At 36.2% G+C, this 108093-nt stretch overlaps 4 protein-coding genes across 10 annotated transcripts; 2 read left to right on the top strand and 2 right to left on the bottom strand.

Annotated features, from left to right (window-relative positions):
* Window positions 1–327: 327 nt before the first annotated feature.
* Window positions 328–70257, bottom strand: MYOF (myoferlin). 5 transcript variants are annotated; one of them, XM_084524907.1, is made up of 55 exons: window positions 70207–70257; window positions 69982–70055; window positions 63010–63065; window positions 62001–62092; window positions 50547–50655; window positions 49177–49261; window positions 46802–46965; window positions 46127–46255; window positions 44679–44741; window positions 44519–44569; window positions 42950–42980; window positions 42351–42466; window positions 41119–41245; window positions 40265–40368; window positions 39286–39354; window positions 39128–39171; window positions 38195–38277; window positions 36007–36045; window positions 34082–34206; window positions 33509–33625; window positions 32977–33154; window positions 32014–32138; window positions 31385–31491; window positions 29039–29231; window positions 27831–27986; window positions 26684–26815; window positions 25143–25306; window positions 23424–23538; window positions 23193–23298; window positions 21833–21975; window positions 21525–21698; window positions 20285–20396; window positions 18932–19009; window positions 17432–17613; window positions 17177–17335; window positions 16916–17014; window positions 16426–16587; window positions 15740–15905; window positions 15043–15119; window positions 11518–11529; window positions 10154–10252; window positions 9341–9466; window positions 8454–8609; window positions 8254–8345; window positions 7129–7299; window positions 6449–6597; window positions 6137–6276; window positions 5820–5908; window positions 5639–5734; window positions 4843–4984; window positions 4447–4546; window positions 2976–3169; window positions 1928–2037; window positions 1436–1583; window positions 328–979 (listed from the first exon to the last, which is right to left on the bottom strand). In XM_084524907.1, exons 2-55 carry the CDS (start codon window positions 69986–69988, stop codon window positions 944–946), a joined length of 6099 nt encoding a protein of 2032 aa, XP_084381033.1. In that variant the 5' UTR covers window positions 69989–70055; window positions 70207–70257; the 3' UTR covers window positions 328–943. The 5 variants fall into 5 exon arrangements, with proteins under 5 accessions (XP_084381033.1, XP_084381030.1, XP_084381029.1 ...); XM_084524904.1 differs by lacking the exons at window positions 69982–70055; window positions 70207–70257 and adding an exon at window positions 69074–69720 and having other exon boundaries at window positions 46802–46962; XM_084524903.1 differs by lacking the exons at window positions 69982–70055; window positions 70207–70257 and adding an exon at window positions 69074–69719.
* A 212-nt stretch (window positions 70258–70469) lies between these two features.
* Window positions 70470–85916, top strand: CEP55 (centrosomal protein 55). Its single transcript, XM_084524908.1, has 8 exons — window positions 70470–70958; window positions 71867–72151; window positions 74713–74778; window positions 75555–75696; window positions 77656–77972; window positions 79603–79674; window positions 80461–80586; window positions 83306–85916. The coding sequence occupies exons 1-8, from the start codon at window positions 70785–70787 to the stop codon at window positions 83510–83512; spliced, it is 1389 nt and encodes a 462-aa protein (XP_084381034.1). The 5' UTR covers window positions 70470–70784; the 3' UTR covers window positions 83513–85916.
* Window positions 85917–93593: 7677 nt separating this feature from the next.
* On the top strand, window positions 93594–99629 carry FFAR4 (free fatty acid receptor 4). Of its 2 annotated transcripts, none has more exons than XM_084524910.1 (3): window positions 93594–94284; window positions 94817–94945; window positions 98603–99629. In XM_084524910.1, exons 1-3 carry the CDS (start codon window positions 93865–93867, stop codon window positions 99008–99010), a joined length of 957 nt encoding a protein of 318 aa, XP_084381036.1. In that variant the 5' UTR covers window positions 93594–93864; the 3' UTR covers window positions 99011–99629. The 2 variants fall into 2 exon arrangements, with proteins under 2 accessions (XP_084381036.1, XP_084381035.1); XM_084524909.1 differs by having other exon boundaries at window positions 93595–94386.
* A 374-nt stretch (window positions 99630–100003) lies between these two features.
* Window positions 100004–107670, bottom strand: RBP4 (retinol binding protein 4). Of its 2 annotated transcripts, XM_084524912.1 has the most exons (6): window positions 107523–107670; window positions 107221–107356; window positions 106424–106560; window positions 106158–106264; window positions 104584–104796; window positions 100004–100206 (listed from the first exon to the last, which is right to left on the bottom strand). In XM_084524912.1, exons 2-6 carry the CDS (start codon window positions 107347–107349, stop codon window positions 100193–100195), a joined length of 600 nt encoding a protein of 199 aa, XP_084381038.1. In that variant the 5' UTR covers window positions 107350–107356; window positions 107523–107670; the 3' UTR covers window positions 100004–100192. The 2 variants fall into 2 exon arrangements, with proteins under 2 accessions (XP_084381038.1, XP_084381037.1); XM_084524911.1 differs by lacking the exon at window positions 107523–107670 and having other exon boundaries at window positions 107221–107403.
* Between the last annotated feature and the right edge of the window lie 423 nt (window positions 107671–108093).

The following is a 108093-nucleotide window of genomic DNA, read 5'->3' as shown; positions in this document are numbered from 1 at the left end:
AGTCTAAATAAAATACTGTGCATTCAGATCATGTTTTAAACCAGGGTTGATCTAGATTGCATATCCCTTTATGTTCTGATTCAAGATCATCTCTAAATCCAAGAAGTATAATGAAATTATTCAAGAAGTTTCATTTCTTTATTAATTTCCTCATTAATGAGTAAATTCATTAGAATTTTGTGCAGAATTATTTCCTTATTCTTCACGGTGAAGACAATAATAAAATACCATAAAATCCAGATTAATAGACTTATTTCCTCTGATTGACACTATACAATACCTAATGCATTGCAGTTTTGCAAAAGAAATGAAATCTGGAAACTTGCATTTTACTTGTGGATAACTTTATTTAACCACTTTTACATTACAGTAAGTAAACAGTATATTAACGTATTTATTTTTGTGTGCATGCCGTTGTCAAGATACATACAGTGTTAAGTCTACAGTGCAATAATTAAGAATTTAAAGTAGAATGATGCTGCAATCTTTTCTGAAAACATCTGACCCATTACTGATTGCACTGTGAGGTTTCTTAGGCATATGTAATTATAAGTAGGGTTTGTTTTGCATTACATTAAAAATTAAAAAGTTTCAAGGTGTACCCAATACAGATGAATTCTCAAAAGTATCCATAAAAATAGAGATAGCAAGAGCAGGCAGTCTCCTGAGTGATTTTTATATATAAAAAAAATTAGTTTAAAAGCAATGGAAGGCAGAACCTTACCATGTGTAGGTGTTACTGAAAACAAAAGGCCTTGTTTGTTTGTGTGTTTTTTTAAAACACCAGTCATGACCCCTTGAACCTTGGCTAACCTTGGTTAAATTCTTTCTTCTCATCTATTTTCCAGTTCAAAATAGTAGCAGACAAAAAGCATGCTGAATTTGGTCCACAGCCTGGGGCAAAACCTCACTGCTATTGAAGATGAGGTGAAAAAACTCTTCTTTAAATTGGTTTCACAATCTTCATTGATAAGTAGTTCTGTGGGAGTGAGGAAAGAGGAAACAACAGAAGTGAAAAGATTTATATTTTTATGGAATATTTCAGTGTAGTTTTCTAAAAGACACTTAAGATCCTAGACCGCATCAGAATATGTTCAGGGTATGCTAATTTCAGTTAAAATATGGTAAAGATAGTAAAGTAAGATATTTCAGAGTAAAATAGAATGAAATCCATACACAATTTTTAATTGTGTACATTAGTAACACCTCTAAAGCACCGTCTTCAAGCTTCATCTTCAGTTTTAATGTAGTTCTTATTTCTTTATCATTAAAAATCCATTGGAACTGTTTACAGGTATAAGGATATAATCCCTATCTCCCTGCTAGAATTGAGCTGATTAGAATTTCTTGTAGGAGGAAAGGGGTGTATGCTGTTGACACTCATAAAAGCTAGCCTCACACTACAGCTGAACAGTAACACTGAAAAAATTCTTACCGGCAATGAATAGAGGAGTACTGCTACAAACAAGAGTATGATCAGCAAGATAATAAGGCCTATGAAGAGCCACTTAAACCTGCGCCACACAATAAATTTCATTGTCTTGCAGGGATTTGTAAACCAAAGGAAGGAAGTGTCTGGTCGGCTGCATTTTGAAAGAAAAAAAAAATATTAATTGTACTATAAATATAGGGAATAGTTAAACTAACCCAGCAAAACACTGTGGTTTTAGAGTTGAAAAAAACATAGATAATTTTTTAGTATAAGATAGCAATTTCAGTAAATGTGTGCTATTATATTGAAACCACCTTGCTTTTTTATCCTTACATTTGCAGAAGTAAACACAGATGGCTTTTATAAGCTTTTTATAAGCGCAGTTTTGCAAAGCATATTTCAGGTCTAATATGTCACTTGCTGCATGCAGATCTTGTCAAGAGCATCAGTTGCTAGATGCATATTTCTCAAGCTAGTAAGAGAAAAACATCTTACTTTGGTAGATCTAATTTGGGGTTCATGTTGGGTTCATCTCTTCCTTTACCAGCTGGCCTTTCCTCAGCTTCTTTTTCATTGACAACTTCCAATGTCATTTCAACTTTACCCTTCAGAAAATACGTGGCATGAAACAAGAAACAAACATCTTACTGAAACAGCAGGAAGAATACTTGTTTGATACTTAAACAGCGCAGTCTTGTACAAGATTCTTTTGTGTGCACATGTGTGTTTCCATTTCAAAGTATACCTGTTTCTGCACTGTGGCAGTGTCACAATACAGCCATAGAGAATGACAAATAAAAAAAAAGATACAGTACATAAAATGGTTTTGCTAATTTACTAGCAGTTCGATTTTAGGCTAAGTATTGCTTTTACCAATTTGGCAAAACAAAGTTCTGTTTTTCTTTCAAGAACAATGCAAAGACTGAATCTTTCCCTAATGATTAAGTGTCTCATTTTTATGTTGCTGTTGGATTTTTTTTTTTTTTTTTTTTTTTTTTATCTCCAGATAGATTAGATCCTTGGCAATAAAAAAGTTTGGTTAAATTGCTTTGGGTCTTCTGATAAGCAAGAAGCCAGTCTGTATTTTCAGTATATAAATTTTATATATATATAAAATATATATATTTATATATAAATATAAATAAATAAATAAATATATATATATATATATTCAAAAAGCTTTTGATTTAAGCTTTTTTTCTTTATTCTTTAATTCATTTAAGATGTCTCATGTTTCTCCTAAGCAAGCAATAACATGCTAAATTCATTCGAATAATAACAATATTTGTCGATTTGGTGAGATAACTGGACTCAACATGGTGCCAAAGTCCTTCAAGGTAAACAAAGTTAAAGACAAAATAAATGAATTAAATTATTAAACTCATAGTTTAATTGTTGATGGAGCAAACTTCCTGAATTTGTGCATGGGACCAAGTATTTACTCCTCTATCCACTGAAAGATAACAGCTAAGCAAGGGTCTCTTTTCAAGTAACCAAGAAAGGCTGTAAAGCGAAGTAATTTTTAAAGTAGTAGTAATCATACTGCTAAAATGCGTGAGCCATCCTTTTCAACATAACACGGCCACCATCCTTTCATAGATTTTTGTTCAAAGAGAGAGGCAGTCTTGGGAGCCTTCTGAAAACTGTCTGCCTTGTATTCTGGAATCATGTCTATATTGCATTTCTCTGGAATTTTTGCTGGAATGATTGTTTTATGTAAATCAAGTTCCACAAAACCTGCAAGACATAGAGATTAAAAAATAAGCATTGTATAATGCTACCAACCAAAAGCACAGTGGTTCAACATAAACCTTTTATCTCCAAGCATGTTCTAGAGGAAAAGTGATGAACAGATGTGTTACATTCTTATTTATCTAAGCATGTTGTGAGGCATATAAGAGGCTGTGTTTATACCCATCTTGTTGGTATTGAAAGCATTGGTGTTGATACAATGCCTCAGCAAGCTGCCCCCCTCCTTTTTAATGCAACATGACTTGATATTTAATAGTGTTTTCCCCCATGTACCTAAACAGAAAATAACCAAGTACAGCAATATAATGCATATGTAATTTCTGGTAGTTAAACATATTATTTACCAAACTTTTTAATGATGGTTATCAATTGATGATTTGTTTCCAGTTTTTAAGGGCTATATGGTTTGCGTGTAATCTAAAGATTTATCTACCTTAAAACAGGGTAGAGAAGTTTCTGCAGAGCAGTATCTCTATAAGGTCTTTTTTTTGTGTGTGTAAGCTACAGCATTCAACTTTGAAAATCGGTATTTGTCATTTTTAGAGCAAAACTTCAGATTAGTCAAAAGTGACTAAGTGCAAAATTTCTTGCAAGACTTCTTGCATGACATGTTTTATTGCAATACTTCTGTTTTCCTATGTGTTACTTAGTTACATAAAAATACCATAAGAAAAAATATCCTCTGGTGTTAAGAAATCTTAAATCCTCTCAGTCAATGCTTTTCACTGAACGTATGTAAAGGCCTGCCTCAGCAAGGATGCTGTATGAATCTGAATTAATAATAGCATGAAATAGATTGTTTGACCTAATTTACAGCATTATTATAGCATAATTCCTTTACATAGAATTGAAGTACTCTTGCTGTAAGTAAGTTTTCATACACATTATGAAATTTCATACACATTTAAAAGTTGGACTTGGTGCTTAGGGACATGGTTTAGTGGGTGACATTAGTAGTAGAGGGATCAGATGATCTTGGAGATCTTTCCCAACCTTAATGATTCTATGATTATCTTGCCGTTCACATGTTGTGGTAAGACTTACATGAATACAAATTATATTGGTTTACCTGCAGTTAGGCTTTCACTGAGTGAGTATCCATTAATTCATGAGCACAAGTTACAAACACTGTACTACTGTGTGAAGGCAGGAGTGTACTTGCATGCTCAGTAGCTAACTTTGAAAATATAGACTTTAATGCAATAATTTAAAATTGTTTTTATACCCTACTTTGATATGATGATAATTCTTAGAAATCTTACCGAGATAGTCATCCAAAGAGAACTTGTCATTATCCCATATCTGGATGATCAGTTTGGGTGGGATTCTGAATTCTGTCTTGTCAAGACTCCAAAAATGTTCCTATTTTAAAAAACAAAACACAAGTAACTTCTTAAAATTACATCTGAAAATTCAATTCTGTGGTCTGTTAGTAGTTGTAAATTCTAGGGTGGGAGGGGGAAAAATTAAGCATCCCTTGACCTTGCTAAGAGGAGACTGCTGTTCCTTGCTCAAAGGAAAAATTGAATCTGCTTGCAATAGCAGCTTGAGAAAATTATGCAGAAATGAACCAAGCTGCCTCTATATGTGCAACAGAAAAAATTAACAGACTAATTATGGTATGTATTCAAAGTATTGAAATCTTTAGAAATACCTACCTTTTTGGAAACTACACAGAGTTGCTCTGCTGGGAGATAGTCAAAAGGAAAAACAAATCTCCAGTTAAAGTTCCCTTCACCATCCAACGATCGGTAATGGACATCTGTTTTCTGCTTATTTTCCTCATTACCAGGCATCCATCTGAAAGTAGAGACAGACACATTTACTGTTTGTAGTGGAACTACGCTGGTACGCATTTGTATTGCAACCATGGTTTTGAGTGGTTGCAAACAAGCCACGGGAGTTGCTCATGGACGGCTAGAGGCTTCTATAGACACATGGATGGAGACTTTCACATGCTTCCTATTTGGTTCAAATTTGGCACTGCAAATACAAACACCTGAACTGAACTTTTAATCTGCTAAGATTAGTACTCCAACTGCGGTGAGTTTTATTATTATTATTTTTTGGAAGAATTAGATCAATAGCCTAGTAGTATCTTGCTGTATAGCTGTTTTTTTTGTTTGTTTGTTTGTTTTTTACATTAAGACTACGAAATGTAACAAGATTCCAAGCTGTGTAGTACCGAAGCTAACACACTAGTTTGTCTGTTGCTTCTCACCTCTAGATTTTATTTTTTTGTAAGGCTGAATTTTTGGGATCTTTCACAACACATTAACTGATCATGCTATATCTCATGATACTTCTGTACTTATCTGAGGTTAGCACTACTTCAGAGTGAAGGGTGCACTGCCTTGGCTGAACCAAATCATCTTTGGTATCCATGTTCTTGGCAGTTCCAGTATATTCTGAACATCGTTTATCTGCAAATGTTAAATGACAGGATGCTCCTACCCTTTCACATAAATGTCACTCATTTCTTCCCCTGTGATGCTCTTTTCATCCAGAAGGACATCTTTGGTGTTCCAGACAATCACACGTAAAACATACCTAGGAGAGATGATGTTTGGGGAAAGAGAATTGAATTGCCTCTGTCATGGCTGCCAGATGATGTGCAATATGTATAGATACTTACTTCTTGGCTTTTCGGGGAGTGATGTTGAAGGGAGGGCCTGGAGGCCCTAAGCTTTTAGGGAAAACATCAACCCACATCTGGAGCTTTCCCTGTATTAGTAAAGAAGATGAATGAGGGATTGTTTGCTGCATACGTGTTTATCACAGTAATTCTGTGGAAATGTCTATTGATTAGTACTAATTTCTAGCTCATTCATGTTAACAGTGTCAGAACTTGTACAGGCTTCAGGCACCCTTATGTATTTTGGCTTTTCTGCTTGCAAAAGGAATGCTCTATTTCTGCATTCAAGAAACAGAAGTAAAACCAGTTCATAGTACCTGAGGGATGTTGGGCTGGAATGTGCTATATAAGGTCCTCGTCTCCACATGCTCAGGTACCAAACCCTGAGTTCTGAGGATATGAAGGGCTAGCCGCTCTTCACCTGGACCAAGATGCTGATGCAGTACTTTGTTAGCTTCTGAAACAAAATAAATGGAATAAAACAGGGGCTCGTGACTCAGAATTTGCATTTGAATTTTTTTTATAAAAGTTAAAATTGAGCACAAAACTGCGTACATTAAAGTCAAAATAGCTGAAAAGTTTTATATTTGTGTCAATATGAATTTAAGAAGGAAATTAAACAAACTCACCAGCTTCCTCCAAAGTATAGTCTTGTCCCGCATAGTTAATTCTTCTACCATTTTCAGAGATGACAGGAGGAGCATAACCTTTAAACCTGGCTATGTTTTGCAATAACTGGGTTGGTTTCAGTTGATCACGCCATGTGTTCACACCAGAACTTTTAGGAAAACAACAGAAACATATCTTAAAATTATTCAACATTCAAGGTATTTATCAATTATCTTAAATTTATTTATTAGTTTTAAAACGATTCAGAAAGGACAGCAACATATCTGGTTAGATTGGCTGCTTGCGTCTGACACAATGACATGATTTTGAACCAGTTCAATTACCTTTCAAGACAATGCTTTTTCTTTACATATCAAAATAACACATTAACAGATTCTTTCATATTAATTAGCATGAATAGGTCAGAAAACTGTTAAGTATGTGTTCGCTGTATAGAAACAACACACATTACCATATGAAAAGAGAATTAAAATGTTTTATGTCATTGTTTTCAGTCAAGGCTCTTTTGAAGACTTTAAAGCTTAACTTGGAATTCAGATGATACAGTGAGCTCAACAGAAAAGCATCAGAAACCATACAATTGTTTTAACTATACAATTGAGATGAAGGAAGTCCAGATTTGTTACAGACAGTGGAGACCAGATGTACAGATGACTTCTCAACAGACAGTATGACTTACATGCAGTACTGCTGCGGGATGCCACAGTGAGACCCGTAACGAGAAAGAAATCTGTTCTCAAGATCAATTGTGGTTTCTCCCACTTTTTCATCACGAGTCAATGTGTCATAGTCATAGACTGAAATTTTCAGATCTTTTTCTTGAGGTAAGAAGCAGCTGAGTTCATACATTCTAAATATAAAAGCGTCCAGTTAACACTATCCCTCAGAATGTTTATTTTTGATATAACATACTAAATGGATGCTTCCAGTTCAGCTGATAATTCTAGTAGCAGTTACCATTGATACTCTACTTCATTATTTGTAAATATTAATATTTCTGTTTTGTACTGCTATGGATATTTCAAAGTTCCTTTCTACACAATGCATTACTTGGGTTTTTCTGTGCAGCAGCTTGAAATGGGACTTGGAAAGAAGCTAGTGTGGCTCTTGTTAATCACACTGTTAAAATCCACTTTTTTTGCATAATTAGAACTACTAAATTTTTAAATCACAATACACACACAGCTGGAGTTTCAATAAATATGGTCCAAATGTTCAGTGTCTGACTAGAAGGGATTAGTCATCTTGCTGCCCTTTACAAAAAAAGACTGGAGAATTTGCCTAAATTAATTCTCTGAATCTACTTTCAAAGTATTCAGTCTGATGTTTGTCACTGCTACTGAATGCATTACTTTTGAGTACTCTAGTGGCAAATTATTCTCAGTATCCTTTTTTGATTTAATTTCTAGTCTGACTTTTTAACATAGACTTCCAGATTCATTATAGAAGAACTTGGAAGAACTGGTTATTCATTGTGACACCAAAGTTTCAGAACTAAAACTTTTTCCATATTTTCTAGGCACATTTCATTATTCTTATACTAAACTGCCCTGTGTTATATATGTATGTTGTCTGCATTTGTGCAGTGTACCCATGTAATACAAAAAATTTAGACCAGTCAAACACCTACACTGTACGTTGATTACAAAAGGGAAATACCTTATGTAACTTCAGTCACAATCATCAGTATAAAACTGTTAATACAGCACTAGATATTTAAGATAATGGTTAATCTCAATTGCATGACATTCTCAGAAAACATGAAACATTCTAAAATGCGGAAATGGAAAATAAAATTTGTTACCTGCCAAAAACTGGGTTGAGAGTATTAGGCACGTAATTATCTCTGTCTTCAATTACTTTTTTACCAAGGGATATTTTTATGTAAGGATCACACTATTTAAAGTAAGAAGAAATGTTATTAACAAGTAGTTATAAGACTAACTTTATGTAAAATATATTACAGCAGAGTTAGCTCACAGACATTCCAAAATCAAGTCTCACCAGCCCATTATTATCCTGGGGTTGAAGCTGCAAAGCTCGAACAATATAAATGCGCACAATACACTCCTGAGGCCCGCTGTCTGGTAGCTCGCGGAACTGGCGAGGAGGAGTTGGAGTAGTGGGATCATCAGGTAATGCATAGATTTTAAAGGATCCCTAAAAAGTAATACAAAGACTCAATCAAGATAAATGTAGAAAAATCTCTATATTTTTTTCTTATTTATCCTATGCATACACGCAATTTTACACAGAAACAGGAAAATTATATCCTTCTTTAAGTTAATAGTTGTCACTTGGAAGTCATTTGACTTCAGTGGGTTTTGGGTAAGACAGCAAAGGCAAAGTTATATCCCTAGCTGACTGAAATTGATATACTTGTTAAAAATTTCAACAGTATTACTTAGCTTGCTCCTGCTAAGAACATGTAATATACTTCATGTTTATTTGCCTTACCAAAAACAATTTATGTTATTTTTAAACCGATGTTAACATTATTTTCATCTTTAAAAGTCATAAAGTCACAGATACAGTACAAAATACTTTTCACAAATTCATTCTACAAATGTACTTTGCTGAGAACGTCTGCAGGTGAAACTTTGACTCTGTTCAAGGGACTATCTGGGAAGGTTCTGTTCCACAGACAGGTTCCCAGAGAGACTGCATTAGCAGGAATGGTATTTCTTTGAACTTACCATGTATCACATTTAATGTAAGCCATGAGCAGCTGTCCCTTCTGTGAAAAAAGGAAAGGCCTATACCTAAGCAGGTAAGAGCATTTGCATTTAACTCTGCTGAAATGTTTGCATGTAGATTTACTCAAATTATAAGCTCTTAAGAACAAAAGACTGCATCCAGCATTTTGTTGTTGCCCATTACCTGAAATTTACCTTAAATTCTCCAACCACTGATGGATCATCACCATCCTCAGTTTTGCCTCTGTATAGCTTAAATGTATCACAGAAATCTGTTAGGTTATTAAATTCAGGTACTTTCTCCAATTCACAGTCGTATACCTTAAAGAAAAAAAAAAAGGGAAAAAGAAAAGAATACACACAGTTTAGAAATTAGCATACCTATCAGCTCCAACAGTGTGGTACTGCAATGTGTACTGTATATTTGATGGAATACCTTAAGGAATTAAAGCATTAAAAGCTATATTTACTTTTACATCTAAGTGAGTGGAAGAGATGCAATATTTGGAGAACATGATATCAGGCTTTATTTAGGTCTTGTTAAAAACAGAGTAAACATCATTTTACAACATTTATTTTTACTTTCTTCATTAGGTGTATTTAGATGAGACATGAAAGTGATCTGGCTTCAACTTTCAACAAAGGGACAGTAAAAGATGCTGTCCTCAGTCTGTTCATACTTTTTATTTTTTTTTTTTTTCAATCTGTAGGCTGAGTTCTAGGACCTGATTGGCAACCAAAAGATTAGGAGTAAAATTCCATTTGACTGAAGGTTAGACTAAAATGCTTAACTACAATTATTAAGAGAAGTATTAAGTAGAAAAGAATTAAAGATTTTTTTCTTAAAACTTTCATTTCACCATGTGAATTAATAATAAACCTTTAAATGAAATCATGTACAGCTAAATTTTGAAAAGTGTTTAAAAAAAAATGAAGGGATTGGCTCTGACCAGGTTTTGGGTCTGCAAACGTTGGCAAATATTCATTTATTTTTATCAACAGCAATACCTTTAAAGTGTCATATCCTTTTTTAATATACTGTCCGCATTTTTCATGGTCTCCTGTTGAAGCATAAAATTTGCTCCACCAATCCACAATTTCTTCCTCCTTAAAAGAAAAAAAAAAAATAAAAAAAATATTGGGAGTTAAAGCCTGTCATATCATACAGTACAGCAGACACAATGAACAGTTAAAGTCAGGAAAAGCCAAAATTCTCTAAAACTCATTATCAGTTAAATAATAGTAAAAGTTCATCTGCAAGAGGAATAGAATGCAAATGTTAAGGCTGAAAAGATGGAATTACTCTTACCTAGGGTTAGACATCTAGCTAGCTTGTTAGTCAAGAGAGAGACATCTCCAACAAAGCAATTAATTACTGCTGTCTAGATAACCATTTCAAAGGACTGCTTTCTGGAGCTGTATGTATTTTTCTCCTCCATCTTCCAGCAGTGCAGCACAGTCTAACCACTTAAGTTTTAGATTGCTTAAGTCACAGGAAGTGAATGTACACTTAGCTGGTGCAGTCATTGTTTTGTCTGCTAAGGAAAAACACCATCAAGTCTGGGATTCATTGCAGGATTTGCATTCTTGTAAAAACTACAAGTGAACGTGTTGATTTATTTATTTCCCCTGGAGGAAAAAATATGCTAGCTTGCTTTCAGCATTCCCATTTAAGTAACTCGAACTGATCTGACCATACATCTTTCCATTAAAACCAGTGGACATCATCTGTACCATGACAAAATCTAGTCAGTTAGTGGTCTTCCTTAGTGATTACCAAATGTGGTTAAAAAGAAGGAGCGATGAAATCTTGAACTCTTAAAAATATTAAGACATGCAACCACTACATGTATATATACAATCTACGCATTCCACTAAAACTGTATTCCTGTGTCTTTTTTTCCAATCTTTACTTATTTATTTAAAACTGATACCACTTTTTTTTTTTTTTTTTCCAACGGAGTACTATTTTCTTTATTTTTACTCAGGGATTAGCATAGTAATAACCATTTGCCCCTAAAACATACTCTAATTGGTATTCATTCGCTTTGTAATCTTTGACTGTTTGGATTTAAAGAGATTCTTAAATTACTATACAAATTACAGATCTTTGAATGTAAAGTTTTGATTTTTTTTTTGTTTGTTTTTGTTTGTTTTTTACTGTCTAGGGGTTATTATTTCAATCTTAGATATTTTTCCTAAATTTAGCATTTTACAAGTTGATGGTATATTTAATGTCAAATACAGTCAAAGATTACCGTTCTCATCCTAATGATTAAAATTTAGGAAGTGATATTGATGTACTGATTTTCAGTTGAAGTTCTTATTTACAAGAAAGCATTTTGTAGATTTTTAAATATATTATACATTACCTTTTCTGTTAGCTGCTCATGAGGATCAATTTATATAAAAAAAAAAAAAAAGAACAAAAGAATAATGATAAGGAGATGTTTTGTAGAATTTAATAAATTAAATGAACTCTAAAAGCTTTGCTTTGTTGTATATAATTTTGCATTTAAAGTAGCTAATGTCAATAATTTATAAGTTTTTAGGGATATGTAGACACGGTATAATTTTTTTTTCTGCTGTCATTATGGCCCGGATGTTAAAATTATATATATAATGTGGAGCAGATATATGTATATGTGCTCCATATATATACATATATACATACATGCATTTTTATCAGAAATCAGAGCACTTACAAAACTGAATTTATTCTTTTCCAAAGTTCACATACATAAAATTGATTTTTGTACCTTTTGAGTACCTACTTCTTTATAGAACAATACACTAGAACAAGAACATTTTCCCTTTGTATTATCATTTTTTAGTTGTTTACAGCCTATAGAGTTTCAAGAGTCTGAAAAAAATGTGAATTATAAAGTATAACAACAATCAGTACATGTGCTACAGATTTATCTGTGTAAATGCAATAATCTGCTCAATCCAAAATGCTTCACCTGTTAAATCACAGATACTGCAATTATGATCAGATACTCCATTTAGAGCAAGAATCATGCATCCCATTTGTAAGCTCTAATAAGCTAGTATAATTTGTGCTAGTGTTTGCATTTTGTCCATTGTATTTTAATTTAAAGGCATAATCCATAATTTTTTTATGCAAAGCCAAGCAGAATATGCAAAACATTTTATGAGTACATGCCCAATATATCAATAGGTCATGACATTGTTCTGATGTATCATATTCAATTACTTCCATTTTTATTCTGAAAATAATTATCTTGCAGGAATATTCAAGCCTGCTACATTTAGTAATCTTGTCTAACTTCAAAATGGAAATACATTTTTTTTTTCAGGTTAACATGACACTTGTTTTTCTACAGGCAATTACAGTGATTTATTCTTAGAAGTTGTACCATTACTGATTTGCAAAATTCAGGAATTAAATTCTTTACCGTATTTAAATTTGACTTAGCTTAAATGGTGTTTTGTAATGTTGATACCTTGAAAGGTAGATCGCATAACCGTACAATAATTGTTTGAACTCCCAATTAGAGTCTTTTCACAAAATATAATTGTGTCGATCTGTAAGTCATTCATTAGAGCATAATACTTAAGGAGTTGGAATTAGACATTTTTTGGTTTTGTTACTTTTGTTACTCCCCCCCCTTTTTTTTTTCCCCTTAATACACCTTCAAATGTCTCTTCAAATAATGCACTTGGCAGCTCTGGGAAGAAGAGGTTATGAACCTTCAGGCCATTTTTAAAAATTCCCCCAACAAATAATGAGTCTTCTCTATTTGGATACTATTACTCCTAAAACTGGTAAGCAGGATGTGCTCATAGAATGGGGGTTGAAAGCCATGATGATAAATTTGAGATTTTGGAGTGAAATATTCACATGGCAATAACTATATACCAATTACTGTCGTTTTTAAAATCTATCCATTGACTTCACTATGGATTGTTTTATGTGCAATTTTTGAGGTACTGTTAGCTTTTTGAACATCTTAAGTTTATGGAGGAAAAAAAAAAAAAGATGTAGTGGATCCCTACCATAGTTAGAGTTAGAATTTTATTTACTGTAGATTTATTTTATTCTCCACAAAGCTGACTTTTGAACAAAGTTTAAATAGTGTGGCTCAATTATTCCTGTTAATTTTGGTGATTTTAGTAGATAGATTCCAAATAAGGCAATACAAAAAAATCCACGTTTTAGTAGTTCATAACTAACATACATACATATTTTGATATTTATGACTTTCCAAAGAAGGGTACCTTAATTTGTAACTAATCCTGCTAGATTTATAAGCATCATTTCCTCCAAAATCTCTCTATGGAATGATTGCTAAGAGAAGCTCAGCCTCAAGACTACATCCTGTTATCATTCTTTCCCCATCTGCCCCCATTCTGGTCCATGCATTAGCTCTGTACATACATACATGCACTGTGGTTGGAGAAGTCATTTTGCTGAGTGCTGTTGACATACTGCTTAAACACTGGAAATTGGAATGCAATTGATGTAATTTTGGATTTTTGTATTGTCCTTAGGGTATGGTCTGCATATCACTTATTCCTTCCTTATTTATTTCAACCTAAATTGTTTCAAATATTGTTTCCTTCTCTCACATGCATGTTATCACTGTGTCTAGTATTATACTGTATTTGGGTCAGGTGATGTCAAACTCTAAAAGAAATTGTTTCACCTTAGAGTAGCATTAAAAAATTTCCCTATCATAGATTAAATCAGGTATTAAAATTCATAGCAGTATTGCCACTGGGTTCAATTTTTTTTTTTTTATTTAAATCTTTTTTCTTAAAATTTCTAAAGAAAATAATCATCTGTACTATCTATAAAGTTTTCATATTAGAACAGAGGGCCTAATTCAGACGAAAATTAGAGAAGTCTTTTTTGCTATAAAATAAATATCCATTATACTTTCCATGTATGAGGAAAGTAAATATAAGAAAATGTTCTATCAGAGTTTAATTATAGTCTGAATATCATGACATTAAAATAGCAAGGAAGAAGTAAAGGAAGAACACTGCAATCAGTAATGTTACAATAGCAGTGAGTTTGAAAGTTAAATTCAGTAGTGTTTACTTTGGGACCTCTGTAAATTAAAAAGTCTGTCTTTTTGAAAAATCAAAGTTGTGGATTAAGAGCCTACAAAATTAATATGTTACGGCGTATAATCTTAAAGCCTCCTTTATCAAGCTATCAGAAATTTACGAAAACACCTAACATTGTACAGTCCTAAAATTACTGAAAAAAATCCTTAAAAATATATTGTCTGGAATTTGCCTTCACTCAGGTTTCAATTCAACAGCAAAATTCTGCAGGTGGAATTATTTTTTTTTACCTGTAAAGTAAGACTGTACTGTGGTGGTCCTGAAAGAATCAGAGCAGTAGTGTAGAGAGATTCACAAGGCACAACAGAACAGGAAAGAAAAGAGGTGTTAGCACAGGAAAAAATGTTTCAGTGTTAAAAGTTGTGGATGACTATAAGAAAATAGTTGTGGATGACTGTAAGAAAGGCAAAGCCATGACAGCTTTAGGTTTGGGGTAACATGGCTTTGATTCTGTACCCACTAAAGCATAAACCTACTGCCTGCTCTATTTAAAGCTGTTCAGTCTGTGTGGGATCAGACTGAGAGATTAGACTGCATCACCAGTGGACAAGTGGGTAACGTTCTATTTTATGCTTTCCGTAGCCATTGTATGAATTCATTCCTAAGCTACTCGGTGAACTTTATCTTGCACAAAAAGCTATAGCTTGATGTTTACTACATGAAAAAAGAGGTCAAAATAATTAATTAATGCTTTCCTATCACAAAGAAAGTTTGCTTCATTTCTGATCATTTTGTTTTCTAGATAGTTTCTCAGAAATCACAGATTTGAAGAAAATCAAGCATCAAATTTCAAGCATTACCTGGGCTGCTAGCAGTGGTTGTGCATCTTCCATTTCAATTACCGTATCCTGGCACGGTGCAGCAGAGAGTAGACTAACTGTAAGCCAAAGATTTTATTAAGGCATCACAATGTAGGAAAAGAATAAATTACTGAATTTAATTACTGAGTAAATTACTGAATTTAATTTCCATAGAATTTGAAATCCAGTTACATAAGATGTAAAAAAAATAATTGCCTACATGCTTGGTCCTCTAAAGAAAGCAATTAATTGCAATATTCTGCTAAAAATAGATATGCAGTATTTTTCTGTGCAGTATCAACAAACATTTCTCAAATATATAGAATTACAAAAAGTAGATTTTGGAAAAAATACAGTGGAATATCTCAGCTTCACATTCAGAGCATTCTTGCTGGAATTGTTATGTTGGTAATCAGTGCAGTGGTAATCTCCAAGTAGTTAAGTTCATTCTAAAGCAGAATGTCAGGATCCAGTATGCTCATTCTGACAGTGGACTCCCCTTTGCACTCTTATACCCACTCAGAGGTATACTGCACTACTTACTAAGTTATATGTATTTTTTTTCTTTCAGATCATACTATCTTCAAGTAAATACTCAACATGAGATGACTCTGTATGCTGTTCTGAACAGTTAACACCAAAGGTTGATTATTCTAGCATCTCATAAGAAGCATAACTTTACATTCCATGTATTTACCTTTCATTTGTGGTGCAATGTCTTCTTTAGTAGTGTAGGGGTCACAGCGAAAACTTTCCAGTAAATCAATAGTACACTGTCCCACAATCGGTTTCCGTCCAAATGGTCTGTGGTCTATTACTTTAATAACAAGAGATGGGCTGTACAACTCCTCTTTTGGCAAAAGCTAAAAGTGAAAGGTTAGATTTTGTTTATACTGCAGACAGAAGGAAAATGAACAAAAAAGATTTTTCTCCTACATTAGAGCTGATGCTACATTTATTTAATATTAAACTATTATGTTCTATGGGCGTATGGTAAATTAAACTTCTAACCTCATATTATGATTCAGTAAAAGTCAGTAAATAAGAATACTTCTAGTTACTGTAAATTTTAGTATTGAATCTTACACAGTTCCCATCCTAGCAGCAGGAAAGTAGCCACACACCTATAGGTAAATTGGTGTCTTCTCAAATAAATACATCTATACACTGTACTGGAGCATATCAGACCATATAATTTTTCAATATATGTACAGACATATTTACACTATCTTTGTCAGTCACACTCAGTGCCTTGCTTATATTAAGTCGAAAAAGGACACAAGTTTTTCTGTTTGTGCTTACATAAACAAATCCTTCACCTTTAAAAGTATGGTGTAACTGTTTTTGCTATAGATAGCTGGTATATAGTTTTTAGCAACGTACAACTTTCATGAAGAGAACAGACGATGGAAAATTTGGTGTCTTTTTGAGATTTTTGATCACCACAGATTCCACCATTTCACCCCCACATTCCACAATGAGACTAGGAGACATAACAGGTGCCAGTTGGTAGTTTTTCATGTTCCGCAGCCCCCAAGCCAGAATCTGTAAAATAAAATTCAATATAAGCAAGAGAAAGAGAGAGATCAATATGCTTAGAATGATACTCAAAAAGATGCTCAAAAAGTAGGAAAGAAGAAATGAAGTTTTCTTCACTAATAAAGGGTGACTGGCAAAATATTTCAAGGTTGTTTTACTAGGACAGCTAATGGAAAAAAATCAAACTCAAAAATACTTATAGAAAAAAATCCCACACATAGTTCGCGTTATGATTTTTTTCTCCTGTCGCTGCAAACAGACAAAATTGCTATCTGGAAGATGAAGATGAGAGATGACTGCGCTTGCATTCAGTTACTTTAAAATTAAACAGTACCTCAACAGCAGTGAGTTGAACTACTGGTCTGATTCCCTGAGGTACCATGTAAAGCTTTGGTGCTCTTTGCGATGGAAGAATTGGAAGGTTGGTGCCACCCTGTTAAGACATAAGTACATAAGTACTATTTTCTCTCTCCTTCCTTAAATGAAATATCTTGCCAGTATTAAGACAATTCTTCATATTATAACTCGCTATAAAAGTGAGTTATAATATATATTGTGTATGTATATATATAGTATATAATGTAATAATACATACCTTGTCCCTCAAAATAAGTTCTGCAGCAAAAAGAATGTCTCCGCTAGCTTTGCCATTATTTATTACAGGATACCAGAGCAGTTTTGGTGTGACGTCCTCTTCTGGGATCAACTTCACCAGGGGAGAACAAACACTTCTTCCAAGGAACTCATCTTTACCCTGCAATCAAAAAATAGTAATTATAGTTGTTACTGTCAAATATGATAGGAACAACAATAATAATAAATACAATAAACATAAAAAGCTTTCACATACCACTTGGTCACTGTCAAACAGTTCAATAACAACATGAGGTGGATTCTCAGCTACTGTCTGTGGGTCACCATAGATCTCAATTTCATTAAATATGAGAGTTTGGTCCCATGTAGGATTTAGAGTTGAATGAATGATCTCAGTTGTTTTGCTTTGATGGAGGAAAGAAACATGAGCATACGGATCTGAAATATTATACAGAGATTGGAAGTACATAGTTACAAACAACCAAAACCTTATGAAGGTGTAAGCTACACAAGCACAATTATCTAATACAGTACCTTATTTTTCTTCTCTTCTGTTATTACCAGTTTTATAAGCTATTCTATATAAAAAAAACACTGTATACATCATTCACATTTAGTAGAGCAAATTCTACTTGATTACTAAATAGCTTCCTTTATACAAGTCATTATTAATGGAGTAATAAATGAAAGTCATTAAAATACCTTGCAAATTACAAAGTGAACTTGAAAACTAAAATGAAACATTAACTATATGAAGCTCCTCTTAAATATGGTCTGTAGAAGCTTATCTTGTTGTATCCATTGATATACAACTGTATTGACCCATAAATAATACAAGGAGATTGTTTCAGTTCTGACTGGTTAATGCCAAATCACATTCTCCCAGGCTCTATTGCTGAGATCAGACTTTGATTTCAAACATGCTTATTTATATCAACCCCTTCCTATGAAACAGATGAATGATTAAAGTGGTCTTGGTCCACTGTTTGACAAGCCTTTAAATCATCAGGAGCTCTGCAGAAAGTATCTTAACAGTTCCTGTACAGATTTCAATTACTAAGGACTTGAGGATAATTAAAAGATTATCTTCAGATTATTTTCAACAGCTTCTGGCTAGGTACCTGACCAGAATGTTACAGAATTTGGCTAACTCTTCAAACTAGTTTTAGAGGAAAATAAAACACAGCTGTCTTGGTTTATCTGTGGGCTGAATCTAAGGTACGCATCTTGAATTCTACATACATAAATTAGAAGCATTTATCATCTTCTCCTTGTATTGTTCTTTGTATTCTAAACATTAATCTCAGTAATTAATTAATATAAAATACTGGACACTGACAGGAAGTTGCTGACATAACAGCCACATAGCTTTCTTCATCCTTGCTTTTATACAAGCTTTCTGCAGGACAGTTTAGAAGCAGCATGTATGCTTTAGTTAGAAGGAGAAGCTAGAGCATGGGGAAAGGATTGGTCATGGGCAATTCAGACCTCAATGAATTCCCATTCCCTGACTGAGAATTCCATTGACAGCAGTAGGTGCTGCAGATTCAGACCACTTATTTTCTTGGCAGCATCTGGGGTAGTACAAACTAGATCTGAAGTGAACATAACGAAGCTGAGTCGTCTTTCCTGGCATAGTTTCAGTAATTGGGAACTATGCACAGAACTTACAGATGTAAGATACTCTGTATATAAATCAAATTAATAGGTCATTGCAAACGTGTGTTTTTGCACCACTAGTGGGATTTTTCCATACCTGAAAAACTGTCTTTGTCTAAAGCCATGAGATTTCTTGCCTGGTAGACATAACAGCGAAGGTGGTAAATATATACTCCTGCATAAAAAAAAAGTTCACATGCATTACACAGGCATCTTCTCTGAAATGAAGCTACTTTAAGGTATACAAACACTTTAAACATTTTCTTAACTAAAGCACAAACACTTGTAACATTTCTGCTTTTCTTTGCTAGTGATAAGTGTATTAGTACCAATGCGCTAGCACCTGTGAACATTTGTTTAAACATAACAACTTAGAGCAGAAATGAAAAAAAAAAACAACCACACACTATTTAGGCTTTTTTAGTGAATAATCATCTAAAACTCTTTCTACTCAAAAATTCTTGTTTGAAACAGTGATAATCTAGCTCCTCCAAACAACAGTAAGAACCGGGTATTCCTGTACTTAAATTAAGTATTCACTACAGCACTTGCAAGGACCTAGGGTTTCACACTTTTTGCTATTAGATCTAGAAAATTATTCTAATTGCATCCCTTTCTGACTAAAAGACTAAGAATAAATAAATAAATAAAATTGTTGCAGGCACAGTGGAATAGCTCAAAATGAGGACATGAGGGAGGCCCTGACCCAGGACAACACATGGCTATGTTACTACAGATTTTCTCAGAGGATGTCATCTCCAACCCTTTCAGACCTTTGGAAAAAAATGACCCACTCTATCCACAGTGAGCTGAAACCTCTGAACTCTGGCAGGAAGAGAGGCTATTTTCCTCCTATTGTGATCATTACTTGAAAGAAACAGCAAGATGTTTGTCTACATGGTCTTTCTGCTTACTCTGGGTCAGGCATTGGTCTGACCTTGGAGTTAGCTGGTTAAGTGAGCTACACCAGCAGAAAATTAACTGTACATATATTGTCTTTGCTGGCTTAGCTCCCTGCATTGGTATGGAAGGATCCTATTGCTAAAATTGCGTCTTTTAATAGAGTTTAAAATTAAGCTGTTGCAATATTTAGCTTTAGAATTCCTGCCCCATAACGGTTTTACAAATGTCTGAGTGACACTGAACAAACTGAGATTACTTGATCCATATAACATTATCTTATTCCATTTTTTATATTAGAATATGAACTGTATATAATATATAATATAATATAAAATATATAATCATTTATATAATAATATGAACTGAAGACTCGCATATTGAAATGACCAACTGTATGTTTTGTTAGTAGGCTAATAAGAGCCTGATCAAGAATTGGATGGTAATTATTGCAGGAGGTGCATAAAGCTTGATGTAAAACACAAGGAATCACAACTCTGAGATCGATGAGAAACAGACCTGATTTATAAGAAAGGAATTAAGAACTTACTGTCAAAGTAGCAAGAAACAAGTGGCGTATTGGCACCAAACACTTTCATAGCTGACTCTTTGGTTTTGTCTGAACTCTTCCCTTCGCCATCATCAGTACTAGTGTCTGCTCCCTAAAATTATGTAAAGAAAAAAAAAGTCACTGCATGCTTACAAATGCAGAAAGCACTTCATAAAGTATGAAGTATAAAGTATGAAGACTATGTGAGAATATACACGTTTCAGTCTTTTATCCAGGATTAGGAGAAATTTACCTTCCTGAGTAAATGTACTATAAAAGATATTTACTCATGCAAAGGCAATTTCTTGTTGCCATTGAAGCTGAGCAGAAAATAGATCCAGTCAGTTCATCTTCCTTGCCAGAATGTCTTATTGCCGGAGATAAACTAGCTACTTCTCAGCTCTTACTGCAGGAGAGGTTGTAGGTCTTTCTGCGCTGCCCTGTTGCAGGGAAGTTCTCTAAGGCTACCCTAGCAATAGGATAGCCACTTGGACTGTGGCTATTTGTAGTCAAAAGAGAAATGGGCATTTTTAAACTCTGTTGCACCAAAGTAAGTGGAGAAAGAAAATACTATCACTGAAACATGGGTTGACATTTTGTGAAAAAAAGAGAAACATGCTGAGAAAAAAAAAAAAAAAGCAAACTTGCATTAATACTATACTCAAATCATTAGCTCAGAAAAAAACAAATGAGCCTTCTCTTCTAACGCTGTGCCTTACTATTATTCACTTCAATTTGTATCTTGGTAAATAGAGCTTACCTATAAAGCTATGTTAACCTGTAAACTTGCGGAATACTTATATTTTGATGAAATTTGACTCACAACATTCTGACTTGTCCTATACTTTGCTATTTTTTTCTTCTGCTTGGTCATTTGTACATGCAAATACACTTAAATTATGTGCAGGGAAAGCTTGAGCCATCTTGTCACTTTATTTACACAAGGATCATCTAGTCATTTTGCCTTTTGACCAAAGTCTCACATAATAAAATAATAAAAATCATTTGAAGAATCAAGTAATAAATGTGTTATTCAAAAGCCTCAGTAGTTATTTCAGTGCTCCACTTCAGACTTCAAACAATTTAAACAATATAAACTACATTAGTTCTCCAGTTATATATCAATCTATGATTCAGGGACTAAAATAGCTGATTAAATTGTTATTGATATTTAATTGCTTAATTACTGAAAATTAACAGATTGACCTTTTAAAGACTTCATTGATATTGTGTTCCTTACCAAAGCACCTTCGAGTTTAAAGATAGCTGCTGCACCATGTGTTTCTGAGGGAGCCATTTTTCGTCTCCATCGTCTTCGACGGAAAGTGTCAGAACTGCGTTGTTTCCAGTGAAATTTCCAGCCAATCAAGGAAGCATATTCCCATCCTTCTTGATCTTCATATGATGGCACCCCCTGGGAGATGTAAATCCCTGTTATCTACACTATCGTATAAATATCATAAAAAAAGGGGAGGGGGAATTGCTCTAGAAGACACTATTGCAATGTGCAAGAAATACGATCTGTGATTGCATCTCTCTTCTGCTTACCCTTCCTGTTGTTACTGCTTGAGCTGGATCCCTCTTACGCTTCCGCACCAGTCTTCGTCGTCGGTGTGTATGATACATTTTCTCTGCAGCAACCCATGACTTTGGTTTAGAGTCTGGAGGAATAGTAATTCCATATTCCCATCCTAAAAAAAACAGAACTGTATAGTTAGTATATTTCTAGAAACACATTCAAGATGCAAATAAGAAAAGCATGAGTAGTAGTTTAACTGCAGAGGGTGAAGATTTAGTCACAAAGAGCTATTCGATACGTCCTGTGAAGACATTCTGAGAGAGTTGGGATTGTTTAGCCTAGATAAGAGAAGGCTCAAGGGTGATGTTATAGCAGCCTTCCAGTACTTAAAGGGGGACCACAGGAAACATGGGGGAGGGACTCTTAGTTTAAAGCCTTGTCCTGTTATTACAGTCCCTGAAAAAAAGAGGGTAAGGTTATATGAGACATTAGGAAGATAATCTTCACAATGAGACTGGTGAGGTACTGGAACAGGCTGCCCAGAGATGTCATGGGTGCCCCATGCCCAGCAGCATTCAAGGCCAGACTGGATGGGGCTTTGGGCAGCCTGGTGTCCCAGGGGGAGGTGGAACTGGATGGTCTTTAAGGTCCCTTCCAACCTAAGCCATTCTGTGCTTCTATAATAATGAAACCTTTAATGCCCAATAGCTAGAGAATGATCTTCTCCAACAGATGGAATTTTATGTACTCTTGCAACTCCAGCAGCTTGGCTTTTAAATAAACAACAATTTGAACTCTGATCATTAATATGTAAGAATTGGTGAAACTGTTACTTTATTTTGGCTCTGCATGTTAGAATTCAATTGCCAGGTATCTAGAACTCTGATTTTTACTGAGATTGATCTCTTACTAAAATGTTGCTGCAGAACCCTATCAGAGGTTCCAGTTCCATAAGTACTCTTCAATAAATAAAATCCTCTAAACAGTTTGCTGTGAAGGATAGATTGCTTTTTCATGTTGTAGGATCCAAGTTATGGTCTTATGAGGTTGTTTACATTGCAAGTTTCTAAGCTGGTAACAGTTTTAATTTAGTGTAAGTAACAAGCATATAGAAGTCATAGCAAAACCATGAAACTTCTTTCAAACGGGGATAGGTTCTATTTCCAAGTACATTGCTGATACATCCAGCTTTCCTATGTGGAACCTCTCATGTTAGTAGACCATTGTTCACATTAGCCTTTTTACTTAATTTTTCAAAGCTTTTGATTCAAAACTCTCAGCTGCTTCTGCAGTCAAAACCAGCATACAGCTTCTTAGAGTATACGATATGCTCTCTAGTAGACACTTACAAATACATTTATTACATAGAACATGAACAGTAAATCTTACCATGCTCATCCACGGCTCGATTTAAATCTGATTTCCAAGCATCATCTTCCCACATCCATCCAAGAGGACATGTGAACTCACGTGGCGGTGGAGCCTTTTCTCCATTCTTTTATATAGAGGAAACACAACAGTTCTGTGCTTTAATAGATGAAATACACTGTGTAGCAAATCATAGAACTCCTTCTCTTAAACCTTCTTTTTCAGTGAAAAGTATTAATTTATAAATCTCACCACATCTGTGTAACTCTCTTCGGCTGCTTTCCATTCCCCTCCAGGATAGCGACTCTCATTTTCATACACTTCGTCGGTAAACTCAGTATGACCAGCATCAGCTTCAGTCAACAAACTGCAAGCTCAAAGTAAATACAATATTACACCAAAAATATTTAAGCAAGCTACAATATATACAAACAATGTATATTCTGGAATTCTGGATTGTCCATCTTTGCTAAAGTCTGTTTATATAGCAATAGGAGGAATGCTACTCATGAGCAACTAGCAGGAGCGTTTTAACTGCTATAGTATTCAGGATCTGCTTTGAACACTTCTTGGAAAAAGTAAATATATCATACATTTAAATGCAGGGAAAAACAGACTGCATGACAGCTACATGCATTTCTAATTTTTATGTAAGTACACACTAAAATTTGGCACTATTATTAATTTTATCCTCTTTCTACTATTGACAAGGTGAGTAATCCATTGGCTAATACTTTTCTAACTTGCAAGTAAAATAAATGAGAGAACATTAATTTACACAGAAGTCTTTTTTTCCACTTGTGATTAACTGGGATTCAGAAAACACTAAAATACATTCTGAAATGCCATCTGCTGTTCAAGCAAGGCCATGCAGATTATTGCCCAATAAAAACAGGTATGAAGCATAAACATACTTGAGCATTTTAACAGTAGTTTCCTTCCAATTATTTGAGAAAATGAGCTATTGCTTTTATTTATCTTGGACTATTCATTGAAATAACATGAAAATAAATCCATCCATACCTACAAAAACCCACATGATTTTAAAATGGATCAAATAGCACATATTTTCCTGCAGAGTGTTCTATATCAACTATCCTGTGTATTCCTTACCATCAGAACAAGAATTAAAAATGGATTGAACCTTTCATTTTAAGAAAAAAAAGCATCTTTTTGGAGGCTGGATTTTGGTTTTTAGACAGCTTGTTTACCCAGTCCACTTTAAAGTGTGGCAGTGCAAACAGCTAAACGGGCACAATTTAGGCATTGAAAACTTCTGACTGAGCAAGACTGAATCTGCTGTAGCTGGGGAGGACAGAGAGCTTATGAATGAGATCTGCCAGGAGAGGAAGAGTCTTGGGCTGGATCCCTCACAGCCTTGGGCTCTGAAAGTAACCCCTGCCTTAAGTCACTCTGAGAAATCACTTGCGAATTGTTGTTTAATAAGCAACATTTAGTGAAATAAACACACAATAAAATCATCTATTGTACGTGGACAACCATGCAAATACTATAGCAGTGTTGATACATGGGCCTCAGATTTATACCAGATGTCTGAGTTAAGTTTCCATCTATGGAAGATCAATCTGTCTAAGGATCTTATCTGATACCTTCTCAGCAGGACATGAGAACCTCACACAAGTGATCCTCACAATAGCTCTCTAGGCAAAGAAAAATATTATCAATTATTTTAAAGACGGGGCCCTGAGACACTAGGAATATAAAAGCAATATGCCTAGTATCACGTGAATACTTTTAAAATGTATTCTTTTTGTCATATGATTTACTTTTTAAAGAACATAATAGTATCTTTAGAGTTATTTAATAACTTTGACTATTGGCTGGCTTTTACTGTCCTACAAAGCTCATCTTAAAACCTTCCCAGTGAAGAAAACAGAGAGGGGGTGTTTTCCTCTACACTCTGAGGTCAACTCCTTTATTCCTGCTTGTATAAAATTAAAAGAATCTGACCTTCTTTCAGGATCAACCATCCATTCTCCTTCCCAGTCCCAGCCCTTTGGGGGTAGAAAATATTCTCTTTTCAATTTGATTTTTCCTGTGACATCAGAAAACTTGTGGCGACCAACAAGTCCTGAGGTACCCCACTTTCCAAAAAGAAGAGCCTGATTTTCATACTGTTTGAGAATAAAAAATAAAACAGTACTTTAGGAACAACAAAGAGATTTTAGAAAGAAAGAAAAAGATTTATGTAACTGTTACAATTGAAACATTCTACTATGTATTTTCTTTCTCTGAAATGAAGTATTTCCTTCCCACGTTTCCCTGCACTACCTTCACTAATTTCTTCCTTTCATTTTCTCCTATGTTGTCTTACAAACGATTCCCTTGCTAAACTACACCATCTTTTCAATTTAATGCATCTCTACAACTACAGTCAAACTTCCCCCAAACTAAAGGCTTGTTAAGTAAAATTCTTTTACATTATTCAAACAAAAGTTTCTTCCATTCCCTAAATATACAATCCTCTAATTCTTTTACATCTCAAACCTCCTCCTATTTATACCCGCTTCTTTTGTAACATGCCAAACTGAAAATAATGGTCAGTCTTACTATAGAAGTTACTGGGGAAACAATTCGAATGTCAGCACAGTTTATATAGTATATTTCCCTTTCTGCTAATTTTTATTCCAAATTTTTGATGGCCTTGAGTTTTCTGCTTTTATCACTACAAAAATTTTGGATTGCTGTATTAAGAGGAAAAAAAAAGAGGTATTACACAGCCTCTTAAACCCCTACATTTAACAAATAATGGCTTTGAAAATCCATTGGCTATTGTAAATTACTTACTATAGAACTACTAAGTATTTTAAGTATAGTTGTAATGGTGGCACAAGCCCCTGTAAAAATGCCTTGTTTCATCAGCTGATACAAGATTACATGTGCCATTAGGCAATAAGGCAGAGAATAGATGCTTACAGCTTATTATCATAGAAAATATGTATTATATGTGGGACTACTTCAAATATTTTTGTTAGCTTTTACCATTGACTTGTTATGATACAGTCTTTTGTCAGCAAAATCTAATGCATTTGACCAGTTTTTCATGTAACAGTCAACTTCTGGTAATTTTCTTGCTCCTACAAAAGAGCCATTATTAAAGAAAACCACTTATATCCATGTATCATTTGTAGAGAATTGAAGTAATTAATCCAGAAAGTTATTCTCATGCCAAAACATTATGTTCTAGATCTCAATCTTAAGTACACTGATACCAATCTAAAATAAGCATTTAGAAACCACCAGTTACCCAGACTTTCACCTGATTACCCTGTTCAGAATCTGTTCTGCTTAAGTTCACCTGGTAGGCACAATGAACTTGATCATTAATTGTCTTTGATGTGGTCTACTTGCTTCAGCGCTTTTTTTCAGGATAATAAACCCTACTCTCCCTTTCTGCCAAGCATGCAAAACAATTTCAGAAGAGCTACAATTTCACTGGATTCCAGAAGTTCATATCCAAGTTTAATGTAAGAAAGCAATGATGGACATACCATTTCTGCAAAAACACTGAATGTTCCCTCTGCAAAGCTATTGAACTTCTTTTCAACTGCACTCAGCCCAAGCCAAATGTTAATTCGCAACTCCACAGGCATTTTGACATCTTTCGTCTTGTCCTGTGGGTACTGGCACACACACCACACAAGGTTATTCTTTGTTATGTTATGCAGGTAATTGTAGCTTTCAGTAAAATATGTACAATAACACAGAAATATGAGTAATAATACATGATTGACTGATCTCTTCCTGTACAGCATTTCCTCACAAGGAGCTAATAAAATAGTTCACGAAGAAGACGTTCTTTAAACAGTACCTTCCTCGGACATGTGAAAACCAAACACAGTAGCCATTAGTATCATCCCTGCTCCCGTATATCCACTCCCAAGTTTCATCCAGTAATGAGTTTTTAATGGGGATGACAACTTTAAATTTTAGTGTTTCTTGTCAGGAGAGTCTAGAAATGCAGCAGGTAGACAGAATGGTTCACTAAACTTAGAAGCAGTGCATCATATCACACGTGATTAAGGGGCCTACATAAGGTCATTAAAATATGGATTTATCTGCAGTGTAACTAATAGTACATTAGCAAACTCTAAATGCTATTGTTCCACAGTCAGATCACCTTTTTTCTGCTCAAGCTCATACCACTTAGAAATAGTATCAATTAACTGGAGAAAGGCACTCCTATTCAAGAACAAGATTTAATGAAGAGATGTAACAAGGAACTTCTGAGTGTAGACATGCTCTACAGTACATGCAGAAAAACATACAAAACTTTGAAAAGGTTTATGGAACTTATCTGACTTACACTAATTCTTCCCTCTGAAAGTCTCCATTCACGTCCAACCCACACCCACCAACTCCAATAGCACTTTAAAAGCCCTATCAAAATTCTGAGCTTCTCCAAAAAAGCATCACAGGGGCTAATGACTGTTCTAATTCTGGCTTATTACAAAGTTTACATTACAATTTCTGTGATTTGTTGAAGAAACTGTATGCATTTGGCTTTTATCTGCTCAGAATTTTGATACCTCATTGTTTGGAATTTGCTCGCATGTTCCATGCACAACATTGCAGTTTAGCGAGTTAAAGTTACAAAATGATTTTGGGGGGGGGGGGGGGGGGGCGAGGAGGAAGTACCTTTAAGAAGATTGTTTGGGTCTTTCCACAATATTTACCAGATGATTCAGGGCTTGTGGTGGAATACAGCACTTGGTGTGCAGGAACACGAGCATACGCCAGTCTTTTCTCCCCTCGGATCATCCATATGATTACATCAGGCATACTGTTTTGTGGCTGTGGATTATTTGCGTGGAAAAGAAAGTAAAAGTTGGTAATTAGTAGGAAGTTAAACTAACCTAATGCTTAGACAACAGCAACGTAGGCTAGTTATGGTCAAACAGATCTCCCATGTAAGAATCAATACTAAACACGATAATGTTTATGTTAATAAACATTATGATAATGTTTAATGATAAATGGCGGAAACTGTTTTACTTTGTAAGCAATACAATTCATAGTTCTGGAACAATCATTGAAAATACCATTAAGATTGCTGGAAAACAAGGTGCTCTTGTTAAGAGATTTGTTTCCTACATCTTTTGAGATTTTATTTAGAAATATGCTGTGACCCAATTCATTTACAGTGACTACAGTGACTGATTCCAATTCCTAAAAATTTGTTTTGATGTGGTACACATTTAAATGCTTGTAATGCTTGCATGCTAAGGGTAGATCATCTTAAGACTTTTAGCAGCAAACAAATACTACTTTTTTTTTTTTTGCAGGTTTGTCCACACCTTTGTATACTACCTTCCAAATGAAGTTTTTGTTTTTGTTTTAATAAAAATAATAAAAAAAAACAAAGCAGAAATGACAAAGAAAAAAGCACAATATTTCTATAATGTCATTAAAGCCAATTATTAGAGATAATTAAAAAAAATAATAATGCAGATGTTTAAGACTTAAGACATTACTGAAAATTCAAAAAACTATGTTAGAAGTTATGAGCTGCAGAATTACTACATATATCCTACAGTTTCCAAACCAGCAAGGTGACTTGAAAATCTGGAGGAAAATAAAGGGCAAAATACTGCCACCTTGTACAGGTAAGAGTCTATTCTAATTCTACAAGTCAGTGGTTATTTCCCAACTTACATTCTCAGTGAAGTCTGATAACAACCTAGAACAATATGTTCAAGTAACAGAGGCACACATATTTACTTTCACAGCATCTAAAATTTCTGTTCTAAATAGGGGGGATATTGCTTGATCAGCATTGAACATCACACCAGTTTGTGCTGGATGGCTACTTCTAAACTACCTGAATAGTACTGTATAGTACTAACCTCTTCACTCAGTTGAAGTAATTTATCCAACCAATCCTCAATTTCTGTCAGAGTGGCTTTCACATCAGTAGCTTCATTTCTCATCCTTGTTGCTGCTTCTCCAATCTGTTTGAGAGACTTCAGGCGCAGTTTTTCTATCTGAGTGTCAAGGACTGTAATATTAGATTTGCCTTCTATGAGGGGAAATGGTTTACTAAAAAGAAAAATTATTGTCGTGGTTAATAATCTAAGTGGATTTTATTCAGCCATACACTAAACGTAGACAAGCATAAAGCAGCAAGAGATTGAGTGCTACTATTTTCTTTGATTGAAAACCACCAAATTAGAAATGTCTCTGCATCTATTTCTGCAGAGATTTCCAACTGAGAAAGCATTTACAGTAAGAAATGCTGTGCTAGGAAGCATGAATATAAAATAGCTTGAGGTTTATGCTTTATGCTTTAATGTACTTTTTGCTAACCAAATCAAGCAAAATCCATTTCCCTGTATATGCAAATCAGAAAATTGTCTCAGAACGTACACCTCAATGAGTTCCCTCAGACCAAGATTAGGATCTTTTCTTTCACTGAAATGTAAATTCTCAGAAATTCAATATAAAAATACAGGTTGTATTTATGACTATGAGAGCTATCTAACTCTTTGGCAACAAAACATGGAAAAACTCTAAAACAAATCCATGACACAGAACTTTCAGTCACTAGAGGGCAGAGTACGCTGTTTAATGGAATCAAGAAATACTATAGCATTGTAGTAGGGCCCAGAAAAAAAAGTGTGTGTGTTTTGTGTTTCCTTTTTTTTTTTTTTTTTTTTTTTGAGGTAGTTTGATGAAAAGGCAGCTTTTCAAAGACCAATGACTGTATTCCTTCAATAGATTTCATTAAAAGGTCTCTAATATGATGAGTAAAAAATAATTAAAAAAATCCAGAGACCCTGCCAAGTTTAGAAAGGATGATACTCCTTTGACCTAGTTTTAATAACAAGCCATGTATTTCCGACTCTGACTCCGGAAAACCTTATTACTGACTGTTGCACTTACCAGTATAGTTAGTTCTGCTAATCTGAATGCAAATGCTGCCTGCCCTGGGTTAAAGTATTTACACTTGATTCAAATGTACCAGGTCAGAACTTCCAGAAAGTCATCACATTCCAGGTTTGAAAGAGTTTTCAGTGCACCATTTAAATTTCTACTCTATTTAAAACTTTAACATGACAAAAGAATGTGTTTCATGAATTCAACCCAGGGTATTATACCTTTGGGACAGCTTTCATGTGTTTCCTGAAAACACCATAGAGGGCATTGTATCTTGCACACTGTAGGAAGCTAATGTGATGTGATTGATATATCTGGGTGCTAATGCTATTTAATAAAATAATAGCCTCAATAACAGTGCAGATACGTCAGAGGATGGCTTGTTATAACTGATACAAGGCCTCGAGTTCTTTCATTCTCCGGATGGCTTCATGCAACAATAGTTTGCCCTTCACATTTTACTTTCCTAAAGTATGTCAATTCTTTCTCTGATTTTTCTGTATGAAAGCATGCATTCTATAAAGTTACTAGTTTATATTTTGACATAAGCTTTCTATAATAAATTTGCTTATGTATATTGGCTTCCATTGCATTTGCTTTTTCCTATGTTCATTTTTATTTTGGCTCTTCAGCTTGATAAATTAGTTCTCTCATATCATGTTTTCTGTTATTTTCTCTAATGAATAATAACTGTTCTCTCATTTTTCCTTTCCTTTTCTCCTTCTTTTTCTCATACAATTCCTTCCTCCCTCCTTTTAAACCCTAAGTGGCAACTCCTATTGCCTTCTCAGACCACTCCTACACATACAGACATGTTGACTAAAGGATCCCTCAAAAACATCATCTTTATGGCCCTTAAGCTCTAAACTGCTTTTATATTTTTTTTTGTTCTGTGCTCACCAGAAAATAATGAAATTTCTTCCTTCTTCAGTTTTACAAATAACTTTGAAATTTAGTAAACAAAACGTACATGAGGAATTCTAAAGAAGGAATGGTGACAGAAAGACAGCAGAGAGCCACAGTTTCACATTTGCAGAGTAACTCTTATTTTTTTTTCTTTCAAGACATGCTGTTTTACGACTGTCAGTGACTAAGAATAGAGAATGATAAAACTAGACAGATGACTTCACTGGCAATATCTGTGCTGCTTTACTACTTTCAGAGACTTGGAATTGCAGTTTTCAGGTCAGTTCATAGCAGTAATCAGTTTTATAGTCCTTAGAATTTGCTTTCTGACTTAGTAAAGGCAACAGAGAAGATTCCAAGCAGGCCTAGAATGATAAGGCAGCAGATAAAAAAGAACAAGGTACTTTTACCTTGTATCTTCTGTAAGTTCATCAATCAGCTTCAACCACATCTCAGCTAATCGGTTTTCAGAAATTTTAGCCTGCATTCCTGATTTTAAGGTGGTTAAGTTGGATTGCTGTGGAATTTAAAATGAAAGGATTTATATTTACAATCTTCCATCATGATATTATAGTCAACTCAATTTTTAAGACTTTATTTGATCTCACTTATTTGTATGTATAAATCCCAAATCAAAAAAGACTAAGATGTTCAAACTTGATACACATTTAAGAGGACTCTGTATATTCCTTCACACTTTATTTAACACCATATAATGTTGCACCTAACCTCCAAATCAATTACAGTTCCACGAACTTAACATGTCCCTAACTAAGACGACTTCCTACCTGTGGGAATTTCCTGCATATTCAAGCATGAGAGCCTTGGTTCTTGTCAGAATACACTACTATGATTAGAAGTGCCATTTGTGACACTGTTCTATGTTTAATTTTGAATAGGAAAAAAGGAATTAAAGAAGAAAAATTTCCACAATTTGTTAAAATGTCACTTTTGATTATACCTCAGTTTTTTTCTTTAAAAACAAACAAACAAACAAAAAAGCACACAGAAAACCATATCAGCAAAAAGAGTTACTTACCAGTCTTTCAACCATATTTAGGATTACATTCACAGGGTCTAATCTATGGCTTATGTCCTCCCAAAAGGAAGTCAGCGTTACCACTGGCTTTGTGTTCGTCCATGGCAAATAGTAATAATAATTACCTGGTGTGAAACATCTGTATGTTAGAACTCATGGCAGGGACACATAGTGTACATTGTACAAGTTGCTCTTATGCACTATAATTCACAATGAATGCACGTGCTAGTCCAAACTTATCGAAGGATATAAATTTTTCAGCCAACAGAACATCTGCTGAACGTTAAGCTTTTACCTCAAAGTGTTTCAAAATCCAGGGGATTTTTTAAATCATTAAATCATCTGTTAATATGTGCATTATTCTATCCAGTAACTTACTGATGTTGATAGAAAACTGATGTGTTTCTCTGAAATAAATTGTTCAAATAATCATTTTACCAGAGTAAAACTGATCACTTCATTTCATAGGCAGAAAAAATAATTCCTGCTGTTTGCATTTAATAAAATAAAACTTAAAGGCAAAACATTTTTTTTTTTTCTGATTTGGGTAGGTTGTATTCTTCTAGGCTGCCAGACCCCTGGTTAAAAAAAATAAGTTTTTATTATTTTTTAAATCCGATGTTCTGATGGTATTTTTCCCATCTTAATCCCTAGCTTTTAGATACCTGTAAAATACTGTGATTTGTATTCTTGCTAGTTTTCTTGTCCACATCTAGTGCATAGTCAAAGATCTCACTGAATTCTACAAAAAAACCTTTAATACCATCAGTAGGCTTTGCAGTGTTTATTAACAAAATGGAACTTTTCGTCAAAGTTGATGAGGAACCAAACATTATTTTCTGACACATTTTCGGTAATTTTTACTGGGGTAAGAACTGTCATTCCAAAGCTAGAGAATAAACACCCTGCACCTTCATAGGAGACCTTTACATGGCTTTATCCCCATACCAGCAGCATACGTACCGTCAAAAACAGCACGACTGTACTGAGTTGTTGATGCCAAAGGTTTACAGGTAGTATCAAACTTGTTGCCATAGTTACCAATGCTAACTTCAAACTGGATAGGCTCGCCAGTGTCTTGCAGCATGGTAGCAGAATGAAACACAGCAGCCAAGCAGAACTTTCGTCTGCGCTGGTATTTCTACAACAAGAACCTTGGAAGTTGTATTGACATATTTCTAAAATAGAATCCACTATCACAGAAAACGGTAATACTTTTTTCAATGGAAATAATTATTTTAATATTTTTGCTAGTTTCTGAGATGCACCAAAAGTCTGTATCTGTCGCATAAAAAATTACTGTTTGAGATTATAAAAACGTCTCAACATGTCATGCTGCCAGGGTCTGACATTTTTGTAACCACACCATAAAAAAGCACCTCTTAATTCTAAGATTCAACTCAACTGCTTCAATTTTTAAGTCAAACCATTCTCCAAAACTAACCTGACAAGGCACATCTCCATTACCAACAGTGACAGTAAAACAAGAATTTACCTCAACAACCAGTATGTCATCATTAGGAATCATGTCTAACTTTTTATTAACAGGTTTGCTTTCAAGTACTGTTGATAGCTCAACCAGAATTCTCCCTCTGTAAGCAACTCCTTCTCCCTGTAAAACAGTGAGACATTTAATCCAGTTTTATACCTTTCTCCTAAAATAACATAATCTTTCTTTAGCTGTACATGCTTCTAGCTTCACTTAAGTGTTCTCAAAGCTTCTGCAGGGGTATGTAAATATGTATTTGAACAAATGAAATAAACAAGTTAGGATTAATGAATACTGGAAGCAAGAAAAATATATGTAAGAAAAAAAGTCAGATAAGAATAAATGCATGTAGAGGTGCAGATAGTGAAAATTACCAAAACCACTGCTGCTCCTTCAAAAAATACATTACAAAACATAATATTATATCATCCTACCTTGCTAATCTTAAATCCAAATTGTTATTCAAAAAGAAACACCAAAGGTAGCATAATGTGAAACAAGCATTAAAATGAATGAATTCGTTAATTAAAAACAATTGGGTTTAATCTTTTTATTGAAAACAATGAAAAAGAAACTGACCTTTCCAAAGTTTAATTCATCGTATGGATCTGGGAATCCAGTGTATTCTCTTGGACTTCCATAAAAGTTTAGGTAACAAGGCCCAAATGTTGGTAAAAAGCCAACTTCCGTTTCTCCAGTGTTTGCTAACAGGAAAACATCAACATTTTATTTTTGTTAATAATTCAGATCCAGAAAAGCAATCACCATTACTTCGAAACCCAACAGAACAAATGTTAGATGTTAGTCAGTATTAGTTATTAGTGAAATAAGAACACTATTTCTGGGTATGCAATATGAATTTAAAGTAGTTATATCAATTACTGTAATTTCTTCCTAACTTCCTCTGTCCTTGTACAGTATTTACAATATACTACTTCATACAGTAAAAAACCCCACAGAATAAACAGAACTTCTGCCCCAATCCAAATATCAGGTCTTCATTAATATGAAAGAGTAATATACTCTTATGTTAATGGAAAAACATCTTTTATAGAAATAAATGAAACTGAGTAACATGAAATTTGCATTCACTTAAGTGCACAGGTCATTACTGTTCTCGCTAAACAGCTACAATAAAGATACAAGCCATATCACAAAAATCTAGTATTTAGCAAAATGAATCCTACTGTTTCTAATGTAGTATATTTTTTCTGTGATTATACTTCATGGTAAAACACAGACTACCGCAGACTCTTTAATTGCTACAGTGCAGAACACTGCACAAACTACCTTTTAAATAAGTTAGAATTCATGCAAGATTGACAGTTTGCAAACTCAGTTAATTCTCAGTTAATTACTATAACAATAAGCTCCATTTTATATCCTATTTTTATTCCACAACTAAGAAAAAGGACTGCATAGTTATGACCAAACAGGAAAGGTTCTATAATCCATTTCTTGCTGTTTCCTAACTCTCATCTTGTTTAAATGATCCTGGTGTAAAAAATATCAGAGTCAGGTTCTAAACTTTGCAACATAAATCACTTAGAATAATCTGCAGCACAATGAATGACACATTTATCACAGCAAAGGATAGCTGAGGTAAGAAGGTGAAAATAAAGGGTTATGCCTTCTATGATTGCCACAGCGACTAATAAGTGACAGAAATTAATAATAAAAATTAATGTAATGTCTTGATATTGATACTTTTCTGTCAACAAAGACATTTAAAATCTGCAAAATATGAAATAAAGATTTGCACTTCTCTATCTTGCATTCTTTTGCCCTTTTTATTTATTTATTTATTTATTTATTGACATTTAGAAAGCTTATGGTCACATATTACAGAAAGCAATTTCAAAACACTACTTCAGCCTTCAATTTAAAATTACTTTATTACAAAAGAAAAATTATAAACAAAGTATCTGGGTGAATGAATGTGTTTGTTACCTTTGACCTGTACTCCAACTTTCTTCTCACTACATCAATATTTAACACAAAATCTTTCAAAACTGGATCTTAACCTATAAAGTTACATCAAGCCATCTCTGCACAGGTTGTAACAGAATCAGATTTCATTTTTTCAAACTTATGCAGCTATCTAAGCATAATCAAAGCAAGCACTAATTATTTTATGCAGTTATTTACTTCTGTACAGCTCTGAAGCTAGAAACATAGTTTTGATCTCACAGCTATGTTAAAAATTGCAAGCCATTGTTAGAGCACTTTAAAATTGAAGAGACTGCATAGTCAACTCTAAAACACAGCCTGAAGCACCAGCCAAACAGAAATATTTTCAAACCAGTTCCAGTGCCAAAACTGTTTTATAAAGTTAGCAGTGTTTGATACTTTCTAATAACAATTGTGAAGTCCTTCACACAATTAAATAAATAAATATATATATATACACACACATATATATATTTTAAGATGATGCATTTTCTCAAGCAATACTTCTGTTTGGGCAACAGAAAGAAAAAGCAGTAACAGACCAAGATATAAACCTTCATATGATGAAGCCCCAGTTCCCGAAGATGAAAATTCTATATTATAAAAAGAGAAGATGTTACGTGACAGGAGACAATGACATTTAAAAATAAATAAAACAAGAAGCCACCTGCTTTAAAAATACAGCTAAAGGCCTGAGGAAAAAATAAAACTCAAGTGGGCTAGAATTTTGTTTCCTGATTACAATAACAAAGGTACTACTTTTTTTTTGTACAAATCCCCAAGAAAAAAAAATATGAAAAAAGCATATAGCATATAGCTAACCCAAGAGATAACTCTTTTGTTGCCTGTTTCAGATTTGTACAGTCCCCCTCTCCAATTATAAAAAATAAAATAAGAAAACCACTACATTTCATAGCCTATTAGGATGTCCTTATTTACTGAAGACTAGCTCAGTTTCCCAGTCCCTTAGAAGCTAGAACAGGCTTCAAGCACTGATCTCCTGGAAAGATTACCAACTGGCATTTTACACAGAAATGGCCATTCCAATATCAGTACTTCAATAGAGAATCTACTTAGATTGATAAGCAAGGTATGACTCAGCAGCAGTTCAAGTTGCATATTCCTGTGAGTAGCACAAGTGATTTCTCCACAACTGAATTTTCCCCAACAGCCCAGCCTTTCTATCTTTAACTTCCCATTGCCTTTTTCTATAACCTTTGCTTTTGCCTCTGATTGTGTATGGGATACACGAAAACAATGTTTGCACAAAGCTGTACTTTCAACAGCAAATACTTTGAAGGGGGATGAATTATAAGCCTGAGGTTATCTGACTGAAAACACACTTCCATCTGATAAGATAATTAAATACTTGCTCAAGTCACTGCAGAACTGGAGCCACTCCTTTTGTTTTTAAACTCCTGACATAGCTACCAACTCAAGGACAAACTAGTCTGTTTTCAGACAACATGCATGTATTATATGTGTTTCATAAACACAACAGAAAAAACAGTAATTTAGATCCTTATTGTGGAAATGGTTTTCTGTCAGTGTTCTACAAGCACTAAGTACGCAAATAAATAAATGTAAAGTCTGTTCAAGTCTGTACTTTATCATATTGTATAGACACCTAATATGCCACACTACGTATATTAAAACGCAATTTTTTTTCTGGCTAAGTAACACAATAATTGTCACGGAGCTGGCTCAGTTGTATGAGAGATTCTGCTATAAAAATAAGATGGGATTATAGAAGTAGATCACCAGGAAATTATTAATAAAATGTTCACAACATTGTATTAGAACAGAAAAATAACAGGAAATGTGTAATTTAATGTTTCCCAAAATCTTGGCACAAAACTCCTTCTTACAACATTGTAAAGAATTGTTTTATTGAAAAGCTATAGTCTAACAAGGTCAACACATTAAGAACTTCATATCCTGCCTAACAAAATTTGTTTTCTTGCAGTTAATCAGTTCTGCCTTTTAATCTTTATGGAATCACAAATCTAGTCACCTAAACTGAAGCACGTAAGCAAGTTCTCTGCAATCATAGTATTGCAGACATTCCATTAGTTCATTGAAGCTACTAAAACAAGGGCTACTTAATAGTAATGTGCAGCGCTCATATGATGAGAGGCAGTGCCAATTTCTATAAAGCTGCTGATCAAAGCAGTGACTGATCCAACTCCTCCCCCCCAACATCTGAAAGCAGTATAAAGGAAATGCACAGGTGGTTCTAGATCATTCCTGCAGACTAACTATTCAGGAACATTCTCCTGTTTTTAGGTTCTCTTCCCAGAGAAAGCACAGACAATCTTATAAGGTGGCAACAAAATCTTGTCCGCTAGCACCTGATGAAGTAGTGATTATGAAACAGTAACTCTGGATTGTAAATGTTGTATTAAGAATCTTAGTAAATGTATGCATCTCACTAATGACACAGAGATCACATGGTTTTCTGAAGTTGGTAAAGAACTGGTTTGCAAATTTAATTGATTGATTATCTTCGTAAGTAAAACTGATTTTTGAGGTAGTTACTGCAATTTAATGATGATGTGGTTTAAATGTTTTACTATTTTGAAAAGTCTCACTGTGTGTTTTCCATGTGCATTGTTTTGAAAACTCTGGAAATAGACTATCTTGTTGCCACAGTACTGAGAAACTACAGGAAACTAGACTTTCTTAGGAGCACTGACCCTTGCTATTCCTAATACCACAAGAGAAGATAGCTGAATCAGTTACCTTCAACTTCTCCTCCAGATGAAGCAATTTTTGAGAGACTTAAATAAGTTGTTCCTACTACATCATTTTTTGTAAGACGATCCCTACAAAAAGAAAAAGATTTTAGTTAAACATAATGCTGGCCATCCTACATTGAAGCGAGACAAAGGCACTCCAAGATGGTGTATTCACATTTTGTATCACTTGGAATGCTTTAATATTACTAACAGAAGGCATTTAATTGATAATTACAAACGTGAGCTGTATGATGAGGAAGTCATGCGAAGTACTGTAAAACTCTTTAAAAACCTGGTAGAATTTCAGTAACCAACCTAGGAGCTGCTCTGTTGAAAAAAATCATTTGCTTCTCAGGAGTACAAGTAGTCAGCAATGTGCAAACCAGAGCCCTGTGATATATTCTGCCTTCTCCCCAGAACTATGCTTAATAAGTACAATCAGATATACAGGAAGAATAGCAACTCTGTGGCTTACTAGTATTTGAACCACCTAAACCAGAACTCAAAATATGCTTAATGTTCTGAATAGCATTCAACAATACGCGAATAGGAAGATGATATGAGCATGACACATGTTTACAGAACCAGGCATTCAAGTTTTACTTAATAATATAATGGAATTCATTATTTTTTAAAACATTAGTGACCCAGTTAGTGGGCACAAAACTAAGAAAGAAAAATGACAAGTTCATGTATTAGAAACATTACATTATCACCTAACTAGCAATAGCGCTCAGTGCTCACTGTACAAAAGTAACAATATTCCCATATTATGCTAATCACATCTATTGTAAAGAAACCATATTATTAAAATTACCTAAACACTTGTTTATATACTCTTGTGGATTAAGACTCCAACAACACCTGATACTTACAGAACCAGACTTCACTTAATATAATTTATGTTGTCTAGTACTTTGATTAAGTCATAACTCACCAGTCAACAACTGCAAGCTTTATTTTCTCACACATTGAAGGAAACTGAAAAAAGCAATGATAATAAAATAACTCATTACTTATTTCAATTCTGTAATGTTAATGCCCTAGATTCCAAAAAGAATGCCAATTTTCTGAAGAAATGAGAAAAAAACTGACCTTGACTTGAAGATAAATAATTTGGTTCCACTCTGGGTTAGCATTTTTCTCAATTATGTTTGTGCAAACCTAAAAAAATAAAAATCAAATACATAGCATATCAAAGATATAACAGAAAAGCATATACTAGCTATGATTTAGGATCAATCGTATTCTAATCAGTGAGGGAGTAGTAAATGCTAAATGCTGAGAGGTTTATGCTCCAATCAGCTTTCATTTGGTAAATACTGCTAAACTGACCTACATATACAATGTTGATGGCTATTGGATGGAAAATAAAATTTTGAAACTGTGTTTAAACCTGAGGCTGGAGTTGCCTTAAAAAGAAAAAAGCTTGTTATTTCCACTAGCTACAAGAAAGATGCTTTCACACTAGTACTGATCTGTTATCACAGCAGAGAAGTAAGACATAGGAATGACCTGATTCCAGATTATTTAATGTAGATTTTAGAGAGGATGAGGAATATACTCTATGGGAAAGACTATATTAATTATTGGTAATGTCTGCTGAAGATTTCCTATGTTTACTGGGGGTGTTGACCTGATTATATAACATAATAAAGGAACACATTTTTCCTCTTGAAGACTGTCTAGCTATGAATATAGGCTGTGCAATTAGGCTTCAGCTCAAATTTGGTATTCTGAGGAACATGTTAGTCATAAAATGCACAAATGCTGTTAATCTGTCCAGAAAAATCTGCACCATCAGTTACAAAAACTGATCAGGAACAACCAGTAGGTAAGCAATCTGGCATACATAATTTCCTAGCATTTAATCATACATTCCTTTTCTTAGTCAACAACTTTGCACCCATTCTACTCTACCTCATAAGTTTGTCCTCATTCTAATAAGTGAACTTTAGGGCTAATACTTCTTTATTTCCATAATTTAAGTAAGCTTAAAAATGTATATTGGCATATAAATTCTGTTCTCAGGACTATGACTAACATAAAGTGATTCAGGTATTTACTCAATTACCTTTTTTCCAGCAAAGGAAACTTCTACAAAGGGATCCACCAGATTTTTCTTGTCTGCTTCTCCTCCAAATATTTCCTTGACAGTCTGTGCAAAAGCATCATCCACTGCACAGAAGTTTCAAAACAGAAGTAAGTGTTTATGCTTTCTTTTTTTTTTTTTTTTTTAATTATTATTATTATTTTAAACTTGCCATAGCAATCCCACCAAAATCAACCAATTTACAGATCTAGGTAGGATGATCTGATGAACAAAGTTGTGAAGAGTAAGAATCTACCAGTGAAAATTGAGAGTTTAGGCTTCGGTGAAATTTCAGTAATATAAATTTTTGAAACATTCTACGGAGTGCTCATGTGCTCCTCAATTTAGGGGCATAGTTGTATTTGAAAAAAATTTACTCAAGTTCCTGTAGACACAGTCACTTGTTGTCACAGATAAAGGAAGAAGTCATGCTAAGATGGATGGAACTGAAACATGCACTATATACTCAAACTAGACATGCACAGAACATCCAGCATACCTGCAGATCATCTGGACTCGAATCTTAACTTCTGTGATTGGACATAATCTAATGAAGATGACCACTACCTGAAGCAATGTGGCCCACTCAGCAACAGAGGAACATTACTCATCTAGTGTGTAACATTAAATTAACCATTACAAGAATTAAGTAGACTTACTGAGTATTACCAAAGAGCTTGAAATAGGCTACTTAAACCATCACAGAATTATTGGCTCAAATAATGATGTAAAACGCTCTAGATGTGTTATGTTCATGGAATGTTTCCAAACAGCTATCACAGGTATTTCTAATGGCAATCGAATACACCAATGGACAAGTAATAAGACTGATGTACTTTGTGGAATATCCTCAGCTCTGTAGATTTTGAGAAGGAAAGTGACCCATCGAAGTGCAATTCCAGCTGGTAATAACAGATTGCTCTCCACATCATCACTTTCATTATCTCTTTCCCTTTTTTCAACCTGTTGGGAGATATATTGGCACATAGTATCCGGTATGTAAGAAAGACGGAGTAATCTATAAATTTAAGGCGATTAGTTAAACTGGTGCCCACAACATCTTACAGGTAGAAGACTGTGTCAGTTTCATTATAAAGAATGAGACTTCATTGAATTATCAAACTATAAAAAATAATTATACTCAAACTATTTTATTTATATTTTAATCTCTATGCTATTCAACTGTAGAAGCCTACTACAATAACACTTCTGAAAACATCATCTGATGATCATTATTGCACTCATGCGTAAGGCCAACTGTGCAATTTTCATACCTATCTCAAGATGAATATTGTGGTAAGGAATCTAACTATAATTAGAAAATACATACAATTCTGATATATTTTACCAAAACTTACTGCTTCCTCCCTTAGAAATAAACAGGAGATCAAAAATGTCACCACAAATAACTACAAATATCCTTGTGATGTCAAGAATCATGAAGACAGCCTGATCTCTAAAGGTCCCTTCCAACCCAAAGCATTCTATGATCCTATAATATTGAACGAGAAGGATATATTCCATGGTTGTAGTGACATTACATTTAACTAAGGAGTAGCAGAATGTATAAATCTTAATCAGGAATAACAGCAGTATTGGAACTACAACAGTCAAGTGAGAAAAAAGTTACAGAGAGGGCTTATTTTTTACCTTTACAAGACAACAGACAGTTAAAGACTGAATTGTTAAAAACAGTAGTTACTTTTAACATGTTTTCCTATACATCAAATTAACTCATGCCTAAACTGTAATTGGGCCTGATTTTCACCTGGTAAGTATTTGGAGCTTTCTGGTACTCAAGTTTCTCTGCAGGCTTGTCTATATTATACAGTAGTCAAGACATCCCTGAGTTAGTCCTGGAACTGATATCAGTATGCTGCTCAGTCTGATTAGATATGCTAAGAGGAATTACATATTAGCTTGCATGTGACATCAGGCTAACAGATCTGTGCTTCTTCCAGGACACAGAAGTTACATACTGCTTACAGAGGACGTTATACAGAGCTGTAAGGGGAAACATGAATTATCAACGGTAGATAAAGAAGAAAAGCATGCAAATCAAACTTACGGGTGGCTCATCTCCAGTTCCTAGGACAAACATGCTAACTTTCATATAGCCTTTAGCTCCTGAGCTTGTATCCTCAGGATCACTCAGCAAAAGCCATTTTCTCATGACTGCATGGCCTAAAAGTGAACATAAAACACCCCTAGTAACATCCATTAAATAAAGACAGAAATCAACGTCAAAGTCAACTGCTCCAAAAAAGCCTACTTTATTCTACAAGTAATTATTTTAAAAATTTATCCTTAGACAGGTCTGAATACCGCTATTCAAAACAGAAAATCTAGCGGTGTTAAAACATTAAGTGGCACACTATTTAACAATTTACAAATAATTTTGCATCATCTTTCATTTTTTCTTTTTGGTCTTTGATACCAAAGCTAATATACAAATTTTATGTGCTTGTTCTTCATCTTGAAATCATTGAAAGGAATTACATATTATTGGATTTTTTTGTTTGTTTATACGTTAAGCAGCAATTTCAACTTTCCATTTACTTACATTTTTACTTTAGAAATAGTAATGAAAATGTTTCAATTCCAAGTTTCAAGAACTCAAGCACACTTTTCTTCTAGGAAAGAAGCTCTGAGGTAGCTGTTACTTACCAGGTTCATCATAAACATAGCCAATGTCAATCTGCAATAAAGATCAAAGGCATTATATCTGAAGAAATACCAGAACAGGAAAATGCTAGGCAAGTCCTCCACACTTTTTCAAAAGTTTGTCACAAACAAGAGAAAGTTTACATAGCATATTCTTGGGATGAGAAAGAGAAAACGCTGTACATTTACAAAAAAGGAATTTTGAATGGGTAGAACAATCAAGAAGAAAATGCAATAAAAGATGGATGCAAACTAACAGCTTGCTCCTTCCTTCCTCAGATCCCCAGCTTTCCCATTTACTGGAGACAGAAGATGGGGCTAATTACTTCTTCTTAAACTCCTTATGTTCCTCCATTATTTTATGTTCATACAGGCTTTTCAGAAATCTTTTTTCCCCTATTTCCTGCTCAGCATCCTGCTCAGATCAGTTGCAGAAATTAAGCTTTTTTGTTTGTTTGTTTTGTTTTTAAATGAGTAATTTAATTTCTCTTTTTATAAAAGGTGAGCAATTTTTTCCCCACTGTGTCAAACCTGGACAAGATTGCACACGAACCCCTACTGTATTGATTGTATCAGGTTTTAAACACGTTCAGGAATGTTTACTCATGGCAACTGGGCCAATATTCCTTGCAGGTCTGAAAAGGTCATTTTCTAGAAAGAATTGCTCTTGGGGTTTCTTCCTGGAATGCACATGGGAACAGAAAGCATCTGAATGACATGCTGTCACCTGCCTGTTCTTATTAGTCCTTCAGTCCTTCATAGAGAAATATACCTGTCTGAATCATTAGAAATTACATGGTAACATAAGCAGCACAGAGCAAAACCAAGCAAGCTTCATCTAGAGAGGAGCGCTCTTCCACATGTACATATTTTCATGAAAAGGTGGTCCAGAGATGTACTGAATTTTTGCAGTACAAAATAAGCAGACACAAAAGACAACCAACACTGACACTGGAAGTGTTATAATAGGGGATCCCAGCAACTACTACAATTGTCATGTGAATACTTTGTCTATACTGCCTTAGGATACCTTCTATAGGCAGATGTTCATCTCTCAATAGTGACTGTAACGCATACAAATAAAAACAACATCACCGACATGAGAAGGGCAGAAATTAATTTAAACTTTTCCATGATTTTTACTTAACAAATTTCTGACAAAATGACCTTTCCACATCACTTAAGAATGTGCATTTTACGCTGACATGTGCATCACTATTCTGCCTAATAAAATTATTTCTTCAGGTCCTAACTCATACCAAATAATCACCTTGTTACTTTTCAAGTGAAACATTTACCTTTTGGAAAATACATTTTTTTCTCTTGGATACAAGTGAAAGAACTTGGTAAATAAAACAAAATTTTCTTTAACAGTAATCATCCACTCAAATCAGAAAACTGATTATCAGTGGTTAGAACAACCAGTCTCTAGCATAACAAGCAAGACATCACTAGGTAACCTTTGGCCCCATACTAAAGCAGTATAATTTTAAATTTTTAAAACAAGGACTTAAAAAATGTATCTCATTTTCTTTAATTTAGTCAAGATACGGAGGTTGGTTTCATACTCACCTTAAACTCTCCCATTAGACAGTCTGCTCGTAGAGAATAAGAATCATACACCTATAAAGATAGATATGAAACAGGAATGCTCCTAAACGTCACAGTGAAATGGCCAGACAACCCCATATGCATCCATCTGCCCCTTGGAACATGCACCATTTTTTCTTACCCGAATACTAATTGTTTCATCAAGCAACTCCAAAGGAGTCATGTGGACATTGTAGAAAAATAGCTGTTAAGGTAAAAACAAAAACAAACAAACATTTTGAAACAGAAAATGCCTCACATAACTCTCTGGATAGAAAATATGAAAACATGACTTTAAAAGGCGTGTGAAATATGCCTGCTAAAATACTATCAGCCTAGCTCCTTGTTGGAAACATTATCTGATAATTTAGTGCAGAATTAAAAACTGAACTACATAAATAAACTTAGTATAAAATAGAAGACAAAGTCAAGACTTCCATTTGAAAGAATGTAGTAGTAGGTATAGTCCTGTTGTAAACTATCAGCGTTGCCCTTGCTCTGCACTTCATAGTCTTCTCAGGGGAACAGCTTCTTAACTATAAAAGTTATTTGTTCTCTGGGACATTCAATCCTGGTCTAGTCATCTCTGTTGTACCTGTCAAAATAGTCTTTAGTGTTCATGATGATAAGCGATTGTAATGATTTGCATCTGTGAAATGGCTATTGTAACAAACCTGATAGTCTGATAGCATGAAGAAATATACTATTTAATAGGTTATTTGCTTTATTGATAGCATATGCTTTACTAAGTTTGGTCTTTGAGACCAGAGATACTTCAGTCAGTACTTTATCCAACAACAGAAAAGGAGTAAATAAAAATGGCCCCACCTCTAAATACTGAGACTGACTAAAAATTGATACAATGTGCACGTGATTTTCTCCCTTTCCCTTCCCCCCTCTTTTCTTTTTCCCTACCAATGCTTAATGAATTTTAAATGCTACCTGCAGCTTAGTTCAAGTCTCAGTCTTTTCACTACATTCCTTGTTTTTGCCTGCATGAGTTAAACGTCCACATGTTTACTGTTCCAAACACAGGATCATTTATTTTTGTGCTGTTTATACTTTTATGTTTATAAATTCCTTCCTGCCATTTCCATATGTTTGATGTACAAATCCTTGTCTGGACAAAAATCTAGCTGTGCATTTACAAATCATGTGTAGCAACACAAAGGCTTTTCCAGATTCTGTATAGTAGTCTTACTTACCCAAAGCACTGTATGGAAAGCTCAGCTGCAAACACCTAAAGAAGACTACAGTGATTTCCTAATTTTTCAGTGATTTTATAACCTATTCAAAACCCTTGTTATGTCACATGGCCGATAATATCAAAGAACAAGTTCCATATGTCTCAGTTGAAGTTTGATTTCTTTCTAGATAGTTTGCTAGGACTGCCAGAAATAGTGATGTTGCATTTACTAATGTGAATACATAAATAAAGGGACTGGGCACTTGGAAATTCATGTTAGTCACATTATCCTTAAATATTACAAAATTATTATTTATTGACTATAATGAAAGCTGTGATAACCATTTTTTCCTCATCTGATGGCATCAACCTTTCAGCTGAATTTTTTTTTTTACAACACTCACTTCATCAAAATATGGGTTGTTTCCTCTTTTGATTCTTGTTCGGTGTGTCTGACCACAAACATGAACTTTGACAACTGGTTTTATGTTATTTCCAGGCAACTGACGACCTTCGATGACTCTAACACGAATCTGAATAAATATAAACAAACAATAATGAAAATTAAATATCTGTATTAACTCACACCCTATGCTTTCTCTGTTGACAACAATTTCTCAGTATGCCACCAAAAAAGTTAACCAGCACCTGAAGTTGCTGGCAGATACACTTTTAAGCATAGATAGGCTTTTAAAGCATCAACTATGACAGCAAGTATAATTTCACTTGACTTTTTCAAAACAAGTTGGAGGTAAGTTTTGCAACAAGGTTTTTTTTTTTTTTTTAACATGCTTTTACTACTTATTTTTAAAGGTGCTATTGTAGCTTGTTATCTACAGATGTATAATAAATAAGGTTTACCCAGATTTCAGTCAAATGTTCAAAACTGGACATCTCTGTAACAGGCACTTTTGAAAAATAATTTGTAAGTACAGGCTTTCAAGCAAAGTGGTTAATTGTTTCTACAGTCTATTAGCTTTGCATGATCTGACATTAAATCATACTCAAGACAATGTGAAAGGAGTGATGTCATGACAAGTCAGAAAAAGGCAACATGCAATATTTAATAAATCTATTACCTGGAAATCTTGTGGTTTGTTAGAAATGATTCTCCGTGTTTTCTTTCCTTTAGTGATGCGCCTAGCTAGCTGGGCTTCCTTTGTGCCACTTGGAACTGTTGATGTGATGTTACCAACAGGACCATCCATGCCATCCTCATAATCTCCATCGTCTTCTCCATCTGCTACAGTTAAAAAACATTGCAGTCAATAAACAAATAGTACAGCTTAATATTGAAGTTCTGTGAATAAGAGTCTGATATACGAGAGTTATACTGGAATTTTATTATCATCTCATTTTAACAAATGTATTTATTTATTTTTTGCTGACACGCTTCCAAATCCTTTTGGAAGTTAGTTATTTTAACCTGCTTAAGAATAAATTTATATCCTAACCAAGCTAACCATAGGTTTGTCCCACTTCAGAATGCAGATTATCTAATACAATTCCTATATACTTTTTTGAACCAAACAAGTTCAGTAGTAGTAAAGTGCAATTCTTTCATCCCAGCTAAAGCTATTTTTCCTAGAAGCAAGAATAGGCTCTAGCATAGCATCTGAAGTTTTTACCTCAGAGCCTTGAAAATATGAAGATATTTAGAGTTTCTCAAGGGTGAATAGTGCCATCTTAAATAAAAATATGAATCCCCCTCCACAGCATTTAACTGTGGAATAAAGGGAAGTTTTTTAGTAAGTCTCTTCAATGACAGTTCTGAAATCACAACAGCTCTGTGGAAGACAGTTCTATATCAAACAGTGAAATTCCAGCACTGCAAAACAGAATCCATAAATATCTAGACCACAAAATTGTTTAATTCCCTTGTGTTTCTAGTTTCTTTTCTTAAACAGAGGACAGTGAGTATGGTAAAATCTACAGTAAGAACAAGCTGTGCATCTGGTGGCTAGCATTAACAATGTTTATTATCTTTGTGAGTGAATTTGTCAACACAGGGTAATGAACACTTTGATAATGAATTCATCAGCAGTTCTTGCAAGAGACATGTAAAACCACAAAGACTGACATACCATCTACTTGATAACTGGAAAACTCCACCTCCCTAACATTTTTCAGATTCATCTGCCCTGATGGATACATGCAACTGTTTGATTACACATCCTGACTTAGCACTTCATTTTTAATTTCCGAAAAGGAACTGCAGCAGTCACAACTGGGGAGGTGACTTTATTTCATGGGAAATAGGTATTTACAATAATGAACTAAGGTGTGTTTGCTAACTGGCACTGAAATAATTTTCACGCAGTTGCTGGATACTAGCTAAAAGCCTGCTGTGTTCTGTTTATCTGTATTACCTTATAGTTCAAATATAAGTGCATTTTTAAAAGGCTATCAAAATAATCTCATACAAGTCAAATAGTACTTTTAGCCTGCAAGTCCAGATTTCAATGTAATATTGCAAAGTTTAGTAATTTAACACACAACTTTTCTGTTTACATTACCTAACCTTCCACTCCTCAAGCACACCTCTCAGTGGAATCAAAATTTCAGGAGATTCTTCATCTCTAATTTTTTTCCTTCTTATGTAACTCTCTATCAGCAGATAATGGCCAAACTGATTTATTTTTTCCTCAAATGCATCAAATTTTTTACATTTAATTCTTTCTGCACAAGCACAGCCTGGCTATTAGGGTAATTATTTGCCTGTCAACTGAAGAAATCTGTTGTTACTTCACAGTTCTCTCATGAGTCTGAAAAAACAGTGGATCTCAAAAACATTCTCAGAAAAAGACTGGGTAAAATTATACATCAAGACAAAAGAATATTCCCTACAATAATTACAAGGACTACTCAAGTATCAAGCCTAAATTAAGATACAGAAGTGTATTTCAGAACTTACTTATTCTAAAAAAAAAAAATTTAATGCTTTAAGAAAATCTTTTCATAAGGCTCCAACATAGAAATATATTTTTCAAAAAGTGCAACTTCCCTGCTTATTTTTCTTACCTCTGCAATAAGCTGATAGATAACTGCTATTTCTTTGAGCATTAAAAAAATATATAATATGTATATAATATATATATATAAATCTTTCATTCTTTAACAAAAGCCCTTTTGAAAAGCTTTTAAATGAAGTTATTCTTTTGTAACTCAATTCCACTGGAGAAAATGAAGCTAAAAACATTTTGTGTCAGGAAATTCCAATTTTCCTCCTAACTGTAGTGCTGAGTCATCCTCAATTTCTTTTTAAATCACTATTTGGCAGTCTTGGCATGCTTGCTTCTGGTTAGTATTATTTTACATATATATTATATTGTATATATATATATATATATATTTTTTTTTGTGGCGAACAATTCTGTTTAATCACTTTCTTGCCTTATCTTACATATTTCCATGATCTTTTAACAACAATGTTCTGAAAACAAGGTTGAAATACCTTCTTGTGTATTGGTCCCTCCTGGGTCATTTGGATTTGCAGGTCCAGCTGGTGGCTCATATCCTACTACCAAATCAATTGTTGCCTATAGAGAAACACATGGTTTTGTATGAAACACACAGTATTCACAATAATTCATTTAAAGCCGTTAAGTCGTTCTAACACTGAACACGAGCAGTAACTATTCATGGTCACAGCAGAGTTTATTATAAAGTTTCAGCTTATTAGTAAACGAGTAAATTGATAATAAGCTATACATAGATACAAACAATAAAGGCTGAAGAAGTTCCAGGTAATGGAATAGACTCTAAAATTATATTTAGAGAATGGGATTGCAGTGTTTATATTTAGAAAAAACACTGTTAAAATGCATGCATATAAGATGTGCAACAAATATTAATATATTTTCACAACGCTGATGGCAGATTAGTTGACATCCTAAATTTACAAATGAAAAAGGCAGAGAGAAATAACACTATCTAACCAACAACTTAATAAGTCTGAACCGTAAGTAAAATTTCCTATCTGGCTCTCCTAATTGCTTGTTCATACTTCCATCCTGGAAAAAAAATAAAAATGTCATTTTCCACTGTAATTACAGAATTGTTTTTTAGTGCTAGGCTGTGTTTTTGCATTAATGAATAAAACATTATTCCTAGTTGCCACAGTAACATGAGGAGTCAGCAAAACCACCACAACCCTGTGACCAACTAACCATGATATTAAACTACAGCTGAAGAGATACTGAAATTACCCTTTAAAGCCTCTTATTAAGAGGACTGGAACGTAGTATGAAGTGGCTTAGCAGCCAGTCTGTGCAAACAGTAAGGTCCCAGTTCTAGACGCTACTTTTATCAGATATCAGTTAATCACTCTCTTAAATTTAAACACATCCTAAACTAAGTTAAGCAAGTTCTTGCCTAATTTTCTGAACTGAGCTGGAAGTAAACATGCACGTGATTATGTTCTTCTTAGAATCAGCATTATGATGCAGGTGGGTATTAGAAAGAATACAGCAAGAAGTGAATATGGAACTATCTGTTATTTAAGAAAATGCTTTTTCTTTCTTTCCTTCTTTATTTTTTTTAATACCAGGCTGATTTTCACAGTATCTATAACACATGCATACAAATACATAGTTCATACAGAGAAAACTGTTTATTTAAAGAATTATCTTTGATATTAAACTTGGCATAATTACATTCTGTTATAAATTACATCCGTCTTAGGCTTTTGCTACAAAATTGCAACAAACTTAATCTATACAGTTAAAAAAAAAAATTTGGAAGTACGTTTATATCACTATTAGTTCTGTTGCTGAAGCATTTTGATCAAGAATATAGAAAAAGAAAAAAATGTGAGCCACTCACTCCAGTTTCTTGTCCCCTTTCGTTTAGCAGAGGTATGAGTTTGAAAGGAAAAGATCTGCTTTGGTTACCTACAAGATCCTTAAGTGCTATGGATGCACTGCCAATTAACCTGAAATGAAGTGAAAAATCATTATTATAATTCAAGTATACATCAAACAGAAGTTTCATTTTATCCTTTGCTTGTGTCTGTCAACCAAATGATTCCAACTGTGACTTGAAAACCCAAGACAAAACAAAAGATCATTGCAAATGTTATCTAATGACCGAGTAGTACTGATTTGTATTTTTTGTTTCACTGAACTTAAACATGCTCTCTTCTTTCCTGAAGACACACCATTAACCTAAAGGTTAAAAAGGTTAGAGGTTAAACATCTAAATTTTAAAAAAGATGTATATTTTTTATAATTATTTTCTGTATAACCTTTTGCAGCTACATCACTTGTTTCTTCCACAGAGTTATCACTGGTAAACTACAGGATATAATATGTTCTTCACCTATGTAGTTTTATATTCTCTCAGATGAGAAGTACTGTATGAAGATATTACAGTTGTATCACACAAAAACTGACACAAAGACATACACGCATCTCTGTACTGAAAGCAATGAAATAGAACAAATGCAGTCAACGTGCTTACTACATTCTTCACAAAATTAATCTTCTTGCCCATACTCTACTTTTTGGAATAGGTTCATCTGCTTGCCTCTAAATTCTCCAAATGTATCCAAATTAGATATGGCTCATGGGAGTGCTACCAACAGAATATGCCCAGGAGATAATGACTCCTGTGGCAGACCCTGCCTCCTTTGGGTCAGCATTTGTCACCCTCATCCTCCTTAAAAAGTGAAAATTGCATGCACTTTTAACCTCAGAAACATCTTTTAAGCAGACTTTCTAACAGTGTGGCATTGGTCTCATGATTTCTGGCACTGCCTTTAGTTACCATAGCATGCAGTAACAGTTTACTCCAATAATGAAGTGGATTATTGGAATAACTGAGATTGTTGCCAGTGAGAAAATCCCAAGATAATTTTACTTTGTAAATATTATAGAGAACATTTTCAAACAAAATACCAATTTTGCAGCTGAAGTGGGGAAAAAAGGACCCATAAGCACACAATGAAAGTGAGGTCCCTTTGAGTAGATTACAGTGCTTCTTCACGGAGAAGCTAAGGATTCTCTGCAACAGGATTATGCTGGGTCTATGCAGCTCTCCCTCTCCCTACTTCTGCAACTCTCTCCATGACAGGCTCAGAACTTCTCTCTGCTTCCCTGCTGACCCTTCTTGTTTAACTTGTGAAGCTCTGGACATTCTGTTTCCCAATCAAGCTTTCCTCTCCTTGTCTTAACCTCCCTCTTGCATGTCTTTCCCTTTCTCTGTCGTATCTTAAAAAACACCCAGCTCTGCTTTCAACCTATGGTCAATTCATTTTTATCTGCCAGTTCACTGAGCACATCGTTTACATCTGACTGGGGATGCTCCACTTCAGGTCTGAGAACCTCTTCAGTCCATCCTGTTCTCCCCAGCTAGATTGAGAAAACTTGTAAAAGTCTCTAATGAAGTCTTCTCAGCTAAATTTCAGGGTCTACAACACTGTCTTGACTGAACTATCAGCATATTGATACCATCATTCACACACTTTTCCTTCAAGCCTTAGCTTTCCTTTAGGTTCCATAGGTCTTTCCTACCCTCCTTACCTCTTTCTGTCTAAAAACTTCTTTACTTTGTCACAGGACTTTAGAAGTGAAAGGATATAAATAGAGTACTAGGCTCAGTCTCCTGCTCTCTTAGGTGTCAACATAATCTTAGTCCTTTTCCACACAATATTGTCATTAAATTAGGTTATGAATTAATATTCACAATCCTCTCTTGCAGAGCTTTTTACTGTCTGAAATTAAATTGCTTTTGGTCCTGTAATTTAAGTGATGTGCCGCATAAAATAGTCATTGTGTGCTGGCACGTTGGCAAACCTCAACCAGCAGCCAGTCCCAATACCACCTGGGGGTCTTCCACCAGCCCTGCTCCTCAAAAAAAATATATAAATTGGGGAGAGAGTGGCCAGAGCACAGTGATATTCCAGCTATGCCTCACATATTTCTCACACATAGGGGATGGGTTAGATGTGAAAAGCAGTTTAAGATCAGCATTTGCCGTACAGGTACTGCATGAAGCTGTTCTAACCTTTAAAACTGACCACAACTGAAACTGATGCTATTATTTTCTTCTCTTTACTGAACAGACACCTTGATTCAGTAGCATACCCTTGATCCAGTGTCCTTTAGGAGTTATGGAAATATATCAGGTTATTTCAGTGAGCCTTAAATCAATCCTAGATACATCTTCACATTTTGCAAATTGTTGCACAGAGCTGGACATTAGCTGAAACTGACTCCATGCATGTCTCAACTTTAGGGAGCTTAAGAAAACATTTCTCCTGTTATGTAATCATAATTGCATTCAACCCACAAGACAAACCTAGATTTAGAACATCAGATATGCCTTATTTCAGTGTTTATATTATTATTTAGGTTATTTATACCCCTGACTGTAGTACTATATAACATTGTCTGTGATTTGATGCAGCAAATCTTGACATTACAGAGTAATGTACACCCAGCACAGGAAACAACAGCAGATGGCCTTTCTCAAACACATAGGCTTTATTGTTTTTTCCTATGCCTTGAACATTCCAAAAATTGATGTTCTATACAACTCATATAAGTCTGGCATTATACAACAAAGAAACATCTCCCTCTACATTTGACCAAACTTTTCTAAGAACAGACGTCCTGCAGCCAGGCACTGATATTATTCAACAGTCAAAGATTAGTCCAAAAGTTTCATTCCATACGACTGCAAAGCCCAAAGTGCATAAACAAGAAAAATACTGTGTAGCTTAATGCCTTTTTCCTCTTTATTACATCTTCTAGAATGTAAATATCTTTGAAAGTAACTATAATATGAACAAATTGGAAACAATTCCCACAGGTGAAAGGAACAAATGCTTCAATGTCCTTTATGCAGCTGGATAATGAAAAAACAACTTCTCTTCACTCTTTTTCCATCAATGCAAAATTAATCAACAAAAAAATGTCTATTCCAAATTTTCTTATTTTCCCTTACATAGTTCAACCACCAGTATGACTTCCTATTTCAGAACAACAGATAAAAATATACGTGGTTTAAAGAATAATGGAAGGGGAAATCAAACAAACAAACAAACAAACAGTAAGACTACCCAAAAGACACCTAAACCAAATCTGATTCCAGGGAAAAGCAAATAAAATATTTTCTCTTGTACATTTGTAGAAAAATTTTGCAGACCCGCTATTTCATTTTGATATGGAGCTGGAGTGACTTACATTAACTCCCAAAAGAACTTCAGAAGTCTCAGGTAATCTGGATGACCAGATCAGCAACCACACCCTCTTACATGATGACATTAACTCAAGAACAGCTCACCAACAGTAGTGCTTTCAAAATTTTCCAGTGTTAATTTGCACTTCCACATTTTCATCTGTCCTGAGCAAATGACAGCAGTGCACACATTTGAACACATGGTAATCTTTAAAATTGCAATACCTCAGGAAGGGTGGGTCAGTTAGACAGTCTACTTGCCTGCTACTAGTTGCCTCTGAAGTCCTTTGTTTCCCCCAGTTCTAACAAGTTGGACAACAATAGCCTCCCATCTTTTCCCACTCCAGCAAGAGCAAGACATCTAATATTCAGTTGATCTTAGACTAATTCTAAGCTTTAGCTAAACTTCAAGCTTTAGGCAGTTGGTCTCTTGCTTTCCCTAAAGTGATCCTGTTCACTGGATGTTTCACTCCTCCCTTAACAGAAGGACAGAACTGCTGAGGTTGGAAGCTCTCTGGATCATCTAGCTCAACTCCACTGCCCAAACAGTCTCAGCTACAACAGGTCACCCAGGACCATATCCAGTCTGGTTTTGATCACATGGCTCCCCAATGGCTGAAGTCATGTTTTCAAATGTAATAAGGGTGCTTCAAGGTCATCGCTAAATCTCATCTGTATGACTTCCAAAGGTCTTGGAGAAAGCCTTCCCTCCTCTACCCTCCCATCATGTCTTTCAACAATTTGTTGCTGTTCAATCCTTTACTGCAAGGTCTTCTACTCTGCTTGTTTCTGATATGTATCTAGACACCCAGATTTCTGTACCAGGACTGTGGATGCCTATAAAGAAGTTCTGTTCCTCTGAACTCTTTAGACTTTTTTTTTTTTTAAACTTCAAGGCAGAATTGCCTTCAATCTCCCTCCACATCATGACTTTAAAGGTGACATGGAGTCCTTTCCTTCCCGCATAGCTGTTAAGACCTTCTGTCATCTATTCATCTTCAAAGGACACTGCCCTTTGCTGGAGTTCTTTCAGCCTTCTTACTCTTGCCTGGGCAGACAGCATTTAATTCCAGCTCAACACTGGTCTCCTGACACCACCAAGTGGCACATCGTTAGACATAGGATAGTTTCTGCTTTTGAATGGCTCAATAAATCTTCTGACCTTTTTTTCAATCAGGTGTTTTGTCTGCAGACAGCAACTGAGTGTTGCTTCTTAACTCCGCATTCATACCTTCCTGGCCATCTCCAAGACTTACACACGTATGGTGCTCAGCCAGGCAGGTCTCAAACTTTTCCAGCTTTGCTGAAGTAAAACAGTAACAATAAAAAAAAATCCCGTCCTGTCACAAACAGTTCTGTTATATTACTAAATAAGATATCAAAAGATAAACGTAACTCCTACCTACCTCCAGAAGCAGATTTTAAATCACTTCAAGTATACCATATCTGTACTAGGTCTGCAATACTTTCTTATCAGAAATCAAAAAGGGAAATACTTGGTGTATCACCATGAAATGACTAATCTACTGATGACCAACTATTAAACATAGTATTGCATTTGAGCCAAAGCTAATCCGTTAGTGGTGTGGTTAGCACTTCCTCTTAGCTGCCCAAATAACCAAGAGAAGTGAAACTTCACACCCATTCCTGGATCTGAAAATGCTAACTCACATTACCAACCACTTCATTACTCCCTCTCTGTTAGCAGGTATCAACTTGCACTGAACTCCTTAGAATATCAAGTCCTCCATCCGCTTACATGCTACGTCTGAGTTCCAAGGAAGCCTAGTGATTTTAACAAGTTACGATTCAAGCCATTAAATTTTTCTGGCTTATTTTTAAGGGCTTCTTTAGCAGAGATTTATATTGATTATTCTCATCAGCAAACTTGATCCCACACTGCAGTTTTAATTTCTATATTCACCTTTTCTTTTTCAGTATGTAAGTTTCATTTTAGTTTCTATGATACAAGACCTAACAGCGACCTTCTCTTATTTGTTATTTGTGTTTGAAAATTTTTATTAAAAGTAAACCAACTATTTTTATCTTCTTTAGTTATTTGATAATACTCATGACACAAACAAAAAACAAATCATGGATGCTATTTTATGCAAAGCAGAAAACCCCCAAACTGAATCTTAACCAGGCTTGATCTTCTGTTACAAAGTATGTAAAGGAAAGCTTGCCATCATGCCACACAGACTTCGAAAAGAAGTCACACTAAAGGATCCAACTTAAACACGATTAATAATTTGCTGCACTGTTAGTTTGTGGCTGCATTTTGCTACTTGATAAATGGGTGTGCACAGTGTTTTTCCTCTGTGTTGCTATGTTACTAACTATGCAAAGAACCTGGAGAAACACATAATCACAACCCTTTCCTTCAAATAGAATGAAAATCACTTCACTCAGACAAAACTGTAACTTCCTGTTATTTTTTGTTGTTCTTTTAACTTCACACAGGGACCACTGAAGGATTTTTGTTGTTGTTTCATTTTTTAGACTGCATAAAGGTGTGTGTTCTGAGAGTTTGAGATCTTTTTACTAACATTATTAGACATAATAGAAAACAGATGTGTTCTCTTTTCAGACATCTTTACACTGGAAAATCTAGCTTAACACAGATCATATGAGTTCTATTTTACTCCTATGGTGATCCATCTGCATACATGTGAGTGCGGTTTGCTTTATTTATCTTTTCCAATGACTGTCTTTTTACCATCAAGAGCACACATTTAATCTATCTGCAAAAGTTTAATGATCTTGTAAATGAAGCAGCAAATTCTACCTCCAGGAAAAGAGGAATGGAAAAATATTCAAATGTTCTTTCAAGCCTGTTTTATAGAAACATGCCAAAGCCATGAGTCAAGTGTTTTGGCACAGAGTAAAAAAAGAATAACATCCACTGTGCTCCTCCTCCTGCGTCAGTACAGGAAAGTTCCTCCAGAACAGAGAAAATAAGGCCAAAGACAGATTCTGTAGTTTCTTGTCAGTGCTTTCTCAGGCAACACAATCCCCTACACACACGTTCTACAATCAAAAACTAAATCCCAGCTCAATCTAGTCTTTAAAATGAAGTAAAATGATAAATAAAATCATGAACCTTTACAGAAAAGATTATTGATTTAGACTCAAATCTCATTACATTAAGCACAAGACGTACCTCTGAAGTTAATGGATCTGCTCATGAATAACATCAAAAGACCATGACAAACACTGCTTGACTGAAATAATTAGTTCAGTTAACAACAACATTACATCTAAATATTAATACAAAATAACCCTGCTCTGCCTTTATTTATTATTTATTTTTTCACTGTAATTTATAATGACAGTAGTTAGAACCTTAGGTAGACATTCAACTCCATCTTTCCAATCCTAAACTAGCATGCAAACAATGCAATGCAATGTCATTTGCACGCCCCTTTTGCTGAGCATCTTTTTGGAATGCTGCAGCACTGTAAATATGTGCTGGACTGCCCTGAGGTCTGTGCAAGGCTATTTTGTCCTTACTTTGGCTACCTACCTTAGTGAGCAATAAATTAATAGAAGAATTAACTGTAGAGGTTTTCAACATGAATTCTCAAAGAAATGTATAGAAAAAACAGAATTGGCAGGGTGACCTCCTTGCAGCAGAAGACTTCTGCAAACCTTTTGAGGATTTCAATAGTTCCTAATTATAAATGTAATGTAAAACTCACTCTTCTTGTAAGTCAGCAAAAGCTGAGACTGATGAAATGAGAAAGTAAGGCTTAGTTTTCGGAGCAATGCCTCATTTATTCTCTTTGAGAACTAAAAATCTGCATTCTTCTTTATTATATATAAACAGGTATAATAACCTGAAGAAAAAAAGACAGATATAATTTCTGGCATATTTATGCACTTCGAAGAATAAATATACCAATATTACTGTGCTTGGATGAGTACAAGATCTTGTCTTTAAAAAATAAATTGCTATTTAAAAAAACACAATTGTTATTTTTTTTTAAAGAATCATTAATTCAAATATGTTTTAGTTCCTGTCATGGTTTAACCCAGGCAGCAGGTAGACACCACACAGCTGTTTGCTCCGAAACCAGGACAGTCCCATTAGCCTTTAAAGGCATTTAATAGTATGTATGCCCTACAAAACCTCTTAGGCTATGATTGAGACCACCTTGGTACAAACTCCTATCAGATTATTCTGAAGAATGGATGAATACCAACACAGAACTGTTATTTTCTCAAGTGCTTAGACCTTAAGGTTCACCTGCAATACAGGTCTCTGAAGTATGAGCCAGAAAAATCGCTTTGATTATTATGAGCAGCCCTAAAACAAAACTCCCCAGACAAACCAACTCTCTCTACTCTACCAGATGTATATTGAACTAAAGCCATGAAGAAACAATAAACAGAAAACCTGTCAGCATTTACAGCAAAATCTAAAACAAAACAAAACAAAAAAACAACTCAGTAAATAGAACCAGTAACTCTAAAACCTTCTCCAACTCAGTATTAGTAAATAGGATCAGTAACTCTCCAGAAATACAGGTTATGCATACATGCAAGTAGTATCTGGGAAGCTTAATGCAGATCTTCTTCTACCTCTTTCATACGCTCCTTTATCTAAATGTTCATTAATACCAAATCTCTTCTGCTGTTACAGTGCTTCCTGTCTTTAAAACATATCTGAGATGACATTTCCTATTATCTTCCTACAGTCAGGAAGCCTGTTAATGTACTCCCACTTCTAACCCTGCTTATCCTGCTTTCCTGCCAATAGCCCTTCCAAATACATTACATGCTACTAATATGTTCAAATTCGTTTTTTTATTATTATTATTTGTTTTTCTTTTGTTTAGGATTTATTTTCAAAGAGTAAAACTTTGTAGATGTTGCTCTGTGTTTGGTCTAGGCTATACACATTTCTGCACTGTTCCATGCATGGAACTCATTTTCAAACAGGATTTTACTGGTTTACTTTTTTTTATTTACACAGAACAGGTAAATGGCAGACAGTGCATAAACAGAAGGAACACAGACAGGTATTTGCATAAACTGGGGGTTAAGCTCTACAGACATGAGTCCAGGTGACATTTACAAACAGGGTTTGAAAACAAAAAACAAAAAACAAAAACAAACAAACAAACACAAAAATGCACAAAAAACATGTTTGCTTAAGTTTGAACCCATGTACAGAACAGAACATTTTAGGGCTTCAGATAAGCACCTTCTCTGATATGGTGATATTCTGTAAAATCCATTACAAAATTCTGATTCCTGGCAAGCTTTCCTCTATAAAGTTGTGCGGTTTCTGGGATTTCCCTGAAGTCAGAAGCACACAATATATTCCTACTTTACTGACCTAATGGAATCTCAGCAATGAGAGACCTGAGGGCATCTGCTTGCCTAACAGTGATTTAAAAGTCAAGTCTGATGAGGTACTGTAAAAACCTCAAGTGCAATTTACATGTTGGGAGGAGGCAGAAAGCTGTAAAGAAAATCTAGAATGGAAGTGGACTACTATCAATAGATGTGAATGTATACAGCATCATAAAAAAAGAAATCCAAATTTACCACAAAAGAGGAGATGATGACATTATATCATAATCCCTTTCAAAACAGCAACAGGCAATGCTACTTTGCATTGATGTGGAGAAACAGGACTGACCAGAAGAGAAATGAATCCTTTTTCAAAAATCTAGTACAAAGTAGTAGGGAACTGGCATTTCATTGTGGATAAGTTGTGGGTATTTTTTTCCACAGATTTTAAAAAATCCTCTCTGAGTTGGAAAGTGGATGTTTGTTCAAATGTACTTATTTAGTTTTTTAGAGAAAAGCAGAGATCAGCAGAAGAGCATACACACTATGGGATACATATGGCACATACCACTATGGGATAGATAAAGATTAAACATTCATAAAGCTTTAACTTTCTAGGAGCATTAAGAACTCCTAGGCTTTGCCAGAGCTTTTAGAACAAGCATGTTTGGATACGGAAGTGTACACTATATCCCTGTGACAGATTCCCTGAAAGAAAAGCTTTCTGATAGCTTACCCTCACTGAAGAACTTAACCTTCCCCTGCAACTGATTTTAGAGAGCATATTTATTTCTCTGTGACCAACAGCAGGCAAACCACGAGGGGCTCCCAACAACTTCACCAAATTTTCTGTAATTTATGTCTTCGTTACTGGAAGGATCTGTGTGCATTGCTTTAAGTTGTCCTGTACACCACTAATTCTAATAATAAATCAAAGCTGAATTTCTACAAAACAACACAAGAGATTTTAAAAGTAAACAAACAAAACAACCAAACTTCAGTTTTTTGAAGCACCAATTTTTCAACAGCCACCATAAAAAGGTCCTACCCACTGAATTCATAGGATCAAAATTCATTTAAAAAGGGTAAGCTTGAAAAATAAATGAATTACTTTTTAAAGTTAGTGGGACAAGAATGCTTTGTTATTTATATATTTATTTACTACATGTTCCTGTTCTGTAAGAGTATAAACCCATGAAAAATGTTGAAATACCAACATGGATATCTGACAACATTTCAGTACTCTAAAACGTTTTATAACGTCCTCTCCCTTCACATAAATATAGCAGCTTCAATTTAATTCTTCATGAAGAATATTTTTGTCTGAGCATCAAAAGCCTAACAAAAACAACTGCATAATTAATAAAGCTTTCCTTTGACCTCCCACAACAAGAAAAAAAAAAAGATCAGCAGCCTTGGATCCCATGAGGCTTGAATTTTGGTCTCCTGAAGAATGCAGAAGCTGATGTTAAATTTATGGATGTTCTACATATTGCACTAGGAGAGTTTAGGTTTCTAGAGTATGATTCAAGCCTACTAGAATATATTAACAGCACAGACCCAAACAGAAATATAAGAGGAAGGAAAAAGCCTTAAATACCTACCACTAAGGTTATTCAACTTTTCTCAGAAGACTATCAGAAAATACTTTATTTTCCTAACAAAAACAAATAATAATAATAATAATAATAAAAAAAACAAAACAGCAAAACAAAAACAAAAAATCCTCAATCTGTTTTTAAGAGTCTTTTTATAACAAAACTGATGTGGAGGTAGCAACAGCACTGCCAGTCTTCCATATATGTACTGAGCCTGAGACTTATAACATTCACCTAGCAGTTTGAGACTGAGATTCAGTTCCTTGCTGAGTGTGAGGGAATTTACCCTCACACTGAATAGTGTTCTACAAGTTGATCTTAAGGAAATTACTCTTGTTTTCAAGTTCAAGTCTTTTACTGACTGCCTGGAGAACTCAAAATTCACTGAGTCAGGAAGAATACAATAGGAATATGACTCCACTGGCTAGGACATTCAAAAGAACAAGAACATGAATTTCATTCCCAAGACACTTTGTGTATTTCATCAAACATATTAATCTTGATGATTAAGTCACTCTTAGAGTGACTTAGGAGACTGAGATCTAGCACTTCAATCCTAATCCCTTCAGACAAGGTAGGAAAACGAATTTAGGCTTCCACTTTTCATTGACAAGACTTTAATAAGTGTCATAAAATGTATCTTTGAAAAATCTCACCTAGAGGCTATGAGCCTTAACTGCGTTTTTTTATTTTGTGGGGTTTTTGTTAGCCACTCTCTGGGAATGCCTAGTTACAGCTCTTCAGGGCTACTTTTTAACATTTTTAAACTATAGTAGTCTTGGGTACTGCAGTACACAGTTATGCAAGATGACAACATGCTCCAGGTATCCAGAGTGACATAAATCTAGTTACACAAGAACCCTAATTACAAGGAAGCACCAACTGAATCACAGCAGCTTTTCAAATGACAGTAATAGCCGTAGGGATCTAAATTTTATCCAAATCCTGCCTTAAACACCTTGGATTTAGCTCTAGCATTTCTAAAATTAAGTTTAAAAGGATACCTGACACTTTCCTTCACATTAGCAGTCAAACTGGTGAAGGACGGGAAACCTGCTGGCTTATTGGCTACAAGTAGTTACTACATCAGAAAACATTTAATTGCATTCATCATTTCTCTCCAGCAGCTATCAGTTCTACTTTCCCCCTGAACTTCTGCAGAGAAAGTTGTGTTTGATATTCCAAAAAAAGTACATACTTGTTTTGTCCAATTGTTTCAAAATCTTTCACAATAATTGTCAGGGAAGATGAACTATCCAGAGCAATTCCTTTCAAGTCAAATTCAAGAATCTGAATTAAAAAAAAAAAAAAAAAAAAAAAAAAAAGTGAAAAACAAAATCATAAGTTACACAGAAATTAATTAAGTGGGGTAGCATATACAATAAAATTATTCAGAAATATATTTTGCATTTAGTTAGAAATAGATCAGATCAGTTTGCATTTGCAAAAGCAAAATTAGAAGTCTTGGAATATGCTCATAGCACATTCTTGAGTTGCTAGTTACTATTAACAATAACAGAAAATTAACAGTAACAGAAAAATAGCTCAATTGTTCAATACTGAGATATTATTTCTTTTGCAGTTCTACTTCCTCATACTAACATAAGTATTTGTATTCACAGGCTCTGATACAATTCTCCTTCAAAACTGCTTGAAGTCAGTTATTAAATTTAGACAAGTATTTGTAGGTTCCCTTTCTTTGAAGTTCTATCTATAAAATGTAAGAATAATCTTTAACTTCTGATTGTAAATAACATACTATGAAAGTATTTTCCCCAAGAAAAACACTATTGAAGATGCAACATAGGAGCAGCCCCACACATAAACTACAAGGATATTCAATTCATAATTCATTCTAATTTTGTGACTTTTTTTCTTAGAATACATTAAAGTATCCGATTATGTACCCATATATATGACTAAATGGCTGGGGGAGAAGGGAAGGAAGGGAGAAAAACAAACAAACAAACAACAAAACACAAGCCAGAAATTCACCAGATACTCATTTACTTTTACCTAAAAATATTACTTAATGCATTGTAATACATGGCACAAGATAAATCCACTCATCTATGTTTGCTAATACCTTGTAAGAACACACGTCACTATCTCCTGTTTCTTATATTCTTAACTGTAGAAATTGACTTAAAAATTTTTACAAACATTTGTACTATAAAAGATCACAAATTAATTAAAGTAAAAATTACCTCATTCCAAACAGGATTGAGTTCACTGTCAATTTTCTTTGTTTTCTTTTTTTCATCTGTAAATACAAATAAAGCATTATTACTTGCTTTCACTAAAGCATTGCAAGTACCAGAATTCTTCCTTTCACTTTTCAGAAGGAAGCTTGAGATTTAAACCAAACTTTCCAATTATTTTTGCCTCTTCCAGTACCTACTTCACAGTCAAAAAGTTCCCTGGGCAATTTGAGAGGTTGTTGAGGTTGTTTGAGGGGCTTTTTATTCTGTTCTGTTAAAGCACAGTTAGATGTACTCCCATAAAGAAAAAAAAAAAGATTGTTTAGGTACCTCAACCTTTTCTGAACTTTGACTACAACTTCAGTACTGATTTAAAAACACAAACTTAAAAGGCCTGGAGACATCCAACTGAACAGTAACCTCAAAGGGATGGAACTTAATTAGAAAAGAAAATATGCTACACATTTTCTGTATCAGTGTTACACAGTATTTCTAAGTGCATAACTATGAAATAGCATCACTGAAAAAAAATATCTTCAGAATGTATTACAATGCCAACACTTTCTGCTTTAAATGAGCAATATTAACAAAATAGAGAAAACACAGTCCTTCCTCAAAAAAAAAAAATAAAAATAATAAATAAATAAAGGAAAAAAAAAGGCTTACAGAGCTCATGTAAACGTATCACTTCACTATCTTTTACTGTAGCCTAAAGTTACAATTTTTCCATACTTCCATGGTAAAACTTGCATTTGGTCAACCTACAAATGACAGAGGAGGGTGGGATTGTAAACCACTTAGAGAGTGACATTTCTGTTCAAGCTCCTTCTCCTGAGAACAATACAACCTAAGTGCTGCAGAGGCCATTTGCAGGTCCTTCTCACCTAAAAACAAGTGAAATAATTCTATTGTTACAAGACCTTCAAAGCAGGTAACAAATTATATCTTTATTTTTAAGTTTTAATTGTATTATACACATACAGCTCCAATGGAAAAAGTCCTTACCCAACACTTGGGAGCACTGAACACCAGCAAACAAACAGATCTCTGAACAGAAATGTCATATGGTAGTGACAATAAATGAGTAAAGCTAAATAATGTTAGTACACTAGCTGAGTTTAAGGAGTACAGTAAATGTGGTTACATTTTTATTACTTGCAAATTATGGCCATACTTTGCCAGGAAAACTTTGTAAAAGCCTGGGAAGCAAGACTAAAGATATGCCACGTGGGCAATGTCATTTCATACACACTATTCAAGCAGAAGACTGTGGTGACTCTTTCTGCTGGATGAGAATGGGATGTACAAAAAATAAAAAAGTCATCCCAGAATGCAAATGGTGAGAACTGACTCATATTTATGTAACAGGAATTGTCTACAATTTATTCAGGATATTGACTCACATCATACCACAAAGGAAAGAGCATTCATAACCTACCACGCTTAACTCACATTTTGCGGAACAAAGAAGTAATTATCATGCCAGTAAGGGAAATCCAACTCTACTTTGCATAAACGAAAGTTATCTAATAGAAGTTAAAGCACTCTCAAAACTGAATAACCTGAACATCTGGGGTTTGGGCTTGGTACTCCAAGTCATCCCACAAATAGGAGCTGACAGTCAGAGAAAAGATGTTCTCAACGCTCTTGGAAAAAGGAACAGTTGCAGCTGTTTGTAATGGAGACAATGAATCACAGACCTGATCCTGAGAGAAGTGGTGAATAAAAGTCCTATGATCCCCGCCTAAGCTCAGATGTAACTGTAACATACGGAAAGCCCTGGCTTTAACAGTAATCAAGATAATTCTTAACAAGGAATGAAATTTTCCCACTGTGGACTATCAATTTTCATAAAAACAAGAGAATAAGACTTATGATTCCAGTGACAGTACACATATTCTAGACTATACCAAGGAAAAACATTTTGTGTTGCGTGATTTCATGAAAGTTGGATGAAAAACACTAGGAAGCAGGGCTTACGTTGGTATTCAGCTGTAACTTTAGTCAAAGTATAGCATTCTTATTTCATAAGCACGTATTTTGCACATATTTTCTCCACTTTCTTTTTTCTTTCTTTGCCAACTTTATATTTATTATACTTCAATTATTCTTCTAATTAACTTTTTTTTTTTTCTTTGTAAATTGTTGGCAAGCACCTTCTTCCCTCCAAAGGTACCTTGCCATTTCTTTGCCTTGCAGGATAAGATGGCCTGCCCAGTTTTCCCAGGGTCTTACATTAAATTTTAGATCCTTGGTCTGTCTCTTTCTACTGGTAATGAGCCCACATACAGTAGCCAAGACTGTAAGCCAAACCACAATAAATTTAAGACAGGGCCAGTCATTATTTTTAGTTTGGCTCTACCAAGAAATAAGTACAAAATGATAACGGATACAGGTAGGACACTCTACACATCTGTTTCATTAAACAACTGTGGTAACCTCCATACTGTAAAATAAATCTTTCTTTGCTTTATCTTGATGGAGGCATCACACTACCACAGGCTATTCAATAGTCTCCACTGGAAATATTTCAACATAAGAAGAATTTTGTGATAGTCAGTGAGATGGCAGCAAAAAAAAATAAAATCATTCTGATCTGTTTTAGAACTGTTCCATCATTACAAAGGTAATTATATTCTTCAACCAGTGGATATATCTTAAATTTACTCTCCTATTTTAAATATTATTTTGATCAATTTCAGCAGGTGGGGAATAGCAGAAGCAAACATTATCTGCTAGAACAGTCCAAAATCTGAAATTCAAAAGAGTATCACATTCCAGTACACTAAGTTTTTTTTACCAAAGTGTTGTGAATGAAGCATTAAGATTGCATGGTTTTAGCAACTGCAGGAGGAAACATGGAGACCTTCAAAGGCCATGAAATGCAAGTTAGGGTAATCAAAATCTCTGCAAAGCAAAAAATACCTTTTTGTGAACAATTACACTCTAATAGTCCTTTCTTTCACACACTGAAATATGTACTAACATATTGCTGCAGGCCTGCTGGAAAGCTCTTAGATTTAAAACGAATGGAACAAGATGTTGTGTTCAGGTTGACCCAATAAAACTGAATGCCGTTTCATGTCAGCTTTTAATGAAAAAAGCTAAGTAAAAGTCAAAAATGAACAAAACACTAAATATCCTACTCCTGACCGCACATATAAGCAATTATATCTTTTTTTTTTTTTCTGCATCCAAAGCCATGAATCTTACACATTTTTCTCCAGTTTGATATATCTAACTGGATTAATCATTATCTTTTCACGCCACTTTAGCAAATGGCAACACTTATTAATTTGATGAATACTTTGTCTCACATAAAGTGATGGCAAACTCGGAATTCTGCAGTAACAGCACTGAGTTTCAGATGGCAATACTAGTTTACTCTCAAGGGCGTAGCTCTGTTTGAACAATGAGTTGTTCTTAAGGTAAATAAATGAAACATTCCAATCCACTGGACTGGAGAGAAATGTGTTAAAAATGTCAGAAGCTTGCAAAAAAGCCTCTATTGTAAATAAAGCATCCAAATGGAAACAGCTGCCTATTTCCTCTTGATATGTACTTAGCATTACATTGTGCTGACTGTAGATAGTCTATAATGAACTTAGCTCTACAAGTATTGATGAAGTCTGTTCTCTACATAAATAAAACTATACTAACACATGCACGTTAGCATATAAAGTGTTTTCAGTGTCACTTACATACTAATACCTGTAGGTTCATGGCCTGTTTTATGATATGGCTGTGAAGATCTAATCCTGAGAGATACTGAGTATTTTCAATGAAGTCTTAAGATTACTTAACCTTGACATGAGGGGAGGCTATGTAAGCTCAATTTTGAAAAAGCTAAAGAAGAAAACATTGTTTAACAAAATGTGAACTTCCAGAACAATTTTCTGTCAGATAAGTAGAGTACTGTACTCTGATACTTCTCCATGAGTACTCCACAGTGCTGAGTCAACCAAGAACATCAAAACATGCTGCAGGACTAACTTGGGCTTCTGAGTTTCTTTCCTGTCTGGGAAATAAAGCCCCAGGCTTTTTTATGTCCTACCCAGGAGCCATGATGGGTATGGACTATAGCTAAGGACCACTGCCCTTTGATGCACACTTTCCCAGAACTAAGACCAGTTTTCTATCTCCACACACTGGGTGACGGGGAACTGGCTGTATGTAAAACACCTCTACAAACAGCCAGCCAGAAGTTTGATGTATTTCAGACACGAGGCCCACTCCCTTGCACCTGCCAACCAGCTACTCCAACTACAAATTAAAACAGAGCTCCCCAGCAGCAGCTACAAGCCTGATGCTTTCTGCTCCCTTCAAACAACTCTCTACAGTAAGCAAAAGAACTGACCTTTGCTAGGTAGTATAATGACATAAAAAGAAGTGGTAGGTATAATGATAAATTACATATTTTAATTGGAAATCTGTCAAAATTATGAAGTTGCATTTAAGATAATAGTTAACCATGTTTGTAAACGCTAACAATGCCAGTTGTAGAACATAAAAGATTAAATGTCTGATGCAAAACTCCTGTGTCAGAGTAACTGCAGGACTGAGAAATCCAGCAATACATAAATACATAAATAAATAAAATCTGTAAATTATACTTCCTGGGTAAAAATGAATTGTATTAGAGCACACAGGAGAAGCAAAAGATATAGGCAGGAATTAAACAGATCCTTGAGGCACACAAAATAAGAGATTACATAAGGCAACTCTAGAGCATAAAACTACAGGAAATAGAGGTGACACAGAAAGGCAAAAGTGAGACAGGAAAACAAAAAAAAAAAAAAAAAAAAAAAAAAGGACAAGAAACCGAAAAGAAAATATGAATACTTATGATACAGCAGCAACAAATGGAGCAAGACAAGCAATCACAGTACACCAATTCACTGATTTTTAATGGCAATTTTTGCAGGGCAGATGAAATCATATTTAAGAACTGGGAAGCCCAGAAGCTCCTGAGACAGGCTCAGCCATTTGTCCTCCCTGAAAAAGGTGGGAAAAAAATAAAAAGGGAATACCACATCCTTTTTCTGAAATAAAGTATCTGAAATTATTTTGGAAGTTAAGAAACTGGATAACTACTGCCTCTTCCTCTTCCAGCCTCCAGCAAAATGTCATGATTTCATACTTGGTTTCTGAAGGTGGTAAACCCTTGCAATGCACTTACATATTATAAAAAACACCATTGCCATTTCACTGCACAGTTAGGAAACTAAGTCCCCAGGAATAAAGATAAATTTGTCACAGTTCTGTTTAATGTATTACATAGTCCAAAACTGCATGGATGTTTCTGCACCTTTAAGATAAACCAATACCTGAAATGAAATTCTTTTAGTCTACACATGAGAGGAAATGATGGCAACAGGTAAAACATATAACAAAATATCATTACCTTTATATATTACTTATAAATGTAAAATTATAACATTTTATCCTTCTCCCAGATGCATTTAACAATTAAAAGCTCAAAATGTATCCTCATCCAAAATGTCTCTCTTAAGACAATCTTTAAATTGTCTTAAAAGGAAAAAAAAAATAAAGTACAAACCAGATTGTAAAAAAAAATAACCCTTAGATCTTCAGTAATTGTACTACTGTTTTTCAACATGATGGTAATACAGCAATAAACCAGTCAAATCAAAGGTAAATTGGTGTAACAACAGTATTGTTAGTGAGCAGTGGCTGGGCAAAGTAATAAGACAGAGGACTGATTTTTCAGATCAACAAGGAACAAGGTAATTTAAAAAAAAAAAATAAAAATTGAAAACGTATTTATCTATACAGCATAGCTGAGGTTTTTAAAGCAAAGGACTAATCCTTTGTAAAAGCTCATAAAATCTGGATCTAGCAACAAATGCTGCAGGCCAGAAAAAAACAAGGCACTCCACCCAGTTCAAACCCCATTCAGGTAACTCCAGTCTCTGCAATTAAAAAGTCTTCCCTGACATCACATCAGCTGTAACTTCATGAAAACACTTTCAGAGATTTTCAAATTCTGACATAGAACATTATCCTTACAAAACCTCCCCTCCCAAGTACGTTTATGAGTTTTCCTTACCTTTAAAAATAACAGAAACAATAGGATCTGGTTTCCCAAACTTGGTTTTCGGGATATTTGTAGCAGATTCCACAATGACCCGAAGCATTGTTTCCAGCCTTGACTAAATGTCAATTGTTACCAAAGAAACTGAAGGAAGTCTAAGTTGCAAACTCCATAGTCTCTGGACTGAACTGCTAGCAGGAAGAGGAGGCAGGGAATAGCTCGCCCACAGTAAAGAAAGTCTATGGGTGGATCTGTGACGGACTAGCTCCTGAAGGCTGTGAAAAAAGTGCCTGTAAATTGACACCAAGTACTGTGCTGTTGCACAAAGGGGCTCTGACTGGTGAGATCCAGTAATAGAAAGGGCACAGTGCAAAAACTGCAGATTTCTTTTGTTGCTTTGATTCTTACACTGGGTGACAAATATCTCGTAAATTACCAGTGCAAGAATAAGCTTAAGCAATACATTAAGCATGACTACAGTAGTCAAGATACACCCACATCTGTCTCTTGCAACACCGAGGCATTAAATTTCATGACAGCGTTTTTCCTCTTCATTTTTAGAACTTCATCATTTGTAAATGTTTTCAGCCTACCTCCCTGTCTGCCTGTAATCAGAAACACCCGTGTCTGCAAGAACAGGCTAAGGGCTCCCCCTTCAGCTGTGCTCTGGAACAGCCACGTTTTAATCCACTGCAGGTGGCGCATTTAATTCGGTGTGTTTAGTAGATCTCTTAAGAAACGACTAGAATACACATTCGTAAGTAAAAAAGATACAAAAAAAATAACACAAAACACCAACAAACAAACAAAAACAAATACGTTCAAATTAATAAGCGGAGGTAAGAGCCTGCGTATCTCAAACACGTACTTACTGCATGGGCTTGTGTTAGGATTGCACTATGATGAAATTCGGTGAAACTTACATGGCATGAACAAGAGGTCTTCGCATAGAGCTGCCCCTTTGCCAACATTGTAGCTTCTCTCAGTGGTGAGCCAGCTGTAAAAGAGAAGCGGTTCACACCGCTTCCACAAAGCCTATTAGACGAGAGAGGAAGCTGGAGCCAGCGAGACGGAGCACAACGAGCTACCCACGGACACAGGGCAGCGTTGTAGCAGGGGCCCCACGAGAGCCACGCTCAGCTTATCACCTTTGCAGCCAAGCCCGCTGGCGATCACATTTTAGACACCTAAAGGGACAGGGAGGGCGTCAAGGGAAGGAGAAGGAATCCAAGGGCAACGTGCCCAGGAACGGAGGAAGAGGAGGACGCAGAAGCAGAGCAGAGCACCGCCACAAGGCTAGCAGCCGCCGCCTGGCCCCGGAACCACCCGTCAGGCCGGCTGCCCTGTGAGGGCATTGCGGACCCCTCCAACGGAACGCTAACGGCCGCTGCGCGAGGGCAAACCTGCCCCGAGCACGAGGGCGGAGGCGGCAGAAGGAAGGCGCCGCTGCATTGGTCAGCCGGACTGCTACACCGCCAGCACCAGCCAATGGGATGCCTCCTCTCATTCACCCCACGGAGAACCCAGCTGCATCCCACCGGCCCTTAACGGTCGCCTAGGCACAAGCAGCACGTGCCCCCGCGGCCGCGACCGCGCCCCCTCCGCCCTTCCGCCTGTTTTAACCCCCGGGAGACGCCGTAGCTCTGGCTTCGCGGGGCGGGCGGTGTGGGCGGAAGTGACGCTGAGGCAGCCGCGGGATTCAAACTCCTTTCGGTGGCGCCGGGCGATGAGCGTCTGGGCGGGCCGGGAGCTGCTGGCGGGCCGCTGGCGCCGCGGGCACGGCGACGGCCCCGGCCCCGGGAGGGGCGAACGGGACGGTGTGGCGCCGAGGAAGCCCCCGGAGGAGGCGGTCGCCGCGCGGGGCCCACTGGCAGCCCCGGAGAGAAGCAGCCTGCTGCAGGTGAGGGCTCGCCTCTGGCTCGGCGCCTTGCTCCGCCGGTACCGCCTGTCCTCAGGCGTCTTCCAGCGGCGGCTGGGTTAACGCGGTCGTAGGTCAGCCGGCCGGGCATGGGAACGCTGAGCCGTGAGGTCCCGGTGTGCTACGTGCAGCAGGCAGTAAGGGTGCTCCCGGGAGTGCTGAGCGCTTACTTGAGTCAGGCTCCCATATTTCCACTCGGCTGCAGGTGAGTAAAATTGTAACTGTGTCCCCGGGTGGTTCCATTGCATCCACTGAGCAGGAGATGGGGTACTGCAGCTTCCACACCTCCTGGTGCATCAGAGGTAAGCCTGTGGCTGCAGAGAAAAGCGTTAGACTTCTCATGTGATGGTATCAGGCTTTCTAGGATAACTAAGCTTTAAATGGAGTCTTTCAAAGGATGTAACAGACTAGGCACAATATTTATAGGCTACCTTCACAACATGCATCTTGACAGACATTTTTAGATAGCACATGGTGTCAGTGTTTTAGTTCTAGTGAGCACTGTGTGTTTTCTTCAACTCCCTAAATGAGATCCTGTAAAATAAAGTATCACCAACTTTTATTTTTAACTAGAGATTCTTGTACTGCTTGCATTTTCAAGTCCACATACTGTAGTGATTCACATTCATATACAAAACTACTAAGTCTGTGAAATTTGGTTTTCTGCGTTATTTCCTTGTTTCATCTGCTGTAGACTGTCTTACCATCATCTGAAATGTTTCAGGTGATCATTGTAGCACTTTCTGTTTTACTAAAAAGTAACATTCTAAGCTGACTAAATGTGAAGAGAAGCTTTCAAAGTGACTATTTTAAGCTGTTGTAAACTTGCTAATTCTATTGCTGTATGCAGACACTTACTCATTTGTGCCACTTCTTTGTGTTTCATTTAGAAAATATTTTCTCTTGAAAAAGAAAAACAAAAGCACAACCATCTTCTTGGAGAGAAGGACAAAGAAATTCAAAACCTAAAAGACAAGCTTAAGTCCAAGAACAAGAACAGTGAAGTCTCCTCATTACAAAGTCAACTAGAAGAAAAAACAAAGGAAGCAGAAAGGAGAGAACAGTTACTTAGTTCTCTATCAGAAGAAATGAACCGGTTAAAGTGTAATTTATCCACTGTTACTGCAAAATGTTCTGAGCTTGAAAACAAAGCCAGTAATTCTCAGGTATCCCAGGTAAGCACTGAAAAATAGTGAAACTGTTTACATATTGGGGTTGGAGCTTGCATCTGCTAAGCACCAGTGCCTGTTATAAAATGGGATGAGTCTTTACTCTTATTACAAATCTTCATAAAAGATTGCAGCATGCAACATGATGAGGAATCTAGACTGAACACTAAACAAGCAGTCAGGGGGTGCACCTTCAGGTAAAACAGCTGATAATTCTGTACTGGGAGGTCCCTTCTTCAAGCTGCTGTGCATGTGGGTATGGCAAGTGGTATGACACGAAATGGCCCACAGTTGCTTAAGCAGATATGTGCCCTTCTTGAATACATATGCTCAATGGTTAAGCAGACTGAGATGGCATCAGTAATAGTGATGGGGCCTTAAAAGAACACTAAACTCATCACCTAATTAATTCATGCTCAGTGATGACAATACTTCTCCCTGCTGTTATGAATCCTCATCTGTTTCTTGGTTAAAACTGTCTGCAATTTACATGGCATAATATGTGGGAAATGCTTCAATGTAACAAGGTAGGAGAGGAATAGTGAGTTGTTGACTTCATTTAAAATGCTAAATAGCTATGGTGTCAGGTACTTGGCTGCTTTTACAGGTGCATTTAGTTTTCTACAGTTGCTTATTCACCCCTGCCTGTTCTAATGCTCAGTGGGAAATGCAGTACCTCCGTAGGGAACATGGAAACTGCTGCTTTACAGGAGGTGCAGCTAAGTTCTTTCCAGTTTTAACCTATAGATGGTGCTAGTTACCCAAACTACATAATGAAATTGAGTAATTTCTAGAAATTCAGCTTTAGTTGATAATACTGCATTATTCAATGTGATGCAAATATGGATCTTGGGAAATATTACTACAAATGTAATGTGCTTACTTCCAATTTCAAGGGGCTTTGAACCTTGTTAGACAAAATTAATGTCTTTTTATGCTATCTTTGTCAATGGACTTATCTTTCTAGTACTCACTACAGGAGTTTTTCGTCTAAACCATAACAATATCAGAACTGAATCTCTGAATATGAAATTAAAAGCCTCTTGGTTCACTCGAGAATATCAAGTTCCTTTCTGTATGGACATTCCTTATTGCATTTAGCATGGTAAGCTGCAGGTAGTTGAACTTCAGTAGCAATACAGTATAATATTCTGACTCTGCAGAAAGGTTTAGAGGTGTGCCAGAATAATAGGTCATAAAAAACAAACAAGGGCAAAGAATCCTGTAGTCTACAGAATCCTTCCTGGCATTGAATGATGAAGACCACCACTTGCTATCTGTACCAAGTCTGCAGCACTGATGTGAGAAATACCAAGTGGTCTGCTAGTTGGAGGAGGTGTATTTTTCTTTCAATCTGATGTATAAAATATGAGGATTAAAGAGTGTAATTATAACCTACCTGTTAGACAAGGTTTCTTTTTGGTTACGTTAGAAATTGGGCTCTTTCTCTACCTTTAGAGTAGCTTCCTTGCTGTCACAGTGATGAACAGAAAGAAGCCTGAAGGTAGCAAGATATATTGGACAGTTATAAATTGGATTCTCATTACCAAAGTATGTTTAATTAAAAATTATATTATTTTTTACTGATGTATCATTGAAGGACAACAAAACTTCACTGACTTTTTCACTGAATGCTTTGGGGAACTTGAAAGTGAGTTCAGCAATGTTCCTTAAAACTGCTAGGGGGTATATAAGCAGTGGGTATACTCTGAAGTAGAAACAACAGTTGTATGGCTATGAGGAAGTGGGGAAGTTTTCATTGATACAGAGTTCTAGTATTTACAGAAATAAGTATCTGAGCAATTGTTGTGGATCTAAATCCTATTAGAAAGCACTGAACTTTAATAACTGCATTCAATATGCAAGATCTCTTATTTTTCCAGCTGTAAAACTGGTTCTAGCTCACTCTAAAACAGAAAAACTTTGGGGAAAAGTAGCTTGGATTTAGGTAGTAACCTACATTTGTTATTAAAGTTCCCTCTGCCTTACCTAACTTCAAAAAACTTTCTATTGAGTAGTGAATAAACATGCTTGCATGGTTTCCCAGTTAATCATAATTCTATGGTAATCACAACGAAGTTGTTGAGCTCTCTAGCTTAGCCCAGTGACTCCTATAGGTCTGCTTTATTGTCAAACTGGTATTCTGAGGATATGAAAATAGAACAAACACATTTTGTTTTATTTAAATAAAACCCGATATATCAAAATTTATCAAAAGCTCTCCTATACCTTTCAATTCTCCCAAGACAGAAGTTCAGTGAAATATAGTCTTAGAATATATTTTAATGTAACTGAGCTTTAGGATTATTGAATAAACAAAATTTAAATCTGTCCCATATTTTCCAGTAGATATTTAAAAAAAAAAAATCTATTAAGTGGTTTCCTCCATAACTTAGATCCTTCTAAACAGACTATGAAGATCTCTAAATGCAAGTGTCAGATGTATGAATCTTTTAAATTTTAAAGTATACTTATATTGTTTATGGTCTTAATAGTTACATAGAACTAGTTTTACTGTTTCATTCTTCTATTTTAAACAATGCTAACTGATTATTCTTTGTTTGCAGGAAGCTGTAACAAACAGCACTGGATCATCAACTAATCTTAGTGAAGTAGAGAAACAACTGAAAGATGTAAGCTTTCTGTACAACACACCAAGGATAAATAACATATTAAAATCTATAAGAATGGGAACTATTACCATGTTTTTGGTAGACTGGGACCTCAGAGTTTGTTTTCCTCTAAAATACTGTAACAAATTATTTTGTGAGAAAGCAATCAAATAATGAAGGGCTTGTGAAAGACATTTCTATAATATTGCAAATCTGAATCTATAATTGTTGAAAACAGTCCTTGGAACAACAGAACATAGTGGCTGCTGACAGAACAGAAATCCCAAGGCACGTGGTCTGTCAACAGAACTGATGTTGTCTGGGATAGTGTAAGGTTAGATTTTAAGCCTCCTGAGGTCCCTTTGAACCTCAGTAATTCTATGATCTAATGAGATATAAAATCTATGTACTTGTTCTTAGAAATTTTAAGTTGTAGTTATACAGTTTTAGTTACATATAAAGTAATAGATCCTGATGATGAAATAGAAAATGAAAGGATAATTCTTCATTATCTGGGGCACGTTTCATGAAAGTGTTTAGTTCCAAGTCATTTCCCTATTCCTGCAAATATGCCGGTCAGAATTTAATATTGTTGCAATTTAACTTATGCTCAATGACCCACATCAAGATGTTTTTTTTTTTATCACACAGAGATAACTACAGTTTACAGAGGAATTAACTAACTTTTATTTAAACAAATGTATAACACCTACATTTTTAAAGAAATGAAACTAACACATTAAATCTGATAAAAACAGAAAAGCCTCTAATAGTTTCTTCTGTTCCCTTCCATGAAGGCTCTTGAGAAGAACCAACAATGGCTACTGTATGACCAGCAACGTGAAGCATATGTCAGGGGACTGCTTGGAAGGATCTTTGAACTTGAACAGAGGTCAGAAATAGTTACCCAGCAACAACCAAAAGAATCTAATACAGAAGGTATTGATTTTTTCCATGATTGACTCAAACCACAATTTTCTATAGAATACATTTTCCATGAACTATAGCATATGATGGACTCTTTTCACAATATTTTGCTTTCTTAATGTAAAATTTAAAATTTTGTGCTTTATCTAGCTGTTACTTGATCAATATTTCTTGTTCCTATCTACTTCACCAAATGTTTTTCTAAAGCCTTGACAGTCTATTGGCCACCTTTCTGTTTGCAGAAAGTGTTGAGGTAAATATACGTATATACCAGCCTTCAAAGTACACTCTCAGCCTACATAAAGGAAACATTAAGAATTTACTGGCTAGGTGTGGATCAGTCTCTTTTCAAAATAAATATTGTAAAAGTGACTCAAGACTGGCACGTTCTTTATCCATCTGAGAAGTTCTTACATGGCATGAAGACCTGTGATTGATTTTTGGCACTTATCCAAAACAATGCTTTGCGATATGGATATGGTAATCTCTAGCTTGCTTTTATGTGATGCAGTTCCTTATTAGCACCATCTCAGTACCATGCATTCAGATTGACCTGAGTCATGCTTGACCAGCAAGTGGAATAAAATTAAAATAATCTTGAGCAGAAGAGCTAGAAGTTTACTTCCCTTTCTTATCAAACTAATCTCATATATGCTGCAACTGGTCTACAAGGTAAATTCTCTGAACAGAACTAGCCTCACCTACAGTAAGAGTATACTCACAGGTACTTGCTGCTTAGTAATTTGTTTGCAGTGGCTTGGTTTCTCTATTGGTGCTGTTATTCTTATGGAAAACAATAAAATGTCACCTTAACCTTTAGTGCTGTTTTAGAAATCTGTTTTTCTAGTATTTTAGAAGGAGGAATATTGAAGTAGCTCACCAGAAAAAGTAACTCAGTTACTGAGGTCAAAGCTTTCTCATCAGAGCAGCCAGGAAACATGGAGTAAGAGGATTAAAGTTCCTCTTCAAACAGACAGTAGTAGAGATCAAAGATGAAGAAAAAAAATCTAATTTAACAAATTGAAAGTAGAAATGGCAACTTTTTTCCAAGGAAAACCTTGGTATCTCTCTGAAGACCTTGCTACCTTATAAAGGAATATTGTTAACAAAAAGCTAAGCCTTAGCTTATGTTTTCCTTAGCTTGAAAACATTCAAGCAGGAAAACTTTCCTAGTAAATTATACTTTGAAGTACATGAGGGAAGCCTTCAACAAGAGAAGTACCAAAGTCAAGAACTTCAGAGTGCCGTAAATCACCAAAGCCTTTTTAAGACAGCATTCCTTGTTCTGTTCTAGGTATACTTTGTATTGCTTCTGAGTTCTTGCAGATTGCATCTTCCTTCTAGTTGATGAGCTTTTCTTGGGTGAACAAGCACTGACTTCTTGAACATCGGTTTAAGCAATAGTCACTAGCCAAGAAGCAGATGCCTTTGATCAAAAGTCCTATCCTAGTTTGCTTTAGTTGAAATTTAGAAATCAGTGATAGCATTTAATTTGAAGACAGTCTAACAGACAAATATTCTGTCTTTAGTCAATGACAGACCATTGGAACCCCAGGGTATCTCTGAAGTGAGAGTAATGCCAGAACCTTGCCTAACATGCCTAAATCTGGAAGTGAGATTTCAGTGCCTCAATATAATGCGTGAGGTTATATAAGAACTGTTTGTGGGATCATGCAGTCTGTGTAGTCAGGGCAAATGATGTAACATTACTTCCTTGACTGTTATAGCAGCTATAGCACAGTATGGCGTGTGAAAGTAGAGCTGCTCTTTTCCTATCTTGAGAGAAGATTTTTCTCCCTTAGAAGTATTGAAAGTAGTTTTAAGTCCAACTTGGTGATAATCTGAGCTGTGTAACAGCCTAAAATGTCAATTTATTGTCAATATGCTTTAAAATGCTATCAAGGATTTGGTGCTCTGATTTTTAAGTGATTTTTTTTCCCATGTTACTGTCTCTTTATTTGTCTCATTAAGGTCATCTACCAGAAGAAAAGCAAAAATATTATGACCAGCTGTTATTAACTGCTAAAAGTGATCTCAAGACTGAAAGACGCACTATAACCCAGCTGAGATGTGAACTTCATGAATTCAAAAATAAGTATGAAGAAACACAACGAGAAATAATGAGTTTAAATGACTTACTGCAGTCCCAACAGGCTGTTGAAATGAAAGCTCTAGAAAATGAAAACAAAATAAAAGGAGAAAAATTGCAGAGACTAAAACAAGAAAATGAAAGTATTAAAGTACAGCTAAGAGAAGAAAAGGATAAGTCTGAAGAACTGCTATCTCAGGTAAGTGGATGGATTTGGAAATTGAAGATCATTAGCAAAGATTCAAGAGCTGAGAAGTCATACTCACTTGCTCTGGTAGCTGCTCTTTATATACATCTAGACTCATGTCCTTGTGGTTAAAACTGAGTTCTTTAATACTGATTTAGGTCACAATCCAAAGTTTTGTGAGATTTACTTGTTTAAAAATGTTCTAGTTCACTTACCTTAAGAGTCTTGTGGGGTGTAAGAGGAAGTGAGAATGCACCATTGATTTTAATCTGGCTTCATCTTGAAGGCTATTGGTGAATGAGAACAGAAAAAGTAAAAATTCAAATTAATACAGGCCATTTTATCATGTGGTCTGAACTGGGATGTTGCTATTAGCTGTCAGCTGTAATTTCATATTTGCTGGGTAAGTAGCCATGTTCCCATATAGTGTCCCCATCCAACAGCTGTAGCATGCAGCAGGTTTTTTCATTCAGATGTGTTGCTGCAATAGGTTTTGGATATATTGTCACAGACAATAACTAAGCAAGCATATCAGACTACTGAGAAGAAATGGCCAGATAAGCAAGGGAAGGGAAGTTATTCCTGTTTTGGACAGCTATGGTAGAAACCACTGACAAGAGTTCTGGAACTTGTCACAAAACTCAAGAAGTTGCATGTGAGGCAGGCTGTTCATTATACCTGGGTTTCACTGTTACCACATCTGTTTCTCTATCAGGTTCGAACTGTTTGCAGGGCTTGCCTGTCTCCCAGGGAGTAACTTGATGACTTCAAGTTAAACAGTTGTTCGTACATGTAGTTTTTGATTCTACCTTCAATTTTCCTGAGGTCCATCGTTTTTAACCCCTTTGGGTTAAGAGTTTTTCCATCAAAATAGGGAAAACAAGTGTATATTGTATGTTTGGATAAAAAAAATGATTATTTTGGAGTAGTAATGAGGACTTTGCTACCTTTCCTATGTGGACAACTACTGTAGTATCTTGAAACAAAGTACTCTTGTTAGCATCACCATGCCAACAAAAACTTTTTTTCTGGGCATGAAATCATGATTACCTACTGGTTGAAGAGAACCTGGATAGTTCTCCTTGAAGGTCTGCCCTCAGGGCATCCAAATATGATACACCTGCTACTTAGAGAAGTTTGCAGTCAATAGCATAAAACAACATAGAACTGAAATTTGAAATAAGAGGATATAACTTAATAGGCACCAAATTAGGTTAATGGTAGAACATCAGTTTAACTCCCTAAAGAGGCTTTTGCAGTTACTTAATCCATTATTGTTGAGTATTTTCTAACTTTCTCACTTAAATATAAGGATACATTGCTTAACTTTAAAAAAAAAAAAAAAAAAAAAACACATATGTTAGTTGAAACATGTATTTTGCGTATTTTTGTTAATCACTAGGAATTTTTTTGTTTAGCTATAGTATTAACCTACATTCTTCCCCCTCAGTGCAGTGATAACACTTCCCTGGGTTTTCCCCAAGGAAGTATTTAAATTGGGCTTGGCTGTTGCATAACAGGCATGTTTTCTGCTCGTACTGGCATACAAAAATGTAGCTCCATTCCTCTCTAGACTAATTGTTTCAAGTTCGCTATCTATTGTATGTGGAAATTGCTTGTTACATGTTCTTCTGCCTTGTAGGTACAACTTCTTCGTAAATCATTGCTCAAACAGCAGGAGGAACACACTAGGATAGCTTTGTTGGAACAACAGGTACCCAATTACATGTTCAGATACTGGGTTGATTATTTAAGAACCTGATACTTAAATTGTTATATGCAGGAAGGCTTTCTAGACTAACTTTTCAAGTTTAAGAATAAGTGCAATATTGAAGTAATATTAGACCTAAATATGCAATTAGGGGTGATCCCTTAGTGCTTCTAAAAATTCTGACCTTTGTTGAAGGAAATCCCTAACCTTTTACAGGGGAGAGGCTGCTACAAAACCTGATGCTACTTTCCACGCAATTGCTTGTTCAAATAAATAGAAACTGTATAGCCTTAAATTAGGTATGGGAAACATCCTAAAACCATTCAGCTCACTGAAATCTGTAACATACTCTTGATAGTCATTGACATCTTTCATGTTACTGATTCTTTTCCCAACTACGTTCTTGCAGATCTAACTGATGTCCTTGGAGAATGTTATCATACTTGCCAAGCTTGGGTGTAGTGTTATTCATGTACTCTTTTCAAACTGCTATAAGAAAGATCCCTGAGTAGGAACTGGCATTTTTATTGAACATGTACTACATGCTCTTCCATGTAAAATCTTCAGTTTAAGACTGAGCTCAAATGCGCTCTAACCAAAGTTACCTTTGACTCCACCTCTACAGACCTTCCTAATTGGGCATGTATGAACTTTACTGAAATGAAAAGAACAAGTAATTTTATCCCACTTTAGGATATGATTGCTGAGTAAAACTTCAAATGGATAAAGGGGCCCACACACATGCTTAACTCTGTCTTTAATTCTTTAATTTTCCTTGGGGATTGCCAGATCCAGATATGTACTACAGACTTTGAGAATGAAAAGCTAGACCGCCAGAACTTGCAGCATCAGTTAAACCAAGTCCTTAAGGAACTGCGCAAGGCCAGGGAGCAAATAACCCGGCTGGAACCTTTGGTATGTACTGGATAACTTGCAGGAAAACTCAGATATGTTGCATAAATGAACACTTCTTCACTTCAGAGTGCAGTTAATGTCAACAGATTTTGACTGCAGGTGTTTACATCTTTTAAATACATAGTCCTAAGATGCGGAACCATATGGTAGCTAGCAAGCTATTGCTGTATTTTTCTACAGTGCCGCAGACAGCTTGTACTGCAGAAGGAGATATAGAAAGGAAGAGATATAGAATAGTCAAGAGTCCTCAGTAGCAATTTGTATCGCCATATGCAACAGACAAAACTACATACACAATAACAAAGCTGTAGCATGCTTCTACTGGAATTTGCTGCTAGTGGACAAGGCACTACCCTTAAATGTAGTTGAGTTCCTGCCCAACCCCCATTCTATACACCCACAATATAGAATGGGTGTGCCACAAGAAGTGGATCTGCCTACTTCCTAAAATGAAAAAGAACACTTGTACTGAGGGCAATGGTTTGCTACTTATATAAGCCCAAAGAAAGCCACCTAGATTTGACTATCTGATTCAACAAATTTATAAGGAAGGATTATATATCAAGCAAGTCACTGTGTAACCCTGACACAGGGTCTTGTAAGATTAATCGTGACAGTTCTATTTAGCTATTACCTACAGTTCTGGATTTATTTAAATGAGATTCAGAACAGAAATCCAATGCCTCTGTCCTTCATTAGATCAGGTCTGAGGCTGCTGTGCTTCTTACAGAGAATATAAATGCAAAAGCTCCTAACCAGTTGCAGAGCAGAATAATTCTTTTAACTCTGACAAACTGTTCTCCCTCTTAGTTGCATGCAACTTAGGATTCATTTGAGAAAGTACTTCTGAGATACTGATGATCTGGATGTGTTCTTGTCCCTGTGAGAGCCTCGCTAGCTAGGATTGTAGTTGCTGCTGCTGCCAACAGAGGCCACTAGAAAACCTTTTGGCTGCCAGGAGCAGCAGCTGTTTAGCTGAAGTTCGTGCACAGCAAGGGGAAGCTGTAGTACTCTTTCCCTGTGTTAAGTTGGCTGGCTAACTGCCAAATGGAGAACCAGGTGACTGTCTCTTCCTGCTTGGAAACTGTCCATGGTGTCAGGTGGAGAAGAGGAAAACATGGAAGAGTTTGGGAAGGTAGCTAGGCAGAGGCAGTCAGCATCCCCTATAGAGGGGGTTGGGGTATTTCATTAAGGAGGCATAGTATGTATGAGTGCCTAGGAAGACTGTTGGGGAAGGGTTTGTTACAAAGGTGAAACAAATTTCCTTTATATAGGTACACCTATACATCATGTTGAATTCCCTGGTATGTGTATGGGCATATTTTTAGAAATTTCAAATGTAATCTAAAACAACTTCCAAAATAAATGCAGCTTAATTTTTGAACACTGCAATTTTTATTATTTTAATGTTGATATTAAGCCCGGAGTCCTGTTGTAACAAGGTTTATTTCCTTCACTCTTCCTTCCCCCCTCCCCCCCAAAAACAAATCCACAGCAATATGTAAACAAATGTATTATAAAATGGTTAAAATACCTGCTTTTTCTAAGAGTCATGCTCAACTGTTTCATATTTAGTGTACAGCAACTTTGCTTTTTTTATTAGGATGTATATGAAAGCTCTAAGAAGCCTAAAATGCTGTGTATTAGCAGTGATAATATGGGAGTCTGAGGCTTGCTGTCTCAGCTTTCACCATAGCTGCTTTCGTTATACCTTATGAACCAGTGGCAGGAATCGCATTTTATTCAGTGGTCCTTAAAGAGGAAACTATTTCAAAATACGAATGTTGTGTTGGGTCTGTCTGAGCTGGAGTCACTTTTTCCCTGCAGCAGCCCACACAGGGCTGTGCTCTGCACTCGTAGCTGGAACAGCACTGGTATTGCTCTAGTGTTGTCTATTACTGCACAGAGCTGGCACAGCATCAGGACTCCTTCCAAGCCCCCAAGAGCCAGCAGGCTGGGGGCGGACAAGTGATGGGGAGGGGACATGGCCAGGGCAGCTGACCTAAACCAACCAAAGCGATATTCCATAATGCCTGATGTCACACTCAACAATAAAAAGGGGGCTCTTGTGGGGAAGGGGGCTGTTCCTCCTGAATAACCACTGTGTATTTTGAGGCCCTGCTTCTCAGGACATGGCCGAAAGGACGTGGCCGAACATCGCTTGTTGATGGGAAATAGAGAATTTTTTTCCCCCTCTCTCTGTGCTTCCACACGGACTTATTGTTTCTTTTGTTTCTTTTTCTCACTATTCCCTTTCCCTTTAATTAAACCTTTCTCATCTCAGACCTCGAGTTCTGTGTTGTATTTTCTCCCCCTTCCTCTCTGAGGAGAGGGGGAGTGAGAGAGCAGTTGTGGTGGAGCTCAGCTGCCCACCTGAGTAAAACCACCACAAATGTGCACTAAATAGTGACATAATGTAAGTGATGTACTCTTATTTGTTTACTTAATCAGACATTGTGGAAAGTTTGCTTTAAATAGCCTGCAGAAAAGCTACCTGCAATCTAATTTAAATGCAGTGTTAAAATTATACAACAGGCCCATATTGCTCTGTGTTTTTAATGCAAGTAGCATAATTGCCTTTAGCCATCTTTAAAATTCAATCCTTAGTGCTGTAACATGCATAATTTGTGTGCCATTAAACATCTTTTTCCCTACATCTATTTGACTGGGACCCTCTGATGCATATTCCAATCCCTCACTAAAGATTCTCCTTTTCCAGAAACTCCAAGAATCTGGATGTGTGGAACCACAAGGAGACTTGCAAGCTGCTTTTGAAGAAAAGATGACAGTGTATGACAGAAGTCCTCCTCAGAAACATTCAAGTCTACTTGATGAAAGTTTTCTCGAGTGTCCCAGATGTAAAGTGCAATATCCAACAAGCCAGCATAGAGAATTACTAGCGCATATTGACTTCTGTACAGCTTAAGCTCCAAATGAACTTCCTATATTTGCTCTTTATATGCCACCAGTATACTATCTTGCAAAGGCAAAAGATTTTTGTAAAGCTCTTCTTTCAAGGTTGTAAAAAGGACTACTAGCATTTCAGTTCAAAAAAATTAGTAATTTATTTGGCCTCATATTTCACCTGACATTTGTGGAAGCAGCTACTGCTTTCCTTGTTTCAGGTGGAAATATTCATAGAATTAGGAATATTTTCAAATAATAAACTACTGACATATTTTATTGCACTTTTAAAAATAAGTAAAATACAGCTATTGTGTCAGACATTAATACTTTGCATATCCAGTTCTTGGCGGCTGAATCCTGACTGCTTGTAGCAAAAAAGACTTGGCTATAGTATGTGCACTACACACACACGTATGTAATGTGTCACATCTACATATACAAACTCAGGAAAGTCTGCGTTAACATGTCTTTGCTACTTTAGATTTATTTTGAAAACATTCTAAGTAGCATTTTTCTGAACTGCAGTTGGGGTGACCTGGAGTTCATACAAAAATGTTGACAATGTGCAAGCTCTTCTTATCATTCATCATTGGGTAAGCAACTTCTTAGCAACTGTGAATGTGATTGGTACTGAAAAAACCTTCCATCTCAGATGCTGTCAGAAACCAGTTTGGAAATTTTAGTATCCAAATAAGCTGAAGTGAACTTCAGTTTGCACTTCTGTATTTTACTGGTTCAAGTAGGAAAATGTCAGTTACTAAATTTGTTTTAGGTCTTCCATTTTAAAAATGCAGATTTGAATAAAGTACTCCAGTGAATTTGGAGTGTTGCTATTTCATACCAGCACAGAAAATGCCTGTTAGTGTTCAAGAGGTGTTTAAGTAATGCCGTGATCAGTACGCTTTAAATTTTGGTTAGTCTTGAAACAGTTGGGCAGGTGGACTAGATGATCTTTGAAGGTCCATTCTAACTGAACTACTCTCTTCCAAAACAAGCTGGCAATAACTTTTTGCAGTTAGTCAGCTTTTGTCAGTTTCTAATTGTTTATTGATTTGCAATCACATCGCTTTCTTCTAGCATATACTGTAAACCTGGGTCTGTTGCTAGCACTTTCTTCCTTTAGTAAGGTTCAACAACTATTCCTTTCATGGGAATGATAAAAGTGAGGAAATCTTAAGGCACACTAGCTAAAGCATTTGCTGCTTTTAAAATTTTATGGCTTGCTGAGGCCAGGAAATTACCTACACACAGCCAGACTCCAAGGTGTAACTTTCTCTGGTATACTGAATTGAATGGCTACCTGGTGTCAGTTTTTTCTATTACAATTTACTGTAAAATTTTGTGCCTCAAACCCATAACATTCTCTCTACTCTTTAATGGTTAAATCTTTTACATATAAGTGTGTTTTCCAAGTTTTTTTTTCTAATTACTATTATGATATTATGTTGTTGATAAAGCCAGTGTTTGAGACAGAGATTGTATTGTCACTTTTCAATTTTAGTGGCTGTCTCAGGCTAATCTTTGTCTTTGACAATTTGGCCAGAAAACCTGCTGCTGCTATTTAGGGAAGATGTGATGAACAAACGAGTGAAGTAAATTATGCTTTGGAATCATAAGGTTTTGCTATGATGGAAATTCCCTTAATTTCATGTTCTCCTAAATACCTTTTAAATGCAGGATAATAACGGCACTTTTCATTCCAGCCTTTGACTTTAATCTCTTATTAAACTACTTTTGGAAGTTTAAGTTGTCTTTTAGCAGTGCATTAATCAGCTAGTATTCTATTCTCAGTTGTATACTCAGCATGGTTTCTGCAAGGAGAAATTCTGATCTTTTATGTATTATAGATGAAATAAGTTTGCCTGCCACAGGTCAGCAGTCTTCTCTGAAGTAATTCTGAGGCTTTTTTAAATTAGCCTAAAACACTTGCTCATTAGAAGCTGGTACTGTAGAGGAGGACTGAAAGGTAGCAGCTCATTAGGTGGTCAGTTATTTAATATGAGAGTGAGTACATTCAGATGAAGTTGATAAATTAATATCCTTTAAAATAAAATTAATATCCTTTAAAATATTTTGTGTTCTTCTGAACTCTCACAACATGTTTAGATGTAACTAAGCACAAAAAAATGTATTGATAAAATTATGTACCATCAATGTTGTGTATGTTAAAAACTAGTAAAATGACAGTCTCCAGTGTCAAAAGTCCTACTTTGAAGGCACAACCACAACTATGTAATCATTTACAGGATTACAACCAACTACAGAATGGTAGTCAGACTCTTTCATAAAGCATGTAGGTGATATCACTGCCTCTTTTTTTGACCCTGTTCTTTTTTCTTACATTAAGTTAATCAACGTATATTGAACCATTCTACTACCTCCTCATTATTTAAGTGCTTGTGCAACTTCATCTCGTACTCTTGTTTTTGATTAAAAAAAAATAAAATAAAAATAAAATCTTTCACATAGGTATTTGCCAATGACTGCTCTACTGATGTTTAGGCAAGCTATATAATAAACCACTTCAACTACACAAATAGAAAGTGGCAGGGAAGCCATAGTGCCTGTTAACGTTGTAAAAGCATTATGCTGAAAAGCACAAATATTTAAAGACAACTGTTCGTCACTGCTTGGCAGATAACACTAATGTGAATGGTACAGTGTCTTCAAAGCAATTAGGGGAAATATTGCTCTCATGATATATCTGTGGACCAAAGCAGATGTAGGTGAGCGATTACAAGCAAGGAAAAGGTAGCAGTACAGGAGTTTTAGGCACTTCCATTTTAATCTGCTAATCAATATAGTTTTCACATCTTGTAATGTGATTGAGCTGTTAAGACTACAGTGACAGCTGTGCCTATAGTTTTATCTTAATTATAATCAATTATCATACAAAAAGATACAATAAGAGATTAACACTATTGTAATACAAGCTATGTTACATAGTTTGGGACTACACAACTCAGAATACTACTTGTAGTAGTTCTAAATCTTTTCTCTAATTTGAAAAATATAGAATTAAGTAGCCAAGTGGATCTATTCCCTGCAGTAAGGGAATGTAAGGATGATCCTGTTGAAAGTCTGTGTGTTAAAAACTTGGAAATGTTGTTGCTTTGAGGGTCTGTTTGGGGTATTTTCAAGGCACCCGTCAAGGCAAAGCATATGTCTACCAGTGAAGGACAGTGCAGGACATCCCTGAAGTCATCCATGCAGCTATGTTGTATGCTATGATGGTTGAGGATTCTGGAGTAGGTGGGATTTTAAAAGACTGGGAAGAAAATAAAGAAAAGCGTGATGCCAAACAAGGAAGAAGAAAAGAAGTCAAGGAGTTTTAGACCAAATCAAACTAACAAGAAGAAGAAAGACTATCGTAGAGCTGGCAGTACAAATCTCATCATGTGTTCTCCATTTCCTTACTGACCAAGTGCTATGGATCAGGAAAAAAGCAAAAGATGTGCTAACATGGACCTTCTGTTTCAAATGCCAGTTTCTTAAAAATGCAGAGAAATACAATTATTTCTATCTTACGCCATGGATGGCACAAGTGACTGAAAAGCTGTATTACATAATTAAGTATCAATAATTCACAGCTACTAGAACATAAGTACAGCTAAAGTTGTCTTAATTCTGACTGACATAGTCAGAACGCATTGTCTCTGCCAAGCAGCCTCAAGTGGATTCCTTGTGTAAGGACAGCGGGTGCATCTATGGGACCTTCTAATAATCTCAAGCTTTGACAGCCAGACATGGTTCCCATGTGGTAGTAGCTCTCAATGGATTTATCTTGCCTCCCCTTAAGCTTTTGTGAAAACATGACATGAATAAATAAGGATAATGTATTAGGCAATTCCATGGTAATCTATTTGATTCCAAAACTATTTAGTATTTCCACATACTTCTGGAATAGGGTACACATAAAATCCAAGGTAGGAACTAAGAACTCGTTAGAGGACAGCATTAATTTTCAATTTGTCAAGACCAATGAACTAAATAGGATGAGTACAGTAAGTATTACAGGCAGGAATAATCAACTACCCAAAAGCAAAATACATGGTATGACAGTTTATCAGCTTTAAAGGAAAGTTTCTTGGGATTACAGTAAACAGAAACTGAGTGTGACTCAATATCCCACTTGCATGATTCTGCAACAGTTTTACATCATCATGAATAGACTCTTACATATTTTACACATAATCTTGTATTTCTAGTCAATACCGATGAGTGTGTTAGCTGGAATACCATAACCAATTTCAAGCACTGTACTTCAAGAACAGTTTAGGCTAATAAGAACGTAATAAGCCTTTCAGATTTCTGATCAAAATCATTGAAGAATCAGGGTTATGGGGTCTACAAAGACTGCATGCTGTCATGGAAAATGACATTTCATACAGAGGAAAAAATAAAGTCTTCCTATGTTCAGTGAGAAGAAAAGCTTAGAATTGGAACAGGGGAAACTCCAACCTGAGGAAAAACTTTCTGGTGGTTGGAATAGATGAGCAGTGAAACACACTGCTTATGCAGGCTGCACAACCTCCACCACTGGAGATTTACCGGGACAGTTAGATAAAACGATCTAAACCATTCCTGACAGGTGACTCTGCCTTAGGTCATTGGTATTGGCCTGATGTTTTCTCAAAGTCCCCTGAAGTCCTATGTCTGATTACACGCATAGACCTGTAAAACAACAGACTGCAACATTCAGAAAGGAAGCAGTTAACATGATGGTTGTCCCTTCTGCACTGACTCTCCATATTCTTTCACAACACATGAAATTAGTAACTACTGCACCAGAAGTCATTTTAACAATTTAACTTCACCTTGTTTCTCAACTGGAAAAAATATTGGCATTACCATGTCTGTTTAAACTTCTTGTCTGAGCAGACAAAGCCATTTTAAATTAGTAATTGCACTCGCATCTGAACTCCACTGGTGCACCTCGATGCTACTGAATTCCCTAGTGCTGGGAAGCGCCTCATTCCCACATCATTTTAACAAGCAGAGCTATAGTGTCTGGCTCTTCCTCACTCTGTCTCTTTACACCTTCCAGAGCTCCAAGCTGGGAGTTTGGGATCCAGTCCACAGGGTGCCCAAGAACACAAATCAGGAAGCCACGTACTGAGGAGAGCTATCCAAGGAAGCATGAAACCATCCTTGGGAAAGGTTGAGTGTGCAAAAAAGGAGGTAGTGTTAAGGATTCGCAGATGTAAATTTTCTTCTAGCATTGACTGCCCAGGACAAATGAGTCTTTTATTGCAAAAAAAGTGGACATTGTCCATGTCAGATACCCACAAAGCGAGGCCTGCTCTTGCACCCAGTTCCCCTTCAGAAATGCAACAGAGCTCCCCACCAGCAGGCAGGGACCTACATTCATTTCTGTGGTCTCTGTGTAATTGCTGCTTAAGTGTTTTATACTGAATAAGTAGTCACAAGATGAGTGAGCAAGACATAGTGCCTCAGAATATCCTGTAATAAACAAGTCTGGGACCTTATCATAATGACATCCAGTTTGCTTCTTGACAGAAGTGCAGCCAGGTTTAATTTTCCTGATCTACTCAAAAGCAGTGTATACGCAGACTGCATCTGCGAGAGCATGAGTTTTATCAGTGTAACAAGTATGATCTGGTTAGCATTATCTCATTTAACTGGACAGAAAACTACACGTATCATTTAGGTATCCACGCGTTCTGGACATGGTTTATGAGAAGCTGTAAGTCACATCTCTTTAATCATTTCATATTAAATTATAACGTAACCAGACTCCCAAACAGCCACTAATAATGAAAAACATGAACAGTGTGGGAAATAATATGATTTAGTGTTACACTTGGGAAGTTAGAGGGTTTTACATCATATCTTAGAGTTAGCTGTACTTCTTATTGGTGTTGCTTTTTTTTTTTTTTTTTTTTCTTTCTCTAGTCATAGTTTAATCCTAGCTGAGTACAACCCCTGTCTTCCAGTAAAGACAGTTTTTCTTTGTTGCAGAGAAGCACCCTGTAGCCCTTATTTCAGAAGTCCATGGCTTTCAGAGGCAAATCTTGCTTCCTGATTTTGACCTGAAGGACCACTGCTGCTCTCAACAAGTTACTCTTCTAAGATGAGATGTAAGGGAAATAAAGCAAGCCAAACCATAACTAAGAGCATTCTCTGATCACTGGGTTCTGGAATACAAAGGAAGATGACGATGTCTGTGATCTCTGCACTGTGTGCAGCCCAGTGGGCAGGCATGTTCAGAGAAGGTCCACGTACATCTCATGAGCAAGACAGGTTGGTGACAAGTTTTGTTTGTAAATCCTTCAGAGGAACAACATGGTATTTGCCTTGATGGCCCTGCATCAAAGCTCATCAGCAGGTATGTGAGTAACATAATGCATACCTGAAAATTAGTAACAGGAAGCTTGGGGGTGGGAGGGTGTTGACGACAAAAATCTGACCCAGCTGTTTTAGTAAGCACATCCACTGAGCGTATTATTGGTGGCTTTGCTTTAGTCTGAGGCATTGGCCAGTAATTCTGCTGCAGCAGAATCTACAGCAGCCTTGGCACACAACCCAGCCTGCTAGTGATGGTTACTGAGCACAGGAAAATGAGACTCCCCACAAGAAACTGGGATTAGTTCTTGACAAGATCACACAGATCCAATGAGCATCTGTTATTTTCTGTGGATGCTGGAGTGGGTGAGCTTGCTACTATATAAAGACAAACAAATGCATTTAAATTTGCATCAAGTTTAAAATAATCCCTTAGACATTGGTGTAAATGCTTCAGCTCATTGATATTGAAAGCATACTGTGCATGAGCAGTTAGAAAATTCCATAAAAATGCAAAATAAATAAAAATAGATTTACACTTGAAACAAACACGAAAATGGCATAGCTGCTTTCAAGTGCATTATTAATAGTATCTAGAAGAACAGCTACAAGTATGGTAAGTGAAAAAAAAAGATGAAAATAGAAAGCTCATCTGTGTTGCAAGTTGTGCTAAAACCTTTATTATATAGACACAGCTTGAGTCACCTGCCAGCCTGCCAGCTCGGAACCTCTTTTGTGATGACAGAGTCAACATTTCTAACACAGTAAACTTATATTGCTTAGCAAACAGTAAATATACAACGCACCTGTTACACAAGTGAGTACTATTTACTCATTGTGACACAAGTGCAGGGAAATACTGCCCAAAGACCTACACAACAAACTACAGGCAAGAGAATACATAAATAAGGCAGAAGCTTTCCAAGGTCATGTCCAAGTGGAACAAGAATGCCCACCTCCCAGCATCAACTAGCCCAGGAGGTCTCTCTGAGATGTCTTTCTTATGCCCAAGAAATAAATAAGCTAAACTATCCCCATCTGTCGTGACAGTTCACGGTTGTCAGGGGAACAATCTGAAAAACAGAGCCTGGCTTATGATATCAGGTAACAGAGCCTTTAATTGCCACAGAGGAGGCAAAGCCTTGGGCTTTTATTCAGGACAAAAAGCACAAAAACAGAAACAAGATATTTTTCCCCCTAGGCTGGCTAACTAGATCCACAGAGAGCCTCATAAATTTCATTTAGGCTAGAACTGTGAAATCTGAATTGACTCTGTGTTGCATCACTTCTGAAAGTACAAGAGCAAGTAGGTTGAAAAAATGATATAGGTTAAGCAATTGTAACAGGTTTCCAAGCATTTTGTTAATCACTTCCTTTTCATAAGCGTATGTGGACTATATACTACACACAGCATCCACCTATTACAGTAGTGCAAAAGTGCTATATTGAGGTTATGATTCCTCCCTTCCTCAGCTTTCACGATGTGATGGTTGCTATGATTGCACCTATCCAACAGCAAATACAGCTTTTGTACTTCATGAGAGGGAAAAGAAAACTATTTTTTTAGGTAAATGGATCCATTAAACCCATGAATAATCAGACTGGTTTTTACCTGCAAGGAGCTCCAATTCATTTGATAAAGCCCCACTGAAATGTGCTTGTTTCTTCACACCTCTGCAGTCTCCATGTACAATATTCTGTACACAGGCCAGCCTGAAGCTCTCTCACTGACAGCATACTGAAAGCAGCACTTTGCTTTGGTACTCCTGAGCAAACAACAGGTTTATACCAAGTAAATAAGGTTCTCATTCACACCTAAGGACCAAAGCTAAAGGTGACCCTTTCTAAAGAAGATCAAGGACCTATCCCAATACTTCCACATTTTCAGATCTTCTGCTCCTCCACAGCATTTCTTTCCTTCCTGACTGAACGTATCTTCACTTCTTCAATAACTCTACTTTGTATGATTCCCTCCCTTTTTTCTTTCCTGCAATCAGTTTCCATTGTGTTTACCCTGAATTCATAGGATCCGTTTCCAACTTCAGTTTTCACTGGTGCCTAAGGGCATAAAGATTTTATTCATAACATGATTTGCATTGATCTGTGCTACCAGTGGTCAGCTACTCCCTACAAGTCCTGTTAATGCCTTCTAAGCTTTTGCACAGGCACAGCCAGACCTCTGACAATTGCCCTTTACCACATGCCAGCCTCTATCAGAACCAACCTCATGGCTGCTACTGCTATTTGCCCACAGCTTTGGGGCTACTTTGTCAGCTTGTATCAACTTCCACGCCTGAGTGATTGTAGCAACAGGAAGGTACTTGCCATATTTCAAGATTTGTTATGAATTTTACAGAATCAGTCCATGGCACAGTCAGTATAAATTGTGCCTGGATATGACAAGCTTCGCTGCACCTTCTGCAATATAGGTGCAGTTTTTTCTCCTAGCGAATGATATGGAATAAAATGTGTTTTCAGACACTTGCCAGTCACTTGTGTTGCTGGCTGCCAAAATTTCATCTTTCCAGGTTTTCCTATTGTCTTCTTTTGAGGTCACTGTTCAGAGGAGCCACCCACTCACTAGCCAATCTGCCCACATCTGATACAGTCAAATACAAATCAGCAGGAAGTAGTAGGAGCATCTCCTCTACCTGCTTAAGTGGCCCTGCAAACTCTGATGAGACAGAATGAAGAGTTTGTGCCACTCTAGCTCAAGAGAAAACATGCTAATTTAAAGAAATGTAAATTCTGCACTGGCAAAGACGTGGGAAGTGGTCCAGTAAAAATCTTGCTCTTGTCAGTCCGCATTACGTGATCATCTCCTAGAATGACCAAGTTTCTGGAATCCCTGCTAATGCCATTACGTAACAGGTTCATTTCAGGGGTCACATCCAGAATACTGCAAAAGCAATGTCTGCTTACGAAGCCCTGCTGATATATCAGTACGGAATAACTCTCACCTAGAATACAGTTGATAAGAAAATCAAAAGAAGTAGCTCCATATGGCAAAGCCTCTAACAGAAACCTCAAGCACCTACATTGGCACTGAATCAAACTAATTCATCTAGAGCTGTCTGAAGTTATACAACTGTTTACACACTTTCTGAAAACATTTTATCTTCTTTTATGAGGCATTATCTGCTTGTTTGTGATGATTTATACGCTTCACTCCCTGTCCATTTCGAAATCATCTGGAATGAAGAGCGTAAGAAGGAAAGCCTCCTTTACAATTTGAGCAAACACTTAGAAATTAATGTCCTGAAAAATGGCACTATTTCATACACATCTTGATTAATGAGGCTTCTTCCTCAAGAACTCGTAGCACAGAAAGGTAGGACTCTGGATCAAACTAGTACAAGGCTCCCCAAAACAGTATTGTAATGCCTCCTCCCGACAGTGGACCACCATCAGCACATGCAATGCACAGGACCGCTGTTTCCAAAAAACACTAGCAAGACATAAGGCAATGGGTAAATCCCTCTTTTTTTACCTTACAACAGCACTTGTTATCCTGGCCCCTAGAAGGGCTCTCAGAGCCATTCCTCCTTGAAAGCCCTTCCTGGTGTTTTTGCTTTGCCCTGTGCTTTACCACAGGTGCTCCCAGCGGAGGGGTGCATCATGGCAAAGTCTGGGAAGCCTCCCCAGGTCACTGGCACCTCAGGGGCCTGTCCGGAGAGCAGGTCAGACCAGGACCACCCTGAAGGATGTGGCCAGGCTGGGTCCCCTCGGCATGGAGGTGCCACCGCTGTGCCACACGCCCTCCCAGAGAGGTGCTGGGTGGCCCCACTTGCGCCCAGCCCCTTGCTGCCTCCCCACGCGCACCGGCCTCGCCTTTGTGTGAGTTGCGCCGTGTTTACCCTCCCACTTCCTTGTTCCACTCCGGCACGAGGGCCATAAACCACACGGCTGGCACGGCCGAGCCCTCGGCAGCAGTGCCAGGAGGAAGGCGAGAAGGGGGATGGCGGCCAGCCCCCCGCCCCGTGTCAGGAGGGCACCCCGGGTGCCACCGTGGCGGCTGGGAGCGCAGCCGTTCCCCTAACTCGCTCATGCCCACTGGCCGCCCTCATGCCCGGGGCCGCGGGGGACGAAAAGACCTACTTCCCCTTCTTCTCAGACTTCAGGGGCCGCAACGTGACGGCCCTGCGTGTTGGTGAGTCAGTGGCGCTGGGCTCCATCTTCCTTCTGGCCTTGCTGGGCAACGTCTGGGGCATCTGCCTGCTGGCCTGGCGGCGGCACCGGCTGTGCGTCGCCAACTGCCTGGTCCTCAACCTCTTCTGCGCCGACCTGCTCTTCATCACCGCCATCCCCTTCATTGGCGTCGTGCGCTGGACCGAGTCCTGGGTGCTGGGCGACGTCATCTGCCACATGCTCTTCTACGTGATGACCCTCAGCGGCACCGTCATCATCCTCTCCCTGTCGGCCGTCAGCCTGGAGCGCGTCGTCAGCATCGCCCGCCTGCGCCACGCTGCCTGCCGCCGCCGCAAGGTGCTGGTCGCCGCCCTCCTCGTCTGGGGCTTCGCCGCCGCCGTCACCCTGCCGCTCTGCTGCTTCTTCACCGTGGTGCGGCTGCCCGCCGCCGCCGGGGAGGTAGGGGCGAGCGGGGGGAAGGCTCCAGGCTCTTTGCCTCTGCCACCGGGGGGCGAGCGGCGCCGGGGAGCGGGCGGCAGCGGGCTATGAGGCGGGCAGCAGCCGGCCCCCGGCCCGTCCTGAAATGGGGCTCGAGGAGGGTCAGGCTGCTCCTCTGCCCTTTGTAGGTCGAAATTCCCTGTTTCGGTACACGTTAGTGTGTAAAAATGCCGTTAGCATATGGTCTGGAATTGCTGGCACTGACTAAGTCGAGGACAACTCACCTATCTGTACACGTGTGGGCTTTTAAAACCATAAAGTGATACATGAAAGTTTTCACGGGTTCAGTTTAGTCTGCACCCACTTTCTGCATAGGCACAGAGGGAGATAAGGACAACGTTGTGGTAAAAACTGTACAATGTTATTTTTCTTCTTTATTCTTTGCAAACAGGAGGTTCAGATTTGCACCTTGGTTTGGCCCAGCACTGCAGGAGAAGTACTTTGGGATGTGACCTATGCCATTGTTGTCTTTTTAATACCGGGATTAGTCATTGTCATCAGTTACTCCAAAATCTTGCAGGTACTTTTCTATTTTGTTATACAACTAGGAGAAGTAAACAACCATTCACTAGGCATCAACATACCATCATTGTATGCAAACACACTTAAAGAATATAGACATTATTAGCTCTCATTATTAGCACATTATTAGTAGAAAATGTGTGATATAAACTGTGACATTTCAACCTGTAAGCATGTACCTTTCAACTAAAGACATGCTTGAACGGCACATTACCAGAAGCCTAACATAAAGTTTGTCGTCATTTATATGCAGTATATAATACCCTTCTCCATTTATGTATTATTCATATTTAAAGACTCTCAATCTCCTAAATGCATACAGACTTAAGTATCTGAAATGCTTAGATGTTGCATTTCTTTAGCTTAGACTCCACAGACTTGCAAGGGAGTTGTACGAAAGCAAAGAAAAGCAGGATTGGAAACAACAGTCCTTCCCCTTTTAGATCTACTGATTTTTCTGTTTTCTGTGTGGATTTCTATTTCACAGATTTTATTAGAACACATTTATTCCTCCACAACTTCTGACTTTGCAATGTGCAAATGGAACACCATATCCACATTCTGAGTAGATGTTGAAATACAGGCACCAAAGTCTATATCCTAGCAAGCATGGTACTAGGCACCTAAATTCCTTTTAAAAATCTGATTTCATAACCCCTCCTCTTCCAAAAACGGTGTGAGAAAAGAACTAGAAAACTACAAACTAAGCACAAGAATGTATGTTTTTTAGCAACTGCCCTGGAAAGATTCTTGTTTCCTGTATGGGCTAATTAAATTTCTCATACTATTTTACTACGGAAAAGTAAAAGCTTTGGAAATTATTGAGCAGGGAATAAATTGGTGAAATGGGGAGCACCAGAAGCTGTGGGTACGTGAACCAGAGGTATATGTAGGTGTACATGATCCTGGGACCTAGACTCCAAGGCTCTCAATGGACTGCTATTGATCAGACTCAAACTTGTCAGTCATCAGTTCTAAGTTTATCTACACTCTAACCTCATTACAATCTTGAGGTAAATGCATTAGGTAAACCTCTTCTAGTGAAGTAAAATACTTGCTTTCTGCAACCTCATACTATCTGTACGTGGAAAGCATACAGTAACTCAACGGGGAGTCCAAGCCCTTTGAAAAAATTGCAAGAAACTGCAGGCCAACAAATGCCACAGTCCTTGTTCAGAGAGCAGGACAGGAATGGTGTTCTGCTTGTCCTTGCAGACTCCAGATTATTACAGGTAGATTTAGAAAACACAGTGGCACATATGGATATAGAATCCCCAAAAAGTGTTCAGCATACTGGATTACAAAACAACCCCTTGCTGCTATGCTCACATTTCTTTTCCAGCTTGATAACACAGATGCTGAGATGTGTTACCACTTCTCCTGAACTGAAAAAGGAATAAGGCCTATAGCAGATTCCCATATGTTGTAATTGATTCTTTCTTACACAGCTTTCCGGAAAGTACCCAGAACTCAGATGGAGTATATTTTAATCCTTGAGTCGAACAGATTCACTCTAACTTTGTCAGAACACTCCATGATGCCAGTACTCACTGGGTACAATGCTAAATATTACTGCAAGAAGTTCAAAGCATTAGTGTATTCATTTAACACAGCATCTATGAGGATGATGATTCACTACAAACGCTCTAAGTTAATAAGAAATATGCTCTACAAATGTAGCTCAATTTAATCTGAAACTGAACATTATTTTTATACAACACTTCCCAGAACACTGGCAAAAACGACAGGCTAGAAGGCACGTTTAGTTAATGGAGTTACTTGTTTTTGCAGTGTTCCCCCTTCAGGTATGGCCCAACCCATATGGATTTAGATAAAAGGCAAAAACCAGTAAAGATGTTACTTACTTGTATATACATGACCTTTAAATTACTTGTCCTCAGAGTGTAGTCCAGATTCCCACTGTATGTGTCTAGATTCCTTATGCTATGCACACCAAAAAGGGATCCAAAACATGTCACTGTCACCCTGTTTCAGTTGAGCATTTCATTCAGATGCAGTTGCATCTTACTGCAGTGCTGGTGATTCTTTTATTCTCAGTTCTAGACTGTGCAGTTCCAACAGCAAAGATGGAGGGTACTTTTATGGTAGATACAAAACCTGCTGGTTGAGGACTTTCTGTAGACATTGCTTTGAAAACTGGAAGCTGAGGAGGGTACAGAGCTTGTTTTTCCTACTTTTTGGACAAATGCTTAAAACCCTGCACACATATTTGAAGTGGGCATTAGTCCTTTGTATTTTATGCAGTGCATGTTCTTACTAAGGTGGGTTATGTATGCTCTGGGAACAACTCTTGAATCATTCAGAGTTAGCCTGATTTCTGGATGTCAGGAAGGTACAGCAGGAGATGATCAAGCTGGTATAGTTCAAAATACCAGAATTCTCTGCCCCTTTTAAATCAGGGAAGTGGCTATTGATATTGTTGGTAGATGTCTAGGTTCTTACAGGATACTTATTCTAGGACATCAATCTCTGTGACAGACTCAGAAAACTGCAGGAAGAAGAACAAATTACTCAATGTCTATAACTATTTTCATCTTTACCTGAACCAGGAAACTATTAAGTATTACTCATACTAGTGTTATCCTTCTCTTAGTTATTGGTAAAGGGAAATGCCACACATACAAATAGCAGAAAGACTCTTATGCTTTAGACTTTCCTATTTAAATACCAGATTGATTGAAGCTTTTGAAAATAACCATACTTGGGGTAAAATGGTATCTTGATTATTTAGCTTTTTTTTTTTTTTCCAAATATATATATATATATATATATATTTTACTTTGCATCACATATATAAATCTAACAGACTTCAAATGTTCTGTGCAAATTAAAATGAAGACATTGTGAGTAGAGCTTAAGATTTAAAGTTTTCTGCAAGACCTTGGGATTCAATATTCTATGTAATGACAGATGATACATACCCATGAATAGTAGATTCCCAAACTAGCCATCCTCTGGTTTATTACATCAGACAGTAATTTTACAAGACACAGAGATTTTAGTAGTGACAAAAGGATCTGTAAGATTTCAGATTAATTCATAGAAAGCAATTCTGATTATTGACTGAAAAACTTAAGAGTTTACACAAAACCTGAAATCCCATTCAAAATTAAAACATACCGTGATTTCGTTACTGTAATAAATTCATGCTCCTTCTAATACCTACCTTATAATACCAACATGGCCATAAGAGAATTGGATTGTGTTCGTTCTTGTGCATCAACAGGATTGTTAGCTGTGTTCCAGTTTGCATTTGTGGAAAAATCAATGTGATTATTTAGATAGAGAAAATGAAGTCGTAATTTGAAGTTAATGGGATTTCATGAGTAATTAAGGCCCTATTTTATGCTGAATAGTATTTATGGCTTCTGGAGAGCCATACACAGAACAACCAGTTTCATTAATACTGAGGTGAGCTCACAGCTGAGAGGAAGAAAAACCTCGGTAGTAAAGTGAAAATGTTTGAAATGAAACCATTAACAAAAAGTAAACATGGAATTCTCCAATGCCTCTTTAAGTAGTCACTTTTCAAAATGGAAACATCATGTGCAGAGACTTGCTTTTGCAACTATAAAAATGTGTTAAGAATATGTCTAGGTTTCAGTGAAATCTACTTTCTTCTCTTTTACTGCAGATTACAAAAGCATCAAGAAGAAGTTTAAATGCTGGTTTGGCCTACTCACATAATCATCAGATTCGTGTTTCCCAGCAGGACTACAAACTATTCCGAGCCCTCATTGTGTTGATGATCTCTTTCTTCATCATGTGGAGCCCAATTATAATCATTGTTTTTTTAATTTTAGTCCAGAACTACAAGCAAGATTTAAATATTTTGCCATCAGTTTTCTTTTGGATAGTGCTATTCACTTTTGCTAACTCTGTTGTCAACCCAGTTTTGTATAATGTTGCCCATTTCAGACGTAAATGTCAGGAAATTCTTCTCTATTTTACAGGGAACCATACAGGGAATGGGGCTGGTACAGAAACCACTGCAAAAAGAAGTAAACGTGAACAACCTAATTTGTCTTTCATTACTAGATAATTATTTAAAGTCTGAACAGTGACACACTTTGAATGTTAATGGCTATACTATCCCAGTTTGAATAGGTCATTATACTATAGTATTACATGTTGGAAGAGGCAAAAAAAGAAAAAAAGGAAAAAAAAAAGAAGCTAATTTTAATTCTCTTGAATTCGTTGCTTTGCCTCAGTAAGATTGCACAATTTAATCCAATGGATTGAATTTATACTGGAAGAAATTGAAATATGGCAGTGAATTTGGTGAGTGTAAAATAGTTGAAGTACTTAGCAGAAGAATTAAATTCTATGGGAGTACATTTTCTGTTGACATAAATGTTATTAACTTTAATGAAGTTATAATGAAGCCATATCAAGAGTAGACCTGTTCCATTTTTAATCTGTTTTTTCTACTGAGTGAGATCAATTTGCTTGTGAAAATGTACATCCACAGAGAGTATCTGCTCTTGTAAATTACCAGAAAAAGGACACTTGATTATACAGTTAGAAAACTGACTACCTGAATAATGGTTTGGGCAGATGAGATGATAAATGTCACCAAAAGAATGACTATTTTGGTTCCATCTCAAATTAAAAATGTGGATGTAATGCCTGTTAATTTATAAATAAACAATAAATGTTTACTTGTTATGTTTAAATTATTTCTTTAAAAAGGATGCATTTTTGGTGTCTTCAGTAGTCATAAAATTAAGCAGTGATATATACAGTCATTGAAATTCCTTCCTCCTTTCTAAAATGCTATTGGAAAAGATTTCCAGTATTTCCTAGAAAAAAAAGATGACATCATACTTGAAAAGAAAGTAAGTTTTAGAAAGCAAATACATACATATATATTCCAATTAAAACACCATTAGTCAGAAATTGAAACCAATAACAACAACAAAAAAATTCTTAATTATTGGCATCTGTCAGCAATTTAAAATAGTGCATTATGATAATGGTTTATTAATAAAACCAATGCCTACATATGTACAGATGTGCATACAGACAATTTGCATCCCCTGTAATTTGAGTTTATTAAAATGTTTCATTGGTTTATTAACAAGATGAGCTATGCAGCTCAGATAAATATATTCAAAATCTAAATGAAGCCATCCAAAGGCTTTTCAAAAGAGCACCTGATCAACGTATTAACTTTACATCCATGGTGCTGTCACGTGGTTTACTTCCATATTTTTGGATCTTCTTAAGAGCAAAATCCTGTAACACACAAAAACCCAAATTTAGTTTTTCATCCACATTAGACAAAACTATAATATACACACTTTCACCAAACTTAAAATGAATACGTATTTAATTACTTTTAATATGTTTTTAAGTCCAGTAGTCTGTTGCTTGTAATGATGTGCCAATACTTAGCTCTGCACTTTATAAGCCCAAAGAATTTTCAACTCAAAACAAAACAGGAATTTATCCAATCTGTTAAACCTGTCCTGATCATTTTAATACTTTGACAAGCAAGGCATTGAATAGATCACAGGTAGAAGTGTTATTTATGTACTTAAACAAGCTTCAAAGTATTTTCAATTTTAAAATTATTACTTTAAGTACGTCTTTCAACAAAATTAGAATCTCCTGACCTCCAAAATTTCTAATGGCAATAGTAAATTAGTTGAATTTACTACTCTTTAGCTGAAAATACTGTTATTTAATTCAGAATTTTTGCTTCTAATAAATGCTAAACTGCAGATTTAGTTTTAAATTCTATTAATAACAAGCTCTAAAAGCTTGCTCTGAAAGTAGCCACACTGTGATATCCACTCCCACGTTGAAAAACTTAAAAGCAACTGTGTTATATACTCTGAGAGACTGTGTCAGTGTATACAGTACAGCCGGATGTATATTTGGAAGGGAGCTACCACCAGAAATGCAAGATCAGTTATAACAACAACAAATCCTATGTTTCTCTTTTGCCTAAAACAGCCAGTATACAAAGATATATATAATATATAATATATAATATATAATATATAATATATAATATATAATATATAATATATAATATATAATATATAATATATAATATATAATATATATTATTATTTTTTCCATCAAGGCAAGGTTTGTACATCTATTAGTCTTTTGGGGGTGCATTTAGTACAGTATAAATTAAAAAAGTTATGGATAGATCAACAGAAAAAATATTTAGCTTCAAGACATAGGCAGAGTATGCACAATCAGAAACAGATACAAGCCTATTCTTGCAGTGTCTATTAACTTCAATCAGAATTTTACCACAATAACAGCTTAATACAGGCTTGTGCAGATAATTGAAGTTGGCTCTTTTTGCTAATACTTCTGCAGCTCTTAATAGCAGAATTAAAACTAAAGTAGCAAGGCTCATGCTTCATTTCATGAGGAATTAAGTGATTTTTGTGAGTTTCTAATATAAAGCTTTTAATAATCTTTTGTCAATGTAGCTTGCAGTCATTCTCTCATTTCCAAACATTTTTGATATTCAGGAACTCAGCTTAATGGTACCAGATAATTCAGAATCAACTAACAAAATGGTAATTACGGGTCTGTTCACAGTAATGGAAGAATGCAAATTGCTTGCTCTAAGTTTCATTTATAAATGCTGCAGACAACATTAGAGACCAGACTACCATTTTTCATTTGCAAACAGTATTGGACTCAAATGGTTTTATCAGACACAGCACTCAACACCTAACATCTGAATAATACAAATGAGGATAGGAGAAACAGAACAATATTCAGCAGATCTTGGTAGATTTGATATTTCTGTAAAAAAATGGAGGCAACAACATCAAGTTTTAAATTAAGGTCAGGAAAGTAAAAGAATATTTGGGGCTTAACTTTCAAGAAACATGCTGAGCTTTTATTTTTAAATTACCCTATTGGATCTATATTATGTGAAAAATACAAGCATTCTATTATATGAAAGTTCTAAGATATTTAAAAAGATATGACACAAATTATGAATAAATTAATAAACTCATTTTTTCTTTTTTTTTTTTTTTTGAAGACTGACCTGAGCAAAGTCTATGCTTGCCCACACAAGCAGAGAGAATTGGATAGTAAAGAACTTGCAAACATAGGAACACTTTCTTGCAAGGATTGACAATGCATTTATTGCGTTGTGAGCCTCATGCATCCTAGAAATAATGGAAACACAGATTCTACAGAGCTGAATCAGACTAGTACTGAGACTAGGCCAATGTCCTGATTTTATAGTTGGACAGTAAAAAAAACTTTCTCTGGTTTGACAGAAATGCAAGGAACCACCATAACATACACCTCTCACAGTTAAGAACAACAGCTGTATATCTATACATGTACTTTATCTTAGATTTAATGCAGAAACCTCCATAACATCTCTAATCATCTCATTATTTTGTTTTCTCATCTTCAGAAATTTTAATTTTTGCCATACTTAATTTGAAGAGCAGTAAGTGTGGTATTCAAAACAAGAAAGTATCATCTATTTATATAATAATGTTGTTTATTTTCTATTCTACACTTCATGCAATCAAATACAACATTAACTTTCTGATTGCTGCAGCAAATGAAGCAGAATTTTAATTATATTGTCTGCTGCATCATACAGACGTTTTTCCTATACAAACAGGTCAGAACTCAACAGGTTAAATTTTTTCCTGTGAAGCTTTATTACAAGTCAAAAGCCAATTTCATTTGCATCTGTGATTTCTCTTAAACCTGCTTTAAATACTGTTATGTTGCCTCCAAATTCTCATTCAATTTTTTATTTTATTTTTATTTTTATTTTTATTTTTATTTTTTATTGTTGTCAGGCACTTTTTCCAGGTCACCAATGAGTATACTGGTCACCACTCACCTTAGCACATCTTTCAGGCACCCTGTTATCAGGATACTTACTTTACAACATGGCTATATATTTACTCTCTGTTTATAGATCAGATGAACAGGTAATAAAGACACAAGACCTGACTACTCATCTGTTCTGACTTTCTTTATAGTACACCAAAGTTCCTTCAGTCAATCCCAGTTTATTCCAACATGTTGTTTAGAAAAGCCTTTTATCTTGATTTACAGATTTCAGTGATGAAGACCATGGAACAGCTCTTGATAAATAGTTCCAAAGGTTAACGAACTTTGGAGTTAAACAAATGGCTATTTATTTCTGCTCTGAATGTGTCCAGTTTAAAGTTCCATCCATTTTATTTTATTATTCCTATGTTTGCAAGTCCTTTACTATCCAATTCTCTCTGCTTGTGTGGGCAAGCATAGACTTTGCTCAGGTCAGTCTTCAACCTCTCCTGATGAGAAAACGATCAAGCTTTTTGAAATATTCACTGGGGGACACATTTTGCAAACTCAATCATTTTCGCTGCTTTTCTTTAAAATTTCTAATTCATCCTCAGTACCCTTCCCAGTTACACAAGACATATCAAGTGGACCTATGCCAAGCACAGTATTCTCATATGAATCTGTAAATTCATCTTTGACACCCCTGATTTATGCACTCAAGAATCATGCTAGCTCTTTTGGCCATAGCATTGAATAAGGAGTTCACATTCCACTGATTCACCAGTCAAGTATTCTGTAAATATCTTGTTTTCCAGAATGCAAAGAAAGGAGTGGGGGAAAACTGCTATTTTTTTTGGCCCTAAATATTCTGATCTATCTTCTTCATAATTTACTATTTCCCACTCCATATATAATCTTTATCAGTAAATATACTATGTTTTCTTCCAGATCACTGATTAATCTAGCATAAGTAGTCATTTGGCTTTTCCTAATATATTTTTGAACTTTCTGTGCTGCACTCTACTGGCATAATTTGCTGGATGGACTAAAAACAACTTGAGTCTTTCGCCCCTGTCCCCACCCCTTGAACACTTCTGTTGTGCTGGAAATGTGCACATTGCAAATGTAGCCCCACAGCTTCTCTGCAGTTTTTCAGACCCAAAAGTAGGACGCAAAGATAAGCCACAGAGGAGCTGAGAAGAAGCGAGCTAATCTGTATCACTCCTTGTGTTGCAAGTTCCACTTGATTATATAACTCAAGATAGGGTCATACCTCTAGCATGAGGGATATGTCCCTTTTCCATAAACCTTTGTGAAATGGTTAGCATGAGGACCTGCGAGAAATGGACACCCTCTGCTGATACAAAGTCTGCATCTGTATCCATTCCAAAAATTCTGATTTCCCTTAAAAGCCTTTTGTGAATAATTTTCAAAGAATTTTTTGAAAACACATTCTATTTCTTTCACCAACACTTTTTAAGGAAGGCAAAGAATCATGTTTAAAGAGAGAGAATTTCTCTTTACAGCAACAATGAAGTTTATCCTTACTATGTTTACTCGCATTACATTGATTTGTTTTACAACTTCCTCTAATTATTATTTCAGCTGATGCGATACACCACATAAAAAGCTGTACACCTTAGCTCTCCTTCAGATAACAGAAATAAAAGTTGAAATTAACTTACTACAAGCTCCAGTTTTCACAAGACAATATTACAGCCACTAAGTATAAGACTTCATGTATTTGCTGTTTAATGAGCAACAGACTTCAAGTGCTTTTCTCAGTAAGTCCTGAAATAAAATTGTAAAGAAAAAAAATACTCTTACCATTATGAACGATAACTCTGTATTTTCTGTCCAAGCAGAGGTCTATCTGCCTTTGTCTGACAATCTTCTGTGCCTCTGGAGGCAATCCCTTGGGGTCCCGGGAGAACACAAACGAATAGCTATCAGCACAAGTGCCATCTTCATTTAGCTGGCGGCAGGAATAATGAAGAGCATATGTATCATAATCTGTGTCCACTACCCAGTGATCATCATCTGGAAGAAACCATAGCAAAGAAGCAAAGGAGTTACAGAGACACAAGTAAAATATAATAAACCAATAGAGATCTATAGATCTATAAAGATCAGGGTCATAACTCTATAGAGTTAATACAATGTTAATACAATAACTTTTTTTTTTTTTGTTTAAATAAGCATATATATTAGGGGCAGTGAAGGAGAGAAGAAGAAAGGTTGGCACCACTGCTTCTCCTCTAACATGGGCATTGAAGAAGAGAAGCATGTGGAGTGCAAGTAAACATCTTTTAAATCTATGCCTGAAAATCATTACAAAATATGGCACCAAACACAAAAATAGAACTATGCATTAGAGGAGCTACAGTGAACACTAAGAAGATTTTCTTATTTTAACCAAACAAGGGGTACAGTCAGGAATAGTTAAAAAAAAAAAAAAAAAAAAAAAAAAGAGCTCCTGGTCATGCCAGTCATGCCAGATTACTCAAAAGTCATCACTATTTTCTCTTCAGGGGTGTTACTGAAACCATATTTGTAAGAAAAAAGATTAATGCAGTTGCCAATTGAATTCAGTTATCTTCCCTGTTTCTCCTGTGGGTGGGGACCACAGTTTTTAGGAAGATAGAGCTCCAGATCAGCAAGTAATCTGCAGTATCCGTGAAAACTTGACTCATCAGCATGCTGTGAGGAGATTCAGCAACAATTCAGGAGAAATCGGCATCCAAAACATTCTTTATAACTGTGCTTTTGGAGAGAATGGAGTTTCAATCACTTCCAAATTCTACCTGCTTTTCTTGGAAACAATCCATGGAAATGTCTTGAGCTACAAGTGACTGAATGTCTACTTGGCTCAATAAAGTAATTTTGCATAGGGTCTGAGAAATGACAGGAGAGGAAAATATGAATATATATATATATATACTGGATCATATTTGTTTCTTAGAACAGATAAATCCCTACATTTGCAGATACTGGATTAAGCAAAAAGATTGTAGAAGAATTCTCTTCCCTGCTGGACCAAGTCTGATGTTAGACTTTTTGCAGAGAACAGAGCAATCCAGTAACTGAGTTCTGAATGAAAACAATACTTAAAATACTTTATTTCTTCCAAACAGTGACCTTAGATTATATTGCTGGGTAAGAAACAGAAGAAACACAAAGATATACAGAGGTCTGGTCTTCAGTTTTTTAAACAAAACCAGACAGCTGTCCCATCCAGAAAGAAGTGATTACCCTGTTCATGTTAAGGCTTTGCTATATTATAGTTATTACATGTTTTAAGTGTTTTAGAAATTCAGCACTACTTCTTTCTTCCCAAGCATGGACATTCAACATAACTAGGCCCCTAATTAGCTCTGCATCTTCTATAGCTAAGTACTCACTTCCTTTCTGCAGAAAAGAGGCAACTCCCCAGTACTTCATCTTGAACTTGGCAGGATCATCAGTGTCAGTGAAAGAGCCAATCATATCAGCACAGACATCCCAGTTACTGCAATCAGAGAGAAAGAAAACATCACATTCAAACCTAACAGCACAGATTTGGTGAGACTGTGTGACTACCACAGGGATAGAAGGTAGGATTGAAGCACAAGCAAGCAAAGCAGAAACTTAGTGGAACGGAACAAAAGGAAGACTGCAAAAAACTTACTTGAAGAGTCTGACTCTGCCCTTTGCAGTGGCACTCATCTGTCCATTTTCATCTACAGTAAACTGGGCTACCACATTGTCCTGCAGGAACAGCCCCTCGGGATCTTTTTTTGCCATGGCATACCAGGTGCCGCTGTACTGCAAGGAAATGAGAAAGGCTGCAGTTAGCCCTAGAAGTATGGAGAACATTACAAACAGACGTTACAATTTAGGGTTGGGTGACAGAGGGAAGGACATGAAGATCTTTGACACCATGCCTTAAAGTTGTACCTGAAAAACAAATTTAAGTCTTCTAACATCTAGCATGTCCTAGTGCAGACAAAAGAAAGAATTTACTTTTTTTTTTTTTTTTTTTTTTTTTTTTTTTTTTTTTTTTGTGTGTGTGTGTATCTTTTTTTGTATTTACAGTTCTCCTGTACTGAGAACAGAGAATTTGGTGGGAGCAGAACAACTGGCACATGTTGACAAATCTACATATAAATATGATTTTCCTTTGTAATGTTGCCTGAAAACACCAGGCATTTTTCATAAAAACAATGGAGTCACTACACTCCTTTTCCATTTAGACCATATAGTTTGAGAGCAGCCTGCTTGACCTACATTTCTGCAATATTCCTGTATTGGTTGCATCAGGATCCATCACTGTGGAGTTGTGGGCAACATCACACACACCTGCTGTTTCTCAGTATTGCAATCCGTGACTTTGAGTAAAAATGTGACCACACGATGCCAGATGTTGTAGCCTGGGAAGGGCAGCTAGGCAAGACATCACAGATCCAGAAGAGAAAAAAGCTTTACCCTGTTCTTGTCGAAGTTCTCCTTGACTTTGAAGCTGCTCACCCGGCAGTCCCGCTCTGCCATGCTGCTGCCCAGGAAGGTGAGTGCCAGCAGCAGCAGACAGGGCAGAGCTCTCCTGGTGTAGGCCATCCTATCCCTACAGCAACAGCAAGAGACAAAGAACAGCATCAGCAATGGGCTCCATCAGACACCTGGGGAAGGGAGGAGGGTTGTCCTGACAGGTCCCCAGGGCATTGTGCAGTTTTCCCTGATGCAGGCAAGGCGCCCAGTGCCCCCCAGCCCACCCCAGCAGGGTCCCTTACAGCCAGTGCCAGTCCCTGCAGCCTCTCAAGATCTGTGTGTTGGGGGCAGTGGCCAGGCCACCCAGACAGGGAATGCTTTATGTAGTCCTGGGGCTTTCGCAATCCCCTGAGGAACAAAGCCAGAGTTGGAGGGGGAGTAGGAAGGTGGATTGATGCATGCTGCAGTCTGGGGCCCCTTCACAATGGCCCCTTGCATAATACCCATGGGCTCAGGTGGTCTTTGACCTTTACCTGAAGCCAAGCGGGTGCTAGGATCGAATGCCTCTCTGGTTTTCCTAACCCAAAGGCAGAGCTCACACTGGAGGGAAGGGGTGTGCACGTGTGTGGATAGAACAACGGGAAGGAGAGGCACCCCACCTTTTCACAGCAGGGGACACAGCCGCCTCCACCTTCTCTGCCATTTTACCCTGCAGCCCAAAGTACTTCTTGCCCAATGTGCCAGTTACAAGGTGCAGGCTTGTTTCCTCCACCTCCTCCCCAAATTTCTTTCCTCTCACCCCCCAGTAAACAGTGGCAACCATCATACAAGTTTCTGCTACCATCTCTGAAAGCCTCTTCAGATCCACACTAA

Source organism: Aythya ferina, assembly GCF_964211825.1.
Source record: "Aythya ferina genome assembly, chromosome: 7".
Classification (NCBI taxonomy): Eukaryota; Metazoa; Chordata; class Aves; order Anseriformes; family Anatidae; genus Aythya; species Aythya ferina.
The sequence above is the reverse complement of the archived record's forward strand: the minus strand, read 5'-3'. Positions and strand labels throughout refer to the sequence as shown.

What these genes read in the sequence shown, in the direction of transcription:
- FFAR4 (XM_084524909.1), top strand. Translation starts at nt 93,865, where the DNA reads ATGCCCGGGGCCGCGGGGGACGAAAAGACCTACTTCCCCTTCTTCTCA. An exon ending in TGCCCGCCGCCGCCGGGGAG is followed by an intron (nt 94,387 to 94,816) that starts GTAGGGGCGAGC and finishes CTTTGCAAACAG; the next exon opens with GAGGTTCAGATTTGCACCTT. An exon ending in GTTACTCCAAAATCTTGCAG is followed by an intron (nt 94,946 to 98,602) that starts GTACTTTTCTAT and finishes CTTTTACTGCAG; the next exon opens with ATTACAAAAGCATCAAGAAG.
- MYOF (XM_084524903.1), bottom strand. Translation starts at nt 69,161, where the DNA reads ATGCTTCGGGTCATTGTGGAATCTGCTACAAATATCCCGAAAACCAAG. An exon ending in TGTTTCTTGCTACTTTGACA is followed by an intron (nt 19,010 to 20,284) that starts GTAAGTTCTTAA and finishes TTTTTTATGCAG; the next exon opens with GAGTATATATTTACCACCTT. An exon ending in AGTGACATTTATGTGAAAGG is followed by an intron (nt 4,985 to 5,638) that starts GTAGGAGCATCC and finishes CTCTACTTTCAG; the next exon opens with ATGGATGCCTGGTAATGAGG.
- CEP55 (XM_084524908.1), top strand. Translation starts at nt 70,785, where the DNA reads ATGAGCGTCTGGGCGGGCCGGGAGCTGCTGGCGGGCCGCTGGCGCCGC. An exon ending in AAAAGAATCTAATACAGAAG is followed by an intron (nt 75,697 to 77,655) that starts GTATTGATTTTT and finishes TGTCTCATTAAG; the next exon opens with GTCATCTACCAGAAGAAAAG. An exon ending in TAACCCGGCTGGAACCTTTG is followed by an intron (nt 80,587 to 83,305) that starts GTATGTACTGGA and finishes CTCCTTTTCCAG; the next exon opens with AAACTCCAAGAATCTGGATG.
- RBP4 (XM_084524911.1), bottom strand. Translation starts at nt 107,388, where the DNA reads ATGCTGTTCTTTGTCTCTTGCTGTTGCTGTAGGGATAGGATGGCCTAC. An exon ending in AGAACTTCGACAAGAACAGG is followed by an intron (nt 106,561 to 107,220) that starts GTAAAGCTTTTT and finishes ATTTCCTTGCAG; the next exon opens with TACAGCGGCACCTGGTATGC. An exon ending in CTCTTTTCTGCAGAAAGGAA is followed by an intron (nt 104,797 to 106,157) that starts GTGAGTACTTAG and finishes GGTTTCTTCCAG; the next exon opens with ATGATGATCACTGGGTAGTG.